This window comes from Scyliorhinus torazame, chromosome 22 (genome assembly GCF_047496885.1).
Source record: "Scyliorhinus torazame isolate Kashiwa2021f chromosome 22, sScyTor2.1, whole genome shotgun sequence".
Lineage (NCBI taxonomy): Eukaryota > Metazoa > Chordata > Chondrichthyes > Carcharhiniformes > Scyliorhinidae > Scyliorhinus > Scyliorhinus torazame.
Window position 1 is genome coordinate 50,947,171 of NC_092728.1, and position 132,357 is coordinate 51,079,527.

The 132,357-nt window shown below is 50.1% G+C and overlaps 1 protein-coding gene across 1 annotated transcript; it reads right to left on the minus strand.

Moving 5' to 3' along the window:
* Positions 1 to 13,778: 13,778 nt before the first annotated feature.
* Positions 13,779 to 48,665, minus strand: LOC140399465 (uncharacterized). Its single transcript, XM_072489041.1, has 3 exons — positions 48,520 to 48,665; positions 28,270 to 30,653; positions 13,779 to 13,930 (listed from the first exon to the last, which is right to left on the minus strand). Exons 1-3 carry the CDS (start codon positions 48,663 to 48,665, stop codon positions 13,779 to 13,781), a joined length of 2,682 nt encoding a protein of 893 aa, XP_072345142.1.
* Between the last annotated feature and the right edge of the window lie 83,692 nt (positions 48,666 to 132,357).

Here is a 132,357-nt window from a genome sequence, read left to right on the forward strand (position 1 = left end):
TAAAAACTCAATAACCACACGTGACGGTGTGATTTTAAAGGATGGCATTTATATAGTTCCCAGCCAGGACAGGAACCAGATCATTTGTCAGTTCCATGACAATCATGGACACCAAGGAATTGAACCCACCCTAGCCCACCTCAGACCGCTTTGCTGGTGGCCTGATTTCAAAATCAATGTCACACACTACGTAGAGAATGGTTTAATCTGTGCCCAGAACAATCCGGACAGATATGCTAAAAAGGCTCAACTTAGCCATACCCGCCCCGTTAATGGACTCTGGACAAATCTCCAGATAGATTATATAGGACCCCTACCCCTGTGCAGAAATGGTTACAAGCATGTGTTGGTGGTCATAGACACCTTCACAAAATGGGTGGAAGCATTTCCGTCACAAACTAATACAGCCAAGACGACGGCTAAAATATTAACACACATCTTTACAAGGTGGGGCCTCCCACGCAGTATAGAGTCCGACCAAGGCTCCCATTTCACCGGACGTGTAATGAAAAACGTCCTCACGATTTTCAGAATTACACAAAAGTTCCATATTGCATACCACCCCCAGTCAAGCGGTATAGTAGAACAAATGAATAGGACATTGAAAGCCACCCTCAGGAAAATGGTTCAACAAAATAATAGTACCTGGGATTCAGTTCTCCCATTTGCTTTGATGTTTTTAAGAAACACAGTATCCACATCCACAGGATACACCCCCCACACCCTCATGACCGGATGCCCCATGAAAGGCACTGAGTATTTATTAGGACTGGATTTGGCCAGCCCCACAGTTACAGCCCTCACACATGAAAACACAGTCACACAACTAGTACAGAACATAAAGGCAGCCCAACGCGCCGCAGCAGTGAGACTTGGAACCAGGAAGAAACAGAGCAAGGCCTGTTTCGACAAAACCGTACACGCCACTGAGTTCACAGTAGGGCAACAAGTTATGTTTTCCCTTTACAACCCAGTTCATTCCTCTCCCCAAAATTTTTTGGACCGTACTCCATTTCGGACAAAGTCAGCCCCTCAGTATACAGAATAACCTATCCCAATGGTAAGTCTGCGTGGTTTCATATAAACCAGCTCAAGGCTTACGGCTCACAGAATAACCACACACCACATCCTGCTCGCAGCAGCAGACGATCACACCCCGCCCACAGGTGACGTATTCCTACCCTCCCCCAACCACTCCAGCCCGCCCTCAGACACGACTTCAACTCCGCCCCCAGAGGCACAACTCCGCCTCTCCCTTCCCTCAACCAGCAGCGACAGCGACAGTGATAGCGATCACAATGACGACAGCCACAGAACACCAAGTTACAACTATACCCCTGCACCAGGCCCCACTCCCAGTGAATCTGAGCATGATTCTACTGACCCATTTGAGATCACTTATATCAAAGCCCCTGACCCAGACCCACCGCCCGGTGATTACGGATTGAAGCACAGTAGCTCCAACCTCGACACACGATTCTGGCACCGAGACAATTCGTTCAGGCTCATCCAGAATGATGAGATGGACCCCAATTCACCCCAAGCAGCTTTAGCACGGTTACTACAGACAAGAGTTTGGCAGCCGGGAGAAGATGATGACTTAGAGTCTGACTCCCACCAAACAAATCCGACCCTGTTCGCTATTGAGCAGTGAGGTGTCCAGATGATGCAGAAAAAGGAACCGATGGAGAGATACGGTGTCCTTTCTGATGGAACCTGTTTGTTGAATGTTTGTTCGTTAGTGTTATCGTTAAGTGTTGTGTGTAAACTTGGAAAGTTTTTTTTCACGGCCCCACGTCACCACTCCTTTACACCCCCCCCCCCCCCCCCCGGCTGTTAATGGAACAAGTTTGTCCCAGACAATAGTTCAGAGGAACTAGTTTGTCGACAGAACCTTGTTAAAAGTACAAGTTTGTCCCAGACAATAGTTCAGAGGAACTAGTTTGTCGACAGAACCCGACTCATAGCTGCTCTCCTAACTCGAGAGGCAGCCCCCCACGACGACCACATTCTTACCCATTCTTGCCGGTTACTCAGGCAGTGGAGAAACGGCATTGGTCCCCGCCCTGCCTGAGGACCTCCTCTGGTCAGCTACACTCGGGTAGAGTACATACGGCATTGATCACCGTCCTACCCAGGGATTCCACCCATTTCCTACCTGCCGCGGCCCATACGCACCCCATTTTGGCTCGTTACGTTCCAAATTCTTTTGTTTGGTTTTGGCAACCCCTCGGTTGCTTCCCTATGCTATTTACATCCTCAAACACTGGTTTGGTAAATCGCACAGGCTGCGAGACAGCTCGCAGTACGGCAGTATTTTCTGAGATGTCTTGTCCAAATATTCTTTTTTTTTTTATAAATGAGGGAGTCACAGATGGTGACCAATTATAAAGGGAAATTGGCAGTAAAGGACAGACAGACATACGAGATCTTAAGCAAGATAATAACAGAAATTATGCTTGTGTTCACAGAACTCCAGAAACCCAGGAACCCACAGAGGAAGACAAAGAAGTCCGACAAAGATGAAGACAGCCTTCGTGTTCACATGGATCTTAGCGGGATCCCTTCAGTTGCGCGTGGACACTACCCCCCCTTAGCCCTACCACACAAACCTTAAATGACTCTCACCCCTGTAATACACGGAACCACGAGATAACTAGCCCAGCGACAGCTAGCAATACCCCGACCTGGTGTGATAAGTTTATCACCTGGTACTCACTCTCATATGTAGTCGAAGAATTCTTACTGCTGCCGATACTTTGCAGTGTCGTGCAAATGTTTAGAGTCAGGAAATGGCGAAACAGCGCATTCCAAAACACTAACGTTAAAAGCTTCAATAAACAGGCTGCAGGCAAAGTGTGTGAGAGGTTATTGTTACATTTTCTGAATGATAGATGAGGTTTATTCACCGCGTTCAGGCACGTGACAGATTAAGGATTCAAACATAAAATCATCAAGCTGAGTGGCCTCTTGAAAATCAAGGAAATAAATTCAAGGCAACATCTGACAAACAGCAAAGTAACTATGGAAACACAGTTAGGGTAGAATAAGTATCAGTCTGTGTTATCCTGCAGACAAACATTTTATCAACTGTTACAATGAATGTCAGAAACGTGTTTAGTGTGGTGATGTGCATCACTGTAAATACATGTAAGCTAGACAGACACTGACGAATGTCATATAAAATAGTTACTTTAGAGATATTAGTTCATGTAATGTAGAAATAAGCCACTTTGATTCTGGCAGGTAGAGACAAAGGGATTTGAGACCGCATGAAAAAAGCAGGAAGAGGTGTGTCTTTGAGAGTGATGCTGCATTGATAGGGGCTGGAGAAAGGGATTGGAAGTGAGCCAATCAGAATAGATCAAACAAGTCAGGAGGGACATAGGATGACCTATGGGTGTCGAGTATGTGAAACTTGATGCCATTTGAATGTATGAGTACTGATCTCTTTGTCTGGGACCTTCACTTAGTTCCCGGGACTGCAGACAGCAACATGTTGTCTGTATCACTGTGGACTGGGTAGCTTGCAAGCTGAATAAAATAACTTCTTTTTACTTGCAAATCCATCTCGACTTTTATTGAGGCCAAACTGACGGAGAAAGAAATTTGGGAATCAACAACACTAGAGGGAGCACCAGAAACATCACACACACACACTCAACCAATAGATAAGTTAGGTGGGAGGCGACCAATGGACATTCACGATACACAAGGAGGTGACATGACCACAGGGGGGCATTACACCAACCCATACATAAAGGACACCACACACATGATCAGCCCCCTTCGGCCAGTGGAGACAGTCAGTGAGGAGAGGCACAGGGTTGATTCATTATCACACCCACCACGTGGAAGACAGCAGCTGGTCAGTCAGTTTAGGTAGCTACAATAGGATTAGCAGTAGTGTCGAACTCAAGTTCTCAAAGTGTACATAGTGTAAATAAATGAGTTGAAGTTATTTACACGTCTCGACCTTCCTTGACAAATGCAACACAAGGAAGCCGCTTATGTTACAAAGGAAACATAACAAAACATTTAGAACCATTGAATCCCTACACTGCAGAAGGAGGCCATTTGGCCCATCGAGTCTGCACCGACCCTCTGAAAGAGCACCCTATCTAGGCCCAGTCTGTCATCCTATTCCTGCAACCCCACCAACCGGCACATCTTTGGATTGTGGGAGGAAACCGGAGCACCCGGAGGAAACCCACGCAGTCACGGCGGGAAGGTGTAAACTCCACACAGACAGTCATCCGAGGCCGGAATTGAACCCGGGTCCCTGGCGCTGTGATGCAGCAGTGCTAACCACTGTGCCACGGTGACGTGTTTGTTTGACATCCCCTTGTGTTTATTTCACGTTGTAATGTATTATTCTTTTCCTCAGAGTATGTTGATTCAAAAGCAAGCTCCACTGCAGAATAAGAAGTAGGAGCAGAAGTAGGCCATTCGGCCCATCGAGTCTGCTCCGCTATTCAATGAGATCATGACTGACCTGATGTGATAATCCTCAGCTCCACTTTCCCGCCTTATCTCCATAACCCTCGATTCCCTGACTGATTAAAAATCTGTCATTTATAGTGTAAAAGCCGTCTCCCTCCCTTACAGGTCCCACCTTTATTAACCCTCTACCCTAAGCTAAGCTAACCCCCCCCCCCCCCACTTCTGCTGACGATTAATTTTCCGCGAAGAAGTCGACGAACGGTTGCCACCTCTGGGCGAACCCTAACAGTGACCCTCTCAAGGCGGACTTGCTTTTCTCCAAACAGAGAAAGCTAGCCATGTCCGATAGCCAGGTCTCCGACTTCGGGGGCTTTGTGGCCCTCCAAGCTAATAATATCCGTCTCCGACTACAAGGGAAGCAAAGGTCAGAACGTCTGCCTCTTTCTCCTCCTGGATTCCTGGGTCTTTCGACACCCCGAAAATCGCCATCTCTGGACTCGGTGCCACCCTTGTTTTTAACACCGTGGTCATGACATCTGCAAACCCCTGCCAGAATCCCCTAAGCTTCGGACATGTCCAGAACATGTGGACATGGTGTTCGCTGGTCCTCTCGCACATTTTGCTCACCTGTCTTCCACTTCAGAGAATCTGCTCATCCGGGCCACTGTCATGTGAGCCCTATGAATGACCTAGAATTGTATCAGGTTGGGCCTGGCACATGTTGCGGACGCGTTGACTCTACTCAACGTGTCCGCCCATAGACCATCCTCTATCTCTCCTCCCAGCTCCTCCTCCCACTTGCGCTTCAGCTCCTCGGTCTGCGTCTCCTCTGCCCCATAAATTCCTTGTAAATGTCAGAGACGCTCTCTTCTCCTACCCACCCTCTGGAAACTACCCTGTCCTGAATCCCCCTTAGCGGTAGGAGCGGGAAGGTTGACATGTTGAAGGTTGAATATGGTGGAATTTAAAATACAGATGGAGGGTGAGAAGGTAAAATCAAGCACTAGAGTTTTGTGCTTAAACAAAGGAGATTACAATGGGATGAGAGAAGAACTAGCTAAGGTAGACTGGGAGCAAAGACTTTATGGTGAAACAGTTGAGGAACAGTGGAGAACCTTCCAAGTGATTTTTCACAGTGCCCAGCAAAGGTTTATACCAACAAAAAGGAAGGACGGTAAAAAGAGGGAAAATCGACCGTGGATATCTAAGGAAATAAGGGAGAGTATCAAATTGAAGGAAAAAACATACAAAGTAGCAAAGATCAGTGGGAGACTAGAGGACTGGGAAATCTTTAGGGGGCAACAGAAAGCTACTAAAAAAGCTATAAAGAAGAGTAAGATAGATTATGAGAGTAAACTTGCTCAGAATATAAAAACAGATAGTAAAAGTTTCTACAAATACATAAAACAAAAAAGAGTGGCTAAGGTAAATATTGGTCCTTTAGAGGATGAGAAGGGAGATTTAATAATGGGAGATGAGGAAATGGCTGAGGAACTGAACAGGTTTTTTGGGTCGGTCTTCACAGTGGAAGACACAAATAACATGCCAGTGACTGATGGAAATGAGGCTATGACAGGTGAGGACCTTGAGAGGATTGATATCACCAAGGAGGTAGTGATGGGCAAGCTAATGGGGCTAAAGGTAGACAAGTCTCCTGGCCCTGATGGAATGCATCCCAGAGTGCTAAAAGAGATGGCTAGGGAAATTGCAAATGCACTAGTGATAATTCACCAAAATTCACTAGACTCTGGGGTGGTCCCGGCGGATTGGAAATTAGCAAACGTGACACAACTGTTTAAAAAAGGAGGTAGGCAGAGAGTGGGTAATTATAGGCCAGTGAGCTTAACTTCGGTAGTAGGGAAGATGCTGGATTCTATCATCAAGGAAGAAATAGCGAGGCATCTGGATGGAAATTGTCTCATTGGACAGACGCAGCATGGGTTCATAAAGGGCAGGTCGTGCCTAACTAACTTAGTGGAATTTTTTGAGGACATTAACAGTGCGGTAGATAACGGGGAGCCAATGGATGTGGTATATCTGGATTTCCAGAAAGCCTTTGACAAGGTGCCACACAAAAGGTTGTTGCATAAGGTAAAGATGCATGGCATTAAGGGGAAAGTAGTAGCATGGATAGAGGATTGGTTAATTAATAGAAAGCAAAGAGTGGGGATTAATGGGTGTTTCTCTGGTTGGCAATCAGTAGCTAGTGGTGTCCCTCAGGGATCAGTGTTGGGCCCACAACTGTTCACAATTTACATAGATGATTTGGAGTTGGGGACCAAGGGCAATGTGTCCAAGTTTGCAGACGACACTAAGATAAGTGGTAAAGCAAAAAGTGCAGAGGATACTGGAAGTCTGCAGAGGGTTTTGGATAGGCTAAGTGAATGGGCTAGGGTCTGGCAGATGGAATACAATGTTGACAAATGTGAGGTTATCCATTTTGGTAGGAATAACAGCAAAAGGGATTATTATTTAAATGATAAAATATTAAAACATGCTGCTGTGCAGAGAGACCTGGGTGTGCTAGTGCATGAGGCGCAGAAAGTTGGTTTTCAGGTGCAACAGGTGATTAAGAAGGCAAATGGAATTTTGTCCTTCATTGCTAGAGGGATGGAGTTTAAGACTAGGGAGGTTCTGCTGCAATTGTATAAGGTGTTAGTGAGGCCACACCTGGAGTATTGTGTTCAGTTTTGGTCTCCTTACTTGAGAAGGGACGTACTGGCACTGGAGGGTGTGCAGAGGAGATTCACTAGGTTAATCCCAGAGCTGAAGGGGTTGGATTACGAGGAGAGGTTGAGTAGACTGGGACTGTACTCGTTGGAATTTAGAAGGATGAGGGGGATCTTATAGAAACATATAAGATTATGAAGGGAATAGATAGGATAGATGCGGGCAGGTTGTTTCCACTGGCGGGTGAAAGCAGAACTAGGGGGCATAGCCTCAAAATAAGGGGAAGTAGATTTAGGACTGAGTTTAGGAGGAACTTTTTCACCCAAAGGGTTGTGAATCTATGGAATTCCTTGCCCAGTGAAGCAGTAGAGGCTCCTTCATTAAATGTTTTTAAGATAAAGATAGATAGTTTTTTGAAGAATAAAGGGATTAAGGGTTATGGTGTTCGGGCCGGAAAGTGGAGCTGAGTCCACAAAAGATCAGCCATGATCTCATTGAATGGTGGAGCAGGCTCGAGGGGCCAGATGGCCTACTCCTGCTCCTAGTTCTTATGTTCTTATGTTCTTATGACACCTGTTTACGTAGGAAGTCCCGCACCTGCAGATACCTGAATTTGTTTCCCCTCACCAACCCAAACTTCTCCTCCAGCGCCCTCATACTCGGAAAGCTCCCCTCTATAAACATATCCCCCATTCTCTCAATCCCTGCTCTCCACCATATCCGGAACCCCCCATCCATACTTCCCGGGGCAAACAGGTGATTATTACAGATTGGGGACCAGACCGATGCTCCCTCTGCTCCCACATGTCTCCTCCATTGCCCCTAGACTCTCAGGGCCGCCACCACCACGGGGCTGGTGTAGTACCGTGGTTAACAAGACAAACTCCGCCTGTAGCCTCCGCGGTTCCCTTAAAAGCCCGGCCTCTGGGGTCTCCGCATACATCCTATCGATCTGTAGTATCTCCTTTACCAGTCGGTCTGTCTCTGCCCTGTCTACCTTCTCCATATGGGCGCGTATTGAGATTAGCTCCCCTCTGACCACCGCCTTCAGTGCTTCCCAGACCACCGCTGCTGAAATTTCCCCCATGTCGTTGACCTGCAGTTAGATCTGAATACATTTCCTCAGCCGCTCGCACACCCCTTCGTCAGCCAAAAGTCCCACATCCAAGCTCCAGTGCGGGCGCGGGTTACTGTCTTTACTAACCTGCAGGTCAACCCAGTGCGGAGCATGGTCTGAGATTGTGATCGCCGAGTACCCCGTGTCCACCACTCCTGTCAGTAAGGCCCTGCTCAAAATAAATCCGGGAGTACACTTTAGGCACGTGTGAGTAGAAGGAGAACTCCTTCACCCTCGGCTGCCCAAATCTCCATGGATCCACCCCCACCCCATCAGCTCCATGAACCCTTTTAGTTCCTTTGCCGTTGCTGGAACCCTGCCCGTTCTCGAGCTTGACCGGTCCAAGCCAGGGTCAATAACTGTGTTGAAGTCCCCTCCCATGACCAACCTGTGCGAGTCCAGGTCTGGTATCTTCCCCAGCATCCTCTTTATAAACTCCACATCATCCCAATGTGGCGCATACACATTTACTAATACCACCTGCACCCCCTCCAGTTTTCCACTGACCATAATGTACCGGCCTCCCACATCCGAGATTATTCTACCCGCCTCAAACACCACCCGCTTATTGATCAGGATCGCGACCCCTCTAGTCTTTGAATCTAGTCCCAAGTGAAAGACCTGACTGACCCAGCCTTTCCTCAATCTAATCTGGTCAGTTACTCTAAGGTGCGTCTCCTGCAACATTACCATGTCCGCCTTCAGTTCCCCTAAGATGCGCGAACACACGTGTCCTCTTGACCGGCCCATTTAACCCTCGAACATTCCAGGTGATCAGCCTAGTTGGGGGGCTCTTTGCCCTCCCCCTTCGCCAATCAGCCATCCCCTTTTTTGGGCCCGCCTCCAGCCAATGCTCCGCGCCTCCACCGGCCCGCCCCCAGGCAGCCTCCGCCCCCAACCTCCTCTCTGTCCCTTAGCTCAAGTCTCTCCCTCATCAGCAGAACATTTACCCCCCTCCCCCGCCCCCCCCAGTAACAACACTCTGTCACCCAGCCCCTTTAATAAACCCAATATATGCACACCCCCCACTGCGCTCTGTGAGCTAACCTGCCCAGCTAGCTTGGTGCCTCCCATCCCTGGCGCCGGATAGTCTCCCACCTATTGCCCCCCCCCCGCTCATACAAACAAACATACTCCAACACCAAACAATCCCCACACAATTGCCCAACAGAAAAACACCAAGATCTAAACAAGCACACCTCCATCCCCCAACAGTGCAAATGAAAGCCTTAACTCACTCAGCTCTACTGCTGGTTCCAAATCAATGCAAAAGGCATTACAAACAGCTTCCACAAAACAAAAAACGAGAAACTATTTTTTTTTTTGAAGAACAGAAAAACAAAACAAATAAAAAAAACATGAACGTTGCAGCAAAATTCAAAAGTTCTCAGTCCACCACCAGTCCTTTCCTTTTCGCGAAGTCCAACGTGTCCTCAGGCGACTTGAAGTATAAGTGCTGATCCTCGTGCGTGACCCAGAGACGGGCCGGATAAAACAGTCCGAACTTCACTTTTTTCTGAAAAAGGATCAACCTAATCTGGTTGGAGCCTGCTCTTCTCCTGGCCACCTCCACACTCAGGTCTTGGTAAACCCGCAGGATACTGTTGTCCCACTTACAGCTCCGTGTCTGCTTGGCCCGCTGTAGAATGTGCTCCTTATCCAAGTACCTGTGGAACCTCACCACCATTGCCCTCGGGGGGTCTCCCACTCGCGGCTTCCTCGCGAGCGCTCTGTGAGCCCTGTCCACCTCCAAGGGCCGGGAGAATGCCCCATCCCCCAGCAGCTTCTCAAACATATCTGCGATGTATGCCCCAGCGTCCGCTCCTTCGGACCCCTCCCGGAGCCCAACGATTCTCAAGTTCTGCCGGCGGGACCTATTCTCTAGGTCCTCCACCTTCTCCAGGAGCTTCTTCTGCTGGTCTCTCAGCATCCCCACCTCCAACTCCACCGCAGTTTGATGTTCCTCCTGCTCAGCCAGCGCCTTCTGGATCGCCCGATCTTGGACGTCCAATCTAAGCTCCAGCCGCTCAATTGACTCTTTTATCGGGTCCAAGCAGTCCCGTTTCTGCTTGGCAAAGCCTTCCTGAATGACTTGCATCAGCTGCTCCGTTGACCGCTGGGTCGACAAACCAGAGGTCCGGTCCTCCGCCATGCTGTCTCCTGCTGCAGCTTCAGCCCGAGCCTTCTCTGTCTTTCTGTTTCTGCCTTTATGGGCACTTCTAGTCCTTCTCTCCATGCACCGATGTGGGAATTCAGTACACAATTGCCTCTGTCATCAGTTTTGCAATTCAAGTCCGGTAAAAAAATCGGGGGAAAAGGTCCAAAAGTCCGACCAGAGCGGGAGCCACCAAATGTGCGACTTACTCCTTCATAGCCGCCACCGGAAGTCAGGCCTGCACATACTTAACAGCCCAGCCTCTACAGCTCTTTGAGGTAAAGAATTCCACACATTCACTACTCTCTGAGAGAAGAAATTCCTCCTCATCTCCGTCTTAAATAATAGATGATCGTTTCCTAGAGTGAGGCCCCATTTTCTACAGACTGTGTGAGAAACCATGCTGGGTGGAGGAAAAATATTCCATTACAGGAGGAACAATAATCTCTTCAGCCTCTGAAAACGTTGTGGAACTAGATCATGCCCGATCTGTATCTCAACACCATCTAAATTCTCTGGTTACACATCCTTTACCTCACAAAAATCGATCGATTGCTGGTGTGAAATTCTCCATTGATCAGAGAGCAGAAAGAATGGTGTACCAAGCACCAGGACCTCCAACGTCATTCGATATGATTTCACATTACATTCTATGAATGATCTTTCCAAAGGGCAGGTCTTTGGCTTGTTTATCCACTATTTTTGTCAGTGGGAGTTTGCCATTTCCCACATCAGGGCCTCAAGCCTACCTCAGCTGGAACAGGCAGTGAACTTGTGCTGTTGGCATTATCCTGAATCACACGTTAGCGATCTTACACAGCTGAGCTAACCTGCCACATGATTGTAAATGGGGCCGATCTGAATCGAATGGCTTCAGCCACGTCTGTCTCTGGGGTGGTCTGTGTGAACATCCCTTTTAGTCTGTGCATTGCAGATGGCCAAGGTATGTGCTGCCTGCGATTTATATGCATGTTTTCAAGCCATTCGCTGGGATATCTCTTTGTTGATCGAGTTCCCGTCAGTCAACCCAAAATACTGAGGGCGATTTTCAGTCCACGATTGCCGTCGGAGAAAAATCTGGAGAGACTCAGAAAACGCGATTCTCTCCAGAGAGATCATGGGCTGAATTCTGCACCCCCCCCCCCCCCCCCCCCCCCCCCCCGATAGCAGAGTTCCCCCAATGCGGTGGAGCATCCAGTGTTGTGCAATAAACGAAACAGCTCCACCAATGCTTTCCAATGCTCCGGTCCCCTGCTGGCAGCGGCATCGAGGTTCACCCCAGTTAAGTGTCATAAGGTTCCTCTCTTTGTCTGCAGAAAGCACTTAACTGTCTTCAATGTGGTACAGGAGCTGTCAATTATAGCTAGATGTTTATAAACATTGCGGTTAGTTTCACAGCTAACTAAATGTGAAGGGAGATGAACGGAACAATGCAGACAGCTAGGTGTGTTTGTGGATGCTGTCAATCACAGCCTAGTGAAAGCAATTTCACAGAGATATGAATGAAAGACTTGCAGATCAAAGATCTGAGAGGGTTTAAATTCAGCTGATTGGTTTTCTATTTCCAGGAATTTACAGGTGCTGCTCCCTCTGCTTTAACCAGCAGGAGGAGGGCGGCAAGGGGGAACAGTGGTTAGCACTGATGCTTCATATCTCTAGGGACCCAGGTTCAATTCCGGCCTTGAGTCACTGCCTGTATGGAGTTCGCACTTTTTCCCAATGTCTGCGTGGTATTCCTCCAGGTGATCTGATTTCCTCCCACAATCCAAAGATGTGCAGGTCAGGAGGATTGGCCATGCTGAATTGCCCCATAGTGTCCAAAAAGGTTGGGTGGGGTTACTGGGTTATGGGGGGTAGGGTTGTGGCATGAGTTTAAGGAGAGTGCTTTTCCAAGAGCTGGTGCAGACGATGGGCCGATTGGCATCCTTCTGCCCTGTAAATTCTATGATTCCATGAGTATTGCTCAGGTGAGTTTTAAAGCAGTGGGGCAGGATTCGTGGACTCCCACGACAGCAAAACTGGCACCGCACCTGGACCGATTCAGTGACAGCTGGGTCCATGATTGGCACTCGGGAGGCTGACAAGCTGCAGCCGCATATACACACTTCGCTCCCCACACACATGCATCCCAGCCAACAAGATGGCACTGGTTGTGTTGGAGCGTGCCCATCCCGCTGACGGGTCATCTGGGACATGAGAGCACCCAGAGGGATGACCTTAGGGGACACCCATACGAAATGTTAAGCTGTCAACAGTGGGGTGGGGGGGGGGGGGGGAGGGTGGGGGGAGCATACCAACATGAGTATCCTCTCCCAGGCCAATATCCCCAGTATCGAGGCACTGGTCACGCTTGACCAGCTGCGATGAGCGGTCCACTTTGTCCACATGCGTGACAAAAGACTCCTGAAACAAGTGCTCTACTCCGAGCTTCACAATGCCAAGCGATCAATAGGAGGGCAGAGGAAACTCTGATAGAGGGCAGCACGGTGGCGCAGTGGGTTAGCAGACATTTGGGGTAAATCAAAAGTTTGGTGACATCTTAAAACAGCCTGTGAAGCAGTATTATTCTGTTGGCGTGGCTAGGTACCTGAGAGATTGTGTGGAAGCTTGAACGCACACGGCAATCCAAGGTAGATGAATACCGAAAGGGAGATTGAAATCCTGGAGGTGGATCATTGGTGAAGGCATCTGAGAGAGAGCGTTGTTTGGGGGAAGATTCGAAAGCATGTTCTTTGAGAATGGAGTTTGGAAATATTCATGTGGACATCAGCATTTCAGTGAGATCAATTTGTTCACAGCATCTGAGGGGATTTGGTGCGAAATCCACAGAAGTTGTTTTGGGTGGCGTCTGTCACTTGGTTTCAGAGGTTGGTGTATATGACCACATTTTGCCTGTTGGTTTACGTGGACTGTGTATTTATTGAGAACATAAGAGTGTAAAATATATTTTGTAACTTGGGTTATCCTCATCAATCTGGGTACACCTGTAAAGATATAGGTGGGGTGAAGGAGCATTGTATTATAGTCAATCGTTTCTTGTTCAGGCATCGCATGCATCGGTCAGTGAGAAATTTATCAGAATGCTTGTGCTCTTCCTGCCCCCCCCCCCCCCCCCCCCCAGGGATAGCTCCCGCCACATGACATCTTTTGTAGCCACATTATCGCGTTCTCACGTGGCCAGTTATGAATGAAGAAAACGTGTCCGTAAAAACATAGACTGTTCAGGTCTTGCCCAATAGGAAGAACTTCCTGTTGCAGTGACATCCTGCCTGCTATATCTTCTATAGTTCCATTTCTTTTTCAAAATAGAGTAGGCATTATAAATTTTAAAGCATTCATCGCCATTGCCCATGTCTATCATGCAGAAATACAGCAATCCTATTTGAGTGGATATCAGGCCTCAATTAACGTTAGGACAGGCTCGAGGCACTGAATAACCTTCTCTTGTTCCTTTAATTCCAAGTGAGTGGACTCAGTGTTTCGGATTTTATTTGGCATTTCGAAGTCATTTGTTTTCTGCCTAGATTTTTCAACTGTGCTGCTTGCTGGGGGATTGATTGAATAGGTTTATAGGTAAATGGGACCTCCATTTGCCCAAGGATGTGCCTGATACAGTTTAAGGTGGTGCACAGGGTGCATATGACTCAGGCGAGAATGAGTGGGTTCTTTCAGGGGGTAGCAGATGAGTGTGAGAGGTGTGGGTGGCGGTCAGCGAATCATGCGCACATGTTTTGGGGTTGTGGAAAATTGGGCAGATTCTGGGCGGGAGTGTTCGCAGTCTTAGCCAGGATAGTGGAGGAGGAGGTGGACCCAGACCCTTTGGTGTCGATATTTGTGATCTCAGAGAAGCCGGAGCTCATGGAGAGGAGGAAGGCTGATGTCGTGGCCTTCGCCTCTCTGATTGCAAGGTGGCGAATATTGCCGGAGTGGCAGTCGGCATTGCCGCCGGGGGTAGCGGCTTGGTTGGGTGACCTGTACGACTCCCTGCGGTTAGAGAAGATAAAGTATGAGTTAAGGGGATCTTCAGGGGGATTTGAGAGAAGGTGAGGGATGTTTGTGACCATGTTTGAGGGGCTGTTTGTCACAGGGGGGTGGGAGGAGGGGGGGGGGGTGGAAATGGGGAAGATATGTACAGACTATATAGTTGATTGTTGCGAAGTATGTTTCCCGGGGTGTTTGTTTGCTGTAACCTGTTTTGATGCATGTTTGTAATAAAATATATTTTTAAAAAGAATAGGTTTATAGGTTCATGCTCTAGGAGCCAAATCAAAGCTCAAGGACAGGTTTCCCCGTGGAGACACTGGAACAAGTGAACCAAACCACGTGGATTCATTCAATGGCAGCTGTAGTCCAGTGGTTAAAGCCAGCTCCTTCAATATTTCATAGCTCGGTATATCTTTTCCTGAATCTTTAATCAACATTTCTTGCTGTTGATTGTCCCAGTTCCATTGGCAGTCTCTAATTCATCCTTGTCACGGTCCGTTCCTTCAGGTGCAGTGAAGATATCCCATGTGATGGAGCCAAACCTTCCTCTCTTCTCGAAATCGACCTAAATCTACGATTGTCCTTGTCTTAGATGAAGGGCAGGGTGACATTTTCAGCCGGAACTGGGGCTCTGGCCTAATGAGCCACTATTTTCAATTCTGGGAGCTATTGGTTGTCCTCGACCTGCTGTTCTGCTCCTATCCTATGGGGGCTGCCAATTCATCAGGGAATGCTGGCCCTGGTTAGCAGTCCCAATTTCAGGGAAATGGAATTTAGTTCAAAATTGCTGGAGGGCTCAGCAGCGCTGAAACAGTTGCACATAAAGATGCAAGATTGATGAGAAGCAGATTCCCTTTTCTAAATAGATCGCTTTATCCTTGGGTGCCTTTTATATGGTTATCAAGGTGAAAAATGCTCTAGAATTGGAGCATTTGTTTCACTTCTGGCATTCTATTTCAGCACGAAGCAATTATGAGTTTGATTCAGATTGAACACTGCTCTGATAAGCAACTCTCAGGGCAGGTACAGCGCAGATCAGATACAGAGTAAATTTCTCTCCACATTGCCCAAACACTCCCGAGTAAAGAGCAGGTATGGAAATATTTCTCTCAGCACTCTTTCATTCGTGCTCCTAGGTCAGGTACAAGACAGACCAGAAGCAGGGTTACACATTGGACTGCAATCGGTACATTTTCAGATTTCAATGAGCTAATGTTCGCAATCCAAAGAAGGAATGAAATCCACCTGACCCCGTGTTAAGTCAGGCAATTTATTTAGCTGTCAATATTGGCTGCCTTAACATCCTTGGGCATCTTGTGTGTAGTGACATATGGGCTGGCTCTGGTTAAGTTAACCTGGACTGAATCGTTAATCAGCAGTAGAAGCAGATATGGGCAATTGGCCCATCAGGCCTGCTTGGCCAATCAGTACGATCGTGGCTGACCAGACCACATGAGGTGGGGCTGGAATTGGAGATATTGGGGTAGAATTGTGAAAAGGTGGGTGTGGGTAGAGATTGGCGAGCTGGGAGGTTGTTACGACACCCTGGGCAAGTGTGTGGTCAATTCCATCGCCACACGCCCCAGAGTCACAACACAAGTGAATTAACCAATAATTCTTGTAAAAATACTCAAAGTCTTTTGACCCTTGGCTGCCCAATAATTACAGTCACCCGGTTTGTAGGTTTAAACACCGTTACTATTTATTTATAACAAGAACTATATTTATATATATATATAGAGCAGATACAGTTGGTTAACTATTAACTGATATTTAACTCTCACTTTAACTTGCAACCCCCACCCTCTACCCACACACACAAGACAGACAAACACAGAGGGATGGAAAGGGGTTAAAAAGCGTAAGTGAAAGGAAAAGGAACCTTTGCCTCAGATGATGCTTTTTAGCATACTTTTCTTCACAGCAAACTTGCAGATTAAAGTCTTTGGCTTGCAGCCTGTAATGGTCTTCTCTTTAGGTCCATTCATTCAGGTTCTCTGTTGTTTAGATATGCAGTACTCACAATGTTCGTGGAGAGGCACTTTGCTTCTCTTTAAATCTTGTTTTCATGTTGGTGGTTGGTATTCAGGCTTCTGTAGCTTCAGGAACACAGCCCCCCACTGACTTTCTGGAGAGAGAGATGGCACTCACAGCAGTATTCTGCAGAAAATCATCTGGGCCTTTTTCTCCGTGCTGCCAGAATCAAAACTGAAACCTTTGGACTCTGAAAAGCATACAAGTGGAATAAGATCCAATCACCACCTGTTACTGGGCAGAGCACAGCCTTATTTTGGGCCAATTCATTGGCCACGGGGCTGGTTTAGCAGAGGGCTAAATTGCTGGCTTTAAAAGCAGACCAAGGCAGGCCAGCAACACGGTTCAATTCCCATACCAGCCTCCCCAAACAGGCGCCGGAATGTGGCGACTAGGGGCTTTTCACAGTAATTTCATTTGAAGCCTACTCGTGACAATAAGCGATTTTCATTTTCATCAATCAAACCGTGTCCCAAAGCTATCTCTCGCATTAGTGCCAAAATGTCTGCCGCTCTAGTTTAAACCAGCAAGTGATCTCTCCTTAAACTTCTGGATTCTTCTATTTAATTTAAAGACACAGGCTGCTTTCCTTAAAGAGACAAGTCCATTAATGATCTATGGATCAAAATGGAAGAAAGGTGAAATAACGGGAATAAACCGGGAGGACCTTCAAAGGGTGGGTAGAGTTGGGAGAATGGGTAGGTTTGTGAGAGCAGGGGTGGATAGCGTTACAAGAGTGGGGGGGGAGGGGAGAGATGTGAGAGTGGGGGGGGGGTAGAGTTGTGAGAGTGGGGGATGGGTTGAGTTGTGAGAGTGGGGTGGGTGGGTACAGTTGTGAGAGTGGGGGGTGGGTATAGTTGTGAGAGTGGGGTGGGTGGGTATAGTTGTGAGAGTGGGGGGTGGGTTGAGTTGTGAGAGTGAGGGGTGGGTAGAGTTGGGAGAGTGGGGGTGGGTATAATTGTGAAAGTAGGGGATGTGTATCGTTGTGAGAGTGGAGGTTGGGTATAGTTGGCAGAGTGGGAGGATGGGTATAGTTGTGAGAGTGGGGGTGGTGGGTATAGTTGTGAGAGTGGGGGTTGGGTAGAGTTGGGAGAGTGGGGGGGTGGGTATAATTGTGAGATGGGGGATGGGTATAGTTGTGAGAGTGGGGGTTGGGTATAGTTGGCAGAGTGGGAGGATGGGTATAGTTATGAGAGTGGGGGTGGGTAGAGTTGTGAGAGTGGGGGGTGGGTATAGTGAGAGGGGGTGGTGGGTATAGTTGTGAGAGTGGGGGTGGGTATAGTTGTGAGAGTGGGGGTGGGTATAGTTGTGAGAGTGGCGGTGGTGGGTATAGTTGTGAGAGTGGGGGTGGATATAGTGAGAGGGGGGTGGGTGGGTAGAGTTGTGAGAGTGGGGGTGTGGGTTGAGTTGCGAGAGTGGGGGGTGGGTATAGTTGTGAGAGTGGGGGGTGGGTATAGTTGTGAGAGTGGGGGTGGGTATAGTTGTGAGAGTGGGGGGTGGGTATAGTTGTGAGAGTGGGGGGTGGATAAAGTTGTGAGGGTGGGGGGTGGGTATAGTTGTGAGAGTGGATAGTGGGTATAGTTGTGAGAGTGGGGGGTGGATTGAGTTGTGAGAGTGGGGGGTGGATAAAGTTGTGAGAGTGGGAGGTGGGTATAGTTGTGAGAGTGGGGGTGGGTATAGTTGTGAGAGGGGGGTAGTGGGTATAGTTGTGAGAGTGGGGGTGGGTAGAGTTGTGGGGGGTGGGTATAGTTGGGAGAGTGGGGGGTGGATATAGTTGTGAGCGTGGGGTGGGTGGGTATAGTTGGGAGAGTGGGAGGGGTGGGTATAGTAGGGAGAGTGGGGGTGGGTTGAGTTGTGAGAGTGGGGGGTGGGTATAGTTGTGAGCGTGGGGTGGATGGGTATAGTTGGGAGAGTGGGAGGGGTAGGTATAGTTGTGAGAGTGGGGGGTGGGTATAGTAGGGAGAGTGGGGGTGGGTTGAGTTGTGAGAGTGGGGGGTGGGTATAGTTGGGAGAGTGGGAGGGGTGGGTATAGTTGTGAGAGTGGGGGTTGGGTAGAGTTGTGAGAGTGGGGGATGGGTATAGTTGGGAGAGTGGGGGTTGGGTATAGTTGGGAGAGTGGGAGGGGTGGGTATAGTAGGGAGAGTGGGGGTGGGTTGAGTTGTGAGAGTAGGGGGTGGGTATAGTTGGGAGAGTGGGGGTGGGTTGAGTTGTGTGAGTGGGGGGTGGATAAAGTTGGGAGAGTGGGGGATGGGTATAGTTGTGAGAGTGGGGGTGGGTTGAGTTGTGAGAGTGGGGGGTGGGTATAGTTGTGAGAGTGGGGGTTGGGTAGAGTTGGGAGAGTGGGGGGGTGGGTATAGTTGTGAGATGGGGGATGGGTATAGTTGTGAGAGTGGTGGTTGGGTATAGTTGGCAGAGTGGGAGGATGGGTATAGTTGAGTGGCAGTGGTGGGTATAGTTGTGAGAGTGGGGGGTGTATAGTGAGAGGTTGTGGTGGGTATAGTTGTGAGAGTGGGGGGTGGGTATAGTTGTGAGAGTGGGGGGTGGGTATAGTTGTGAGAGTGGGGGTGGGTATAGTTGTGAGAGTGGGGGTGGGTATAGTTGTGAGAGGGGGGTAGTGGGTATAGTTGTGAGAGTGGGGGTGGGTAGAGTTGTGGGGGGTGGGTATAGTTGGGAGAGTGGGGGGGTGGGTATAGTTGTGAGCGTGGGGTGGGTGGGTATAGTTGGGAGAGTGGGGGGTGGGTATACTTGTGAGAGTGGGGGGTGGATAAAGTTGTGAGAGTGGGTAGTGGGTATAGTTGTGAGAGTGGGGTGGGTGGGTATAGTTGGGAGAGTGGGGGGTTGGGTTGAGTTGTGAGAGTGGGGGGTGGATAAAGTTGGGAGAGTGGGGGGTGGGTATAGTTGGGACAGTGGGGGGTGGGTATAGTTGGGAGAGTGGGGGGTGGATAAAGTTGGGAGAGTGGGGGGTGGGTATAGTTGTGAGAGTGGGGTGGGTGGGTATAGTTGGGAGAGTGGGAGGGGTGGGTATAGTAGGGAGAGTGGGGGTGGGTATAGTTGTGAGAGTGGGGGGTGGGTATAGTTGGGAGAGTGGGGTGGGTGGGTATAGTTGGGAGAGTGGGAGGGGTGTGTATAGTAGGGAGAGTGGGGGTGGGTATAGTTGTGAGAGTGGGGGGTGGGTATAGTTGTGAGAGTGGGGGGTGGATAAAGTTGTGAGAGTGGGTAGTGGGTATAGTTGTGAGAGTGGGGGGTGGGTATAGTTGTGAGAGGGGGGTAGTGGGTATAGTTGTGAGAGTGGGGGTGGGTAGAGTTGTGGGGGATGGGTATAGTTGTGAGAGGGGGGTAGTGGGTATAGTTGTGAGAGTGGGGGTGGGTAGAGTTGTGGGGGGTGGGTATAGTTGGGAGAGTGGGGGGTGGGTATAGTTGTGAGCGTGGGGTGGGTGGGTATAGTTGGGAGAGTGGGGGTGGGTTGAGTTGTGAGAGTAGGGGATGGGTATAGTTGGGAGAGTGGGGGGTGGGTATAGTTGTTAGAGTGGGGGATGGGTATAGTTGTGAGAGTGGGGGGTGGGTATAGTTGGGAGAGTGGGGGGTGGGTATAGTTGGGAGAGTGGGTGATGGGTATAGTTGTGAGAGTGGGGGATGGGTATAGTTGTGAGAGTGGGGGGTGGGTATAGTTGTGAGAGTGGGTGGTGGGTATAGTTGTGAGAGTAGGGGGTGGGTATAGTTGTGAGAGTGGGGGTGGGTATAGTTGTGAGAGTGGGGGATGGGTATAGTTGTAAGAGTGGGTGGTGGGTATAGTAGGGAGAGTGGGGGTGGGTATAGTTGTGAGCGTGGGGTGGGTGGGTATAGTTGGGAGAGTGGGAGGGATGGGTATAGTTGTGAGTGGGGTGGGTGGGTATAGTTGTGAGAGTGGGTGGTGGGTATAGTAGGGAGAGTGGGGGTGGGTTGAGTTGTGAGAGTAGGGGGTGGGTATAGTTCGGAGAGTGGGGGGTGGGTATAGTTGTGAGCGTGGGGTGGGTGGGTATAGTCGGGAGAGTGGGAGGGGTGGGTATAGTTGGGAGAGTGGGGGTGGGTATAGTTGTGAGAGTGGGTGGTGGGTATAGTTGGGAGAGTGGGGGATGGGTATAGTTGGGAGAGTGGGGGGTGGGTATAGTCGGGAGAGTGGGAGGGGTGGGTATAGTTGGGAGAGTGGGGGGTGGGTATAGTTGGGAGAGTGGGGGGTGGGTATAGTTGGGAGCGTGGGAGGGGTGGGTATAGTTGTTAGAGTGGGAGGTGGAGAGAGTTTTAACAGTGCGGGGTGGGTAAAGCTGTGAGGGAAGGACTACGTTGATTTGTGAGGTCAGTATATGGGTAAATTTGATTTGTTTTGTCGCGTGTAATGAGGTACAATGAAAAGTATTGTTCAGAACGCAGCTCTATCAGATGGTTCCATTCATGAAAAAACATAGAACGTAAATACATAATGTAAATACATAGACACAGACATTGGGTGCGGCACACAGAGTGTAGTGCTACACAATAGAGAAGATGAGCGGAGATGTCAGTTCAGTCCATAATAGGGTCATTCAGGAGTCTGGAAACAGCAGGGAAGAAGCTGTTTTTGAATCTGTTAGTCCGTGTTCTCAGAATTTTGTATCACCTGCGCAATGGAAGAGGTTGGAAGAGAGAATAACCCGGGTGGGAGGGGTCTTTGATTATACTGCCCGTCTTCCCAATGCAGCGGGAAGTGTAGACAGAGTCAATGGATGGGAGGTGGGTTTGTGTGATGGACTGGGCTGTGTTCATGATTCTCTGTAGTTTCTTACGGTCTTCGGCTGAGCTGATGCCATACCAGGCTGTGATGCAGCCCGATAGGATGCTTTCGGTGGTGCATCTGTAAAAATTGTTAAGATTCAATGTGGTCAAGCCGAATTTCCTTTGTTTCCTGTTACCCAAAAAGGGCCTGACTGAGTGCAGGTCCTACAGGCCTATCTCCCTACTCCGTAGATGCAAAGATCCTGGCAAAGACCCTGGCGAGGAGGTTGGAGAACTGCGTGCCGAGGTAGTCGCATAGTACACCGCAATCGTACGTCCCTCATCAAGGCACTGAAACAGTTGTGTTCAGACATGGGATCACCTCACATGGCGCGCATACGGACAAACACCATCAGATCTAAATACGTCCGCTGCACAGAGGCACGAGACAGGGATGCCCGCTATCCCCACTATCCCCGCTGTCATGATATTCAAACACACACATCATGATGGACACACTAACAGGCAAATCAGAGTACACAACACCACAACCAATCACAGACAAGAACACCAACCACATAAAAAGCACGAGCACGACACCTGGAGGTCAGTAGGTCTGGGGAGAAGGAAGCATGAAAGAGCTGTTGAAACACCACAAGCAGGGAGCCCCCCACGTGCAGAGTGCAAAGACCAAGTTGTAAATAGTGAGTTTAAATAAACAAGCGTTGTACCATATGCAACTGTGTTGGCTCTTCTGTGTGTTAGAACACCCAACACCACATGGTACAGGAGTGGATCGATACCTGCCTACCAACCTGCCATTCTGGACATGGACCACACCGGCAAACCGCAGCCGATGCAAGTCACGGGGAACCTAGGCACCAACTGGAAGCTCTACAGGCAGCGATTTGACCTGTACATCCGTGCCACCGAAAAACAGAATGTCTCGGATGATTCGAAGATTGCAATGCTCCTCTTCTACGCAGGCCCCCACCCAAATGATGTCTTTAATTCACTGGTGTTCGAGGAAGGCGAAAACCAGGCCAAATATGACACGGTCATCCTCAAAATGGACCAGCACTTTCAAACTGAAGTAAACGAAACTTTCGAAAGATACATCTTTCAGCAACGCCTGCAAGGTAAGGAGGAGCTTTTTCAACCCTTTTTGACGCACCTCCGGATTCTGGCGCAGTCCTGCGGTTACGGCACCACCACAGAGTCCATGATCAGGGACCAGATTGTTTTTGGCGTTGCCTCCAGTGGCCTACGCCAGCAGCTTCTTAAAATAAAGAGCCTCACCTTAGCGTCTGCTGTGGAAGCCTGTGTCCTCCATGAGAATGCTGCCTGCCGTTTTGCCCGATTTCAGGCGTCCGAGTTGGCACGGAGGGGGTCCCCAGCCGTCGAATCGGCAAGCCAGGCCGCCCACGACGTTGAACGCATCCAGGCCGTCGATTTCTTCCCGCCCCACGGCCCGGACGACAGCGGCCGCTTCCCGCGCTTTTCGCGGTCTCCCGCGCAGGTGCGCGCCAAGAATAACGGCCACAACGAGGGACGCACTGCGCAGGCGCGCCCACCGCAAGATCGCACTGCGCATGCGCAGTGGCGCAACGAACGCCGTGACGTCATGACGTGCAGCAAGTGTGGAGGTCTACACTTAAAAGGGCAATGTCCTGCAAAATACCAACAGTGCAACAGATGTGCCATGATAGGCCACTACGCAGCCCGCTGTCGTGCGGCTCAACCCATGGATCCGGCGCATCCTCGACAACCTCGCACACGAGTCAGGACCGTCCAGCCCACGCATCAAGACTTCCAGTTAAGTGATGCAGATGACCAGGATGACTTCAGAGTTGCCGTCATTGATGTCAACAAGGTCAATGCCATCAATCCAGACGATGAGTGGTGTGCCACCCTGACGGTCAACCGATCGCGCGTCGCCTTCCGTCTGGACACCGGCGCATCCGCCAACCTGATTGCTTACTCTGCAGTCCAGGCCATGAAGGTCAAACCACTCATCACACCATCCCGGCTTAAGATGGTTGACTATAACGGGAACGTTATCCCGTCCGTAGGATCTTGCCAGCTACAGGTGACTCACAAGAGGTACACGGCCACACTCCCCTTCGAAGTTGTGGGCTCATCAAAGGACTCGTTACTGGGCGCACAAGCGTGTAAGGTCCTTCACCTGGTACAGCGCATCATGTCTCTCTCTCCAGATGAGATATCCGACTTCCCGGATGCTGAGTTCCACGCGAATCTCCATTCCCTCCTCGCTCACAACCAGGAGGTTTTTGAAGGCATGGGGACATTGCCACACACGTACAAGATTCGACTCAGACCGGACGCCATCCCTGTCGTTCACGCACCTCGCAGGGTTCCTGCGCCTCTCAAAGACCGCCTCAAGGCACAACTGCAGATTCTTCAGGACCAAGGGGTCCTATCCAAGGTCACGGAGCCCACGCCATGGGTCAGCTCCATGGTCTGTGTAAAGAAGCCCTCTGGCGAGCTCCGTATATGTATAGATCCAAAAGATCTGAACAACAACATCATGCGGGAACACTATCCCATCCCGAAACGAGAAGACCTCACCAGCGAGATGGCGCGAGCCAACATATTCACTAAATTGGATGCGTCCAAAGGATTCTGGCAGATCCAACTGGACCCGGCCAGCCGAAGACTATGCACATTCAACACCCCTTTTGGCAGATTCTGCTACAACCGGATGCCATTCGGCATCATTTCGGCATCTGAAGTATTCCACCGCATTATGGAGCAGATGATGGAAGGCATCGAAGGGGTACGTGTATATGTGGACGATATCATCATTTGGTCCACCACTCCGCAGGAACACATGCATCGTCTTCGACGTGTCTTCACCCGCATACGGCAAAATGGCCTGCGTCTCAACCGTGCGAAGTGTGCTTTCGGCCAGACGGAGCTGAAATTCCTCGGGGACCACATCTCAAGGTCCGGGGTCCGTCCCGATGCAGACAAGGTTAGCGCCATCACAGCCATGCCACGACCGGCTGACAAGAAGGCTGTCTTAAGATTCCTGGGCATGGTCAACTTCCTTGGGAAGTTCATTCCCAACCTGGCTTCTCATACAACAAACATGCGCCATCTCGTAAAAAAATCGACGGAATTCAACTGGCACCAGTCGCATCAGCAGGAATGGGAGGAGCTCAAGCACAAACTGGTCACGGCACCAGTGCTGGCCTTCTTTGACGCGACTCGCCCTACAAAGATCTCAACAGACGCCAGCCAATCTGGTATTGGAGCGGTACTCCTGCAAAAAGACAGCACGTCATCATGGGCCCCGGTTGCGTATGCCTCACGAGCCATGACCCCTACCGAACAGCGCTACGCGCAAATCGAAAAAGAATGCCTGGGCTTGTTAACTGGACTGGACAAGTTCCACGACTATGTGTATGGCCTGCCACGATTCACGGTCGAAACTGACCACCGCCCCCTGGTCAACATCATTAACAAAGACCTGAACGACATGACTCCTCGCCTCCAGCGCATCTTACTCAAACTCAGGAGGTACGATTTTGAACTGATCTACACTCCGGGGAAGGAACTCATAGTGGCGGACACTCTTTCCCGAGCAGTGAGCACACCACCAGATGCGGAGGGGTTCGTGCGTCAAATTGAGGCACACGTGACTCTGACAGCAGCAAATATGCCAGCTGATGATCCTTGTCTGGCCCACATACGCGCAGAGACGGCGACTGACCCTCTGCTGCAGCGAGTGATGCGCCACATGACGGAAGGGTGGCTAAAAGGGCAGTGCCCCCAGTTTTACAATGTGCGAGATGATCTCACCAATATAGACGGGGTCCTTATGAAATCGCATAGGATCGTCATTCCACACAGTGTGCGCCAGATGATTCTTCGTCAACTACACGAAGGCCACTTGGGTGTCGAAAAATGCAGACGAAGGGCCCGGGCGGCGGTATATTGGCCGGGTATTAATGAAGACATAGCCAACATGGTGCTCAACTGCACAACCTGTCAGAGGTTTCAGCCGGCGCAACCTCCGGAAACACTTCTACCACACGAGATGGTGACGTCCCCCTGGGCGAAGGTGGGTGTTGACCTATTTCACGCGCTCGGCAGAGATTACATTGTTATTATAGACTACTTCTCAAACTACCCGGAAGTCATGCCTCTCCATGATCTGACGTCGTCCGCAGTCATTGGGGCCTGCAAGGAAACGTTTGCTCGCCATGGCATTCCAAGGACTGTCATGTCAGACAATGGACCTTGTTTTGCCAGCCGTGAATGGTCGTCCTTTGCCGCAGCATATGGTTTCACTCATGTGACATCCAGCCCTCTGCATCCACAATCGAACGGGAAGGCTGAAAAGGGTGTCCACATCGCAAAGCGGCTCCTGTGCAAGGCGGCTGATGCCGGATCGGACTTTAACCTTGCCTTGCTGGCCTATCGATCGGCCCCGTTATCCACGGGCCTCTCGCCAGCGCAGCTACTAATGGGTCGCTCCCTCAGGACGACGGTACCTTCCGTCCTGGCACCGACAACAGACCATGAGGCGGTTCTTCGGGACATGCAACTGCAGCGTGATCGCCAGAAAGGTCGGTACGACACACGAGCGACGGACCTGCCCCCCCTGTCCTCCGGAGACAAAGTACGCGTCCATCAACCGTATGGTGGCTGGTCAGCACCGGCCGAAGTCCTCCGACAAGTGGCTCCCCGCTCGTTCCTGGTTCGCATGCCGGATGGTTCCGTGCGTCGCCGCAATCGGCGCGCCCTTCGCCGACTTCCACGTTCACAGCCACACAACACGCCAGATCCTCAACAGGCTTCCGAGGATGACTTTGTGGAGCTGCCGCACATCACGCCCTTTCCATCGCCACCCATGGCCATGCCTGCACAGCAGCCGGTGGTTCTTGATCCACCCTTAAGGCGGTCAACCCGAATTCGTCGCAAACCCATTAGAATGGACTTATAATACAGTTCATATGTTTAATAAGTTGGACAATTTTACATGATAACCTGTTGTTGTTTATCGTTCCAGATGTCGTCTGACTGGACAACTGTTCAAAATTTTTTTTTCTTCTTCTCTCGTTCGCATTTCTGTTATGTTATGGTACAACTGGATTCATGTGACGCACTCGACATCGCCCCATGTACATAGTTCCGTCATAGACACATGCTGCACACGACACACACACACTCTTAGATGCACTCACGTCACGATCATATTTATTACCACGTAGGCACATATCTTTGTAAAAAGGGGGGATGTCATGATATTCAAACACACACATCATGATGGACACACTAACAGGCAAATCAGAGTACACAACACCACAACCAATCACAGACAAGAACACCAACCACATAAAAAGCACGAGCACGACACCTGGAGGTCAGTAGGTCTGGGGAGAAGGAAGCATGAAAGAGCTGTTGAAACACCACAAGCAGGGAGCCCCCCACGTGCAGAGTGCAAAGACCAAGTTGTAAATAGTGAGTTTAAATAAACAAGCGTTGTACCATATGCAACTGTGTTGGCTCTTCTGTGTGTTAGAACACCCAACACCACACCCGCTATCCCCACTATCGCCGCCATCCCCACTATCCCCGCTATCCCCACTATCCCGGCTATCGCCGCTATCCCCACTATCCCCGCCATCCCCGCTATCCCCGCTGTCCCCGCTATCTCCGCCAACCGCACTATCCCCACTATCCCCACTATCCCCGCTATCCCCGTTATCTCCACTATCCCCGCTATCCCTGTTATCCCAGCTACCCCCACTATCCCCGCTATCCCCGTTATCTCCACTATCCCCGCTATCCCTGTTATCCCCGCTATCCCCACTATCCCCGCGATCGCCGCTATCCCCACTATCCCCGCTGTCCCCGCTATCGCCGCCAACCGCACTATCCCCACTATCCCCACTATCCCCGCTAACCCCGTTATCTCCACTATCCCCGCTATCCCTGTTATCCCCGCTACCCCCACTATCCCCGCTATCCCCACTATCCCCGCTATCCCCGCTATCCCCGCTATCCCCGCCATCCCCACAATCCCCGCCATACCCATATATCCCCGCCATCCCGACTATCCCGGCCATCCCCACAATCCCCGCTATCCCCACTATCCCCGCTATCCCCGCTATCGCCGCTATCCCCGCTATCCCCGCTATCCCCACTATCGTCGCTAACCCCGCTATCCCCGCTATCCCCGCTATCCCGGCCATCCCCACTATCCCCGCTATCGCCGCTATCCCCGCTATCCCCACTATCGTCGCTAACCCCGCTATCCCCGCTATCCCCGCTATCGCCACTATCGCCGCTATCCCCGCTATCGCTGCTATCCCCGCTATCCCCGCTATCCCCGCTATCCCCGCTATCCCCACTATTGCCGCTTTCCCCACTATCCACACTATCCCCACTATCGTCGCTAACCCCGCTATCCCCGCTATCCCCACTATCCCCACTAACGCCGCAAGCCCCGCTATCCCCGCTATCCCCACTATCCCCACTATCCCCACTAACGGCGCAAGCCCCGCTATCCCCGCTATCCCCGCTATCCCCGCTATCCCCACTATCCCCGCTATCCCCGCTATCCCCTCTATCGCCACAATCCCCGCTATCCCCACTATCCCCGCTATCCCCGCTATCCCCACTATCCCCGCTATCCCCGCTATCCCCGCTATCCCCACTATCCCCGCTATCCCCGCTATCCCCACTATCCCCACTAACCCCGCTATCCCCGCTATCCCCGCTATCCCCACTATCCCCGCTATCCCCGCTATCCCCGCTATCGCCGCTATCCCCGCTATCCCAGCTATCCCCACTAGCCCCACTAACGCGCTATCCCCACTTTCCCCGCTATCCCCACTATGCCCGCAATCCCCGCTATCGCCGCTATCCCCGCCATCCCCGCTATCCCCGCTATCCCCACTACCGCCGCTATCCCCACTATCGCCGCTATCCCCGCTGTCGCTGCTATCCCCACTATCCCCGCTATCCCCGCCATCCCCACTATCGCCGCTATCCCCGCTGTCGCCGCTATCCACACTATCCCCGCTATACCCGCCATACCCGCTATCGCTGCCATCCCCACTATCCCCGCTATCCCCGCTATCTCCGCTATCCCCGCCATACCCACTGTCCCCGCTATCGCTGCTATCCCAACTATCACTGCGATCCCCACAATCCCCGCTATACCTGCTATCCCCGCTATCCCCACTATCCCCGCTATCGCCGCTATCCACACTATCCCCACTATCCCTGCTATCCCCGCTATCCACGCTATCCCCGCTATCCCTGCTATCCACACTATCCCCACTATCCCTGCTATCCCCGCTATCCACGCTATCCCCGCTATCCCCGCTATCCACACTATCCCCGCTATCCCCGCTATCCTCGCTATCCACGCTATCCCCGCTATCCCCGCTATCCACACTATCCCCGCTATCCCCGCTATCCTCGCTATCCACGCTATCCCCGCTATCCCTGCTATCCACACTATCCCCACTATCCCAGCTATCCCCGCTATCCCGGCTATACACACTATCCCCACTATCCCCGCTATCCCCACTATCCCCGCTATCCACACTGTCCCCACTATCCACACTATCCCCACTTTCCCTACTATCCCCACTATCCCCGCTATCCCTGCTATCCCCGCTATCCCCGCTATCCCCACTATCCCAGCTATCCCCGCTATCCCCACTATCCCCACTATCCCCGCTATCCCGGCTAAACACACTATCCCCACTATCCCCGCTATCCCCGCTATCCCCGCTATCCACACTGTCCCCACTATCCACACTATCCCCACTTTCCCTACTATCCCCACTATCCCCGCTATCCCCGCTATCCCCACTATCGCCGCTATCCCCGCTATCCCCACTATCGCCGCTATCCCCGCTATCCCCACTATCCCCGCTATCCCTACTATCCCCACTATCCCCGCTATCCCCGCTATCCCCACTATCCCCACTATCCCCACTATCGCCGCTATCCCCGCTATCCCCACTATCCCCGCTATCCCTACTATCCCTACTATCCCCACTATCCCCGCTATCCCCACTATCCCCACTATCCCCGCTATCCCCGCTATCCACACTGTCCCCACTATCCACACTATCCCCACTTTCCCTACTATCCCCACTATCCCCGCTATCCCCGCTATCCCCACTATCCCCACTATCGCCGCTATCCCCGCTATCCCCACTATCCCCGCTATCCCCGCTATCCCCACTATCGCCGCTATCCCCGCTATCCCCGCTATCCCCACTATCGCCGCTATCCCCGCTATCCCCGCTATCCCCACTATCCCCACTATCTCCGCCATCCGCACTAACGCCGCTATCCCCGCTATCCCCACTATCCCCGCTATCCCCACTATCCCCACTATCGCCGCTATCCCCGCTATCCCCACTATCCCCGCTATCCCCGCTATCCCCACTATCGTCGCTAACCCCGCTATCCCCGCTATCCTCGCTATCCCCATTATCGCCGCTATCACCGCTATCCCCATTATCGCCGCTATCCCCGCTATCCCCATTATCGCCGCTATCCCCGCTATCCCCACTATCCCCACTATCTCCGCCATCCCCACTAACGCCGCTATCCCCGCTATCCCCGCTATCCCCACTATCCCCGCTATCCCCGCTATCCCCACTATCCCCGCTATCTCCACTATCCCCACTATCCCCACTATCCCTGCTATCCCCACTATCCCCGCTATCCCCACTATCGCCGCTATCCCCACTATCCCCACTATCTCCGCCATCCCCACTAACGCCGCTATCCCCGCTATCCCCGCTATCCCCGCTATCCCCGCTATCCCCACTATCCCCGCTATCCCCACTATCCCCACTATCCCCGCTATCCCCACTATCCCCACTATCCCCGCTATCCCCACTATCCCCACTATCCCCGCTATCCCCACTATCCCCGCTATCCCCACTATCGCCGCTATCCCCACTATCCCCACTATCTCCGCCATCCCCACTAACGCCGCAAGCCCCGCTATCCCCACTATCCCCGCTATCCCCGCTATCCCCGCTATCCCCGCTATCCCTGCTATCCCCACTATCCCCGCTATCCCCACTATCCCCGCTATCCCCACTAACGCCGCAAGCTCCGCTATCCCCGCTATCCCCACTATCCCCGCTATCCCCGCTATCCCCGCTATCCCCACTATCCCCGCTATCCCCGCTATCCCCGCTATCCCCGCTATCCCCGCTATCCCTGCTATCCCCACTATCCCCGCTATCCCCACAATCTTCGCTATCCCCACTAACGCCGCAAGCCCCGCTATCCCCGCTATCCCCACTATCCCCGCTATCCCCGCTATCCCCGCTATCCCCGCTATCCCCACTATCCCCGCTATCCCCGCTATCCCCACTATCCCCGCTATCCCCGCTATCCCCACTATCCCCACTATCGCCGCTATCCCCGCTATCCCCACTATCGTCGCTAACCCCGCTATCCCCGCTATCCCCATTATCGCCGCTATCCCCGCTATCCCCGCTATCCCCACTAACGCCGCAAGCCCCGCTATCCCCGCTATCCCCACTAGCCCCACTAACGCCGCTATGCCCACTTTCCCCGCTACCCCCACTATCCCCGCTATCGCCGTTATCTCCGCCATCCCCGCTATCCCCGCTATCCCCACTACCGCCGCTATCCCCACTATCGCCGCTATTCCCGCTATCCCCACTATCCCCGCTATCGCTGCCATCCCCACTATCACCGCTATCCCCGCTGTCGCCGCTATCCCCACTATCCGCGCTATACCCGCCATACCCGCTATCGCTGCCATCCCCACTATCCCCGCTATCCCCACTATCCCCGCTATACCCGCTATCTCCGCTATCCCCGCTATCGCCGCCATACCCACTGTCCCCGCTATCCCCACTATCCCCGCTATACCCGCTATCTCCGCTATCCCCACTATCGCCGCCATCCCCACTATCCCCGCTATCCCCACTATCCCCGCTATCCCCGCTATCCCCGCCATCCTCGCTATCCCCGCCATGCCCACTATCCATGCCATCCCCACTATCTCCGTTATCCCCGCTATCCCCTCTATCACCACTATCCCCACCCTCCGCGACATCCCCACCATCCCTGCTATCCCCACCATCCCCGTTATCCCCGCCATCCCCGGTATCTCCACTATTCCCGCTATCCCTGCCATCCCCACTATCCCCACTAACCCCGCTATCCCCACTGTCGCTGCTATCCCCACTATCCCCGTTATCCCTGCTTTCCCCGCTTTCCCCGCTATCTCTGCCAACCCCACTATCCCCACTATCCCCGCTATCGGCGCTATCTCCGCCAACCCCACTATCCCCACTAGCCCCACTATCCCCGCTATCCCCACTATCTCTGCCAACCCCACTATCCCCACTATCCCCGCTATCTCTGCCAACCCCACTATCCCCGCTATCCCAGCTATACATGCCATCCCCGCTACCCCCACTATCGCCGCTATCCCCGCTATCGCCGCTGTCCCCGCCATCTCCGCTAGCCCCACTATCGCCGCTGTCCCCGCCATCCCTGCTAACCCCACTTTTGCCGCCGCTATCCCCGCCAACCCCACTATCCCCACTATCCCCGCTATCCCCACTATCCCCGCTATCCCCGCTAACCCCGCCATCCCCGCCATCCCCACTATCCCCACTATCGCCGCTATCCCCACCATCCCAGCTATCCCCACTATCCCCACTATCCCCGCTATCCCCGCTATCCCCGCTATCCCCGCTATCCCCGCCATCCCCACTATCGCCGCTATCCCCACCATCCCAGCTATCCCCACTATCCCCGCTATCCCCGCTAACCCCGCTATCCCCGCTAACCCCGCCATCCCCACTATCGCCGCTATCCCCACCATCCCAGCTATCCCCACTATCCCCCCTATCCCCACTATCCCCGCTATCCCCGCTATCCCCACTATCCCCACTATCGCTGCTATCCCCGCTAACACCACTGTCGCCGCTATCCCCACTATCGCCGCTATCCCCGCTAACCCCACTATCCCCACTAGCGCTGCTATCCCCACTATCCCCGCTATCCCCGCTAACCCCGCTATCCCCACTATCGCTGCTATTGCCACTATCCCCGCAATCCCCACTATCCCCGCTATCCCTGCTATCCCCGCTATCGCTGCCATCCCCACTATCCCCGCTATCCTCACTATCCCCGCTATCCCTGCTATCCCCGCTATCTCCACTATCCCGCTATCCCCGCTATCCCCGCTATCTCCACTATCCCCGCTATCGCCACCATCCCCACTATCCCCGCTATCCCGACTATCCCCGCTATCGCCACCATCCCGAACTATCCCCGCTATCCCGACTATCCCCGCTATCGCCACCATCCCCACTATCCCCGCTATCCCGACTATCCCCGCTACCTCCGCTAGCCCCGCTATCTCCACTAGCCCCGCTATCTCCACTATTCCCCCTATCCCCGCCATCCCCACTTCCCCCGCTATCCCCGCTATCGCTGCTATCCCCATTATCCCCGCTTTCCCCGCTATCGCCGCTATCTCCGCCAACCCCACTATCCCCGCTATCCCCGCTATCGCCGCTATCTCCGCCAACCCCACTATCCCCACTAACTCCATTATCCCCGCTATCCCCGCTATCTCCGCCAACCCCACTATCCCCGCTGTCCCCGCTATCTCCGCAAACCCCACTATCCCCACTATCCCTACTATCCCCGCTAGCCCTGCTATCCCAGCTATCCCCGCCATCCCCGCTATCCCCTCTATCCCACCATCCCCGCTATCCCCGCTATCCACGCCATCCCCACAATCCCCGCTATGCCCGCTATCGCCGCTATCCCCAATATCCCCACTACCCCCGCTATCCCCACTATCGCCGCTATTGCTGCCATCCCCACTATCCCCGCTATCCCCACTGTCCCCTCTATCCCTGCTATACCATGTCTCCCCTCTATCCCCGTTATCTCCGCTATCCTCGCTATCGCCGCCATCCCCATTATCCCCGCTATCGCCGCTATCCCAACTATCGCTGCTATCCCCACAATCCCCACTATCCCCACTATCCCCGCTATCCCCACTATCGCCGCCATCCCCGCTATCCCCACTATCGTCGCTATCCCCACAATCCCCACTATCGCCGCCATCCCCGCTATCCCCGCTATCCCAACTATCGCTGCTATCCCCACAATCCCCACTATCCCCGTTATCTCCGCTATCCCCGCTATCGCCGCCATCCCCGCTATCCCCGCTATCCCCACTATCGTCGCTATCCCCGCTATCTCCACTATCCCCGCTATCCCCGCTATCTCCACTATCCCCGCTATCCCCGCTACCGCCACCATCCCCATTATCCCCACTATCCCGACTATCCCCGCTACCTCCGCTAGCCCCGCTATCTCCGCTAGCCCCGCTATCTCCACTATTCCCGCTATCCCCGCCATCCCCACTACCCCCGCTATCCCCGCTATCCCCACTACCCCCGCTATTGCTGCTATCCCCATTATCCCCATTATCCCCGCTTTCCCCGCTATCGCCGCTATCTCCGCCAACCCCACTATCCCCACTATCCCTACTAGCCCCCCTATCCCCACTATCTCCACCAACCCCACTATCCCCACTATCCCTACTATCCCCGCTAGCCCTGCTATCCCAGCTATCCCCGCCATCCCCGCTATCCCCTCTATCCCCACCATCCCCGCTATCCCCGCTATCCCCGCTATCCCCGCCATCCCCACAATCCCCGCTATCCCCGCTATGCCCGCTATCGCCGCTATCCCCAATATCCCCACTATCCCCGCTATCCCCACTATCCCCGCTATCCCCACTATCGCCGCTATCCCCACTATCGCCGCTATCGCTGCCATCCCCACTATCCCCGCTATCCCCACTGTCCCCTCTATCCCTGATCTCCCCTCTATCCCCGTTATCTCCGCTATCCTCACTATCGCCGCCATCCCCATTATCCCCGCTATCGCCGCTATCCCAACTATCGCTGCGATCCCCACAATCCCCGCTATACCCGCTATTCCCGCTATCCCCGCCATCCTCGAATGGCTGCCACCTCTGGGCGAACCCTAACAGGTATCCTCTCAAGGCGAACTTGATTTTCTCCAAACAGAGAAAGCTAGCCATGTCCGATAGCCAGGTCTCCGACTTCGGGGGCTTTGTGGCCCTCCAAGCTAATAATATCCGTCTCCGGGCTACCAGGGAAGCGAAGGCTCGAACATCTGTCTTTTTCTCCTCTTGGATTCCTGGGTCTTCCGACACCCCGAAAATCACCACCTCTGGACTCAGTGCCACCCTTGCTTTTAACACCGTGGTCATGACATCTGCAAACCCCTGCCAAAATCCCCTAAGCTTCGGACATGCCCAGAACATGTGAACATGGTTCGCTGGTCCTCCCGCACACTTTGCACACCTGTCTTCCACCCCAAAGAATCTGCTCATCCGGGCGGCTGTCATGTGAGCCCGATGAACAACCTTGAATTGTATCAGGCTGAGCCTGGCACATGTTGCGGACGCGTTGACTACTCAACGCGTGCGCCCATAGACCATCCTCTATCTCTCCTCCCAGCTCCTCCTCCCACTTACGCTTCAGCTCCTCGGTCTGCGTCTCCTCTGACCCCATAAATTCCTTGTAAATGACAGAGACACTCCCTTCTCCCACCCACCCTCTGGAAACTACCCTGTCCTGAATCCCCCTTAGCGGTAGGAGCGGGAAGGTTGACACCAGTTTACGTAGGGAGTCCCGCACCTGCAGATACCTGAATTTGTTTCCCCTCGCCAACCCAAACTTCTCCTCCAACGCCTTCATACTCAAAAAGCTCCCCTCTATAAACATATCCCCCATCCTCGCAATCCCTGCTCTCCGCCATATCCGGAACCCCCCATCCATACATCCCGGGGCAAACCAGTGATTATTACAGATTGGGGACCAGACCGATGCTTCCTCTCCTCCCACATGTCTCCTCCATTGCCCCCAGACTCTCAGGGCCGCCACCACCACGGGGCTGGTGGAGTACCGTGCTGGCGGGAACGGTAGAGGCGCAGTTACCAACACCCCCAGACTGGTGCCCTTGCATGAAGCAGCCTCCATATGCTCCCATGCTGACCCTACCCCACCACCCACTTCCTGATCATGGCAAGTTTCGCCGCCTAGTAATAGTTACTAAAATTTGGCAGCACCAGCCCTCCCTCTCCCCGACTCCGCTCAAGCATTACCTTCCTCACTCACGGGGTCTTGCCAGCCCAAACAAAGCCTGTGATCACTTTGTTGACCCGTTTAATAAAGATAGGGAAACACTGAAATACAAACAGGAATCTCAGGAGGACCATCATCTTCATCGTCTGCACCCTCCCAGCTAGTGACAACAGAAGCGCGTCCCATCTCTGGAAATCATTCTTCATTTGGTCTACTAGTCGGTCCAGATTTAATTTACGCAGCCGGTCCCATTCCTGCGCCACTTGATTGCCTAGGTACCTAAAGCTTCCCCCTACTAATCTAAACGGCAGCTCCCCCAATCGCCTCTCTTGTCCCCTCACCTGGACCGCAAACATCTCACTTTTCCCCATATTTAGCTTATACCCCGAAAACCGACCAAATTCCCCCAGAATCCTCATGATTTCTTCCATCCCCTCTATTGGGTCCGATACATACAGAAGCAGGTCAGCTGCATAGAGCGAGACTCTGTGCTCCAACCACCACCTCCTCAACCCCCCCCCCCCCCACCCCCCGCACCCCCCCGGACCAGCCCCTTCCAGCCCCTTGAGGCTCTCAGAGCAATTGCCAATGGCTCTATAGCTAGCGCGAACAACAGTGGGGAGAGGGGGCATCCCTGTCTCGTCCCCCGATGCAGTCTAAAATAGCCCGATGTTGTCCTATACATCTGTACGCTTGCCACAGGAGCCTGATACAGTAACCTGACCCAGTCAATAAAGCCCCACCCAAATCCGAACCGTCCCAGTACCTCCCACAGATATTCCCATTCTACCCGATCAAGAGCCTTTTCTGCATCCATTGCGATCACTACCTCCACCTCCCTACCTTCCGGGGGCATCATGATCACATTTAACAACCTTCTTACATTGGCCACCAACTGCCTACCCTTAACAAACCCCGTCTGGTCCTCCCCAATAACGTCTGGAACACACTCCTCAATCCTGGAGGACAAAATTTTGGCCAGCAATTTAGTATCCACATTCAACAGGGATATCGGCCTGTAGGACCCACACAGCTCCGGGTTCTTGTCCCGCTTCAGAATCAGTGAAATCGTGGCCTGTGACATCGTCGGGGGCAGCACCCCTCTTTCCCTTGCCTCATTGAACATCCTCATCAACAATGGCCCCAATATCCCAGAGAACTTTTTATAAAACTCCACTGGGTACCCGTCCGGCCCCGGGGCTTTACCCGACTGCATGGCCTTCAAATCCTCCACTATCTCTTCCATCCCGATCGGGGCCCCCAGCCCTTCTACCAGCTCCCCGTCCACCTTTGGGAAATTCAGCCGCTCCAAGAAGTGCCTCATCTCCTCCGGCCCTGTAGGGGTTCCGACCTGTACAGCCTACTGTATAAATCCCTAAACGCCTTATTATAAACGCCTTATTCACCCTTGCTGAAACTCCAACCAGGTTGTCATCTCTGTCATTTACTTTCCCTATCTCCCTGGCTGCCTCCCTCTTTCTAAGCTGCTGTGCAAGCATTCTGCTGGCCTTCTCCCCATGCTCATAAATCGCCCCCCTCGTCTTTCTCAGCTGCTCCACCGCCCTCCCTGTGGTTAACAAGCCGAATTCCGCCTGTTGCCTCCGCCATTCCCGTAAAAGCCCTGCCTCTGGGGTCTTCGCATACATTCGATCGATCTGTAGTATCTCCTTTACCAGTCGGCCCATCTCTGCCCTGTCCACTTTCTCCCTATGGGCCCATATCGAGATCAACTCCCCTCTGACCACCGCCTTCAGTGCTTTCCAGACCACCGCTGCTTTCCCCCGTGTCGTTGACCTGCAGCTAGTTCTGAATACATTTCCTCAGCCGCTCGCATTCCCCTTCATCAGCCAAAAGTCCCACAACCTCCAGTGCGGGCGCGGGTTACTGTCTTTACTAACCTGCAGCTCAACCCAGTGCGGAGAATGGTCTGAGATTGTGATCGCCGAGTACCCCGTGTCCAGCACCCCTGCCACTAAGGCCCTGCTCAAAATAAAGAAATCAATCCGGGAGTACACTTTATGCACATGCGAGTAGAAGGAGAACTCCTTCACCCTCGGCTGCCCAAATCTCCATGGATCCACCCTCCCCCCCACTCCCCCTCCCTCCCCCCCCCCCACCCCATCTGCTCCATGAACCCTTTTAGTCCCTTTGCCATTGCTGCCACCCTGCCCATTTTCGAGCTTGACTGGTCCAAGCCAGGGTCACTAACTGTTGAAGTCCCCTCCCATGACCAACCTGTGCGAGTCCATGTCTGGAATCTTCCCCAGTATCCTCTTTATAAACTCCACATCATCCCAATTTGGCGCATACACATTTACTAATACCACCTGCACCCCCTCCAGTTTCCTACTGACCATAATGTACCGACCTCCCACATCCGAGACTATTCTACCCGCCTCAAACACCACCCGCTTATTGATCAGGATCGCGACCCCTCTAGTCTTTGAATCTAGTCCCAAGTGTAAGACCTGACTGACCTAGACTTTCCTCAATCTAACCTGGTCAGTTACTCTAAGCTGCGTCTCCTGCAACATTACCACGTCCGCCTTCAGTCCCCTAAGATGTGCGAACAGACGTGCCCTCTTGACCGGCCCATTTAACCCTCGAACATTCCAGGTGATCAGCCTAGTTGGGGGGCTCATTGCCCTCCCCCTTCACCGATCAGCCATCCCCTTTTTTGGGCCCGCCTCCGGACCAAGCTCCGCGCCTACACCAGTCCGCCCCCAGGCAGCCTCCGCTCCCAACCTCCTCTCTGCCCCTGAGCCCAGGTCCCTCCCTCATCAGCAGAACATTTACCCCCCCACCTCCCCTAGTAACAACACTCTGTAACCCAACCCCTGTAATAAACCGAACATATGCACAACCCCCATTGCACTCCCGCGAACTAGCCCGCCCAGCTAGCTTGGTGGCCCCCATCCGCGGTGCCAGATAGTCTCCCACCTATTGTTCCCTCCCCACCCTAACCCCGCCCCCCCCCCCCGCTCATACAAACAAACTCCAACATCAAACAATCCCTACGCAATTGCCCAACAGAAAAACACCAAAATCTAAACAAAATCTCCATCCCCCAACAGTGCAAATGAAACCTTTAAGTAAATAAAATCCTTATTCCTTTCACTTATTCATTATTTGATATTATATTTGTAATCAGTTAAGGTAAAGTGTAAAGATGGCAGGAGATCCCAGACCCATGTTATGCTCCTCGTGCTCAATGTGGGAGTTCAGGGACGCGGCCGATGCCCCTGACTCCTTCATGTGCGGGAAGTGTGTCGAGCTGCAGCTCCTGTTAGACCGCATGACGGCTCTGGAGCTGCGGATGGACTCACTTTGGAGCATTCGCGATGCTGAGGAGGTCGTGGATAGCACGTTCAGTGAGTTGGTCACACCGCAGATTAGGATTGGTGAGGGATAGATGGATGGAGTTCAAGACTACGGAGGATATGCTGCAATTGTATAAGGTGTTGGTGAGGCCACATCTGGAGTATTGTGTTCAGTTTTGGTCTCCTTACCTGAGAAAGGACATATTGGCACTGGAGGGAGTGCAGAGGAGATTCACTAGGTTGATCCCAGAGTTGAGGGGATTAGATTATGACGAGAGGTTGAGTAGACTGGGACTGTACTCATTGGAGTTTAGAAGGATGTGGGGGGGATCCTATTGAAACATATAAAATTATGAAGGGAATAGATAGGATAGATGCGGGCAGGTTGTTTCCACTGGTCAGGGAAAGCAGAACTAGGGGGCATAGCCTCAAAATAAGGGGAAGTAGATTTAGGACCGAGTTTAGGAGGAACTTCTTCACCCAAAGGGTTGTGAATCTCTGGAATTCCTTGCCCAGTGAAGCAGTTGAGGCTCCTTCTTTAAACATTTTTAAGAAAAAGATAGATACCTTTCTAAAGAATAAAGGGATTTGGGGATATGGTGTACGGGCCGGAGAGTGGAGCTGAGTCCACAAAGATCAGCCATGATCTCATTGAATGGTGGAGCAGGCTCGAGGGGCCAGATGGCCTACTCCTGTTCCTAGTTCTTATGTTCTTAAGTCTTATGAGACAGGGAATGGGTGACCAAAAGGCAGAGAAAGAGCAGGAAAGCAGTGCAGGTGTCCGCTGCGGTCATCTCCCTCCAAAAAAGGTATATTGTTTTGGATACTGTTGGGGGAGATGACTCACCAGGAGAAGGTAGTAGTAGCCAGGCTCATGGCACCGTGGCTGGCTCTGCTGCACAGAAGGGCGGGAAAAAGACTGGCAGGGCTATAGTCATAGGGGATTCAATCGTAAGGGGAGTAGACAGGCGTTTCTGTGGTCGAAAATGAGTCTCCCGAATGGTATGTTGCCTCCCGGGTGCACGGGTCAGGGATGTCTCAGATCAGCTGCAGGACATACTGAAAGGGGAGGGTGAACAGCCATTTGTTGTGGGGCATATAGGCACCAACGATATAGGTAAAAAACAGGATGAGGTCCTACAATCAGAATTTAGGGAGCTAGGAGATAAGTTAAAAAGCAGGACCTCAAAGGTAGTAATCTCAGGATTGCTACCAGTGCACGAGACAGTCAGAGTAGAAATTCAAGAATCGTCAGAATGAATACGTGGCTTGCGAGGTGGTGCAGGAGGGAGGGGGTTCAGATTTTGGGGACATTGGAACCGGTTCTGGGGGTGGTGGGACCATTACAAATCGGATGGTCTACACCTGGGCAGGACTGGAACCAATGTCCTAGGGGGTGCTTTTGCTAACACTGTTGAGGAGGTTTTAAATTAATGTGGCAGGGTGGTGGGAACCAGATTAGGAAGTTAGAGGTCAGTAAAGAGGCAGCAACTAAAGCCAGTAAGGTACTAGATAATAAACTCAATGTGACTAAGGGGAAGAGTAGACAGGGAAGAGATGATGAACGCAAAGGGACAGGTGGTCTGAGGTGCATTTGTTTCAATGCGAGAAGTGTAGCAGGTAAGGCAGATGAACTTAGGGCTTGGATTAGTACCTGGGAATATGATGTTATTGATATTACTGAGACTTGGTTGAGGGAAGGGCAAGACTGGCAACTAAATATCCCAGGGTATACATGCTTCAGGAGGGATAGAGAGGGAGGTAAAAGGGGTGGAGGAGTTGCATTACTGGTCAGAGATGATATCACAGCTGTGATTAAGGAGGGCACGATGGAGGAGTTGAGCACTGAGGCAATATGGGTAGAGCTAAGAAATAGGAAGGATGCAGTAACATTGTTGGGACTTTACTACAGGCCTCCCAAAAGCGAGCATGAAGTAGAGGTACAAATATGTAGACTGATTATAGAAAAATGTAGGAGCAATAGGGTGGTCGTGATGGGAGATTTTAACTTCCCCAACATTGAATGAGACTCATGTAGTGTTGGAGGTGTAGATGGAGCAGAATTTGTAAGGAGCATCCAGGAGAGTTTTTTAGAGCAGTATGTAAATAGTCCAACTCGGGAAGGGGCCATACTGGATCTGGTATTGGGGAATGATCCCGGCCAGGTGGTTGAAGTTTCAGTCGGTGATTACTTTGGGAATAGCGATCACAATTCCGTAAATTTTAGAATACTCATGGACAAAGACGAGAGTGGGCCTAAAGGAAGAGTGCTAAATTGGGGAAAGGCCAAGTATAACAAAATTCGACAGGCGCTAGGGAATGTGGATTGGGAGCAGCTCTTTAAGGGTAAATCCACATTTGAAATGTGGGAGTCTTTTAAGGAAAGGTTGATTAGAGTGCAGGACAGACTTGTCCCTGTGAAAATGAGGGATAGAAATGGCAAGATTAGGGAACCATGGATGACGGGTGGAATTGTGAGACTAGCGAAGATGAAAAAGGAAGCATACATAAGATCTACGCGACTTAAAACTGATGAGGCTTTGGAGGAATATCGGGAAAGTAGGACAAATCTCAAACGCGCAATAAAGAGGGCTAAAAGTGGTCATGAAATATCTTTGGCTAACAGGGATAAGGAAAATCCCAAAGCCTTTTATTCGTATGTAAGGAGCAAGAGGGTAACTAGAGAAAGGGTTGGCCCACTCAAAGACAAAAGAGGGAATTTATGCGTGGAGTCAGAGGAAATGGGTGAGATTCTTAATGAGTACTCTGCATCGGTATTCACCAAGGAGAGGGACATGACGGACGTTGAGGCTAAGGATGGATGTTTAAATACTCTAGGTCAAGTCGGCACAAGGAAGGGGGAAGTTTTGGGTATTCTAAAAAGCATTAAGGTGGACAAGTCCCCAGGTCTGGATGGGATCTATCCCAGGTTACTGAGGGACGCGAGGGACGAAATAGTTGGGGCCTTAACAGATATCTTTGCAGCATCCTTGAGCACAGGTGAGGTCCCGGAGGACTGGAGAATTGCTAATGTTGTCCCTTTGTTTAAGAAGGGTAGCAGGGATAATCCAGGGAATTATAGACCTGTGAGCTTGACGTCAGTGGTAGGCAAACTGTTGGAGAAGATACTGAGGGATAGGATCTATTCACATTTGGAAGACAATAGACTTATCAGTGATAGGCAGCATGGTTTTGTGCAGGGAAGGTCATGTCTTACAAACCTAATAGAATTCTTTGAGGAAGTGACAAAGTTAATTGATGAGGGGAGGGCTGTAGATGTCATATACATGGACTTCAGTAAGGCGTTTGATAAAGTTTCCCATGGCAGGTTGATGGAAGAAGTGAAGTCGTATGGGGTTCAGGGTGTACTAGCTAGATGGATAAAGAACTGGCTGGGCAACAGGAGACAGAGAGTAGTGGTGGAAGGAGGTGTCTCAAAATGGAGAAAGGTGACCAGTGGTGTTCCACAGGGATCCGTGCTCGGACCACTGATGTTTCTGATATACATAAATGATCTGGACGAAGGTCTGATTCGCAAGTTTGCAAACTAAGATTGGTGGAGTTGCAGATAGCGAGGAGGACTGTCAGAGAATACAGCAAAATATAGATAGATTGGAGAGTTGGACAGAGAAATGGCAGATGGAGTTCAATCCAGGCAAATGCGAGGTGATGCATTTTGGAAGATCTAATTTAAGAGCGGACTATACGGTCAATGGAAGAGTTCTGGGGAAAATTGATGTGCAGAGAGATCTGGGAGTTCAGGTCCATTGTACCCTGAAGGTGGCAACGCAGGTCGATAGAGTGGTCAAGAAGGCATACAGCATACTTGCCTTCATCGGACGGGGTATTGAGTACAAGAGTCGGCAGGTCATGTTACAGTTGTATAGGACTTTGGTTAGGCCACATTTGGAATACTGCGTGCAGTTCTGGTCGCCACATTACCAGAAGAATGTGGATGCTTCAGAGAGGGTGCAGAGGAGGTTCACCAGGATGTTGCCTGGTATGGAGGGTGCTAGCTATGAAGAAAGGTTGACTAGATTAGGATTGTTTTTGTTGGAAAGACGGAGGTTGAGAGGGACCTGATTGAGGTCTACAAAATTATGAGAGGTATCGGACAGGGTGGAGGAGTAGTGGAAGGGGGTGTCTCAAAATGGGTGGGTGCCTGGAATGCTTTGCCAGCGGAGGTGGTAGAGGCGGGCACGATTGCATCATTTAAGATGCATCTAGACAGATATATGAACGGGCGGGGAACAGAGGGAAGTAGATCCTTGGAAAATAGGCGACAGGTTTAAATAAAGGATCTGGATCGGCGCAGGTTGGGAGGGCCGAAGGGCCTGTTCCTGTGCTGTAATTTTCTTTGTTCTTTGTTCTTGACTCACTCAGCTCTCCCCCTGGTCCCAAATCAATGCAAAAGGCATTTCAAACAGCTTCCACAAAACAAAAAACGAGAAACTTTTTTACAAGAACGTTGCAGCAAAGTTCAAAAGTTCTCAGTCCACCACCAGTCCTTTCCTTTTTGCGAAGTCCAGCGCGTCCTCAGGCGAATCAAAATAAAAGTGCTGTTCTTTGTGCGTGACCCAGAGACGGGCCGGATACAACAGTCCAAACTTCACCTTTTTCTTAAAAAGGATTGGCCTAATCTGATTGAAGCCTGCTCTTCTCCTGGCCACCTCCACACTCAGGTCTTGGTAAAGCCGCAGGATACTATTGTCCCACTTACAGCTCCGTGTCTGCTTGGCCCGCTGTAGAATGCGCTCCTTATCCAAGAACCTGTGGAACCTCACCACTATTGCCCATTCCTCGCGAGTGCTCTGTGATCCCTGTCCACCTCCAAGGGCCGGGAGAATGCCCCATCCCCCAGCAGCTTCTCAAACATATCCGCGATGTATGCCCCAGCGTCCGCTCCTTCGGACCCCTCCGGGAGCCCAACGATTCTCAAGTTCTGCCGGCGGGACCTATTCTCTAGGTCCTCCACCTTCTCCAGGAGCTTCTTCTGCTGGTCTGTCAGCACCCCCACCTCCAACTCCACTGCAGTTTGATGTTCCTCATGCTCAGCCAGCGCCTTCTCTACCTTCTGGATCGCCCGATCTTGGGCGTCCAATCTAAGCTCCAGCCGCTCAATTGACTCTTTTATCGGGTCCAAGCAGTCCCGTTTCTGCTTGGCAAAGCCTTTCTGAATAACTTGCATCAGCTGCTCCGTTGACCGCTGGGTCGACAAACCAGAGGTCCGGTCCTCCGCCATGCTGTCTCCTGCTGCAGCTTCAGCCCAAGCCTTCTCTGTCTTTCTGTTTCTGCCTTTATGAGCAGTTCTAGTCCTTCTCTCCATGCACCGATGTGGGAATTCAGTACACAATTGCCTCTGTCTTCAGTTTTACAATTTAAGTCCGGTAGAAAATCGGGGGGAAAAGGGTCAAAAGTCCGACCAGAGCGGGAGCCACCAAATGTGCGACTTACTCCTTCATAGCCGCCACCGGAAGTCCGGAGCATGGCATTCTGCCGGGTGCCCGGCACCGGCCCCGATTTTCACCTTCAGTGCGATTCTCCGCCCAATCGTGTTTCCCTATTCCGCCGTCGCTGGACAGAGAATCCCGCCCATCAAGTTTACATTGCACCAAATCAGTGTCTCTTCCCAGCCTTTTCCATTTCCACATCTATTCCTCTGTGTATATGCAATCTCAGCAGAGATGGGTTACTGAGTACACATTGGTGCTGCTCAAAAAAACTTTCAATCAAAATGTTAATTCAGTTAACTGAAGGTAGGTGATTAACAGTATTGGCACAAATTGTGGATTTTGTTCCGAGAATTTTTTACTGTCTCTTTTAGCTAATTGAAATAAAGGGTACGTTTTTTGGGATGTCATTCGGAGCACTTTACTTATTGTAAGTGGCAGCTTCGAGCTCATTTGTCACTGACTTTTTCTTATGAACTGGAAAATTAACCTCATGCTGCTGCCAAGAGCATTTAATTGAACGACCACTACTGCAGCGAGACGAACACTGTGATCAGCACTGTGTGAGGTGAGGTGTGCTGGGTCAGCACACCTCCACGGAACGGAAGCCTCTCTCTTGCTCACCGCATGCAACTGGGGCACGGTTTTAATAATTGCCTGTCAGACCGAGAAACCGTAATGCCAAGGTCCTGGACTGCATCCAAATCTCGCCGTTCTAAAAGAAAGTGCAGAGTTTAAAAGAAGGTTAGTGCCATCCATCGTGGGCAATTAAAAGGGGTGACTTTCACAAACACGGGGTCATGGCTTTGTAACACATTCCAGCTACCTTTACACATAATCGAGGCTGACAATTCATGTATCCACTTTTAAAAGGGGGGCTGATAGAAGCACAGAATGGTTGCAGCACACGGAAGAAGGCCATTCAGCCTGTCGTGTCTATGCTGGCTCTCTGCACGTGCAACTCAGCCAGTTATAAACCTTGCCCTGCCGTATGTTCCTTTCCCTCTCCATTGCTATAGTGAAAGTCACTGAATTGTGGTCACTATCTCCAAAGTGCTCTCCCACAACCAAGTCTAACACTTGGCCCGGTTCATTACCCAGTACCAAATCCAATGTGGCCCCGCCTCTTGTCGGTCTATCCACATATTGTGTGAGGAAACCCTCCTGCACACACTGGATAAAAACAGCCCCGCCCAAACTATTCGAATTATAGTGGTTCCAATCAATATTTGGAAAGTTAAAGTCACCCATGACAACTACCCTGTGACTACCCTGCACCTAGCCAAAATCTGCATTGCAATCTTTTCCTCCACATCTCTGTTACTGTTTGGGGGCCGATAGAAAACACCTGACAAAGTGACCGCTCCTTTCCTATTTCTAACTTCAGCCCACACTACCTCGGTAGACAGATCCTCCTCAAAATGCCTTTCTGCAGCCATTATACTATCGTTGATTAACAATGCTACTTCTCCACCTCTTTTACCACCTTCCCTAATCTTACTGAAACATCTAAACCCCAGAACCTCCAACAACCATTCCTGCCCCTGTTCTATCCATGTCTCCGTAATGGCCACTACATCATAGTCCCAGGTACCCATCTATGCTTCAAGCTCACCAACCTTATTCCTGATGCTCCTCGCATTGAAGTAGACACACTTCAAACCACCTTCATGCCTACAGGTCCACTCTTGTGACCTTGGTACCATCCTCTGTACTGCACTACCCTCAACTTCCTGAACTCCAGCAACACTATCTCCTGGACTACAAATCAGTTTCCCATTCCCCTGCCAAATTAGTTTAAACCCCCCGAAGAGCTGTAGCAAATTTCCCTCCCAGGATATTGGTGCCCCTCTGGTTCAGGTGTAACCCATCCTGTTTGTACAGATCCCACCTTCCCCAGAATGTGCTACAATTATCCAAGTAACTGAAACCCTCCCTCCTACACCATCCCTGTAGCCACGTGTTTAACTGCACTCTCTCCCTGTTCCTCACCCCGCTAACACGTGGCACTGGCAGCAAATCAGAGATGATAACCCGGCCTGTCCTGGTTCTCAGATTCCACCCTAGCTCCCTGAATTCCTGTTTTACATCCCCGTCCCTTTTCCTACCTATGTCGTTGGTACCGATGTGTACCACGACTTGCGCTGCTCCCCCTGAAGGATCCTGAAAACACGATCAGAGCCATCACGGATCTTGGCACCCGGGAGGCAACACACCAACCGTGAGCCTCTATCGTTGTCACAGAACCGCCTATCTGTACCTCTAACTATAGAGTCTCCAATAACTAATGCTCTCCTGCTCTCCCCCCTTCCCTTCTGAGCCACAGGGACAGACTCAGTGCCAGAGGCCTGGTCACCGTGGCTTACCTCTGGTAGGTCCCCGCCCATAAGTATCCAAAACTGTGTACCTGTTATTGAGGGGAACAACCGCAGGGGATCCCTGCACTGACTGCTTCTTCCCCCTCCTTTTAATCGTCACCCAGCTACCTTCATTCATCAGAGTAACTACATCCCTGTAGCTTCTATCTATAGCCGACTCTGCCTCCCGAATGATCCTTAGTTCATCCAGCTGCAGCTCCAGTTTCCTAACGTGGTTTCTGAGGAGCTGGAGATGGGTGCATTTCCCGCAGGTGAACTCAGCAGGGCCACTGACGGTGTCCCTCACCTCGAACATCCTGCAGGAGGAACATTGCACTGCCCTCTCTGCCATCCCTTCCATTTATCCACTTGACACTGACAGAGAAAAAAAGCTTACCTGATTTTCACACTCCCCGACAGCAGCTTTCAACTTGTCCCCGCAGTCTAACCTCACTGAGAACTCCTTCTAGTCGCAGTGACTGCACCTGAGGCAAATCACTCCCCGCAACAGCCAATCAGCATCGCTGCTCTGCCGCCCTCTTCAGACGAGGTTCTCTAGATTGATTCCAGAGATGAGGAGTTTGTCTTGTGAAGGGAGATTGAACAGTTTAGACATATACTCTCTGGAGCTTAGAAGAATGAGCGGAGATCAAATTGAGGTTTATGAGATGATAAACGGGAATAATAAAGTAGACATGGAGTAGATGCTTCCTCTTGTGGGGCATTCCACAACAAGAGGTAATAGTCTCAGGATAAGGGATAGCAGGGCAGCACGGTGGCGCAGTGGGTTAGCCCTGCTGCCTCACGGCGCCGAGGTCCCAGGTTCGATCCTGGCTCTGGGTCACTGTCCGTGTGGAGTTTGCACATTCTCCCCGTGTTTACGTGGGTTTCGCCCCCACAACCCAAAGATGTGCAGTCTAGGTGGATTGGCGACGCTAAATTGCCCCTTAATTAGAAAAAAAAATGAATTGGGTATTCTAAATTTTTAAAAAATAACAAAAGGATAAGGGATAGCAGACTTAAAACTGAGATGAGGTAAAACTACTTCTCCCAAAGGGTCATGAATCTGTGGTATTCACTACCCCAGAGTGCAGTGGATGCTGCGACAATGAGTAAATTTAAGGAGGAGTTAGACAAATTTTTAATTGGTAATGGACTGAAGGGTTACGGAGAACGGGCAGGATGGTGGAGCTGAAGCCATGATGAAATGGCTTGAACAATGGAGCAGGCTCGAGAGGCTAAATTGCCTACACCTGCTCCAAGTTCTTATGTTATGTTCTAAGAAAGAACTATTCTGTCTAATTCCACCTTCCAGCTCTTGGTCTGTACCCCTAGGTAACAGCACCTCAAGCACAAATCTGATATTCTTGATTAATAAGGGGATTTCTTGATGAATAAGGGGATATGGGGTTATGGAGAAAAGAAATGGGGATCAAATAGTGGAACAGACTCGATGGGCCAAATGGCTTAATTCTGCTCCTCTATCTTATGGTCTTATGGAAACTGAAGTTCCTCATCTCTGGAACCATTCTCGCGAATGTTCTCTGCACTCTCTCTGGTGCCTACGTGGCTGTCCAAACGTGGGATGCCTGGAACTGGATCCAATGCCCCAGTTGAGGCTCAACCTGTGTTTATCACGACATTATTATTTTTCTACTCTGTACCAAAAATGTTCTCCAAAAATGTGCAGGTTAGGTGGATTGGCCACGCTAACTTTCCCCTTGGTGTTCGGGAATGTGCGGGTTAAGTGGGCTTATTGGGTTACAGGGATAGGGTGGGAGCCTGGTTAGGGTGCTCTTTCAGAGGGGTCGGTGCAGACTCAATGGGCCGAGTGGCCTCCTTCTGCACTGTGGGGATTCTATGATTCTACGTCTCTCTTTATTAAGCCCAGGATTCCGTCTGCGTTTGTAACCGCTTTCTCAAGCTGCCAACTTCAACGATTTGTACGCACACCCTCTTAGATGTCTCTGCTCCTGCATCTCTTTTAGAATTGTACCCACTGCCTCTGCTTGTTCTTTATACCAAAATGAGTCACCTCACATTTCTCTGCATTAAATTTAACTTGCCACTTATCCGCCCATTCCATTAGCCTGTCAGTTTCCTTTTGAAGTTTATCATTATCCTCCTCACGCTTCACAATACTTCCAGGTTTTGTGTCGTCTGTAAATTTTGAAATTGTGCCCTGCACATCCAAAATGTGGCAACGAGACATTTATCACAAAAATCAGGGCACCTAGCATGGACCCTGGGAAACCCTCGCTGTGTATCTTCCTCCTGTCTGAGAAACAACTGTTCATCCCTATTCTGTTTCCTGTCACTCAAACATTTTTGTGTCCATGTTGCTACTGTCCTTGTTATTCCACAGACTCTGACTTTGCTGACAGGCCTGCTTTGTGACACTTTGGGTGGGATTTACTGCACCTCACCACGTGTTTTTCGGCGGCGGAGGCGGCCCACCAGCGGGATCTACTAACCCTGTCGTTGTCAACGGGATTTCCTCAGCACCCCTCATCGTCGGAAAACCCGTGCGCCGGTGTGGGACCAGAATTTCCCGCCTGCGTGAACAGCCGGTAGATCCTGCCCTTTATCAAACGGTGTTTGGAAGTCCATGTACACCACATCAACCATATGACCCTCATCTACCCTCTGTCTCTCTACCTGTCTACTATCCCTTAAAATGCTGCCTATTACTCAGCTCTGTGAACAAGCTTTTAGTCATCTAGCCTAATCTTTTCCCATGTAGCTCAGTGTCAAACCTCTGTAAAGCAACTTGGGACGTTTTGCTACATTAAGGGCACTTTCTAAGTGCAAATCGCTCTAAGTTGTTGCTCTTGCTGTTGTTCATTTGTGAACACCATGACTAAACTATTCCTATTTCAATCTCCCCACAGGAAGGCTGCTAATGTAAAACCTTTGTGCCACTGCTATCTATAAATCCTTGTTAGGCCTCAGTAAGAGCCAAAAAGGGACCAAATGGCCCAGCCAATATTTGCCTCAATTGGAATAATCGGTCCTGTCATGTTTAGTGTTTATATAGAGTGCGATCAATACTGCAGAATGGTATTTGATATTAGTCCAGTAAATTAAGCTGTACCATGCTCTTCACTTTCTGCCACTTAATTGATGTGAAATTTCTTGACAGACTGAAAATAGGATCCCATATCCATTCAACCTGGATCGTTATCGTAGGGCACGGGTGCAATGAGGGATATGGGGGGGCAGGGGATATCCTGACCATTTTGCTAAATTACAATTATTATGGATGTTACCGGTTGGGGTTGCTGGTTTCATCACTTGATCTCCCAACTCTAACCACCCAATCCGGCCAAACATCTTTTTACCAGCAACCAGTAAAGTGAGGGAGGGGGGGGCACAGGCAAGCCATGGAACATTACGGAAAAGGAAAGGGGGGGAGAAGGAAGAGGATGTGGTGGGGGGGGGGGAGGAACGGGGGAGGCGAAAAGCTCACTAAAAAGACTGCGAGGTACAAGAGACGGAGCTGTAGGGCAAGCAGAAAACCACTGTGACTAACAAAAGAAAACACGCCGGTTAATACATGCTCGGGCTTCCACTGGGAGTACAGCTGAGGCAGAGCGGCCAGATGGGGGCCACAATCACAGAGCGAGGGGTGACTAATACGTGAAATATTTCCAGTGATCTTTGTTTGTTCCTGTTTTCTTTATCACTCCTTCGTTTATCTCTTTTGTCTTTTTAATTTTCAGGAAGACAGCTCACTATCACCTTCTGAAAATCGATTAGGGATGGGAGACAGATTCTGTCCTCGCCAGCGACACTCACACCCCGGGAACGAATAAATAAGGCCTGCAGCGAGAGAGGGTTGTAAAATGGTGGTCAGAGCCGCCACCATTTCCTTTTTGTTGTAAAAATTTAGAGTACCCAATTTTTTTTCCCAATTAAGAGGCAATTTAGCGTGGCCAATTCACCTACCCTGCACATCTTTGGGCTGTGGGGGTGAGACCCATGCAGACACGGGGAGAATGTACAAACTCCACATGGACAGTGACCTGGGGCTGGGATTGAACCTGGGACCTCAGCGCCGTGAGGCAGCAGTGCTAACCACTGTGCCACCGTGCCATCCCGCCTCCACCATTTCCAATATTTTTTCGTATTGTCAGAGCCAAGTCCAAGGCCTCACAATGGGCTCAGCTGTACAGGGAAGCAGGAAAGGAATTGTACGGTGAGGGATTCAATAGTTCAGTGAATGGCCAGGCGTTTCCACGGCCACGCGGGTGAATCTACGATAGCATGCCTCTTCCCTGAATAGCATGCCTCTTCCCTGAAACTAGGCTCCTCGGGGGGGGGGGGTTTGAAGGTATGTTTCCAGATCTGGATGAGGAATACATGGTCACTATGTCACATACCCAACATCCAGACAGGAGATCATTGACCGACAGGCCGTAAACCTGCAGTAGCCCAAGAACAATGTGACACGTGCAGCCTTAGACACGGGTGGGTTCTGCAATTGATCACAAGCAGTCTTTCTCCGCGGAGTCAGGTTGTGGGCTCAAAGCTCCATTAAGAGGCTTGAGCACAATGGCAAGCCTGGCACTCTGGTGCAGTACCGAAGGCATGCTGAATTGTTGAAGAAGAGCAAAGGAGTTCTCCCCAGCGTCTTGGCCCATGTTTAGCCCTCACCCAACACCCTAACACAGATTATCCCACTGCTGTTTGTGGGATCTTGATGTGCACTAATTGGCTGCTGCATTTCCTACATTACAACAGCAGCAACACTTCAAAAGTTTGCCTCCAAAGTAATTTGGGACGTGCTAAGGTTATAGAAGGTGATAGAAATGCAAATCTTTATTTTTGGCTGAATGGGCTGACTTGAGATTAATGGCATTCTCCATCTGTACATACTGTGTGACCTTGTAAATCTATGATTCTGTGTTGCGTTGTCCTTCATGGAAACAAAGCCTTGACCTGTGTAACTGTAACTAATAAACTTCAAGTTAAATGCGGCTCGAAAGATATTTGATCCTTCTGACAGCACACTCTCAGCATTAGATTTGAAGCACGTTCTTCAGAGAACCCTGACCCCATCTGAACTTGATTTTATTGAACAATGTGTTGAACGAGATGCACAGGGCTGCACCGAGGGCATCAAAATGGATGGCGAGTTTAGTAACTTGAGGAAGTAGGCGAAGATTGAACATGAACTTATTTTTAACTACATACAAAGGTCTGTGTGAAGTAGCATTTCGCTCCCGATACAATCCTTGCTGGGAGGACTAATCTGTCCGGGCCCTGCATTGGGCCAGCTCTCTCTCATCCTCGGGCGGAGGTATCCCGCCGGTCAGCGGTAGTGCCCGGGATTCGAGTCCTGCTGCAGAATTCCCTCTGAGGCTTCCCCTTCTGAGGAAGTCGTGCTAGACCAGCACCGTCCTGTGATGAAGGAGGAGTTCAAAAAGAAAGGCGGCCCAGAATATGCACGCCATAGTCCACAGACCCCAGCAGCTCCTGCACTCTTTTCTCCGCGTGCTCTCGAGGGTGGGTTCGGCCAATGGCTTCCTCTGCGCGGCTGTGTCGCTAATACCGCACACGAGGCAGTCCCGCAACACTTCCAAACTCACAGTGTTCAGCCGGACGTCTTAAGCGGGTCAAGAAGTCCGCGACTGATTTGCCAGGGGACCGCGCTGCCTCATTAAAATGATATCATTGCATAATTACGGAGGGCTTAAAGTCATAGTGCTCCAAAATCATAGCAACCAGCTCACCAAAGGATTTGGAGTCTGTTGCAGACAGATACATCAGACTCTTTATGATCTCAACAGTCTGGATTGCAAAGACGATCAGGAGGAGGACCTTCTGATTGTCTTTCCCCAAAATCCCGTTTTCCAGTCTTAGAGGCCTGCGTCGAATGCTTACAATTTCCCGAATAACAGCACCTTAAATCTTTACAACGTCACATCCCAAATAGCAATCCTCATCGGCAGTTTAGTAACTTGAGGAAGCAGGTGAAAATTGTATATTAATTTATTTTAACTATATACAAAGGTCTGCGTGAAGCAGACTCTCACTCCCAGTACAATCTTGAAATGAAACGAAAATCGCTGATTGTCACAATATCTGACTGGGCCTTGCTTTGGGCCAGCCTTTATGTCAATACATAACAAGCCCCAGAAGGGTGGCCTCTGCCCCTACCTGGGAAGCTCGTACTTCACAAGTCCCACGGGGAGATCAGTAACGGTTTCCCTGTGGTCCTCGTGGGGGTTATGACAACGAGGAATGGAGAATGGTTCCAGGCCCAAGAGTAAACCCCAAAATCCGGAAACCACGGACTATCTGATGGGGAAGGATTGCTGCAGAAATCTGAGGAGACCAATTCCTGAAGGAATCCTCCTCGTTCACAGATCTTTGAAGGTGGCAACACAAGTGGACAAGGTAGTCAAGAAAGCATGTGGAATGCTTGCCTTCATTGGACGGGGCATCGAGTATAAAAACTGGCAAGTCATGCTACAGGTGTATAGAAACTTGGTAAGGCTGCACTTGGAATATTGCGCACAATTCCGGTCGCCGCACTACCAGAAGGATGTGGAGGCTTTGGAGAGGGTGCAGAGCTGGTTTACCAGGATGTTGCCTGGTCTGGAGGGTGATAGCCATGTGGAGAGGCTGAATAGAGTCGGACTGTTTTGAAATTAATAAAATGAAATGAAAAGTGCTTATTGTCACAAGTAGGCTTCAAATGAAGTTACTGTGAAAAGCCCCTAGTCGCCACATTCCGGCACCTGTTGGTCTGCTTTAAAAGCCAGCTATTTAGCCCTGTGCTAAACCAGCCCCTTCATTAGAAAGACAAAGGTTGAGGAGTGACCTGATAGTGATCTACAAGATTATGAGGGGCATGGATAGAGTGAATGGGCAGGTACTCTTTCCCAGGGTGGAGGGGTCAGTCACCAGGGGGCATAGGTTTAAGGTCCGTGGGGCAAAGTTTAGAGGTGATGTGCGAGGCAGGTTTTTTACGCAGAGGGTGGTGAGTGCCTGGAACGCGTTGCCAGGGGAGGTTGTGAAAGCAGATACATTAACGACGTTCAAAAGGCATCTTGACAAACACATGGATAGGATGGGTGTAGGGGGATACGGTACAATGAAGTGCTGAGGGTTTTGGCAAAGGTTGGTATCATGACCAGTACAGGCCTGGAGGCCAAAGGGCCTGTTCCTGTGCTGTATTGTTCTTTGTTCTTTGTTCTCTTTGTTTCTGGCTGAACAGGAGTGCCAAGAGCAAGGGGACAACTCCTCTGTTTAAAGGGCCGAGCTGGCTTTGGAAGGGGGAGGGGAAGGGGGAGGGTGGGGGAGCGGGGTCCGTGTACCTGAAGAAACAGTTCAAAAGAAGGTGTTCTGAGATTGACCTTCTTGTCTGTGGTCACTCGGTGTGGTACTGTCTTACTGGCCAGACTGCATACTCTGGTTCTTGCTTCACCTTTGTTTATTTGTACTATATCAAAATAGGTTCAAGAGTCAGCATGTTGCTCCTGAGCATGGTGTTCGAGAGAGTTTAACACATGATTGACTGATGTCTGTGATAAATCATCACCTACATCATACATTAGCATATCCCATCTGTTAACCCTTTAAACCACAAAAGGAGGAACACCAGGATTGCTGGCTGAATCTTTCCTCCCACTTCACCCCAGAGAATGAGACTGGGGTCTATCCAGTCGGAATGGTTCAGAGCGCAAAAGATGGTGTTTTTATTCACTAAGGATGTGATAGAACGACAACTTTCATTTCTATAGCGCCTTTTACTCATCTCGATTCATTACACAAGGCACGTTACCAAACTACATCGGACACTGAGTCACGTGAGGAGATATTAGAACAGGGGTACAAAATCTTGGCCAAAGTGGTATATTTTTGGGAACACGAGGCTCATAAATGGGGGAGAGAGAGAGAGAGAGGTGGGGAAATCGAGGGATTTAGGGGGAGAATTCCAGAGCTTATGGCCCACGCAGTGGAATGGATGACTATTAATGGTACAATAAATGAAATCAGAGATAAATAAGTGGCCAGAATTGAGTGAACTCAGGCATTATAGTGGTTCACTAGGAAGAAAACCTGCCATCCTCACCTGGTCTGGCCTATCTGTGACTCCAGATCCACAGCAATGTGGTTGACTCTTAAATGCCCTGTGAAATGGCCGAGCAAGCTACTCACTGGTATCAAAACAGCTACAAAGTCTAAAAGGAAAGAAACTGGATCGACCACCAGGCATCGACCCAGGCACTGGAAATGCAACGGCAATATTGTCCTGTACACAAAACCTTGACAATTCCAACCCAGCTAATTACCACCCCATCAGTCTACTCTCAATCACCAGTAAAGTGATGGAAGGTGTCATCAACAGTGCGATCATGGCACTTAGCAATAACCTGCACACTGTCACTCAGTTTGGGTTCCGCCAGGGTCACTCAACTCTTGACCTCATTACAGCCTTGGTTCAAACATGGACAAAAGAGATGAGATGAGAGTGACTGCCCTTGACATCAAGGTAGCATTTGATTGAGTATGTTTGGGCAGCACAGTGGCACAGCGGTTAGCACTGCTGCCTCACAGAGCCAGGTAACTGTCTGTGTGGAGTTTGAATGTTCTCCCCATCTGCGTGGCGTTTCCTCCAGGCACTCCGGTTTCCTCTTGCAGTCGAAAGGTGTCCAAGTTGGGTGAGGTTGCAGGGGTGGGCCTGAGGAGTGCCTGGGTGGGGTGTTATTTCAGACGGGCGTGCATTCACGACGGGCCGAACGGCCTCCTTCTGCACTGAACAGATACTAAGGAGCCCTAGCAAAATTGGAGTTAATGGCAATCAGGAGTAAAACTCTCTGTTGGTTGGAGTCGTATCTAGCTCAAAGGAAGATGGTTGTGGTTGTTGGCAGTTAGTCATCTCAGTCCCGGGATATCAATGGAAGAGTTCCTCAGGGTCATGTCCGAGGCCCAACTATCTTCAACTGCTTCATTAATGACCTTCCTTCCAACATAAGGCCAGAAATGGAGATGTTCACTGATGGTTGCACAATGTTCAGCACCATTCTCGACTCCTCAGACACTGAAGCAGTCCATGTGAAAAATGCTGCAAGACCTGGGCAATATTCAGGCTTGGGCTGAGAAGTGACAAGTAACATTCGCACCACACAAGTGTCAGACAATGAGAGAGCTCCAATAGGAGAGAGTCTAACCATCACTTCTTGACATTCAATGGCATTACCATCACTTAATCCACCACTATCACCATCCTGACAAGAAACTGAACTAGCCATATAAATACTGCGGCTACAGGAGCTGGTCAGAGGCTAGGAATCGTGCAGCAAGTAACTCACTTCCGGACTCCCCAAACCCTGTTCACCATTTACAAGACACAAGTCAGGCGTGTGATGGAATACTGCCCACTGGCCTGGATGATTGCAGTTCCAACACCAGTCAAGAAGCTCGACACCACCCGCTTGATTGGCACCTCTTCCACAAACATTCACACCTTCCATCATCACTGCCCTGTAGCAGCCGTGTGTACCATCTACAACATGCACTGCAGGAACTCACCATGGTTCCAAAGGCAGCACCTCCAAACCCAGGACAAGGACAGTAGATATATGGGAACACCACCATCTGGAGGTTGCTCTCCAAGTCACTCACCATCCTGACTGAGAAATATATCGGCCGTTCCCTCTCTGTAGTTGGGTCAAAATCCTAGAACACCCGCCCTAACAAGACTTTGGGTGTACCTACACCACAGGGACTGCAACGGTTCAAGAAGGCAGCTCACCACCACCTCAAGGGTAATTAGGGGTAGGCAACAAATGCTGGTCTAGCCAGCGAAGCCCACATCCCATGAGAAATGAATAATATGAACAAAATGGTTTGAGCAGAGTTAGGGAGGGGCTTGAAAGTCAAAAGTTTAAAGTTAAGGCCTTTCCAACGTAGGCAAGCAAATACAAGGTAGCTTTTAGCTTTTATTGGTAGAGGGATTGAGTTTCGGAGCCATGAGGTCATGTTGCAGCTGTACAAAACTCTGGTGCGGCCACATTTGGAGTATTGCGTGCAGTTCTGGTCGCCGCATTATAGGAAGGATGTAGAAGCATTGGAAAGGGTGCAGAGGAGATTTACCAGGATGTTGCCTGGTATGGAGGGAAGATCTTATGAGGGAAGGCTGAGGGACTCGAGGCTGTTTTTGTTAGAGAGAAGAAGGTTAAGAGGTGACTTAATTGAGGCATACAAGATGATCAGGGGATTGGATAGGGTGGACAGTGGGTGCCTTTTACCTCGGATGGTGATGTCTAGCACAAGGGGACATACCTTTAAATTGAGGGGAGATAGATATAAGACAGATGTCAGAGGTAGGTTCTTTACTCAGAGAGTAGTAAGGGCCTGGAATGCCCTGCCTGCAACAGTAGTGGACTCGCCAACACTAAGGGCATTCAAATGGTCATTGGATAGACATATGGACGATAAAGGAATAGTGTAGATGGGCTTTAGAGTGGTTTCACAGGTCGGCGCAACATCGAGGGCCGAAGGGCCTGTACTGCGCTGTAATGTTCTATGTTCTATGTTCTAAGGGTGATGGCTGAACGGGACTTGGCATGAACTACAACTTTTGGATAACCACAAATTTGTGGATGATGGGGGATGGGAAGCTGACCAGAAGTGCATTGGAATAATCTAGGGGTCACCAAAGCAGAGGAGACAGCTTCAGTAACAGATGAGTTGATGCAGGGCGGAGTCAGACAATGGTCCTGAGGTGAAAAGAGTCTGTATAAATCATGGAGCAGTAATGAGGTCGGTAGCTCATCTCAAGTGTCAAATATGACGGCAACGTTGTGAGTGGGTCTGCCTCTATCTCAGCCAGGGAGAGGGATGGATTAAGTGCCTAAGGAGTGGAGTTTGTGATAGGGAGCGAGGCTTCAGTTTTCCCAGTATCTCTTTGGAGGAAATTTCTGCTCATCCAGCACTGGATGTTGAACCAGCTGTCTGAAAACGTGGAGAGAGTGAAGGGGGTGAACTGGGATTTTGGATGATGTGGCCAAGGTGCAGCATATAGATGAGAAATAGGAGGTAGGCGCAGGGAAATGTTTGAAGGATACCAGAGATAATGGGGTGGGAGTGGGTGACTTGAGCAGAGAAGATGTGCGGGGCCAAGCCATTTGCAATGACCTCAAATTCAACACACGCACGGAACTCTGAATCAGATTCTTCTGTTACACCTTGAATCCAGACCCTTTGATGGCTCACTTGGTCTAAGCAGTGTACAGTAAGAAAGCCAAACAGTACTATGGGTGATTCCGGATTCCTTTTTGTCATTTGTTTATGTGAACATTCAGGCTAATGTTTGGGGCGTGGTGGGAGGATGGGATCGTTGTTATTGATATGGGGATTGACATATTTGTTACTGATTATTGATAATTGTTGGTGGGTGTACATTTGGGAGAAAATGTGAAAAAGGAGGAGGATAAAAAATATTTTTTTTAAAAAGAAAGCCAAATAGTGTGGAAGGTTCCAGGTTAAATACCCAGCCTGTGGGGCAGCACGGTGGCGCAGTGGGTTAGCCCTGCTGCCTCATGGCGCCGAGGTCCCAGGTTCAATCCCGGCTCTGGGTCACTGTCCGTGTGGAGTTTGCACATTCCCCCCCGTGTTTGCGTGGGTTTCGCCCCCTCGCCCCCAACCCCACCCTCACCCAAAACAATCAACCACCCAAGGAAATACCCTCAAATCCACCAGGGAGCAGAAAAGACGGTAAGCAAGAGTCAGGAGAGAAAAGGGCAGCATGGTGGCGCAGTGGTTAGCACTGCTGTCTCACGGTGCCGAGGTCCCAGGTTCGATTCCGGCTCTGGGTCACTGTCCGTGTGGAATTTGCACATTCTCCCAGTGTTTGCGTGAGTTTCGCCCCCACAACCCAAAGATGTGCAGACTAAGAGGATTGGCCACGCTAAATTGCCCCTTAATTGGAAAAAATGAATTGGGTACTCTACATTTTTTTCTTTTTTAAAAATTTTAAATACCCAGCCAGTGTTGGCTAGTCTGAGAACGGGCACAATAGTTACAATTGAATTAGGAATTAGGCAGCAGCTCCCAATCACTAGTCAGCAACCACCGCTGAGGAGGAGGAATAGGACCAGATTCAATTGTGAAGTTGAATACCCTGCCGAAAACCCGCCATTCAGGCTCACACTGCCGCCTGGGTGAGCTGGACTGGCAAACAGAACTGCGGGTCCAGCAAGAAGTTTCACTGGCAATGGGGGATAAAATGAGGGGAAAATATATATTTTGGAAATTAATTTTATTTTTATTAGAGTGGCACGGTAGCACAGTTTGACTGTGGGAGGAAACTGGAGCACCCGTAGGAAACCCATACAGAGACGGGGAGAGTGTGCAAACTCCACACAGACAGTGACCCAAGGTTGGAATTGAACCCAGGTCCCTGGCGCTGTGAGACAACTGCCCTGCCACTGTGCCAGCGCACCATCCCGATGTTAGGTATGAAATTCCAATGTACTGACACAGCGATGATGAAGGGACGCTGATATATCCCAAGAATGCGATGACATTCCCATGGCATTGCTGTTCCTGTCTGCCTCAGGGGCAGAGGTCGCAGAGGAGGGGAGTGTCGTCGAGCAGTCGATGAAATGTTGGAGAGTTTCTATATAATTCTCTTTCTGGGGAGTTGCTTTTTAACAGGAGTAATTGGATTTGGGTCGAGTGAACAGAATGAGACCAAAGGAAGCTGAAAAGAGAGGCTGCAGCGGGGAACCTGCCCAATACAGCCGAGACGTCAGAGCACCGTGAAAGACTCTACTTTCAACATCGCCCTCCTGACCAGTCATCCACGTGGGCAGAACACAAGCCCTCCATATTCAGCACATATAGATGTTTAAGAATGACAGGCACAGCTATTATATAATGCTCTTAAAGCTGGAGGCCAAAGAGCCCCATCATTCTGTGGGCCTGTCGCCTCAGAGAGTGTCAACCTCTCAGGAGAGCAATCACTTTCAAAATAAAACAGGACCAGCTGAAAATTACACACTGGAATCGAAATGTCAGGTCAAGAGGTGGAAAAATATCTTTGATGCATGCTCCTGTTCGAGCAAGCAGTTGACACGGATGGGATTTGTACCTTTCTTCACTCCTCAAGGTGCCCCAGTTCCTCGCTCAAACATGGATTATTCATGTGTGAACAAGGACAGGCAGGCATTTTACCACAGGGGTCTGCCTGTTTAAAGAGGATAATCTGGATGCTGGATTCTTAAAATGCCCAGCTGATCAGAATCTATTGTCGTATTTCTGCCTCGGCCTTTTAGTAAGAACGCAGGCATCCAAACCAAGTAAAAGTAAGAACAAAGTTTTATTTACAATCCCCGGTAGATTCCTACCGTGTACTTCCCTGGTCGGTGCCTTACTGGCGACCTTATATACACTGGGTAATTGAGATACCCGCCCTTAGCAGGGGAGTTCGCGCTCTGCAAGGAGCATGGGGAAGACAAGCATTCCCATTCCGTAGGCCCCGTGCGGGATATTGCAGACCTCCAGCACATAGATGTTTCGTTAATGGATACAAATGATGATCCTGTGCTTATCTGAGGGTCTATCACCATCTTTAGCAGATTGTTGATCACTGTTCTACAAAAGACCCACAAGTCCTGGTTGGGGGCAGTCAGGAACCTGTCACTTCCATCCTTATTTAATACTCTCCTGTCGTGTAAACCAGAGACATGAAAACCTGGGTATAAAAAAACAATGGGTACCAAGAATTTGGATCATTTTTCATGGAAAAAGAGAGAGAGAGAGAGATACACAGAGTCCTTGGTGTACTGAACATCCTCTACTCAGAAAGTTTTAAATAGTGTCATTCGTCCTCTGTCCTAGTTCTCATAATTGAGAAGCCAAGGTGTGACGCACCTGACACACACACTTGCACAGCTGCCAGGCTGAAATACTGGAAATGGAAACAAGCCTTTTCAAAAAGTTATACTGCCCTATCTTCAACACAATGTCATTTACCTGAATGATTCTTAATCTTAGACCAGCCATTTTCAAACACAGGGTCGCGTTGGTCGGGAGGGTCGCGGGCCATTGGTCGCGGCTTTCCCGATCGCGGGAAGAAGAGCCCAGCAGCCACGACCAGCTTTTAAAAATGCCGGCCGTGACCTGCTTTTAGAATGCCGTCCATCCCGCGCATGCGTGTCCCCTCAGTAGTGCAGAGGTTCGGAGCCCAGCGAGACAGACCGCTTCCTCCTGACGTCAGCATGACGACTAACGAGCAGATTCCTTTCAAAACTTGCTGAAGTTTTCTCTCCAGAAGCGGCAGCAGACAGCGGGTCACGTGGCCTGTACACTGACGTCACATGCTCTTGGCGTGAGAGAAATCCCTCCATTTTGTAGCTACCAGCAGTGCTGGTGTGAACTCCAAGGCCTCTGGTGAGCAACCCATTAAGAAGAAGCTGAAATCAGGAACGAAGCATCATAAAGATGATTTCTTGAGGTGTGGGTTTATTAATTGTGCCAATGTACATCAGGATGCAAAGCTCATGTGTGTTATATACAGGGAAGTACTGGCTAACGAAAGTTTAAAACCCTCAAAACCTCAGAGGCATTTGAAGACTAAGCATGACGAGTTCAAGTGCAAACCTCTTGGGTTTTTTCAAATGATGCAGCGAGAATTTAAATCATCAGCTGAAGTCCTAAGCAGAAATGTAACATTGAATGACAACGCAGGTGCGATCGTGAGGACCAAGCAGGCTCACCTGTCGCCGTAAAGATAAGCGAAAATGTTGTGTCGCGAAGGTCAGCCAGGGTGAGCGATGAAGGTCAGCCAACGTGGCTCATTAAGGTTGGCCAGTTGGGTCCCAAAGCTTGGCTGGTTGGTAAAAGTGGGCCCTTGCAAAATAATTGTAAAGCACCACTCTAGAACATATTACTCTAGAACATTATAAGTCCCTTATTTAGATCTAACAGTACCTTTAACTCGTTAACTCTCACAAAAATAATGTATATTTGTCACAAATCATGTATCAATTCTTTAAATGCTAGCTATTGCTCATCTCCATCATGCCTTTTAATGTTCTTTCCCAATACACCTTAGCGACCTCCCCCTCAGACCTACAGAGTTTGTTTTGTTTAGATTTTAAGACCCTAGTCGTTACACCCTAGATTTTAAGAACCTTAACTAAATCATTTTCAAACTCAATATGAAATTTCAACATATTATGGTCACTCTTTCCTCGAGGGCCCATTTTCTACAAGATTATTGATTAATTTCTTCCTATTGCAAAATAGTAGATCTAGGAATAATCTGTTCCTGAGTGCCTCAACATACTAATCTAGGGGGGCAGCACAGTGGCACAGCGGTTAGCACTGCTGCCTCACAGCGCCGAGGTTCCAGGTTCGATTCCGGCTCTGGGTCACTGTCTGTGTGGAGTTTGCATATTCTCCCCGTGTTTCCATGGGTTTCACCCACAAACCCAAAGATGTGCAGGTTAGCTGGATTAGCCACGCTAAACTGCCCCTTAATTGGAAAAAAAAATGAATTGGGTACTCCAAATTTATTTTTAAAACATATTAATCTAGAAAACTATCTTGTATATATCCTATGAACTTGCTCTCCACATTATTACTGCAAATTTGGTTTGCCCAATCTATATAAAGATCAAAATCCTACCCCTATTACTTGCACTTCTAATTTCCTGATTTATCCCTTGCCCTATGCTACATTTATTCGAAGGGGAACCTATAAATAATTCTCATTAATATTTTCTGCCCTTTGCAGTTTCTTAGCTCCACTCAAACTGATTCCAATTCTTGATTCCCTGAGCTAAGATCCTTTCTCTTGACCGTCTTTATCCCATGGTTTATGATCAGGGCTACCCCTATTCCTTTTCCATTTAACATATCCCTTCAAAAAGTTAAATATCCCATAAATTTTAGTTCCCAACTTTGGTGACTTTGTCTCCATAATGGCTACTAGATTACATACACATAGTAATCTCTAAATGTTCTGTTAATTTATCTAATTTGCTGCAAATGCTTCACGTAGTCAGGTATGATATTGGCCCAAAGTATCCGTTCATGATCAGAACCCCCTATTCCTGAAGCTAACCTGACAAAAACATTTACCTTCTTCTGTTTTTCTGGGCAATCTTCTGGCAGTGGTGGATCCTTTCAAACTGACTCAACAGAACAAACCTCAGAGGGAGCATAGAACATAGAACATAGAGTGCAGAAGGAGGCCATTCGGTCCCTCAAGTCTGCACCGACCCACTTAAGCCCACACTTCCACCCTATCCCCGTAACCCAATAACCCCTCCTAACCTTTTTGGACACTAAGGGCAATTTTAGCATGGTCAATGCACCTAACCTGCACGTCTTTGGACTGTGGGAGGAAACCGGACCTCCCGGAGGAAACCCACGCAGACACAGGGAGAATGTGCAGCTTCCGCACAGACAGTGACCCAGTGGGGAATCGAACCTGGAAACCTGGCATTGTGGAGCCACAGTGTTAACCACTGTGCTACCGTGCTGCTCCTAAGAGGAAATCTGCACAAAAGCCACCCCCTGTTTTTAGTTGCTGTATTCTGGTAAGTAAAGAGTTTAAATGCCCAAAAGCTTCATTACAAAGCTACGGAGAGAAGGTACGTGTTTAAGCACGTAGGGTGCATAGCATGCGTTGGGGTTAGGGTTAGGTGGGTAAGGTAAGGGAGAAAGAGGATGAATTAGGTGAGGGCTTAGGGTGAGTAAGGGGGGGGGTTAAGGGAATAGGGTGGGTAAAGGAATAGGATGAGTAAAAGTAGATAAGGTTGGTAAAGAGGGGATAGGATGGGCAAGGGGGTAAGGTAGGTGAGGTGGCATGGTGGGTAAGTTAAGTTGGTAGGGTAGAAAAGCATGTCGGGTGGGTACAGGGATAGGATAGGTGAAGGGGTAGGATTGGTAAGGGGGTAGGAATTGTAAGGAGGCAGGGTTGATTCAGTAACCGGGTAAGGGGGCAAGATGGGTAATGTGGGTTGGTAAGGGGGAAGGCTATGTGGGGTAAGGGTGGGTAAGGAGGTAGGGTGTGTAAAGTGGGTGGGTAAGGGGGAAGGGTGGTGAGGTTGAGTCAGGCCGAGTCGGTGGGGGAATCTGGTGGTTGTGGGGTTTACCGGGAGATCAGGGGACAGGTCAGGTGGTGGTGGCTTGCCAGGTCTGGTGGGGAGGTCGGTGGGTTCGGGGAGAGTTGGGAATCAAGTGGGGAGTCAGGAGCGGTCAGTATTAGTGATTGGGAGTTCAATTCTACAGTTTTTTTAAATTTAAAGTGCCCAATAATTTTTTTTGAATTATGGGGCAATCTAGCATGGCCAATCCACCTACCTGCACATCTTTGGGATATTGGGGTGAGACCCATGCAGGCACGGGGAGAATGTGCAAACTCCACACGGACAGTGACCCGAGGCTGGGATCAAACCAGGGTCCGCGACACTGATAAGCAACAGTGCTAATCACTGCACCACCGTGCTGCCCATTCAATTGTACAGTTATGCAGGAGATAGACTAGTATCTTCATATCTAACATGGAGCCATGCCCACTAAGGATGGTCCTACCTCCTTATCCACACATATTACCCACTCTGCCCTATTACCAACCCACATGACTACCAGCAGATCTGGACAATTGTCTTTAGTTTTAGCTCTTTCTCATTTTTTACTGGCCTCACCTTCGTGACCAATCCTTGTTACATTGTTACTCTCACTGTCTCTTCCTGAACCACTCTGCTTATTTTAATGCCAAGCATTAATCTGCTCTATAACCCTGGCATTTGCCTTCCTCCTGTTGAATTTACTCTTTCCTGACTTCTCTCTGAGCTCGTCTACCAGCCACTTTATACAGTTTTTTAAAATATTTTTATTGGTTTTACATTTATTTATAATAACATTCGCCAGGGCTAATACACAATAAAGAGGAATCTACAAAACTGGGAATCCAAAGAGGGAAGACATTTTTTTAAAAAGAAATAAACGACAAACAGGTTTACGTCCAAAAGTAACCTATGTACAGGTGTGGGGACCCTATTTTTGTGGCCCTGGTGATCGGTTGCCGCAGCCGTGCTCTTGTAATGATTTACATGCTGCCTCCTGGTATTAGGACATACCGGGGATGTATTTGGTGTCACCTGGGCGTGTCTTGCCGTTGCTGTTGTGGTCATACCTATGTGCGTCCCTGCTGCTTGTCCCTTCTGGCTCCCTACTTGCCCTGGGCTTTGCTTGATGTCCTCTCTCCTCACCGCGTTCCACCCCCCCCTTTCTTTTTTCCTTCCATTGTCCAGTTCGGTCTTGCCTCCCCCCCCCCCCCCCCCCCCACCTCACCCTTCTCTCCACACACCCCTCCTATTGGTTTGTGGTCACAAACAGGTCTTGGACCAGGTTGGTGAATAGTCTCCACGTGTTGTGGAAGCGTTCTTCCGGCCCCTGAATGAAGAGTTTTATTTTTCCCAATTTAAGGAAGTCTGCCAAGTTGGACAGCCAGTCTGTGTCCTTGGTTGGCGTTGCTGATCTCTAGTCGAGCAGGAGTCTTCGGCGGGCGATCAGGGAGGCAAAGGCTAGGGTGTCTGCCCCTCTCCCCTCTCTTCTGGCTGTTCTGAAACCCCGCAGACTGCCACAATTGGACATGGCTCCACCCTCACCCCACAAGCTTGGACATGGCCTTGAAAAAGGCTGAACAGGACTCGATGAGTCTGGGGCAAGACTAGAACATGTGGGTGTGGTTGGCCAGGCCTCCCTGCCACCGTCCGCATTTGTCCCCACCTTCAGGAAGAACCTGCTCACTGGCGTTCTGGTTAAGAGAGGCCTGTGCACTACCTTTAGGTGCGTTAGTCTCAACCCTGTGCATGAGGAGGTGGAGTTCGCCCTGTGCAGTGCTTCAATCCAGAGTCCTTTCCCTATCTCCATGCACTGCTCTTCCTCCCATTTTTCCTGCGTATCTTCCAGTGGTGACCGTACCTCCTCTAATAGTTGTCCATACATGCCCGCACAGCTACTGCCCCTCGCTCACCCACGGTTAGAAGTCTGTCCAGTAGAGAATGTCCGGGTAGCTGGGGGAATGTTGCTGTCTCCTTACGGAGGAACTTCCTTATCTGCATGTATCAGAGCTCGTTTCCTTTCGGGAGCTGGAACATGTCGTGAATTTCCCCAAGGTCGCTAGCCTGTCGGCTATGTATAGGTTCCCTACCATCAGTGTCCCTTCATTCTGTCTCCAGCTTTTAAAGGAGGCATCCATTGTTGCGGGGGTGAATTTATGGTTCTTGCAGATGGGGGCCATGGTGGACATTGCGACCAGACTGAAGTGGTGTATAACGTTATGGGCCAGGGTTTAGAGAACCCCAAAGTGTATCTTGGTGTTCACCTGACCCACAACTTTTAATAGATTGTGGTATGGGGAGCACACGGCCCACTGTACAGGTGCGGTAGAGCAGAAATGGAAAAGTATTTTTTAAAGCAAAACAATGTTTATTCTGTGAAATCAAGTTCACCTTTTTAAAACAGACAGTGAACATCTTAGCAACCATTAATTCAAATACAACCTCCAAAGACTACAACACAAAGTAATCCTTTAAGCTTTCCTTTTAACATCCATACGACTTAAAACACCTTTTATCAGAAGCACATCAGGTTAAAGTCACTACTGTTATTAGTTTTAAATCACCAGGATCGATTTACAGTCTTTAAAGTACAGAGAGAGATTCATACACCTTCTGGCTGTGACTGCAGCTATCCAGCTCTGAAAACAAAACTAAAACACACCCTGCAGCAAACAGCCCAAAACAAAAGTAAAAAGCTGACAGACAGCCCAGCTCCACCCACTCTCTGACATCACTGCAGTAATAAACACCCATTTCTTAAAGGTATTCTCGCTACAGATATTTATATACACACCCATTTATAAACACCCATTTCTTAAAGATACTCTCACATGACAATAAGTTGGTTCTCAACAGGGCCACTACCACTGGGCTTCTTGAATATCTGGCTGGGAGAGATGGGAATGGGGACATGGCCAGTGCTCGGAGGGATGTTCCCTTACAGGAATTCTCCTCCATTTTTACCCACTCCGCCCAGGGCTCTTTGACCCATCCCCGTACTCTTTCTGCGGTAGCTGCCCAATGGTAGAATAGGAGGTTCGGGCGGGCCAGGCCACCCACATTCCTCCTTCTCTGCAGTATGCACTTTCGGATCCTTGGGTTCCCCCGCCCACACAAACAACATGATTAATTTGTCTATTTTTGTGAAGAAGGCCTTGGAGATGAAGATCGGGAGGGTTCTGAACAGAAAGAGGAACTTAAGCAGCACATTCATCTTAATGATCTGCAGTCTCCCCGCCAGGGAGAGTGGGAGTTAGTCCCGCCTCCACGGGTCCCTCTTTACCTCCTCCACCAGACACACTAGGTTCAATTTGCGGATCTGTGTCCAGATCTGGGCTATTTGGATTCCCAGGTATTGGAATTTGGTTTGGGCCAGCTTGAACGGCAACCTCCCCAGCTCTTTCACCTGTGCTATTTCCCTCGTGGTTGCCCGAGCTGGTGAGCAAGCAGGTGGCTGGCCTTGTCTCCATGCTGATAGAAGGAGACACCCTGTGACTGGTGGAGCTGGTTCACTGCTTTCTCGTTGGAGAGCAGGTCAAATTCCATTTGTAACTTTCTCCTCTCTGCCAGCAGTGGAGTACTGCCAAGCCACATCCAATATGGAGTCACTCAACCATTGCATAGCCACCCTCTCCTTCCTGTCCCTGACTGCCCTGTACGCTATATCTCCCCCCTTATCACTGTCTTCAGTGCCGCCCACAATGTGGAGGGTGAGACCTCGCCATCACATATCCATCGATGGCTTGTGACATTCTTTCACAGAGTGCCCTGACAGCGAGGAGGGCTGTCTCCAGCCTCCATTGGGGTCACTGGGCCCTGCCTGTCTCCAACCTGACATCCGTGTAGTGTGGAGGCGTGGTCAGAGATGATTCTTGTGGAGTATTCCACACCTACCACCCCCGGAAGCACCGATTTTCCCACTATGAAGAGTCAATGTGGGAATATACTTTGTGGACTTGGGAGAAGAAGGAGAACCCCCTCTCCCTCGGGTGGCTGAACCTCCATGGGTTCACCCCCCCCCCATCTGCTTCATAAAGACGTTCAGTTCCCTCGCCATGGCGTTTTGCTTGCCTGATTTAGGGCTGGATTTGTCCGTCCGATGGTTCTGTACATAGTCGAAGCCTCGCCCCCTAATGAGTCAGTGGGAGTCTAGGCCAGGGATTTCTGCCATGGTTTCTTTGACAAAGTCTGCGTCATCCCAGTTAGGGGCGTATATATACACAATTACCACCGGTGCCCCTTCCAGGACTCCGCTGACCATTACATACTGTCCCCCTGGGTCCGTCATCATAATCTTACCTGTAAAGCCCTAGCCCATTACACGCTTGGTAGGTCTGTCCTATCCAGCTCTTGCTTACCCTCAGTCGTTCCTCCTTCCTCAGGTGTGTCTCTTGGAGGAAGACAACGTCAGCCCTCAGGGTTTTCAGATGGGCGAAGAGTCTTTTCACCGGGCCGTTAAGCCCCCTGACGTTCCAGGTGACTATTCTGCAGAGTCAGCTAAATTCACCATGTGCAGATGCCCATGCACTCTCGGGTTTCCCTTTGTTTGAGGGCAATCCTAGATGGCCACCATTGTCTTCTTTGTTCCAACCGTCCGCATGTGCGAGCTGTTGTCACCAGCATTCTATCCTCCCCCCATCCCATCCCGCCACCTGTTCCCCGATACTCCCCCCCCCCCAGGTCCATTTACCCTTATCGAAACCCCGCCCCCTCCACATGCCCCTGTGGGCTCCGATCCCCCGCCCTTCTCCCCCCTTTCTCCCTGACCTGTTGTTCTGCCCCCCCCCATCCCGCTCGAGAGCTGCACCGCCAGTGACCCAGGGCCGCCACCCCCCCATTACTTCCATGTGCTCACATGTCCGCGAGTCTTGTGGCTCCCCACTGGGAGCCTTTTCTCCTACCTTCCTCCTGTTTTGTTCCCCGCGCCCCCTCCTTCTCACTTCAGTGTCTCTCTGCTTTACCCCTCGCTTTAGGACATTCAGGTGTTCTTTCCAGAAAGCGCCAAAGCCAAACAAGACGAACAATATTATAATATAAAAGAAAATTATTACTGTCTTCCCAGCCAGTCCTTCCGAATCAATTCATCTGCTTCTCCCGACATGTGGAAATAATACTCCTTGTTGCCATATGTCGCCCAGAGTCTTGCTGGGTACAGCCCTTAAATAGGGTCGGCGTGGTTCTGCCGAACTCAGCCCGTTGCTTGGCCAGGTTGGCCCCGATGTCCTGCTATCTGTGGATCATATGCCCTTCCCATTTGCAGGACTGCGTGCTGCCCGCCCAGTTCAGAATTCGCTCCTTGTTCTGGAACCTATGAAGGTTTGCAATGATCGCCCATTGTTCTCCTGTTTTGGGCCTTTGTCGGAGCGCCCTGTGGGTCCTGTCCACCTCTGGGGGTTTGGGGAAGCTTTCTCCCCTGACCAGCTTCTGATCTGCGCTATGTATTCCATTGGGCTTCTGCCCTCCGTGCCCTCAGGTAGCTCGATTATGCTGATATTCTGGTGGCGAGACCTCTTTTCCTGGTCCTCCCCCTTTGCCTTGAGCGCTCCCTGGGCCGCCACCAACATTGTCACTTCTGTCTCGAGCGAGACGATCCGATCACTCTGGTCGGTGGCCGCTCTCACCAGTTCCCGCACTGTCACCTCCTGGGTCTCCAAATGCCAGTCCGTCCTTTCCAGCGGCACTTTGAAAGGGGCCAAAGCGATTACTGTGAGGTAACCATGAGGTCCTCCTTTTTTTTCTCGTTTTTTAAGAAATTTAGAGAATCCAAGTGTTATTTTTTTCCACTTAAGGGGCAATTTAGCGTGGCCAATCCACATACTCTGTACATCTTTGGGTTGTGGGAGTGAGACCCACGCAGACCCACAGGGAGAATGTGCAAACTGCACACGGACAGTGACCCAGGCCGGGATCGATCCCGGGTCCTCAGCACCGTGAGGCTGCAGGGCTAACCCACTGCGCCACCTTGTCACCCTATGGGGTCCTCCTTAATGGAGTCCCTAAGGTTTAGATGTTTTTGAGCTCGCAGCTCCATCCATTGCCCTGACAGTGAATGGGCCGGTGATCCCTCCCAATCTGCCATTTCCTGCTCAGCATCACCTCCTCGTATCTGCAGTCTGGGCCTTTCTCTCCCTTTTTAAAAATAAATTTAGAATGCCCAATTCATTTTTTCCAATTAAGGGGCAATTTAACGTGGCCAATCCACCTACCCTGCACATCTTTGGGTTCGGGGGGGGGCGAAACCCACGCAAACACGGGGAGAATGTGCAAATTCCACACGGACAGTGATCCAGAGCCGGAATCGAACCTGGGACCTCAGCACCATGAGACAGCAGTGCTAACCACGGCGCCACCATGCTGCCCTTTTCTCTCCTGACTCTTGCTTACCGTCTTTTCTGCTCCCTGGTGGATTTGAGGGCATTTCCTCGGGTGGTTGATTGTTTTGGGTGAGGGTGGGGTTGGGGGCGAGGGGGCGTTGTTGGTTTGATAGTCAATTTCCAGGTTAAAAGGACCTAAATTGAAGTTTCTAGAGGAGAGCCACCTTTCGTGCAACTATTCAGCACATCGCTATCACTGGAGTCCACTTTATATAGTCTAAAGCACCATATAGTGTCCTGATTGTACAATTCGGCAAGTCACTAAAGCCAGCCTGGTTTAAGTGGAGCCGGACCCAGTGGAACAACTCCCTTTTCCCTCCCAGTACTGGTGCCAGTAGTCCATGAAATAAACCGCTGCCTCCCCTTCCTGATGCCTCGTAATGCCTACAACTCACGACTTTAATTCAACAATACTGAGCCTAAGTTGCTCAAGCTGCGGATTCTCGGGCGGCATGGTGACGCAGTGATTAGCACTGCTGTGTCACGGCGTCGAGGATCCGTGTTCGATCCCGGCCCCGGGTCACTGTCCGTGTGGAGGTTGCACATTCCCCCCATGCCTGTGTGGGTCTCAACCCCACAACCCAAAGATGTGCAGGGTGTGACAATATGTATATTGTAAGGTTAATGAAAGGTTAACAATTTAGTGTAAATGCATCCAACCACTAGATGGCGATCAGGCGCATACACATGGATCACATGATTCTGGGAGTAGGTGATTAGGCGGGATAGAGAGTAGTCGTGTTTTCAGAAGCTTTGTTGATAGAATCATAGTTTAGTTCATTTATCATTTTTTATATCTTAGTCAAATCTATTTAGTTGTAGTTTAAATAAATTGCCTTTGTTCAAAACATAGCTTGATGTTCTTTGTGAGACACTACACTACACTTCGAAGCCATCCTCATCCATAAAGCAAAGAACATCGCACAGGGTAGGTGAATTGGCCTTGCTAAATTACCCCTTAATTGGAAAAAATAGAATTGGGTACTTTAAAATTATTTATTTTTTTAATTTAAAAGGTGTGGATTCTCAATGCTCTCCGCAAATTCCCATATGCTACTTGCGCTGCCACATTAGCTAACTGTAGTTATTTATTTATTTGATGAATTACACAGCTATTTTCTAATTGAATCAATTATTTTAGCTTTATTAATGAATTGTTTTATCTCATTTAAATTACCAATTAGCAAAGTAACAACAAGTTCCTAGCTTCGAGACAAAAGTAAAAAATTCACCAGCTACTGGTGATTAAATCCTTTATCATTTGTATTGAAGCTGCACTTACATCAAATCACTTGGTTAAGAAAATATTCTTTCAGGACCACTCTGAGAATTTGATATAGGCGAGAAGTTAAAGTTTAAAAACCCAACTCCACACAGCCCCGACCTGATTCCAAACCACCCTCTTCCAGTTTTATCTAGGTGGGTCAGTCATTGGAATCTTTTAAGGCTGCAGCAAGTCTTCATTTTGGCAGAGTTTCTATTTTTAACTCAGATTAGCCAGGTTTTCTGAGCCTCAGGAGACCCAGCAAGTAGAAGGAGGAAATAAGGGCCCGATCCATGAGTCCAGTGCCTTTTACAGCACTGTTTGTGGGCCAGGAGGAGCAGCATTGTTACCTCCAGTCCCACATGTGGTGTTGGGAGTTCTGATACACAGATGAGCCAACACAGTTGCATATGGTACAACGCTTCTTTATTTAAACTTACTATTTACAGTTTGGTCTTTGCACTCTGCACGTGGGGGGTTCCCTGCTTGTGGTGTTTCAACAGCTCTTTCTTGTTCCCTTCTCCCCAGACCTACTGACCACCAGGTGTCGTGCTCGTGCTTTTTATATGGTTGGTGTTCTTGTCTGTGATTGGTTGTGGTGTTGTGTACTCTGATTTGCCTGTTAGTGTGTCCATCATGATGTGTGTGTTTGAATATCATGACATCCCCCCTTTTTACAAAGATATGTGCCTACGTGGTGATAAATATGATCGTGTCGTGAGTGCATCTAGGAGTGTGTGTGTGTCGTGTGCAACATGTGCATATGACGGAACTATGTACATGGGGCGATGTCGGGTGCATCACGTGAGCCAAGTTGTACCATAACATAACATAAATGCGAACGAGAGAAGAAGAAAAAAAACTTGAACAGTTGTCCAGTCAGACGACCTCTGGAACGATAAACAACAACAGGTTATCATGTAAAATTGTGCAACTTGTTAAACATATGAACGGTATTATAAGTCCAGTCTAATGGGCTTGCGACGAGTTCGGGTTGACCGCCTCAAGGGTGGATCAAGAACCACCGGCTGCTGTGCAGGCCTGGCCATGGGCGGCGACGGAAAGGGCGTGATGCGCGGCAGCTCCACAAAGTCATCCTCGGAAGCCTGTTGAGGATCTGGCGTGTGTGTGCTGTGTGGCTGTGAGCGTGGAAGTCGGCGAAGGGCGCGCCGATTGCGGCGACGCACGGAACCATCCGGCATGCGAACCAGGAACGAGCGGGGAGCCACTTGTCGGAGGACTTCGGCCGGTGCTGACCAGCCACCATACGGTTGATGGACGCGTACTTTGTCTCCGGAGGACAGGGGGGGCAGGTCCGTCGCTCGTGTGTCGTACCGACTTTTCTGGCGATCACGCTGCAGTTGCATGTTCCGAAGAACCGCCTCATGGTCTGTCGTTGGTGCCAGGATGGACGGTACCGTCGTCCTGAGGGAGCGACCCATTAGTAGCTGCGCTGGCGAGAGACCCGTGGATAACGGGGCCGATCGATAGGCCAGCAAGGCAAGGTTAAAGTCCGATCCGGCAGCAGCCGCCTTGCACAGGAGCCGCTTGGCAATGTGGACACCCTTTTCAGCCTTCCCGTTCGATTGTGGATGCAGAGGGCTGGACGTCACATGAGTGAAACCATATGCTGCGGCAAAGGACGACCATTCACGGCTGGCAAAACAAGGTCCATTGTCTGACATGACAGTCCTTGGAATGCCATAGCGAGCAAATGTTTCCTTGCAGGCCCCAATGACTGCGGACGACGTCAGATCATGGAGAGGCATGACTTCCGGGTAGTTTGAGAAGTAGTCTATGATAACAATGTTATCTCTGCCGAGCGCGTGAAATAGGTCAACACCCACCTTCGCCCAGGGGGACGTCACCATCTCGTGTGGTAGAAGTGTTTCCGGAGGTTGCGCCGGCTGAAACCTCTGACAGGTTGTGCAGTTGAGCACCATGTTGGCTATGTCTTCATTAATACCCGGCCAATATACCGCCTCCCGGGCCCTTCGTCTGCATTTTTCGACGCCCAAGTGGCCTTCGTGTAGTTGATGAAGAATCATCTGGCGCACGCTGTGCGGAATAACGATCCTGTGTGATTTCATAAGGACCCCGTCTATGTTGGTGAGATCATCTCGCACATTATAAAACTGGGGGCACTGCCCTTTTAGCCACCCTTCCGTCATGTGGCGCATCACTCGCTGCAGAAGGGGGTCAGTCGCCGTCTCTGCGCGTATGTGGGCCAGACTAGGATCATCAGCTGGCAGATTTGCTGCTGTCAGAGTTACGTGTGCCTCAATTTGACGCACGAACCCCTCCGCATCTGGTGGTGTGCTCACTGCTCGGGAAAGAGTGTCCGCCACGATGAGTTCCTTCCCCGGAGTGTAGATCAGTTCAAAATCGTACCTCCTGAGTTTAAGTAAGATGCGCTGGAGGCGAGGAGTCATGTCGTTCAGGTCTTTGTTAATGATGTTGACCAGGGGGCGGTGGTCAGTTTCGACCGTAAATCGTGGCAGGCCATACACATAGTCGTGGAACTTGTCCAGTCCAGTTAACAAGCCCAGGCATTCTTTTTCGATTTGCGCGTAGCGCTGTTCGGTAGGGGTCATGGCTCGTGAGGCATACGCAACCGGGGCCCATGATGACGTGCTGTCTTTTTGCAGGAGTACCGCTCCAATACCAGATTGGCTGGCGTCTGTTGAGATCTTTGTAGGGCGAGTCGTGTCAAAGAAGGCCAGCACTGGTGCCGTGACCAGTTTGTGCTTGAGCTCCTCCCATTCCCGCTGATGCGATTGGTGCCAGTTGAATTCTGTCGATTTTTTTACGAGATGGCGCATATTTGTTGTATGAGAAGCCAGGTTGGGAATGAACTTCCCAAGGAAGTTGACCATGCCCAGGAATCTTAAGACAGCCTTCTTGTCAGCCGGTCGTGGCATGGCTGTGATGGCGCTAACCTTGTCTGCATCGGGACGGACCCCTGACCTTGAGATGTGGTCCCCGAGGAATTTCAGCTCCGTCTGGCCGAAGGCACACTTCGCACGGTTGAGACGCAGGCCATTTTGTCGTATGCGGGTAAAGACACGTCGTAGACGATGCATGTGTTCCTGCGGAGTGGTGGACCAAATGATGATATCGTCCACATATACACGTACCCCTTCGATGCCTTCCATCATCTGCTCCATAATGCGGTGGAATACTTCAGATGCCGAAATGATGCCGAATGGCATCCGGTTGTAGCAGAATCTGCCAAAAGGGGTGTTGAATGTGCATAGTCTTCGGCTGGCCGGGTCCAGTTGGATCTGCCAGAATCCTTTGGACGCATCCAATTTAGTGAATATTTTGGCTCGCGCCATCTCGCTGGTGAGGTCTTCTCGTTTCGGGATGGGATAGTGTTCCCGCATGATATTGTTATTCAGATCTTTTGGATCTATACATATACGGAGCTCGCCAGAGGGCTTCTTTACACAGACCATGGAGCTGACCCATGGCGTGGGCTCCGTGACCCTGGATAGGACCCCTTGGTCCTGAAGAATCTGCAGTTGTGCCTTGAGGCGGTCTTTGAGTGGCGCAGGAACCCTGCGAGGTGCGTGAATGACAGGGATGGCGTCCGGTCTGAGTCGAATCTTGTACGTGTATGGCAATGTCCCCATGCCTTCAAAAACCTCCTGGTTGTGAGCAAGGAGGGAATGGAGATTTGCGTGGAACTCAGCATCCGGGAAGTCGGATGTCTCATCTGGAGAGAGAGACATAATGCGCTGTACCAGGTGAAGGACCTTACGCGCCTGTGCGCCCAGTAACGAGTCCTTTGATGAGCCGACAACTTCGAAGGGGAGTGTGGCCGTGTACCTCTTGTGAGTCACCTGTAGCTGGCAAGATCCTATGGACGGGATGACGTTCCCGTTATAGTCAACCATCTTGAGCCGGGATGGCGTGATGGGTGGTTTGACCTTCATGGCCTGGACTGCAGAGTAAGCAATCAGGTTGGCGGATGCGCCGGTGTCCAGACGGAAGGCGACGCGAGATCGGTTGACCGTCAGGGTGGCACACCACTCATCGGCTGGATTGATGGCATTGACCTTGTTGACATCAATGACGGAAACTCGGAAGGCATCCTGGTCATCTGCATCACTTAACTGGAAGTCTTGATGCGTGGGCTGGACGGTCCTGACTCGTCTGCGAGGTTGTCGAGGATGCGCCGGATCCATGGGTTGAGCCGAACGACAGTGGGCTGCGTAGTGGCCCATCGTGCCACATCTGTGGCACTGTCGGTTTTTTGCAGGACATTGCCCTTTTAAATGTAGAGCCCCACAATTGCCGCACGTCATGACGTCACGGCGTTCGTTGCGCCACTGCGCATGCGCAGTGCGATCTTGCGGTGGGCGCGCCTGCGCAGTGCGTCCCTCGTTGTGGCCGTTATTTTTGGCGCGCACCTGCGCGGGAAGCGGCCGCTGTCGTCCGGGCCGTGGGTCGGGAAGTAATCGACGGCCTGGATGCGTTCGACGTCGTGGCGGCCTGGCTTGCCGATTCGACGGCTGGGGACCCCCTCCGTGCCAACTCGGACGCCTGAAATCGGGCAAAACGGCAGGTAGCATTTTCGTGGAGGACACAGGCTTCCACAGCAGACGCTAAGGTGAGGCTTTTCATTTTAAGAAGCTGCTGGCGTAGGCCACTAGAGGCAACGCCAAAAACAATCTGGTCCCTGATCATGGACTCTGTGGTGGTGCCGTAACCGCAGGACTGCGCTAGAATCCGGAGGTGCGTCAAAAAGGGTTGAAAAAGCTCCTCCTTACCTTGCAGGCGTTGCTGAAAGAGGTATCTTTCAAAACTTTCATTTACTTCAACTTGAAAGTGCTGGTCCAGTTTGAGGATGACCGTGTCATATTTGGCTTGGCTTTCGCCTTCTTCGAACACCAGTGAGTTGAAGACGTCGGTTGCGTGCGGACCTGCGTAGAAGAGGAGCATTGCAATCTTCGAGTCATCCGAGACATTCTGTTTTTCGGTGGCACGGATGTACAGGTCAAATCGCTGCCTGTAGAGCTTCCAGTTGGTACCTAGGTTCCCCGTGACTTGCATCGGCTGCAGTTTGCCGGTGTGGTCCATGTCCAGAATGGCAGGTTAGTAGGCAGGTATCGATCCACTCCTGTACCATGTGGTGTTGGGTGTTCTGACACACAGATGAGCCAACACAGTTGCATATGGTACAACGCTTCTTTATTTAAACTTACTATTTACAGTTTGGTCTTTGCACTCTGCACGTGGGGGGTTCCCTGCTTGTGGTGTTTCAACAGCTCTTTCTTGTTCCCTTCTCCCCAGACCTACTGACCACCAGGTGTCGTGCTCGTGCTTTTTATATGGTTGGTGTTCTTGTCTGTGATTGGTTGTGGTGTTGTGTACTCTGATTTGCCTGTTAGTGTGTCCATCATGATGTGTGTGTTTGAATATCATGACACCACATATAAACATTCCCTCAATCTGCTGTCATGCCACACCAACTCCGGGATCTGTGCACCCCACTCCAATCGCCCTCCAAATCCATGATCTCTACCTGACCACCACCTCACCCCAGCCACCCTCTCCCCCCACCACCACCTCTCTCCCCCCACCACCACCATCTCTCTGTACCCTCCCCCACTCCACCTAATCGCCATCTCTCTCTTCCTGAGCACCGTCTCTCTCCTCCCTTCGAACAACAACCTCCCTTACCCGACCACAACCTCTCCCTTCCCGTAGTATATTGTAAGATCTGAGCATTTTGTTATGTTGTTCTCTCTGCTTGCCTCTCTGCTGGGAGGTGTAAGTAAAATTACTTGAGCAATACCTGCCTGCGGTGAGTGTAAATGGTAAGTCATTGTCTCAGTCCAGTGCACAACACCCTCAACTACCCCTAACCATAATCTCTCTCCTGCACCAGCACCTCCCCCTGTTTTCTCTTGTAAATATCTGGGCCATTGTTTCAAATCAAATAAGCTTTCATCAGAACTGATGTTAATTCAGCCTGTTCATGGGAAGGTGTGTTGATATATTTTCATAGAAGCCATAAAGTCCCTGCAGTGTAGAACAAGGCTATTTGGCCAATCGAGTCTGCACCAACCATCCGAAAACGCTCTCTACCCAGGCCTACTCCCCGCGCTCTATCCCCATAAACCCACACATTGATCATGGCCAATCCACCTAACCTGCATTATTTTGGACTGTGGGAGGAAATGGGAGCACCCGGAGGAAACCCACGCAAACATGGGGAGGAAGTGCAAACACCACATAGAGTTGTGTCACTTTGCTTATTTCTGCCACTTAGCTCTCCCTTCTTTAGCTATTCATTGCTCCTCTCATGCATCTCCTTTATTTCTTCCATTGAGTTATTTTGTCGAAATGCAAATATGGACCGGGATTCTCTGAGCTCGGGCCGGCTCAGAGAATCGCCGCTGACGCCGAGACGGGCCGTGACGCCGGTCCAACGCCGGGACGCTATTCTCCGGCGACCAGAGAATCGGCGCCAGCTGCGCGCGCGCAGGCAACGCGGCGCCGGTCGGGGGTCGATGAAAGAGGTCCCCGGGGTGATTCTCCACGGTCGACCGGCCGAGTGCCCGCCGGCATGGTTCTAACACGGTTCCACCCGGCGGGAGCTAGGACCCGTGGCCGCGGTGACCATCCTGGTGGGAATCGGGGGGGCCTCCACGACGGCCAGACCCGCGATCGGGGGCCACCAATCAGCGGGCAGGCGCGATCCGTGGGGGTCATCCGCGCCTGCCCGCTGTGTGGCTCCGCCATGTTGCGCGGCGCCTGCAGTGCAGCGTCGCGTACGGCAGCTGGAGCAGACCAGAGCACTCCAGCACCATGCTGGCCCCCTGTGGGCCAAGAAGCCTGTTGACGCCGGCATGAAACATTCCGGTGTTTATACCGGCGTCAATACTTAGCCGCGTTTTCAGAGAATCCTGACCATGGTACCAGACATTTAGCCGCATCCTGCTCTCCGATCAAGCACTTTACAGCTGACTCTATCTCGTGTCCTATATGCGTGGTAACTACGTGTTTTCCCCCTTCCCCCGTACCTTTTTAAATGCTGCACCTTGAACATGGACCAGCTCTCCGGAGCAGTCTGAACTAAAAGCCTCGGCTGTTTCTTCATTCCACAGATGCTGGCTGAGCATTTCCTGGTGTTTAGCACAGTACAACTATGCCATCTAATGGAATTCAAATAGAACTTTGTCTGCAAACTTTCATCAGTGAGCATCAACTCCGGGGAGTGAAGTTCAGGACCGAACAGCAACAGACAGGCAGGGGGCAAAATGAGAGACGCAACACTGTCCGGAGGTTGGCTTGGCACCCATGTAATTTTCTGGGTCGCCATGGAGACTTAAGAAAAGGAGCAGGAGGGCAGCACGGTGGCGCAGTGGTTAGCATTGAAGTCTCACAGCGCCGAGGTCCCAGGTTCAATTTCGGCTCTGGGTCACTGTCCGTGTGGAGTTTGCACATTCTCCCCATGTTTGCGTGGGTTTCGCCCCCACAACCCAAAGATGTGCAGGGTAGGTGGATTGGTGTCGTGGAAATTATAATAAAGACAAATTCTTCGAGGTTCGATTTAAGGAAATTTTATTTTTAGAAATATTTGCGGAGAGGGGAGTGGTCTGGCTGCATAGCCATTCCACATCACTCTGAATTATACAGTTAAAAACCATTATATTTATATTGTGAAATAAACAACTTTAAAGAGATAAAACCTTAGAACATACGCAAGAAGAAAAACGAATGTTTTGCCCTTGGTTTAAAAACAACTCAAGTACGCATTTTGTTGTCCTTCGGAAGACCAACCTATTATCATAATAAGGCCAAGTCTAAAATATTAAGCAGTGTTTTGGTTACATCACCTGACCTACTTATTTTCATTCAAAAGCAGTTTTAAAATATAGACAATATTCCCAGCATGCTTCTAAGTGGGCAACTCATTAAGTTCCCTTCCACAATTGGTTAACTGAAAAAAATGAATTGGGTACTCTAAATTTATTTTAAACAAGAAAAGGAGCAGACTGTTCCGCCATTCAACAAGGCCTTGGCTAGTCAGTGTCAAAACTACATTTCCCCCAATATTCCTACCCCCAAAAAAATCAGCATATCCCAATCCAGAAGGCTCAATTTACCCAGCACAGAGCGTTTCAATTTTATGATTGTGCCTGTCTGTACAGGATTCTCACACCAGAGAAAATAACATCACTGAATCTACCCTGGTCCTTCCATTTATCACATTAAACACCTCAATCATATCACCCCTCTAAACATTCTAAACTCAAAGAAATACAACCCAAGCCTTTGTAACCTGTTGTCAAAATGTAACCCATTTAACCTGGTTATCATTCTGAGGCTCAGAATTGAACACATTTACTCCAGATGAACTGTAACTAAGGGTCTATAGAACTAACAAACCACTTCCTCAGCTTTGTGTTGCAGACTCCTTAAGATAAAAGACAATATTCCATTAGTCTTTTCAACTATATTCCATAACCATCTAGCGATTTGAGCACCTACGTTAATAGGATCTCAGTATACCTTTCTGTACTGAGCACGTTTATTGACTAGTCCACTCTCACAGCTCCTCTCTCACTCCACCCAGTGACCCAGCTGTCCCCTATTCATACTCTTTTAATAAAGCAATCCTTAATAAATGAAACAAAAATGCAGGGCTGACTGTAACTAAACTAAAATGTCAAAAGGAAACTTAATTAAATTAAAACGTCAGTGCCAGGGGTGATGTTGATCCCCCAGTCCCCATGACTCCCACCATTCACAGATGTCCCCTTTTTATACTCTTTTAATAAAACAAATAATCAGTAAATTAAACAGATGGGAGGCGGTGACAGCTCCTGGTGGGGCTCAGTAACTAAAAGGTCCCCTATTTATAAGTGCACAAAGATAATTAATAACTACCACCTGTTTATCGCAACAGTAACAATTTGATTGACAAGCCACAACAAACTGGGCTGTTAATCGTATAAATTCAGAATAAGTATCTACAGAATAATGACTTGTGCACATGTCGGTTTAAAATCTGATACGACTCTTATTTGAGGACTGTATATTAAATAATAATAATCTTTATTGTCACAAGTAAGCTTACATTATCACTGCAATTAAGTTACTGTGAAAAGCCCCTAGTCGCCACATTCCGGCGCCTGTTCTGGGTGCGCTGAGGGAGAATTCAGAATGTCCAAATTACCTAACAGCACGTCTTTCGGGACTTGTGGGAGGAAACCGGAGCATCCGGAGGGAACCCACGCAGCCACTCGGAGAATGTGCAGACTCCACACAGACAGTGACCCAAGCCAGGAATCGAACCTGGGACCCTGGTGCTGTGAAGCAACAGTGCTAACCACTGTGCTACCGTGCCGCCCACAGTGATTGATTTTTGGAGCAGGGCGATGGAATAGGCGCTCACGCCACCCATTTTACACACCGACCCAGTACTGCGGTATCCCTGGGAACGGTGTAAAGTAAAGGGAGCTGGAAATTATCATCGGCCCCGGCAGTGTTATTTCACTTTAATAGGCTTTCTTTGTCGTTTTTGGGCAGGGTTCTCCACCGGCAGGACTCTCATTTCCACTGGCAGCGCACCCACGCCCAGGGGTTTCCCAGCGGCGGACGGTGGTCACAATGGGAAATCCCATTTGGCAGGTGGTGGAAAATGGAGAATCCCGCTGCCGGCGATGGCGCGCCATCGAGGAACACGCGGCTGGCAGACCGGAGAATCCCACCCTTTGACTTTTGTCACAGTGCCGCTTTTAAGGGGTGGTCAATGAGCTAATTTGTTCATTTAATAATAATAATAATCGGCAGCACGGTGGCGCAGTGGGTTAGCCCTGTTGCCTCACGGCACCGAGGTCCCAGGTTCGATCCCGGCTCTGGGTCAGTGTCCGTGTGGAGTTTGCACATTCTGCCCGTGTTTGCGTGGGTTTCACCCCCACAACCCAAAGATGTGCAGAGTAGGTCGATCGGCCACGTTAAATTGCCCCTTAATTGGATAAAATGAATTGGGTACTCTTAATTCACAAAAACAAAAAATAAGAATAATAATCGCTTATTGTCACAAGTAGGCTTCAATGAAGTTCCTGTGAAAAGTTTCTTGTTTAGTCTAACGAGACACTGACTGACACTGTTGGTGGGATATAAGATCAGGAACACTACCTTTGTAATATTTCACTTGATAAAGAAATCAAGAACTGAGTGAAGCTTGATTTTTGGCCTCCTCTTTCACCATCTGATGGTCAGACATTTAATCTGATTGCAAAGGAAGATTACCTAAAGGTGATGGTTCGAATCAAAGTCAAAGGAGATTAAATATAGGGAATTGCAATCTGAGAAACCTTTTGTGACGAATGGCTAAAAGCAAGTGTAAATTGTCAGGGTTTGATTACCCGGCAATTGAGTACTTTAGATGGGTCCGTTTTTGTCCAATGTGTGCAGGAGGGTTTCCTGACACAGTATGCAGATAGGCCAACGAGAGGTGAGGCCATATTGGATTTGGTACTGGGTAATGAACCAGGACAGGTGTTAGATTTGGAGGTAGGTGAGCACTTTGGTGATAGTGACCACAATTCGATTACATTTACTTTAGTGATGGAAAAGGATAGGTATATACCGCAGGGCAAGAGTTATATATGGGGGAAAGGCAATTATGATGCGATGAGGCAAGACTTAGGATGCATCGGATGGAGAGGAAAACTGCAGGGGATGGGCACAATGGAAATGTGGAGCTTGTTCAAGGAACAGCTACTGCGTGTCCTTGATAAGTATGTACCTGTCAGGCAGGGAGGAAGTGGTCGAGCGAGGGAACCGTGGTTTACTAAAGCAGTCGAAACACTTGTCAAGAGGAAGAAGGAGGCTTATGTAAAGATGAGGCATGAAGGTTCAGTTAGGGTGCTCGAGAGTTACAAGTTAGCTAGGATGGACCTAAAGAGAGAGCTTAGAAGAGCCAGGAGGGGACATGAGAAGTCTTTGGCAGGTAGGATCAAGGATAACCCTAAAGCCTTCTACAGATATGTCAGGAATAAAAGAATGACTAGGGTAAGAGTAGGGCCAGTCAAGGACAGTAGTGGGAAGTTGTGTGTGGAGGCCGAGGAGATAGGAGAGGTGCTAAATGAATATTTTTCGTCAGTATTCACACAGGAAAAAGACAATGTTGTCGAGGAGAATACTGAGATTCAGGCTACTAGACTAGAAGGGCTAGAGGTTCATAAGGAGGAGGTGTTAGCAATTCTGGAAAGTGTGAAAATAGATAAGTCCCCTGGGCCGGATGGGATTTATCCTAGGATTCTCTGGGAAGCTAGGGAGGAGATTGCTGAGCCTTTGGCTTTGATCTTTAAGTCATCTTTGTCTACAGGAATAGTGCCAGAAGACTGGAGGATAGAAAATGTTGTCCCCTTGTTCAAGAAGGGGAGTAGAGACAACCCCGATAACTATAGAACGGTGAACCTTACTTCTGTTGTGGGCAAAGTCTTGGAAAGGTTTATAAGAGATAGGATGTATAATCATCTGGAAAGGAATAATTTGATTAGAGATAGTCAACACGGTTTTGTGAAGGGTACGTCGTGCCTCACAAACCTTATTGAGTTCTTTGAGAAGGTGACCAAACAGATGGATGAGGGTAAAGCAGTTGATGTGATGTATATGGATTTCAGTAAAGCGTTTGATAAGGTTCCCCACGGTAGGCTACTGCAGAAAATACGGAGGCATGGGATTCAGGGTGATGTGGCAGTTTGGATCAGAAATTGGCTAGCTGGAAGAAGACAAAGGGTGGTGGTTGATGGGAAATGTTCAGACTGGGGTCCAGTTACTAGTGGTGTACCACAAGAATCTGTTTTGGGGCCACTGCTGTTTGTCATTTTTATAAATGACCTGGAAGAGGGTGTAGAAGGATGGGTGAGTAAATTTGCAGATGACACTAAAGTCGGTGGAGTTGTGGACAGTGCGGAAGGATGTTACAAGTTACAGAGGGACATAGATAAGCTGCAGCGCTGGGCTGAGAGGTGGCAAATGGAGTTTAATGCAGAAAAGTGTGAGGTGATTCATTTTGGAAGGAATAACAGGAAGACAGAGTACTGGGCTAATGGTAAGATTCTTGGTAGTGTGGATGAGCAGAGAGATCTCGATGTCCATGTACATAGATCCCTGAAAGTTGCCACCCAGGTTGAGAGGGTTGTTAAGAAGGCGTACGGTGTGTCAGCTTTTATTGGTAGAGGGATTGAGTTTCGGCGCCATGAGGTCATGTTGCAGCTGTACAAGACTCTGGTGTGGCCGCATTTGGAGTATTGCGTGCAATTCTGGTCGCCGCATTATAGGAAGGATGTGGAAGCATTGGAAAGGGTGCAGAGGAGATTTACCAGAATGTTGCCTGGTATGGAGGGAAGATCTTATGAGGGAAGGTTGAGGGACTTGAGGCTGTTTTCGTTAGGGAGAAGAAGGTTAAGAGGTGACTTAATTGCGGCATACAAGATGATCAGAAGATTAGATAGGGTAGACAGTGAGAGCCTTTTTCCTCGGATAGTGATGTCTAGCACAAGGGGACATAGCTTTAAATTGAAGGGAGATAGATATAAGACAGATATCAGAGGTAGGTTCTTTACTCAGAGAGTAGTAAGGGCGTGGAATGCCTGCAACAGTAGTGGACTCGCCAACACTAAGTGCATTCAAATGGTCATTGGATAGACATATGGACGATAAGGGAATAGTGCAGATGGGCTTTAGAGTGGTTTCACAGGTCGGCGCAACATCGAGGGCCGAAGGGCCTGTACTGCGCTGTAATGTTCTATGTTCTATAATATTCTGAGAGCCCTTAAGAACAGTGAAAGAGTGAAGTGGATTTTCGAATTCCAACCCTACCAGAGAGGAAACAATGTATGGCCTTTGCATTGTTGCTTCCTAACGAAAGTAAAAATTCTTGTATTAGGTTTCATAGCATAAAAGGACAATCTACCAAATGCCGACAATGTAGAGTGAGGCTTTGATAGATTTGATAAGCCATCACTCCATGCAGGAACATCACATAGACTTTAACAAACTGTATTAAAGGTCACCGAAATTCAATTTTAGAGATTCTTTCTTCAGTGCTGGCATTTAAATTGCTGGATTGTGCGAAGATGTTGCAAATGGACAGACTCTCGGGCTCAATTTTTTCGGTTTCTTTTTCGGAAAGAAACTCCTTTTTAGGGCATATGTCTGCTGCCTCAAAGACTCCCTGGAGAAGCAATGATTTCCAGCAGCCTTGATGGGTGCTCTTTCCAAGAGCCGGTGCAGACTCGATGGGCCGAATGGCCTCCTTCTGCACTGTAAATCCTATGTAAAGGGATGTTCCACGGTGTTACAAAGCATGGAGGACTCTATTGTGGCATTTTGAGATCATCCCGATACTGGATGTAGGTGCCAGCACAAAAAAAAGAGTTATGGGCAGGGAGGATGACGGTGAATCGACCCTCTGGAAGAGCACCCTTCCTTGGCCAGCTCCCCCAGTAACACCACCTAACCTGCATGTCCCTGGACACTAAGGGGCTATTTAACATGGGCAATTCACATAACCTGCACATCTTTGGACTGTTGGAGGAAAACCAGACAGACACGGGGAGGAAGTACAAACTCCACCAGGCCAGAATTGAACCCAGGTCCCTGAGGTAGCAGTGCCAACTCACTGTGCTACCAACCACTGTTCCACCCTTGTGCGCAAACACATTCAAAAGAAGCGGCATGGTATCACAGTGATTAGCACCGTTGCTTCCCAGCTCTCGGGTCACAGGCTCGATTCCCGGCTTCAGTCACTGTCTGTGCAGAGTCTGCACATTCTGTGTCTGCGTGGGTTTCCTCCCACAGTCCACAGATGTGCAGATTAGGTGGATTGGCCATGCTAAATTGACCCTTAGTGTCCAAAAAGGTTAGGTGGGGTCACTGGATACGGGGATAGGGTGGAGGTGTGGGTTGAAGTGGGGTGCTCTTTCCATGAGCCAGTGCAGACCCGATGGACTGAATGGAGTACTCCTGCACAGTAAATTCTATGATTCTATGAGAAGCATTTTCTAAAAACAAATGAAATATTGTTTGAAGTATTCTCAAGATAATCAGTGCTTGAGAGCTCTAGAAGTTAACACAATCACTGGATAATTTAAATAAAAACTCACTTCAAAAAGCTTATATAAAAATCTCAATTATATTTACAGAAATGGAAAAATCTTCTTTTTAAATGCAGATAGATCTTCCAACTTAACCCTCAATAAATAAACAAAAACGGAATCAATCTACAATCCATGTTATAAAATGCAACATGCTTAACCGGATAATCCTTTGATTCTGTAGAATTGCACACAATCTACAGGATTTGATCGTGATTATTGGTACATTAAAGCCCTGTGATTACGAGGAATTCTTTGAATTGCAGCAGCCTCTTCCAAAAACACCACCCTGGGGCCCATTTTGAGTAGAAATATTTTAAGAGTTGCAGGAATAACCCGGAGGCATTTATTCTTATTTTTTTCTTAAATCAATAATTTACAATAGGACCCCGGTGAGCTCAGGGCCAAGGCTGCAGGATTGAGGATTGTCTCCGTCCCTCCACCCTGTGCAATCCTCAGAAGTTTTATTGCCCCCTCCCGTACACATTCCTTTCTTTCCTTCTCCCTTAGTCCCGCCAAAATCCAGCCCTGCGGCCGTGCAAGCCTATTGCGGTCTTAGCCCCCTGAGCTTGGGATCTAAGCTCTTCCCTGCCATGCAAAATAATTTTTTTTTTTTAAATTTCGAATACCCAATGCAGTTTTTCCAATTAAGGGGCAATTTAGCGTGGCCAATCCACCTAGCCTGCACATCTTTGGGTTGTGGGGGCGAAGCCCACGCAAGCACGGGGAGAATGTGCAAACTCCACACGGACAGTGACCCAGAGCCGGGATCGAACCTGGGACCTCGGCACCGAATATTAGTCGTATTCTGGTTAATTTTTCCAAGTTCTCACAATAATGATATCTCATCGAGAGAAGAAACGGAACAGTTGCGAATTGGTCAGTTGAATTGGTTATATATTTTTTAATTAATTTACGGAATGTGGGGGTCACTGGTTAGGCCAGCATTTATTGCCCATCTCTAGTTGCCCTTCAAAAGGTGATGGTGAGTTGCCTTCTTGAACCTATGCAATCCTTGAGGTGTAGATACACCCACTGTGCTGATAGCGAGGGAGTTCCAGAGTTTTTGTATGCGCAGACAACATCGGATGCTAGTTTTGATGTATTGGAACTGAGAACTGTGATGAAGCAAACTGTCTGATCATCAACTTACAAATCCTTTCTAAGGCAGATGGTAAGCATGAGAGATTCCTGGTCCATCATGTGATGAAAAGAAAGTTGGAAGCACTGCCATCGCTATCCATAGCTCCAGACTACAACATGCTTGAGTCACAGCCATGTGGACACCTTGAGTGACCTGTTGCACAATGCTACCACTATGATATGGCACCCTAAAGTCAAGGATGTTTTGCGGGTAAATAAAATCTAAAACAAATAAATGTGGAGAAATACAAAATTCAGTTTCCATCCTTGCGCGCCCCAAATAACATGAAATTAGTTATGCTTCGTAATACTTCTCATGCTAGCCTTCCTGATGGGTATTCAAGTGCAGCTGATTTCATAATATTTTCAAATGGTGGAAAAGGAAAATGTTGCCCTTTACTGAGAAGCTAGGAAAACAAAAAGGTTTATTAAAAGTATGTTAGCTGCAGAAACACTAGCTTTTGTGGAAAAAGTACATATGGAATTCTATTTGTCGACTATTTTTGGAGAAACTCTGCAAAAGGGGTATACTGGAAACAGTTTACCTATTGAATGTGCTATGATCCTCGGCCAGACCCCCCCCCCCAAGTTCTTGGTAATATCTGATTACAGACCATCAACATTTCATTTAGATTTAGATTCAAGACGTCTGCTCAGTGAATAAAGCTACAAGATTCCACAGGTTTTGAACAAACCGAAATAAGCTTTACTATACAAGTCAATAATATCAAATAATTTACAATATATCCAAGTCGGAAAGATAAAATAATTTACAATCTCCATCTTCTCCTCTAACATGCAGGGTAAATAATAATAATAATCTTTATTGTCACAAGTAGGCTAACATTAACACTGCAATGAAGTTACTGTAAAAATGAGATACACGTGAAGTAATAAGACAACTATGGTCGTAAACACTGCACTGCACAATAAATGCAGATGTGGCGAAGACAGAGTTTACAAATTTCTCAACAACCTGCACACATATCAGTAACACGGTGAGTCAATCAATCTCACTGAAACTCTGTCTCTTTCATGAGGAATTTCCTTCTAAACCCTTGAAAAACTAACCTGGAAATTCTTTCCAAAAATCACTCCAACCTGGACGGCACCAACGATGGCCCATTTCACAGGGTTTCAATCTCATCTCATGAGCTTCCGTTCCCCTGGGTTCCCGTGACTGCAATCAAGCACCAGCTCACAAGCACAACTCCAGTTTTTTCGTCGCACCGAGCAGAACGCTATTGCTCCAAGGGCCCTGCCCCGATGGCCCACAGCTCGGAGTCACCAACATTCAGCCCCCCTTCTTCACTCCGCTCCTGGCAGCCCTTTTCCTATTCAGAGCCTCTTTTGCTGTGCCTCTCTTTTTCACCTGAACTGGATGTTTTTCCTCTCCTTGTCTCCTCTCTGGGACTCTTCCTTTGGGACTTCTCCCTGTCCCCTCTCCCTTTTGGGGATTCCCCCTGTTTCCTTCCTCAGACTCTTGCCTTTGGAGGCCCTCTGCTTCTGGTGACCTGATTGTGGTCTTTGTGCCATTTTCCCTCCTCGCACATGCACACTGGGCCCAAAGAACGTAAAAATGCCGATCTGTGCATGGGTTGCCTACACCGTGTCTGCACAGGATCAAAAGCTCCGAGGTCCATCGGGATTTGAAGTTCCTGGTCTTCATTCTCAATGCTAAGGTAAGTTTCATTTTCATGGCAAAAGTTATTAGGATCCTTGTGGGATGATGTATATTTTATGCAACTGTGATTCCTGTTTGTTTCTGTTTATTCCCTGTCCATTCACTTGGAATATAGCATTCTGGTCACCACACTACCAGAAGGATGTGGAGGCTTTGGAGAGGGTACAGAAGAGGTTTACCAGGATGTTGCTTGGTATGGAGGGCATTAGCTATGAGGAGAGGTTGGATAAACTTGGTTTGTTCTCACTGGAACAACGGAAGTTGAGGGGCGACCTGATAGAAGTCCACAAATTTATGAGGAGCATGGACTGAATGGATAGTCAGAAGCTTTTTCCCAGGGTGGAAGAGTCAATTACTAGGAGGCATAGGTTTAAGGTGTGAGGGGCAAAGTTTAGAGGAGATGTGCGAGGAAGTTTTTTTACACAGAGGGTAGTAGGTGCCTGGAACTCGCTGCTGAAGGAGGTGGTGGAAGCAGGTACGATAGTGACGTTTAAGGATAGTCTTTTTAAAAAATAAATTTAGAGTACCCAATTCATTTTATCCAATGAAGGGGCAATTGAGCGTAGCCAATCCACCTAGCCTGCATATCTTTGGGGTGTGGGGGCAAAACCCACGCAAACACAGGGAGAAGGTGCAAACTCCACACAGACAGTGACCCAGAGCCGGGATCAAACCTGGGACCGTGGCGCCGCGAGGTAGCAGGGCTAACCCACTGCCCCACCGTGCTGCCCTCGTTTAAGGATAGTCTTGATAAATATATGAATAGGATTGGAATAGAGGGATACGGACCCCGGAGGTGTAGATGGTTTTAGTTTACGCGAGCAGCATGGTCAGCACAGGCTTGGAGGGCTGAAGGGTCTGTTCCTGTGCCGTATCTTTCTTAGTTATGAGGAGAGTTTGGATAAACTCGGTTTGTTCTCACTGGAACAACGGAAGTTGAGGGGCGACCTGATAGAAGTCCACAAATTTATGAGGGGCATGGACAGAGTGGATAGTCAGAAGCTTTTTCCCAGGGTGGAAGAGTCAATTACTAGGGGGCATAAGTTTAATGTGCGAGGGGCAAAGTTTAGAGGAGATGTGCGAGTAGGTTTTTTACACAGAGGGTAGTAGGTGCTGGTGTTGGTTAACCTGGTGTTGTAAGACCTCTTACTGTGCTCACCCGAGTCCAACGCCGGCATCTCCGCAGCGTACTTTTCTTTGTTCTTTGTTTATTCCCTTATTTCCTATTTCTTTTATTTTTGCTGTTACATTTTTAATCCATGGATGATTTGTGGTCACGTGCCTTTAAGGCACCCTGTGCCTTTAATTCGAACAGAAGGATCCAGAAGGCTGTGCTGTTTTTTTTAAAATAATTTTTTTATTCTCCTTTTTCACATTTTCTCCCACATTTACATCCATCAACAATAAACAATAATCAGCAAGATATGTCAGTCCCCATAATAACAACGATCCCATCCGCCCACCAACCCCCAAACCTCAACCCGCATGTTTACATAAACAAATGACAAAAAGGAATCCGGGATTACCCGTAGTCACCCTTAATCTTACACAGCTCCCCCGCCCCCCACCCCCCCCCCCCCCCCCACCCCCCCCCCCCCCCCCCCCCCCCAAGTCTCCAGCTCCTCCCGTCCGCTGCCTCTTGTAAAACTCCTCCTCCCAACCTCGGTTCCTTCCCCCCAACTTTCCACCCCGGCTAGACCACTCTGACCCTGCTCTGCCAGGCTCCGATGGCCGCAGCCCCTCCCCCCACCTCACTCCCGTTCACTGGCCGGCTTAAACCGGCCAGCGTGGAGGCCCCCGCCCGGGTCCCTTTCCCACTTGCCCGGCCCTAGGAAAGCCCAAAGATCCCCTTTTAGCACACAAACCCCGCATATACACCTACACCCCAAAGAGCCCTCATTTCGAGTGAAAGTCCCGTCCCTTCCCTTGTCCAAATATACACCACATTGGCTCCTTTAGTCTCTACACCCGCGCGCAGTGATACAAAAAAGAAGAAAATACAGTCATGAGGTTACATCGGCACATGGCCATTCCTCAATTTGTCAGTTCTGCCACAGTCCTTCTGCTTTCGCAAACTCCGCTGCTTCCGCCGTTCCAAAATAAAAGTCCAGGGGCGCGATTCTCCACTCCCACGCTGAAGTGGCCACGCCGTCGGGAACGCCATCGAGGTTCACGACGGTGCGGAACGGCCCCGGTCCCGACCGATTCAGGCCCTGACAATGGGCCAGTATTGGGGCCGCGTCATCTACACGCGCCAGGCCTTGTCGCCCGCGTAAAAGCGGCGCCGAATAGATGACGCGGCCGGCGCCGCATAACGGACGTCATCCGTGCATGCGTGGTTGCCGTCCTGTCCACATCCGCCCCGCAAGAAGATGGGGCACGGGTCTTGCGGGGCCGCGGAAGGAAGGAGGTCCTCCTTCAGAGAGGACGGCCCGACAATCGGTGGGCACCGATCGCGGGCCACCCCACATTGCAGGTGAAGCCCGGTGCAGGATCCCCCCTCGCCCCCCCACAGGCCACCCCCCCAGCGTTCACGCACCGCCCACGACTGTAGCGACCAGGTGTGGACGGCGCCGGGGGGAACCCACCGTTTTGGCCTGGCCGCTCGGCCCATCCGGGCCTCAGAATCGCGGGGGTGCTGGAGAATCGCCATTTTGGGTGTCTCCGGCGATTCTCCGGCTTACGGCCCGCGAAACTCGACCGGGCTGTTCCCGCCGCTTGGGAGAATCGCTGGAGGGCGTCGGACCGGCGTCCCCGGAAATGTCGGCGGCCCAGGCGATTCTCCCAACCGGCGTGGGAGTGGAGAATCGCGCCACCTGAGCTTGTAAGTCACCCTCAGCTTCGCTGGATATACAATGCCGCACCGCATCTTGCTAATGTACAGTGCCCTCTTCACCAGGTTGAAGGCAGCCCGCCTCCTTGCCAGCTCCACCGTAAAGTCCTGGTATACACGTATACCAGCTCCAGCCCACTGCACCACCCGCTTCTGCTTGGCCCAGCTCAGGACCTTCTCCTTCACACTGTACCTACGGAAGCACAGAGTCACTGCCCTTGGCGGCTCACTCGCCTTTGGTACAGGCCTCCACGACCGATGAGCCCGATCCAGTTCATATCGGGAGGTATCCTCCCCCTCCCCCATTACTTTTGCCAGCATCGCGGCAAAATACTCAGTCGACTTCGGTCCTTCAACTCCTTCGGGCAGCCCCACAATCCTCAAATTCTGTCACCTGGATCTGTTTTCCAGGTCTTCCATTTTTCCTCGCAGATCCTTGTTAATGTCCATCACCTTCTGCATCTCCTTCCCCATCGAGGCAAGTTGATCACCGTGCTGCAATAACGTCTCCTCCACTTCCTTCAGCGCCTCCCCTTGCTCTCGCACCTCCGCCATTGCGCTCGCCACCGCCGTCATCACCGGGGAAATTGCCTCCTCCACCAACACACTCAAAACCTCCCTCATCTCCTTCCTCACCGTCTCCATGCATTTTGCAATCTGCGCCAACTGCTTTTCGAATTCCGCCGCCATCACCTTAGTTATTTCTTCAGCCGTAAGCAATGCGGCCTTCCCTGGTGCTCCAGCCTCCATTTTCCTTGGTGACCCCGCGGTGACCTTTCCACTCCCCGACGGACCTTCAGCTGTTTTTTTAACGGCCTTTTTTTGCTCACCCTCAACATTTTTCTTTTATTTCCTGTGTCTTCACTGTGCCTCCTCCGTGCCTTCTCCCTGCTTCTGGCGCCTCCGTGGACCCTGGGACCCGGCTTAAAGCCCCGAAAATGCCGTTCCCGAACGGGAGCTCTCCATTGTGCGGCCGCCTCCCGCCCGCCGTCACCGGAAGTGGCTGTGCTGTTTTTGACTGGCTGACAACAATGATGACTCTGTTTGATTGATTCGGCTGGTGGCCAATGAATTGGCCCAAAGGGCTGTGTTCTGCCTGGGAACAGGTGGTGATCAGATCTTACCCCACTGAAATGGTTCAGAGATCTGAAGCGCTTTCAGTTTCATTTTGGCAACAGGGTGGTAAGAGTTCCAGCCAAATCCACTCCAGAAAGCTGTCACTACTCTCTCTCAATATATCTAACTAATCTTCTCCATAAATCCACTGTGAGGGCTGATTCTCTCTCCAGCAAGATTGGGTGTCATCCTCTCGAGACAAAAAGGCTTAAAGTCAAACCACGAGCTAGTAGCAAGGTTTGGTGTGAAATAAAGTGTATATACAGTAAGATATAGATCTGAATATGAACCTCGAGCGGAAGACCCAGATTGCTAATAAATAAAGCGCCTCTCCAGAAAGCCTGCTGTCAGAGAGTACTAAATTTTCCAACCTGCTGGGATAGGATAGGATAGGATAGGATTTCTGAGCATCTGGAAAGACACTGCTTGATTAGGGATAGTCAGCACGGATTTGTGAGGGGTAGGTCTTGCCTAACAAATCTTATTGAATTCTTTGAGGAGGTGACCAAGCATGTGGATGAAGGTAAAGCAGTGGATGTAGTGTACATGGATTTTAGTAACGCATTTGATAAAGTTCCCCATGGTAGGCTTATGCAGAAAGTAAGGAGGCATGGGATAGTGGGAAATTTGGCCAGTTGGATAACAAACTGGCTAACCGATAGAAGTCAGAGAGTGGTGGTGGATGGCAAATATTCAGCCTGGATCCCAGTTACCAGTGGCGTACCGCAGGGATCAGTTCTGGGTCCTCTGCTGTTTGTGATTTTCATTAATGACTTGGATGAGGGAGTTGAAGGGTGGGTCAGTAAATTTGCAGATGATACGAAGATTGGTGGAGTTGTGGATAGTGAGGAGGGCTGTTGTCGGCTGCAAAGAGACATAGATAGGATGCAGAGCTGGGCTGAGAAGTGGCAGATGGAGTTTAACCCTGAAAAGTGTGAGGTTGTCCATTTTGGAAGGACAAATATGAATGCGGAATACAGGGTTAACGGTAGAGTTCTTGGCAATGTGGAGGAGCAGAGAGATCTTGGGGTCTATGTTCATACATCTTTGAAAGTTGCCACTCAAGTGGATAGAGCTGTGAAGAAGGCCTATGGTGTGCTCGCGTTCATTAACAGAGGGATTGAATTTAAGAGCCGTGAGGTGATGATGCAGCTGTACAAAACTTTGGTAAGGCCACATTTGGAGTACTGTGTACAGTTCTGGTCGCCTCATTTTAGGAAGGATGTGGAAGCTCTGGAAAAGGTGCAAAGAAGATTTACCAGGATGTTGCCTGGAATGGAGAGTAGGTCTTATGAGGAAAGGTTGAGGGTGCTAGGCCTTTTCTCATTAGAGCGGAGAAGGATGAGGGGCGACTTGATAGAGGTTTATAAGATGATCAGGGGAAAGATAGAGTAGACAGTCAGAGACTTTTTCCCCGGGTGGAACACACCATTACAAGGGGACATAAATTTAAGGTGAAAGGTGGAAGATATAGGAGGGATATCAGAGGTAGGTTCTTTACCCAGAGAGTAGTGGGGGCATGGAATGCACTGCCTGTGGAAGTAGTTGAGTCGGAAACATTAGGGACCTTCAAGCAGCTATTGGATAGGTACATGGATTACGGTAAAATGATATAGTGTAGATTTATTTGTTCTTAAGGGCAGCACGGTAGCATTGTGGATAGCACAATTGCTTCACAGCTCCATGGTCCCAGGTTCGATTCCGGCTTGGGTCATTGTCTGTGCGGAGTCTGCACGTCCTCCCCGTGTCTGCGTGGGTTTCCTCCGGGTGCTCCGGTTTCCTCCCACAGTCCAAAGATGTGCGGGTTAGGTGAATTGGCCAATGATAAATTGCCCTTAATGTCCAAATTGCCCTTGGTGTTGGGTGGAGGTGTTGAGTTTGGGTAGGGTGCTCTTTCCAAGAGCCGGTGCAGACTCAAAGGGCCGAATGGCCTCCTTCTGCACTGTAAATTCAATGATAATCTATGATTAATCTAGGACAAAGGTTCGGCACAACATCGTGGGCCGAAGGGCCTGTTCTGTGCTGTATTTTCTATGTTCTATGTTCTATGTACCCTCCCCCCCCCCCCCACTGTTTGTCCACCTTGTTTGTGTGGGACAGTTAAAAGGGGTAGTAGGTTAGCTTGTTGTTATCCAGTTGTGTTCACTGCATATTTCATCATCGTTCTTGTTATAAATAAACAATAATTGTGTTTCTACTTACAAACCTGGTGTCTGTAATTATTGGGCAGCCAAAGGCTTCAGGAACTTTTATAAAAGTTGTTGGTTTACCTGGGGGTCCAGGTGGCTAGGAGCGGGGGGGCCCCGACATAAGCTTAACTTAACGAGGCTGGCGGAGCAGATGGAGGAGGAGTTTAAGAGGTGGGGGGTGCTGCCACTCTCCCTGGCGGGTAGGGTGCAGTCAGTTAAAATGACGGTGCTCACAAGGTTTTTGTTCCTGTTCCAATGCCTCCCATCCTGATCCCTAAGGCCTTCTTCAGGCGGGTTAACAGGAGCGTTATGGGGTTTGTGTGGGCGCAGAAGACCCCGAGGGTGAGAAGGGTGTTCCTGGAGCGGTGCAGGGATAGGGGGGGGATTGGCGCTGCCTAACCTCTGTGGGTATTATTGGGCCATCTGGTGCATAAGTGGGTGATGGAGGGGGATGAGGCGGCATGGAAGAGGCTGGAGATGGCGTCCTGTGTGGGCACGAGCCTGGAGGCGCTGGTGACGGTGCCGCTGCCGCTTCCTCCAACGAGGTATACCACAAGCCCGGTGGTGGCGGCTACCCTCAAAATCTGGGGGCAATGGAGACATCACAGGGGGGAGGTGGGAGCCTCGGTGTGGTCCCCGATTCGGGGGAACCACCAGTTTGTCCCGGGGAGGATGGACGGAGGGTTCCTGAGCTGGCACAGGGTAGGTATTAGAAGGATGGGGGACCTGTTTGTGGATGGGAAGTTCGCGAGCCTGGGTGAGCTGGAGGAGCGGTTTGGGCTCCCCCCGGGGAACACCTTCAGATATATACAGGTAAGGGCGTTTGTTCGGCGGCAGGTGGTGGAGTTCCCACTGTTGCCGCCACGCAGGGTCCAGGACAGGGTGCTGTCGGGGGTGTGGGTTGGAGAGGGGACGTATCAGGTGATGCAGGAGGAGGAGGAGGCCTCGGTGGAGGAGCTAAACGGTAAGTGGGAGGAGGAGTTGGGTGAGGAGATTGATGAGGGGATGTTGGTGGATGCCCTGGGGAGAGTGAACTCTTCCTCCTCTTGCGCGAGGCTCAGCCTCATACAATTTAAGGTGCTGCATAGGGCTCACATGACTGGGGCAAGGATGAGCCGGTTCTTTGGGTGCGAGGACAGGTGCGTTAGGTGCTCAGGGAGCCCAGCAAACCACACCCACATGTTCTGGGCGTGCCCAGTGCTGGAGGACTTTTGGAAGGGTGTAGCGAGGATGGTGTCGAGGGTGGTAGGTTCCAGGGTCAAGACGGGCTGGGGGCTCGCAATATTTGGGGTGGCAGAGGAGCCGGGAGTGCAGGAGGCGAAAGAGGCCGGTATTCTGGCCTTTACGTCCCTGGTAGCCTGGCAAAGGATTCTTCTTCAGTGGAAGGACGCGAGGCCCCCCAAGCGTGGAATCCTGGATCAACGATATGGCGGGGTTTATTAAATTGGAGAGGGTGAAATTTGCCTTAAGGGGATCGGTACAAGGGTTCTTCAGGCGGTGGCAACCGTTCCTAGACTTCCTGGCAGAACGTTAGAAGATGGTCAGTAGCGGCAGCAGCAACCGGGGGGGGGGGGGGGGATCGTTTCTCTTGAGGGGGCGTGTATATTTGCCTCTGTGTTGATGAAGGCTGTTAATTTATTATTTATGTATATGGGGGGGGGGGGGGGTTGTTCTTTTCTTTCCATATTTTGTTGTTGATATTTTGTGAAAATTTGAATTAAAAAATGTTTTTCTTGAAAAATAAAAAAAATTACAATTGTTGGTTAATTCACTCATGCTGTCACTCTGGGGCACATGGGGCTGGAATTGACCACACATTTGCCCAGGATGGCATAACACAATTTGAGGGCTCGTGTCCAGGATTTTTGGAACAGTAGATTTGGGTTACAGTGTAAATTAAAAGAGACACCGGTTTGTCGGGATAACAGGGCGGCTCTGGAAGCTTCTAAGAGTTTTCTTAAGGCGGACGACTTATCTCTGGTTTAGTTAAAAGAGCTTCGCAAAGACGAGCTAATCAAATTGGTGGGTGCATTAGAGATAGAGATACCGGTTAAAACTAAGAAGGTGGAGATAATTGGAAGGGATGCTCGGAACACATAAGAGTTCACAGCTCCAGGGTCCCAGGTTTGATTCCCGGCTTGGGTCACTGTCTGTGCGGAGTCTGCACGTTCTCCCCGTGTCTGCGTGGGTTTCCTCCGGGTGCTCCGGCTTCCTCCCACAAGGTCCGAAAGACGTGCTTGTTCGGTGAATTGGACATTCTAAATTATCCCTCTGTGTACCCGAACAGGCGCTGGAATGTAGTGACTAGGGGCTTTTCACAGTAACTTCATTGCAGTGTTAATGTAAGCCTACTTGTGACAATAAATATTATTATTATAATAAGTAGTCTAGCATAGGGCAACACAGTGACACAGTGGTTTTAGCATTGCTGCCTCATGGCGCTGAGGTCCCAGGTTCGATCCCCGATCTGGGTGACTGGCCGTGTGGAGTTTGAACATTCTCCCCGTGTTTGAGTGGGTTTCGCCCCCACAACCCAAAGATGTGCAGGCTAGGTGGATTGGCCACGCTAAATTGCCCCTTAATTGGAAAAAATAAATTGAATACTCTAAATTTATAAAATAAAATAAGTAGTGTTGCATCAAGGACATTTTCTGGTGGGGGAATTGAACTGGAGGGAATGCAGTTGCAGTTCAAGCATGAAAGGGAGATGCAGTTATAGGTGGCCCGCTGGCACAGTGGTTAGCACTGCTGCCTCACAGCGCCAAGGATCCGGGTTCGATCCCGGCCCTGGATCACTGTCCGTGTGGAGTTTGCACATTCGCTCTGTGTCTGCGTGGGTCTCATCCCCACAACCCAAAATGATGTGTAGGGTAGGTGAATTGGCCACGCTAAATTACCCCTTAATTGGAAAAAAAAGTATTGGGTACTCTAAATTTATTTTTAAGAAAAGGTATATTGGCCGTGGCTTTTTTAAAATTGCCCCTTAGTGTCCAAGGATGTACAGGTTAGTGCGGATTACGGGGACAGGGTGGAGGAGTGGGACGAGGGTCGGGTGCTCTTTCAGTGGGTCGATGCAGACTCGATGGACCGAATGGCCTTCTACGTGGTAGAAATTCTATGATAAACTTGTGCTTTGGGGAAAGGAGGAGATGAAGTCAGAGTGTGGTGGTGATGTGTTACAGATCCCTTGGGGAGACCAAGTTGCTGTGGCAACATGCACTTCTGCACACACTTTGTAGCCTGAAGGTTTGGATTGTGATGGTAGAGGCTCCAACCTTGCACCACAGTGTTTCAACTGATGCAACGTAGTGCAGTGATGGCAAAGCACATAAAGATTGAGAATTTTCAGAGGCAAGGTTTCATTGAAAATTGGAGATACTTCAAATCTGCAGGCATTGCTGCAGTGTAAAAGTCACTTTCTGTTCTCAAAACCCTGGCCTTACATGCTGCCATTTTAACAGCAACGTCAAATCAGCTGACTGTTGACTTTAACCTGAAGGTAAATGAGTCCCGGTGTACAACAGGGGCTCCGCACAAATATCATCTGATTTACACATTGCCGGAGTTAAAATCACCTCCAGCCATATTGCAATACCACAGGGGAACCACTGGAGGTCAGGCGTGGGCCACAAGCATCGGCCATCATAAACACTGCGGTCTGCACGGAAACACGAGGAGCTGGGTTGGCATTTGAAAAGCCGACGACAAGAAAAGGTCAGGTGACTCAGCAAAGCTCAAGTATCGATTCAATGACTCAGCTGTGACGGCACCTCACTGCATTTTGAGACACCTGAATTTTATTTTCTGCCCCGGTGACTTTGGCATCCTATTTCCAACATGTTTCACTCTTTGTAGATGCAAGAAACTGCAGGTGAACACCCTGCGCCCCATCTCTCCCCCCCCCCCCCATTAGCCTGCTCGCCCATAATTGGCCTCTTCGGGGCAGCACGGTGGCACAGTGGTTAGCACTGCTGCCTCACGGCGCCGAGGTCTCAGGTTCGATCCCGGCTCTGGGTCACTGTCCATGTGGAGTTTGCACATTCTCCCCGTGTTTGTGTGGGTATCGACCCCACAACCCAAAGATGTGCAGGGTAGGTGGATTGGTCATGTTAAATTGCCCCTTAATTGGAAAAAATGAATTGGGTACTTTAAATTTAAAGAAAATAATTGGCCCCTTCCAGCCATGATGCTTCTGATCATAGACACATATTGCAAAGACATAGACCAATCGGCCCATTGCATACGTGCCGGCTCTTTGAAGAGCTATCCACGTAGTTCCAACCCCCCCTGCTCTTTCCCCGTTGCCCGTCAGTCTTCCTGCTTTTCAAGTATTTGTCCAAATCCATTTTGAAAGTAGTTTAGAGAATGCCAACTGTGACTCGGTCAGTGGCGCGCTAGCCTCTGACACTTGGACAGGAAATGTCAGCTGGCATTTAAGGGGCGCTGCACTGTTGGCGGAGCCATCTGTCAGATGCACCATTTAGTAATTTGAGGAAGCCAGCGGTCGGGGATTTATTGAGCTATGTACCTCTGTCCACGGCAATAACTCTTCTGATCCAGTCCTTGTCAGGACAACCAACAATTCCGGACCCTGCATGGGCCGGCTTTTGTGTGTAGATCTTTAACGAGCTCCAGCTGGGTGGCCTCCATCCCCTACCTGGGAAGCTCATACTCCACGAGTCCCATGGGGTGATCGACGCTGGTTTCCCCGTAGTCCTCATGAGGGTGTTATGTTAAACTGAGATGTGGTGGCTTGAGGCAATACTGCGGAGGCTTGGCAGCATGCTGGCGCAGTGGGTTAACCCTGCAACCTCACGGCGCCAAGGTCCCAGGTTCTATCCCGGCTCTGGGCCACTGTCTGTGTGGTCCTCCCGAGGTTCTTATTTGTATTTCAATGTCTCCCTATACTAATCACCAAGACCTTTTTTAATAAAATAGACAGGAGCATCGCGAGCTTCGTGTGGGCAGGGAAAGTTCCGAGAGTAAGGAGGGGGTTTCTTCAGCGTAGTAGGGACAGAGGAGGACTGGCACTACCGAACTTGGGTGATTACTATTGGGCCGCCAATGTGGCAATGATACGTAGATGGATGATGGAGGGTGAGGGAGCGGCGTGGAAAAGACTGGAGAGAAAGTCCTGTAAAGGGACGAGTTTAGAGGCGCTGGTGACGGCGCCGCTACCGTTCTCACCTAAAAGGTTTACCACAAACCCGGTGGTGGCGGCACACTGAATATCTGGGGACAGTGGAGGCGACAGAGAGTGGTGCGGGGAGCCCTGGTGGGGTCCCCTATCAGGAACAACCATAGGTTCGCCCCAGGAAGAATGGATGGAGGATTTCAGAGCTGGTACCAGTTGGGAATTAGGAAGGTGGGAGATTTATTTATAGATGGGACTTTTGCGAGCATGGGAGCATTGGAGGAAAAGTATAAGTTGCCCCGGGGAAATTTCTTGCGATATATGCAGGTGAGGGCGTTTACCAGACAACAGGTGAGGGAATGTCCGTTGCTCCCGACACAGGGGATACAGGACAGGGTGCTTTCAGGGGTGTGGGTCGGAGAGGGCAAGGTGTCAGAGATTTATAGAGAGATGAGGGAAGAGGGGGAGGAGTCGGTGGGCGAACTAAAAGGAAAGTGGGAAGAAGAATTAGGGGAGGAGCTAGAGGAGGGTATGTGGGCTGATGCCCTAAGCAGGGTAAATTCCTCTTCCTCATGCGCCAGGCTTAGCCTGATTCAATTTAAGGTGCTACATAGAGCACACATAACGGGGGCAAGATTGAGCAGGTTCTTTGGAGTGGAGGACAAATGTGGGAGGTGTGGCGGGAGCCCGGCAAACCACGCACATATGTTTTGGGCGTGCCCGGCACTGGAAGGGTATTGGAAGGGAGTGACGGGAGTGATTTCGCAGGTGGTGAAGGCCCGGGTCAAACCAGGCTGGGGGTTAGCTCTATTTGGAGTTGCGGAAGAGCCGGGAGTACAGGAGGCGAAAGAGGCCGATGGCGTGGCCTTTGCGTCCCTAGTAGCCCGGCGCAGGATCCTACTCATGTGGAAGGAGGCGAAACCCCCCGGACTGGAGGCCTGGGTAAATGATATGGCGGGGTTCATTAAACTGGAGCAGATAAAGTTTGCCCTGAGAGGATCGGCTCAAGGGTTCACCAGGCGGTGGCAGCCATTTCTCGACTACCTAGGGGAACGTTAGAGGGAAGACAGATGACCAGCAGCAGCAACCCAGGGGGAGGGGGGAGGGTTTAGTTTAGTTTAGGTCAATAGACAATGGGGTTTTGTTACCTGTGTATTGTTAAAAATTTCTGTTTTGTTATTGTTTCATTTGCTTTGTAAGAGGGAAAAATTGTTGTTTGGAAAACATTTTTAATAAAATATATATTTTTTTAAAAACAGTGCGGTAGATAACGGGGAGCCAATGGATGTGGTATATCTGGATTTCCGGAAAGCCTTTGACAAGGTGCCACACAAAAGGTTGCTGCATAAGATAAAGATGCATGGCATTAAGGGGAAAGTAGTAGCATGGATAGAGGATTGGTTAATTAATAGAAAGCAAAGAGTGGGGATTAATGGGTGTTTCTCTGGTTGGCAAACAGTAGCTAGTGGTGTCCCTCAGGGATCAGTGTTGGGCCCACAACTGTTCATAATTTACATAGATGATTTGGAGTTGGGGACAAGTTTATGTGTCCAAGTTTGCAGACGACACTAAGATAAGTGGTAAAGCAAAAAGTGCAGAGGATACTGGAAGCCTGCAGAGGGATTTGGATAGGCTAAGTGAATGGGCTAGGGCTGGCAGATGGAATACAATGTTGACAAATGTGAGGTTATCCATTTTGGTAGGAATAACAGCAAAAGGGATTATTATTTAAATGATAAAATATTAAAACATGCTGCTGTGCAGAGAGACCTGGGTGTGCTAGTGCATGAGTCGCAAAAAGTTGGTTTACAGGTGCAACAGGTGATTAAGAAGGCAAATGGAATTTTGTCCTTCATTGCTAGAGGGATGGAGTTTAAGACTAGGGAGGTTCTGCTGCAATTGTATAAGGTGTTAGTGAGGCCATACCTGGAGTATTGTGTTCAGTTTTGGTCTCCTTACTTGAGAAAGGACGTACTGGCACTGGAGGGTGTGCAGAGGAGATTCACTAGGTTAATCCCAGAGCTGAAGGTGTTGGATTATGAGGAGAGGTTGAGTAGACTGGGACTGTACTCGTTGCAATTTAGAAGGATGACGGGGGATCTTATAGAAACATATAAGATTATGAAGGGAATAGATAGGATAGATGCGGGCAGGTTGTTTCCACTGGCGGGTGAAAGCAGAACTAGGGGGCATAGCCTCAAAATAAGGGGAAGTAGATTTAGGACTGAGTTTAGGAGGAACTTCTTCACCCAAAGGGTTGTGAATCTATGGAATTCCTTGCCCAGTGAAGCAGTAGAGGCTCCTTCATTAAATGTTTTTAAGATAAAGATAGATAGTTTTTTGAAGAATAAAGGGATTAAGGGTTATGGTGTTCGGGCCGGAAAGTGGAGCTGAGTCCACAAAAGATCAGCCATGATCTCATTGAATGGTGGAGCAGGCTCGAGGGGCCAGATGGCCTACTCCTGCTCCTAGTTCTTATGTTCTTATCTTATGTTCTTATGTACACTTCTGGAAAGTTAGAGAAATAGTCGGTCACTAACAGGTATTCTTTTCCTGCCAGATAAAACAGATCCATTCTTTCTGCTATGGTACATTATTATGTCGCCCATTTGCATTGGTTCTTTTTGTTGTTTTGCACTGAAATTTCTGACAAGTTGCCCAATTTTCTATCATGTTCTGAATGTCTTATTGATTCCTGGCCAGGAAAACTTTTCTCTAGCTCTTTGTTTGCATTTTTCTATGCCTAAGTGCCCTCATGAATTTTCTGTAGAATCATGGGTCTTAGAGATTGTGGTATGACAATCCTGTTTTGCCTGAGCAAAAAAACCATTGGCTGCACTTAGCTCTGCTCAAATGTTATAATATTTGGAACAGGATCCTTTTGACCATCCCTCACTGAGATATTTTATGATCCTCTGTAACATTTCATCTTTGTTAGTTTCTTCTCTACTCAATTTTAATTTCACATCTGGAAGACTTTTAGCCACAAGATTCACGTGTACTTGCGCATCCTCATCCATGTGTTGTTCTTCCATCATATCCGTAACTCGAGAGAGTACATCGGCTACTACAATATGTTTTCCTAGAGTATATATGAGATTGAAGTCGTATCTCTGTAACTTCATCATCATACTCTGTATTCTTGGTGACATCTCATTTAGATAATTCTTTATTAACGCTACAACTGGTCTGTGATCTGTTTCAACTAAGTATGTTGGTAGGCCACATATGTAATCGTGGAATTTGTCAAAGCAGTTTATCAGACCTATTTGAGCATATCTATGCTCTGTGTCAGTCATTGACCTTGAAGCATCGGCAATTGGAAGCCAATTTTCATCATTGTCTTGCTGCAATAACACTGCTCCCAACCCATCTTTCGACGCATCTGTCAATATTTTTGTCTTTGTAGTGTCAAAAAATGTCAGCACTGGAGCTGTTGTCAATGCTTCCTGTAACATTCACCACTCATGCTCATGTCTGTCAGACCATTGGAAAATACTATCCTTTTTGATAATTTGCTGCAAGCATGTCGTTTTTGCTGATAAATTAGGAATAAACATTCCTACAAAATTTATCATACCTAGCATCCTGAAGACTCCTGTTTTGTCTGTTGGACGTGGCATGTTTAATGTCACCTTTATCTTCTCCTGATTTGGTTGTATACCTCGAGCAGACAGTTTGTCTCTCAAGAATGTAATTTCTTCAACACCAAACTGGAATTTGGCTTTATTTAATCTGAGACCATGCTTTTTGATGCTTCTCAACACATTAATAAGCCTTTCATCGTACTATTCCTTTGTTGAACCCCAAACGATGGTATCGCCTACAAAAATTCTGACGCCTGGAATTTCTTCTATGACATGTTCCATTGCTTTATGGAACATTTCAGATGCTGAAATATTACCAAATGGCATTCTGAGAAACCAGTATCTCCCGAATGGAGTGTTGGTGGTGCACAGCTTTGTGCTCTCCACATCCCACTTGCCAAAAACCCTGCGATGCATGAAGCTCCTGACATCTCACACGTAACCTCTTCTCTTTTCGGAATGTATAATGTTCTCGCTTTATATTTAAATTGTGACCTTTGGGATCCATGCAGATTCTCAGGTCATTATTTTGTTTCTTCCCGCAGACCATGGAGTTCATCCAATCTGTTGGTTCTTCAATTCGTTTCATCACCCCCAGATTTGTCATCCTATCCAGTTCATATTTTAGTCATTCCTTTAATGGAGCTGGTACTTGTCTTGGTGCGCGAATGGCTGGTTGCGCATTCTCTTGCAGTTGGATCCGATAAGTGAATGGCAAAACTCTGAATCCTTGAAATATTTCTACAAACACTTTAAGGATTGAATCCACTGATGTACTTTGCATGGTCACAGCACAGTCAGCACTGTTGACTCTTTTTACCAATTCGAGTGCTTCACAGGCTTCTACTCCCACAAGTGATTCACCCTCAGTCTCTGCAATGGAAAACTTCACTTTATGCATTTTATTCTTGACACAGACCTCTTGCTCGCATACTCCTAGAGTGTGAATTCTTTTGCCATTATAATCCTTCAAAAGTTTTATTGAAAACATGCGGTTTATTTTTCATTTCTTGGATATCCGATTAACTTATTAGATTGGCCTTCGCTCCCGTGTCAAATTTAACATAGAACATAGAAAAATACAGCACAGAACAGGCCCTTCGGCCTACGATGTTGTGCCGAACCTTTGTCCTAGATTAATCATAGATTATCATTTAATTTACAGTGCAGAAGGAGGCCATTCGGCCCATTGAGTCTGCACCGGCTCTTGGAAAGAGCAACCCTACCCATAGTAAACACCTCCACCCAACACTAAGGGCAATTTTGGACACTAAGGGCAATTTATCATGGCCAATCCACCGAACCTGCACATCTTTGGACTGTGGGAGGAAACCGGAGCACCCGGAGGAAACCTACGCAGACACGGGGAGGATGTGCAGACTCCACACAGACAGTGACCAAAGCCGGAATCGAACCTGGGACCCTGGAGCTGTGAAGCAATTGTGCTATCCACAATGCTACCGTGCTGCCCTTAAGAACAAATAAATCTACACTATATCATTTTACCGTAATCCATGTACCTATCCAATAGCTGCTTGAAGGTCCCTAATGTTTCCGACTCAACTACTTCCACAGGCAGTGCATTCCATTCCCCCACTACTCTCTGGGTAAAGAACCTACCTCTGACATCCCCCCTATATCTTCCACCATTCACCTTAAATTTATGTCCCCTTGTAATGGTTTGTTCCACCCGGGGAAAAAGTCTCTGACTGTCTACTCTATCTATTCCCCTGATCATCTTATAAACCTCTATCAAGTCGCCCCTCATCCTTCTCCGTTCTAATGAGAAAAGGCCTAGCACCCTCAACCTTTCCTCGTAAGACCTACTCTCCATTCCAGGCAACATCCTGGTAAAACTCCTTTGCACCTTTTCCAAAGCTTCCACATCCTTCCTAAAATGAGGCGACCAGAACTGTACACAGTACTCCAGATGTGGCCTTACCAAAGTTTTGTACAGCCGCATCATCACCTCTCGGCTCTTAAATTCAATCCCTCTGTTAGTGAACGCTAGCACAGCATAGGCCTTCTTTACAGCTCTATCCACTTGAGTGGCAACTTTCAAAGATGTATGAACATAGACCCCAAGATCTCTCTGCTCCTCCACATTGCCAAGAACTCTACCGTTAACCCTATATTCTGCATTCATATTTGTCCTTCCAAAATGGACAACCTCACACTTTTCAGGGTTAAACTCCATCTGCCACCTCTCAGCCCAGCTCTGCATCCTATCTATGTCTATTTGCAGCCGACAACAGCCCTCCTCACTATCCACAACTCCACCAATCTTCGTATCATCTGCAAATTTACTGACCCACCCTTCAACTCCCTCATCCAAGTCATTAATGAAAATCACAAACAGCAGAGGACCCAGAACTGATCCCTGCGGTACACCACTGGTAACTGGGATCCAGGCTGAATATTCGCCATCTACCACCACTCTCTGACTTCTATCGGTTAGCCAGTTCGCTATCCAACTGGCCAAATTTCCCACTATCCCATGCCTCCTTACTTTCTGCAGAAGTCTACCATGGGGAACCTTATCAAATGCCTTACTAAAATCCATGTACACTACATCCACTGCTTTACCTTCATCCACATGCTTGGTCACCTCCTCAAAGAATTCAATAAGGCAAGACCTACCCCTCACAAATCCGTGCTGACTATCCCTAATCAAGCAGTGTCTTTCCAGATGCTCAGAAATCCTATCCTTCAGTACCCTTTCCATGACTTTGCCTACCACTGAAGTAAGACTAACTGGCCTGTAATTCCCAGGGTTATCCCTATTCCCTTTTTTGAACAGGGGCATGACATTCGCCACTCTCCAATCCCCTGGTACCACCCCTGTTGACAGTGAGGACGAAAAGATCATTGCCAATGGCTCTGCAATTTCATCTCTTGCTTCCCATAGAATCCTTGGATATATTCTGTCAGGCCCGGGGGACTTGTCTATCCTCAAGTTTTTCAAAATGCCCAACACATCTTCCTTCCTAACAAGTATTTCCTCGAGCTTACCAGTCTGTTTCACACTGTCCTCTCCAACAATATGGCCCCTCTCATTTGTAAATACAGAAGAAAAGTACTCGTTCAAGACCTCTCCTATCTCTTCAGACTCCATACACAATCTGCCGCTCCTGTCCTTGATCGGACCTACCCTCGCCCTAGTCATTCTCATATTTCTCATATATGTGTAAAAGGCCTTGGGGTTTTCCTTGATCCTACCCGCCAAAGATTGTTCATGCCCTCTCTTAGCTCTCCTAATCCCTTTCCTCAGTTCCCTCCTGGCTATCTTGTATCCCTCCAATGCCCTGTCTGAACCTTGTTTCCTCAGCCTTACATAAGTCTCCTTTTTCGTCTTAACAAGACATTCAACCTCTCTTGTCAACCATGGTTCCCTCACTCGACCATCTCTTCCCTGCCTGACAGGGGCATACATATCAAGGACACGTAGTACCTGTTCCTTGAACAAGTTCCACATTTCACTTGTGTCCTTCCCTGACAGCCTATGTTCCCAACTTATGCACTTCAATTCTTGTCTGACAACATCGTATTTACCCTTCCCCCAATTGTAAACCTTGCCCTGTTGCACGCACCTATCCCTCTCCATTACTAACGTGAAAGTCACAGAATTGTGGTCACTATCTACAAAATGCTACCCCACTAACAAATCTATCACTTGCCCTGGTTCATTACCAAGTACTAAATCCAATATTGCCCCTCCTCTGATCGGACAATCTACATACTGTGTTAGAAAAGCTTCCTGGACACACTGCACAAACACCACCCCATCCAAACTATTTGATCGAAAGAGTTTCCGCTCAATGTTTGGGAAGTTAAAGTCACCCATGACTACTAGCCTGTGACTTCTGCACCTTTCCAAAATCTGTTTCCCAATCTGTTCCTCCACATCTCTGCTACTATTGGGGGGCCTATAGAAAACTCCTAACAAGGTGACTGCTCCTTTCCTATTTCTGACTTCAACCCATACTGCCTCAGTAGGCTGATACTCCTCGAACTGCCTTTCTGCAGCTGTTATACTATCTCTAATTAACAATGCCACCCCCCCCCCACCTCTTTTACCACCCTCCCTAATCTTATTGAAACATCTATAACCAGGGACCTCCAACAACCATTTCTGCCCCTCTTCTATCCAAGTTTCGGTGATGGCCACCACATCGTAGTCCCAAGTACCGATCCATGCCTTAAGTTCACCGACCTTATTCCTGATGCTTCTTGCGTTGAAGTATACACACTTCAACCCATCTCCGTGCCTGCAAGTACTCTCTTTTGTCAGTGTTCCCTTCCCCACTGCCTCATTACACGCTTTGGCGATGTTTTATTAATCATGAGAGGAACTGTCCAGGTATCTCTTTATCTAAAAAGATGCGCAGGGTAGGTGGATTGACCACACTAAATTGCCCCTTAATTGGAAAAAAAAGAATTGGGTAGTCTAAATTTATTTATTTTAAATACCCTTGGGACAGCATGGTAGCTCAGTGGTTAGCAATGCTGCCTCACAGCGCCAAGGACCGGGGTTTGCTCCCGTCCCGGGTCACTGGCCGTGTGGAGTTTGCACATTTTCCATGTGTCTGCGTGTGCCTCACCCCACAACCCAGAAATATGTTTTTTTTTTAAACTTAGGGCACTCGATTCATTTTTTCCGATTAAGGGGCAATTTAGCATGGTCAATCCACCTAGCCTGCACATCTTTGGATTGTGGGGGCGAACCCCACGCAAACATGGGGAGAATGTGTAAACTCCACATGGACAGTGACTCAGCCGGGATCGAACCTGGGACCTCGGCGCCGTGAGTGCTAATCACTGCGTCACCGTGCCGCCCAGCACAACCCAGATGTGCAGGGTAGGTGAATTGGCCACGCTACAAAATTGCCCCTAAATTGGAAAAAAAGAATTGGGTACTCTAAATTTAAAAAGACAATTTAAACACCCAGACCCAGCCTTGCACGGGACACCCCGCACAAACATGACCCCCCCAGGGGACCCACTACACCACCCCACACCTGACCCAACTCACCAGCTGCCCCACCAACCTCGGCCCGACCCAAACCTTCCTCCCGATGCGACCAGGGCCGACCACCCCCTCCTCCCAGACTGACCCCCCTCCCTCCTGGATTAACCACCACCCCCCCCAACCCTCCTTACCCCAGTACGACCCCAGTCCCCAGGTCCAAACCCTGCCATACCCCCATGCTATCCAATAGTGGTTACCATTGCTACCTCACAGCGCCGAGGTCCCAGGTTCGATCCCGGCTCTGAGTCACTGTCCGTGATTCTCTGGTCATAGTCACATTGTTGTTTGAGAGATGCGGTGTCCTTGTTCTGGACATTAAAACAGTGACCACACTTTAAAAGGTACTGTAGTAGCTTTAAAGAGCTTTGAGACATCTTGAAGTCATGAAAGGTGTGATATAAAAGTCTTTATTTTTCAATGCTAGAATATCAAACCTTTAGCAATAAGAAAATAGTAAAACTTAGGTTTCATTGCAGTTTGTGACACACAAAATAGCTTCAATGATCCAGCATATATATATATATATATGCAGTGTTCAGAGTCTGTCTGTATACATATGCATATATTCTCTAATATAATGTATAGCTAATTACATTTCCAGTATTAAAAACTCAGGCATGGCAGATGGTAACAGATGGAAAGACCTCAGGCCGCAGAATGACATGCTGGCTTTCTGCTGAAAATACCTCAAACATTTGAAATGCCAGTTGTAACAGTAGGAGGAATGTAGAGGGTTGGTGGGGGTGTGTGGACATATAAAGAAGGGGTGCCCTAGGCTGTTGTGCACCTCATAGTGAAGCCTGCTTCTGACCCAGTGTACTCACTAACCCTCAGGCATTTAGCCTGCATCTCGCACATTCCTGACCTGTGTCATCTCTCCCCCTCTCATGCCAATTTCCCACATGATTTAAAATGTTAATGTGCCACCGTCCCTTACTGCAGGTTCACTGCGTGGTGGTAATGGACAGTAAGAAGTCTTACAACACCAGGTTAAAGTCCAACAGGTTTGTTTCGATGTCACTAGCTTTCAGAGCGCTGCTCACACATGGTGGTAATGGAGTTCAAGCATATTCAAAACTATAGTATTGTTAATGCAGTGAAACAACCTCAGATGCCTTTCAGGTTGGGAACCAAGCAGGGATTTGGCAAGGATTTGGATTTGTTTATTGTCACATGTACCGAGGTACAGTGAAAAGTATTTTTATGCGTGCGGCTCAAACAGATAATTTAGTACATGAAAAGAAAATACGTAATAGGGCGACTCAAGGTACACAATGTAAAATACCGAGACAGCGGCATTGAGTGAAGCACACAGGAGTGCAGCATCATTCAGGTCAGTACATAAGAGGGTCATTTAGGAGTCTCATAACAGCGGGGAAAAAGCTATTTTTGAATCTGTCGTGCGTGTTCTCAGACTTTTGTATCTCCTGCCTGATGGAAGAAGTTGGAAGAGTGAGTAAGCCAGGGCAGCACGGTGGTGCAGCGGTTAGCACTGCCTCACAGCGCCGAGGTCCCAGGTTCGATCCCGGCTCTGGGTCACTGTCTGTGTGGAGTTTGCACAATCTCCCCGTGTCTGCGTGGGTTTCACCCCCACAACCCAAAGATGTGGAGGGTAGGTGGATTGGCCACGCTAAATTGCCCCTTCATTTGAAAAAATGAATTGGGTACTCTAACTTTAAAAAAAAAGAGTGAGACAGGTGGGAGGGGTCTTTGATTATACTGCCCGCTTTCCCAAGTCAACGGGAGTTGTAGATGGAGTCAACGGGATGGGAGGCGGCTTCGTGCGGTGGACTCCGCGGTGTTCACGACTCTCTGAAGTTTCTTATGGTCTTGGGCCGAGCAGTTGCCATCCCAGACTGTGATGCAGCCAGACAGGGTGCATTCTATGGTGCACCTGTAAAAGTTTTTTTAAAATTTAGAATACCCAATTCATTTTTTTTTCCCAATTAAGGGGCAACTTATCGAGGCCAGTCCACCTAGCTTGCACATTTTTGGGTTGTGGGGGCGGAACCCATTGTTATGGGAGAGTACTTTTAAGACATGGATGTTTAAGCAATGTACCTTTAAGAAAACAGTGATGTCAGAGAGTGGGTGGGGCTGAGTTCAGGTCAGCCATTTTGCAGTTGGGTTTTGCAGTTAGTTTAAAAAGTGCCTGGCTGGTTTTGCTGAGAGCAGCTAAAAAGTGCCTGGCTGGTTTTGCTGAGAGCAGTTTAAAAGTAGAAAGCCAGTTTGAGACAGCAACTTGGGTGTGTCTGTGTGTCTCCAGAGAGTTTGCAGGAAGAAAGCAAGGTGCTGGAGCTGAAGTCAACCAAGCTAAAATATCTCTACCATTCTACAGAAAATATATATATCCTTTAACCTGATGTGATTTTTGTTTAAAGGTGTTAAGTCTCTTGGAAGTTTGAAGGAACATTTTAAGGAGTTATTTACTGTTGCGATATTTTCTGAGTTATCTTTGGAGTAAGGGGTGTCAAGAGATCCAATGTTTATTTCAGATGTTAAGTTGAGTTCATGGAATAAACAGTGTTTTGTGTTTAAAAACCCACGTGTCCATAATTGTAATCCCACACCTGGGGAAAAAGCTGTGTGCTAGGAAAAGCAACAAATCCATTAAAGGGAGAGGTTGGTTGAACTCCATGATACATTTTGGAGTTCTGAAAACGCCTCGCCCATAACACCATGCAAACACGGGGAGAATGTGCAAACTCCACACGGACAGTGACCCAGAGCCGGGATCAAACCTGGGACCTCGGCGCCATGAGGCCGCAGTGCTAACCCACTGCGCCACCGTGCTGACCCGCACCTGTAAAAGTTGATAAGAGTCAGCGTGGACATGCTGAATTTCCTTAGTTTCCTGATTAAGGGAGGAGACCAAAATCAAAGAGGTGGCAAGGCAGAGGGTTAAGGGTGGGAGTTTCAGAGTTTGGCCACCAGCATTGGACAGAGGGAGTGTGGGGTATAGAGAACCTTAAGTGAGTGATGGGTGTGAGCAGGATGTACGGCTGGAGGAAGTCTCATGTTCATGGTCTGAACAACAGTAGATAATCCCAAATTAAGAGGGGCGGTGGATTTGGACGATGCAGGTTGGGGATTACAAAATGAATCGGCCAAAATATGGAGATGTCAAATGTTCAGTACAGCAGGTTAGAAAGAAAACACAGAGTCCATTAATGATTATAAAATTCCGGAACGCCCTCCCGAACAGCACTGTGGGTGTACTTACACCACACGGACTGCAGCGGTTCAAGAAGGTAACTCACTGCCACCTCCTCAAGGACAATTAAGGATGGGAAATGTGGGCCATGGACACCCACATTTCCATGAATTAACCAAAAATAATGCAGCCATATATATCATCTTCAATAATTGAAGATGAATATCAATATCTTTTTTTTTTAAATAATTTTTATTAAGGTTTTCATAAAACATCAATAACAAAATGAAAAAGGAACCCAACAGGGTTAAGTACAAAACACAGTCAAGAAAAGCAACCCTCCATACCCCCCTCCCCCCTGTACATAAATAATAAATTAACATTAACACCCCGACTTAGCACAACAGGTATATACACCCCCTCAGACCCTCCAGTGTAAATAACAAAAACAAAAATAAAGTAACCCCCCCGAGTTGCTGCTGCCATCGACCAATGTCTATCGTTCTGCCAGGAAGTCTAAGAACGGTTGCCACCGCCTAAAAAACCCTTGTACCGACCCTCTCAAGGCGAATTTCACCCTCTCCAACTTAATAAACCCCGCTATATCGTTGATCCAGGATTCCACGCTTGGGGGCCTCGCATCCTTCCATTGAAGAAGAATACTTCGCCGGGCTACCAGGGACGCAAAGGCCAGGATATCGGCCTCTTTCGCCTCCTGCACTCCCGGCTCCTCTGCGACCCCAAATATTGCGAGCCCCCAGCCCAGTTTGACCCTGGATCCTACCACCCTCGACACCGTCCTCGCTACGCCCTTCCAAAATTCCTCCAGCGCTGGGCGCGCCCAGAACATATGGGCGTGATTTGATGGGCTCCCTGAGGACCTAACACACCTGTCCTCACCCCAAAAAAACCGGCTCATCCTTATCCCGGTCATGTGTGGCCTGTGGAGCACCTTACACTGTATGAGGCTGAGCCTCGCGCACAATGAGGAAGAGTTCACCCTCCCTAGGGCATCTGCCCACGTCCCTTCCTCAATCTCCTCTCCCATTCCTCCTCCCACTTACCTTTCACTTCAACCACCGAGGCCTCCTCCTCCTCCTGCATCACCTGGTACATTTCCAAGATCTTCCCCACTCCCACCCCCCCCCCCCCCCCCCCCCCCCCCCCCGAGAGCACCCTGTCCTGTACTGTGTGTGGCAGCAGCCGCGGGAATTCCACCAACTGCCACCTGGCAAACGCCCTTACCTGTAGATACCTGAAGGTGTTCCCCGGTGGGGAGCCCATACTTCTCCTCCAGCTCACCCAGGCTCGCGAACTTCCCGTCCACAAACAGATCCCCCAACCTTCGTATCCCTGCCCTGTGCCACCCCGAAAACCCTCCATCTGTTCTCTCTGGGACGAACCGGTGGTTCCCCCGTATTGGGGTCAACACCGAGGCCCCAGCTTCCCCCCTGTGCCGCCTCCTGTGCCCCCAGATTTTGAGGGCAGCCGCCACCACCGGGCTCGTGGTATACCTCCTTGGAGGGAACGGCAGCGGCGCCATTGCCAGTGCCCCCAAACTCGTACCCACACAAGACGCCACCTCCAGCCTCTTCCATGCAGCCCCCTCCCCCTCCATCACCCACTTGCCCTCCATCATCACATTGGCGGCCCAGTAGTACCCACAGAGGTTGGGCAGCGCCAGCCCCCCCCTATCTCTACTCCACTCCATGAACACCCTTCTCACCCTCGGAGTCCCTCGCGCCCACACAAACCCCATTATACTCCTGTTGACCCGCCTAAAAAAGGCCTTCGGGATAAACATGGGGAGGCACTGGAACAGGAACAAAAAACTTGGGAGCACCGTCATTTCGACTGACTGCACCCTAACCGCCAAGGACAGCGGCAACGCATCCCACCTCTTGAACTCCTCCTCCATTTGCTCCATGAAATTAAGCCTATGCAGGGCCCCCCCAGCTCCTGGCCACCTGGACCCCCAAATACCTGAAGCTCCTCTCCACCCTTTTTAGTGGGAGCTCGCCAATCCCCTCTCCTGGTCCCCTGGGTGAACCACGAACAGCTCGCTCTTCCCCATGTTGAGCTTGTACCCCAAGAAATCCCCAAATTCCCTAAGGATCCTCATTACCTCCGGCATTCCCCCCACAGGGTCCGCCACATATAGCAGCAAATCGTCCGCATAGAGTGACACCCTATGCTCCTCCCCACCCCGCACCAACACCCTCCAGTTCCTCGACTCCCTCAGTGCCATAGCCAGGGTTTCAATCGCAAGTGCAAAGAGCAGGAGGAACAGGGGACACCCTGCCTCGTCCCTCGGTGCAACCGAAAGTACTCGGACGTCCTCCTGTTCGTGGCCACACTTGCCATTGGGACCTCATACAACAGCCTAACCCACCTGACAAACCCCTCCCCAAACCCAAACCTCTTCAGCACCTCCCAGGTACCCCCACTCTATCCTATCGAAGGCTTTCTCAGCGTCCATCGCTACCACTATCTCTGCCTCCCCCTCCCCCGCCGGCATCATGATAACGTTCAAAAGCCTCCGCACATTCGCGTTCAACTGCCTCCCCTTCACGAACCCCGGCTGGTCTTCGTGGATGATATGCGGCACACAATCCTCAATCCTCGTGGCTAAGACCTTTGCCAGCACCTTGGCATCTACGTTTAGCGACAAAATCGGCCTGTAAGACCCACACTGCAGGGGATCCTTGTCCCGCTTCAGGATCAAGGAGATCAGTGCCCGGGACATCGTCGGGGGCAGAGACCCCCTCCCTTGCCTCATTGAAGGTCCTAACTAGCAATGGGCCCAACAGGTCCATATATTTTTCATAGAATTCGACCGGGAAACCGTCCGGCCCCGGTGCCTTCCCCGCCTGCATGCTTCCTATCCCTTTGGTCAGCTCCTCCAGCCCAATCGGGGCCCCCAGTCCCTCCTCCACCTTCGGAAAACTCAATTGGTTCAGAAAGCGGCCCATCCCTCCCTCCTCCAGTAGGGGCTCGGACTGGTACAATTCCTCATAAAAGTCCCTGAAGACCCCATTGATGCCAACCCCACTCCGCACCACACTCCCTCCCCTGTTCTTAACTCCCCCGATCTCCCTAGCTGCATCTCGCTTCCGAAGCTGATGCGCCAGCAACCGGCTTGCCTTTTCCCCATACTCGTAAATCGCCCCCTGGGCCTTCCTCCACTGCACCTCCGCCTTCCTGGTGGTCACCAGGTCGAATTTGGCCTGGAGGCTGCGCCTCTTCCTCAACAATCCTTCCTCGGGCACCTCCGCATACCTCCTGTCTACCCTCACCATCTCCCCCACCAGCCTCTCCCTCTCCCCCCGCACCCTCCTCTCGCTAATGGAGATCAGCTCTCCCCTAACCACCACCTTCAGCGCCTCCCATACCATCCCCACTTGGACCTCCCCGTTATCGTTGGCCTCCAGGTACCTCTCTATACTTCCTCGGACCCGCTCGCTCACCTCCTCGTCCGCCAACAGCCCCACCTCCAAGCGCCACAACGGTCTCCTCCCCCAGCTCTAAGTCCACCCAATGCGGGGCGTGGTCCGAAATGGCTATTGCCGAATACTCGGTATCCTCTACTCTCGCTATCAGCGCCCTGCTCAAAATAAAAAAGTCGATCCAGGAATAGGCCTTATGGACATATGAGAAGAATGAAAATTCCCTAGCCCCCAGCCTTGCAAATCTCCAAGGGTCCACCTCTCCCATCTGGTCCATAAACCCCCTCAGCATTCTAGCCGCCGCCGGCTTCCTACCCGTCCTAGACCTGGAGCGATCCAGTGCCGGATCCAACACCGTGTTAAAGTCTCCCGCCTATCAGGCCCCCCCACTTCCAAGTCTGGGATCCGACCCAACATGCGCCGCATAAAACCCGCATCGTCCCAGTTCGGAGCATACACATTGACCAGTACCACCCTCTCTCCCTGCAGCTTACCACTTACCTTTACGTACCTACCACCATTGTCTACCACAATGCTCGACGCCTCGAATGACACCTTCTTTCCCACCAAGATCGCCACTCCTCGATTTTTGGCATCTAGCCCCGAGTGAAACACCTGACTTACCCACCCTTTCCTCAATCTTACCTGGACTGTCACCTTCAGGTGTGTCTCCTGGAGCATGACCACATCCGCCTTCAACCCCTTCAGGTGCGTGAACACGCGGGCCCGCTTAACCGGCCCATTCAGTCCCCTTACATTCCAGGTTATCAGCCGGATCAGGGGGCTACTCACCCCCCTCCCCCGCCGACTAGCCATAATCCCTCCTCGGCCAGCCACCCGCCCACACCCCATGCCTGGCCCGTTCCCCACGGCGGCAGACCCCCGTCTCGACCCCCCCCCACTCGCTTCAGCTCCCCCTTGACCCTGGCAGCAGCAACTCAATCCCCCCCCCCCCACCGCCCCCCCCCCCCGGCTAGGACCCATCCTAGTTGTTTTACTCCCCCCATTGCAAATCAGCTGACTCCTGCTGACCCCGGCCACTCCCACCTCTCTTTCGACTCCTCCCATTGTGTGACACACCCTCCTCTCCCGCTCCCCATTCACAGGCTCTCCCCCTTCCCCTTCCATCCTAAGCGCGGGAAACAACTCTTGCTTCCCTGCCCTGGCCCCGCCCCCTCCAGTCTTCAGCGCGGGAAAAAGCCCGCGCTTTCCACCTACCCGGCCCCGCCACCTCTGACGCAGCTCCTTTTACAGGCCCAGTCCCCTCACCCCCGACTCAGCCCTCCCCCGCGGGGCCCCATGTCACCGCCGGCCATCCACCCCTGTTCCATTTGCTTACCCCCCTCCAAGAGCCCCCCGAACAACCCAACCAGAACAGTGCCCAACCCGCCCTAACCACCCCCACCGACCAGAAAGAGAAAAACACAAAGAAAAAGAAACCAAGAGCAAAGGCCTCCCCTTAAAAAGTAACATATCAACTGCAGTCCCCAAACGCCCATCCTGACCCTCAATCTGTGACCAACTTCTCGGCCTGAACAAAGGCCCACGCCTCCTTCGGAGACTCAAAATAATGGTGCCGGTCCTTGTAGGTGACCCACAGTCGCGCCAGCTGCAACATGCCAAACTTCACCCCCTTCCTGTGGCGCAGCGCCTTCGCTCGATTGTACCCGGACCTCCTCTTCGCCACCTCCGCACTCCAGTCCTGGTATATTCGAACCTCCGTATTCTCCCAGCTGCTGCTCCTCTCCTTCTTGGCGCACCTGAGCACACACTCCCGATCAGCGAACCGATGAAACTGCACCAGCACCGCTCGCGGAGGCTCGTTAGCCTTGGGCCTCCTCGGCAGAACTCTATGGGCCCCTTCCAGCTCCTGGGGCCGGCACCTGGAAGGACCCCGCTCCCATCAGCGAGTTTAACATGGTGACCACATAGGCCCCCACGTCCGGCCCCTCCAGTCCCTCCGGGAGGCCCAGAATCCGCAGATTCTTCCGCCTCGACCGATTCTCCATCTCCTCGAACCGCTCCTGCCATTTCTTGTGGAGCGCCTTGTGCGCCTCCACCTTTACTGCCAGGCCTAAGATCTCATCCTTGTTGTCAGAGATCTTTTATCGGGCCTCGCGGATCGCCACCCCCTGGGCCGTCTGTTTCTCCAGCAGCTTATCAATAGAAGTCTTCATCGGCTCAAGCAGGTCCGCTTTAATCTCTCTGAAGCATCGCTGGATACCCTCCTGTTGCTCCTGCGCCCACTGTATCCACGCTGCCTGGTCTCTGCCCGCCGCCATTTTGTTCTTCTTCCCTCCCTTCTTCGGGTCCACCACCACCTTTTTAGTTGCCCCGCTCCTGGTAAAAGCCATATACTGTCGGGGAACTATTGTAATCTTCCCACACCGGGAAACGTCGAAAAAAATTCCGTTGGGGGCCCTGAAAAGTCAGTTTTTTGCGGGAGCCGCCTAATGTGCGACTTAGCTCCGCATAGCCGCAACCGGAAGTCCCGAATATCAATATCTTTTTTTAAAAAAAATATATTTATTAAAGTTTTTTAACACAATTTTTCTCCCTTACAAACAATAACCCCCCCCCCCGTAACAAGTTGCCTGCCCTTTACAAATCCCGTCTGATCCTCGTGGATTACCCCTGGGACACAGTCCTCGATCCTCGTGGCCAGCACTTTTGCCAGCAACTTTGCATCCACATTGAGGAGCGAGATCGGCCTGTACGATCCACATTGCAATGGGTCCTTGTCCCGCTTTAGGATCAAAGAAATTGTCGCTTCCGACATTGTCGGGGGCAGGGTCACCTCCTCTCTTGCCTCATTAAAGGTCCTCACCAGTAGCGGGGCCAACAGGTCTGCGTACTTCCTGTAGAACTCCACCGGGAATCCATCCGGTCCCGGGGCCTTCCCCGCCTGCATGCTCCCCAAACCCTTGCTCAGCTCCTCCAACCCAATTGGTGCCCCCAAACCAGCCACCTCTTGCTCCTCCACCCTCGGGAATCTCAGCTGATCTAGGAATCATTTCATCCCCTCTTCCCCCGCTGAGGGCTGGGATCTGTACAGCTCTTCATAAAAGGCCTTGAATACCTCGTTTATTTTCGTCGCACTCCGAACCGTGGCTCCCCTTCCATCTTTGACTCCCCCTATTTCCCTCGCTGCCATCCTCTTACGGAGCTGGTGTGTCAGCATCCGACTAGCCTTTTCCCCATACTCGTAGGTCGCCCCCTGCGCTTTCCTCCACTGTGCCTCCGCCTTCCCGGTGGTCAACAGGTCAAACTCCGCCTGGAGCCGTCGTCTTTCCCCAAGTAATCTTTCCTCCGGGGCCTCTGCGTATCTCCTGTCAACTCTCAAAATCTCCCCCACTAACCTCTCCCTTTCCATACTCTCTGTCTTCTCCCTATGAGGCCTAATGGAAATTAGCTCTCCCCTGATCACCGCCTTCAACGCCTCCCATACCACCCCCACCCGCACCTCCCCGTTGTCGTTGGCCTCCAAGTACCTTTCGATACACCCCCTCACCTTCCCACACACCACCTCGTCCGCCAGCGGTCCCACATCCAGCCGCCACAACGGGCGTTGGTCCCTCTCCTCTCCCAGCTCCAGTTCCACCCAGTGTGGGGCATGGTCCGAAACGGCTATAGCCGAATACTCCGTCCCCTCCACCCTCGGGATGAGCGCCCTACCCAGAATAAAGAAATCTATCCGGGAGTAGGCTTTGTGTACATGGGAGAAGAAAGAAAATTCCCTGGCCTGCGGCCTTGCAAACCGCCATGGGTCCACTCCCCCCATCTGATCCATAAACCCCCTAAGTACCTTGGCCGCCGCCAGCCTCTTTCCAGTCCTTGATTTGGAGCGGTCTAGTGCTGGATCCAACACTGTCTTGAAGTCCCCTCCCATTATCAGGCCTCCTATCTCCAGGTCCGGAATGCGCCCCAACATGCGCTTCATGAATCCTGCATCATCCCAGTTCGGGGCGTATACGTTTACCAACACCACCCACGTCCCTTGCAGCCTACCGCTCACCATTACATATCGCCCTCCATTGTCCGCTACAATAGTCTTGGCCTCAAATGACACCCGCTTTCCCACCAATATTGCCACCCCTCTATTCTTCGCGTCCAGTCCCGAGTGGAATACCTGTCCTACCCATCCCTTTCTTAGCATGACCTTGTCCGCCACCTTCAGGTGTGTCTCCTGGAGCATGGCCACGTCCGCCTTCAGTCCCTTTAAGTGCGCGAACACTCGAGCCCTCTTCACCGGCCCATTCAGGCCCCTCACATTCCACGTTATCAGCCGGATTGGAGGGGCTCTCACCCCCCCCACGCCCCGCCGACTAGCCATCTCCTTTTCTGGGCCAGTCCCGTGTCCACGCCTCCCTCACCCTCCAGTCCCCCAGAAGGGGGACCCCCGTCCCGACCACCTCTTCTGTGTCCCATTCCCTTTCGGCCAGTGCAGCAGCAACCCTTTTTCCCCCCCTTCCCCCCCTCCCCTCCCCCCGCTAGACCCCTGTCTAGCTTTTTTGCTCCCCCCATGTTTCTCCCGTAAGTCAGCTGACGCCTGCTGACCCCAGCTTCCCCCGCTGTCCCATTGACCTCCCCGCGTGGGAGTCTCCCAATCCATATGCATTCCTTCGTTCCCCTTCCCGCCTTTCTTCCCGCGCGCGGTAAAACACCCCGCGCTTTCCAAAGCCCGCTCCGCCCTCTCTGGCGCAGCTCCTGTCGGGGCCTTGTCTCTCTCCCCCAGCCCATGTAACATTTCCTGTGCGTGATTGACCCCCTATATACAACAACCATCACACATCAAACCTCAAACCTCCCCCCTACCCTCACAAACCCTCAGTTAGAGTCCAACTTTTCGGCTTGTACAAAGGTCCACGCCTCTTCAGGCGTTTCGAAGTAATAGTGTTGGCCCTTGTATGTGACCCACAGTCACGCTGGCTGCAGCATTACGAATTTCACTTCTTTCCGGTACAGCGCCGCTTTGGCCCGGTTGAAACCCGCTCTCCGCTTTGCAACCTCCGTGCTCCAGTCCGGGTATATTCGGATCTCTGCATTGTCCCACTTACTGCTCCGCTCCTTCTTGGCCCATCTCAGGACCCACTCTCTGTCCGTGAACCGGTGGAACCTCACCACCATCGCCCTTGGCGGCTCATTTGCCTGGGACTCCTTCGTCAGCACCCGATGTGCCCCGTCCAACTCCAGCGGCCTCGAAGGGACCTTCGTGCCCATCATCGACTCGAGCATCGTGCTCGCGTATGCCCCGGCATCAGCCCCCTCCACTCCCTCAGGGAGACCCAGGATTCGCAGATTCTTTCTCCTCGACCTGTTCTCCAGGTCTTCGAGTCTTCCCGCCCACCTCTTGTGTAGCGCTTCGTTCTGCTCCACTCTCACCGCCAGGCCCACGAGCTTGTCCTCGTTCTGACTGACTCTTTTCTGTACCTCCTGGATCTTAGCTTCGTGGGCCTTCTAGGTGATCCCGAGTCCTTCAATTGCCGAAAGCATAGGCGCCAACATCTCCTTGCGCATCTCCTCGCGCTGCTCCTCGAAGCAGCGCTTGATGAACTCCTGCAGCTCCCCTTTGTCCCTGGCCGCCGCCATTTTGTTTTCTTTCCCTCGCTTCTCCCGTTGCTCCAGTGCCGCTTCTTTGGCCATTACACTTCTGGTCCGTTTAAAAAGTCTATGGAAACTCCTGAAAAAGGTCTGAGAGTCAGTTCCAGAGGGGAGCTGCCGAATGCGCGACCTACTCCTCCACGACCGCCACCGGAAGCCTCGTCCCTGCTTCTTCAATGGCCCTGGTAGATCCTTTCACAGTTGTTCCCTCTGCTGCTAGAATTCACCTTTGATAGAGTCAAGTCAGATTGCAGCTTTAAGCTTGCCCTTCCCCCGCCTGCATGCTGGAAGAGGCCCTTGTCTAAACCTGCAGCCAAAGCCAAATCCTTAGGGGCAGCACGGTAGCCTTGTGGATAGCACAATTGCTTCACAGCTCCAGGGTCCCAGGTTCGATTCTGGCTTGGGTCACTGTCTGTGCGGAGTCTGCACATCCTCCCCGTGTGTGCGTGGGTTTCCTCCGGGTGCTCCGGTTTCCTCCCACAGTCCAAAGATGTGCAGGTTAGGTGGATTGGCCATGATAAATTGCCCTTAGTGTCCAAAATTGCCCTTAGTGTTGGGTAGGGTTACTGGGTTATGGGGATAGGGTGGAGGTGTTGACCTTGGGTAGGGTGCTCTTTCCAAGAGCCGGTGCAGACTCGATAGGCCGAATGGCCTCCTTCTGCACTGTAAATTCTATGATAATCTATGATAATCTTTACTGTTTCTGCCGGGTCTGGCAGCCAAAAGACATAACATTCCTGGGGGACACTGTCAGGGGAATGCTGCAGTCTTCTTGCCACACCGGGAAATGTCAAACAAATGCCGTGGGGGCCCTGTAAAAGAGCCCAAAAGTCCGTTCCAAGTGGGAGCTACCGAATATGCGACCTAGCTCTGCATAGCCGCACCCGGAAGTCCCCGAATATCAATATCAAGGAGACTTAGACTTCTTGGCAGATTCATGACCCAATATCTTCAAATAATGCAAATCAGCAATCAACCGAGTCAACACAATGTTAACATAGAACAGTACAGCACGGAACAGGCCCTTCAGCCCTCGATGTGCCGAGCATTGTCCAAAACCAAGATCAAGCTATCCCACTCCCTATCATTCTGGTGTGCTCCATGTGCCTATCTAATAACTGCTTGAAAGTTCCTAAAGTGTCCGACTCCACTATCACAGCAGGCAGTCCATTCCACACCCTAACCACTCTCTGAGTAAAGAACCTACCTCGGACATCCCTCCTATATCTCCCACCCTGAACCTTATAGTTATGCCCCCTTGAAACAGCTACATCCACCCGAGGAAATAGTCTCTGAACGTCCACTCTATCTATCCCCCTCATCATCTTATAAACCTCTATTAAGTCGCCTCTCATCCTCCTCCGCTCCAAAGAGAAAAGCCCTAGCTCCCTCAACCTTTCCTCATAAGACCTATTCTGCAAACCAGACAGCATCCTGGTAAATCTCCTTTGCCCCCTTTCCAATGCTTCCACATCCTTCCTATAGTGAGGTGACCAGAACTGCACACAATACTCCAAATGTGGTCTCACCAGGGTCATGTACAGTTGCAGCATAACCCCACGGCTCTTAAACTCAAGCCCCCTATTAATAAACGCTAACACACTATAGGCCTTCTTCACGGCTCTATCCACTTGAGTGGCAACCTTCAGCGATCTGTGGACATGAACCCCAAGATCTCTCTGTTCCTCCACATTCCTCAGAACCCTGCCGTTGATCCTGTAATCCACATTCCGGATGGGATCCTTACAGTGATTGATTTTTTTTTGGTTAGAGGAGGTAGGGAGGGAAACACTTAAGAAGTGTTTGGGGTGTAACTGTCACTTGACAACAGCTCCCCCACAAACCACCTTCTAGATACAGTGACCGCAATGCACTGGTGCAAATTTTCCCCGCAACCGCCAATCAGCAGCTCTGCTCTGCTGCCCTCTGCTGGATGCTTGCCTTCACTTGAACACGAAGGGTGTCTTGCTCAGGTACACATTCTGGATACAGTGACTGCAATGCACTGATGCAAATTTTCCCCGCAACAGCCAATCAGCAGCTCTGCTCTGCTGCCCTCTGCTGGATGCTTGCCTTCACTTGAACACGAAGGGTGTCTTGCTCAGGTACACGTTCTGGATACAGTGACTGCGATGCACTGATGCAAATGTTCCCTGCAACAGCCAATCAGCAGCTCCGCTCTGCTGCCCTCTGCTGGATGTTGAACTAATTAAAATAAAAATAAAATTACTGCAACCAATAATTGGAAAAGCAATTTTAAAATGTTGCATATTTCAGATTGTGGGTGTAGCTAACACCCATAGAATGTGTAGCTAACACCCAAGAATGCAACGAGTTACAAGGAGACATTCATAAATTTGTGAACAATTGACAAATTGAACTTAAGAAAGAAACAAACAGGCCACTTATTGTTTGGAGAGTCTAAATTGGTCGAGGAACAAACGATCTAGGTGTACATATTCACAAATCACAAAAAGTAGCAACACAAGTTAACAAGGCTATAAAGAGAGGAAACAATACATTGTGCGTTTATTGCTGGAGGAATATCATTGAAAACCTTGTAAGGAGCCTTCGTTAGAGCACACTTAGAATTCCGGGCACACGATAGCATGGTGACGGAAGTGGTTAGCACTGTTGCCTCATGGCACCGAGGTCCCAGGTTCGATCCCAGCTCTGGGTCACTGTCCGTGTGGAGTTTGCTCAGTCTCCCTGTGTTTGCGCGGGTTTAGTCCCACAAATTTGCAGGATAGGTGGATTGGCCATGCTAAATTGCCCCTTAATTGTAAAAAAAATGAATTAGATACTCTAAATTTACAAATAAAGAATTCCTTGCACACCCGTGTCTGTGTGGGTCTCAGTCCCCACAACCCAAAAAGATGTGTCAGGTAGGTGAATTAGCCACACTAAATTGCCCCTTAATTGAAAAAAAGGAATTCCGTACTCTAAATTTATTTTAAAAACAAATTTTGTGCACATCGGTTTCCATATCATAAAAAGGATAAAAAGACACTGGTGAATGTGCAAAAAAAAAAGATTTAGGATTAATCCAGAACTGAGGAAAGACGGAACAACCTCACCTAACCTGCACATCTCTGGACACTAAAGGACAATTTGGCATGGCCAATCCACCTAACCTGCACATCTTTGGACTGAGGCAGGAAACCGTAGCACCCGGAGGAAACCCACGCAGTCACGGGGAGAAAGTGCAAACTCCACACAGACAATCACCCAAGGCCTGAATTAAACCTGGGTCCCTGGTGCTGTGAGGCAGCAGTGCTAACCACTGTGCCACCCTGTGCACCCTACACAGTTGGAGGAAAATGCTTAATTAAGTATCTAGAGCATGTATAAAGAGAGACTGCTTGGATGCTGTAGGGGCAGGTAGGAAGGAGACATTTGTAATGCTGTAATCTGTAAATAAACCTATTATCAAGAGAAGTCTTAATGCTATTTCACACTTTGCCAACTAGTTTAGGAGCGAATTAACAGGGGCTTGTAAAATCTTTCTCTGTGCCTGCGCACCCATGAACTGTTGGAAATTTTATTGGGGGGGGCAGGGTAGGGACCAATGAATGGCCACTTAAGAGCTTCACCCCAGCCCTACTGGTATTTTATCTACAATATGGGGACAGAGACCATGGCGCCCTGTAAAATCCAACCCATTGAGTCTACTGCTCAGATCAGGCCATTCAACTCAGCTGATTTGTGCTGACATCTTTGCTCGATACAAGCCTCCTCCCAGTCTTCACCTCCAACAGCATTTCCTTCTATTGCAGTTTCTCCCTCAACTTTATTCCACTTTCTCAAACCATTCAACTCAACTTTCATCTTGTGGCGATGAGTTCCCCATCCTTGCCACTCTTTGGTTGAATACGTTTTTCTTGAATTCTTTATTTCATTAATTAGTGACTATGTTACATTTGTGGTGTCTATTTCTGGTCCCACCCTCCTCAGTCGGAAACATTTCCTATGCTCCCACTCGACCAAACTCTTTAATAGTAATAATCTCCATTAGATCAACCCTCAATCTTCTCCTTTCTACAACCCAGCATGTTCCGTCTTTCCTCAGTTCTGGATTAATCCTAAATCTTTTTTTTTTGCACATTCACCAGTGTCTTTTTATCCTTTTTATGATATGGAAACCGATGTGCACAAAATTTGTTTTTAAAATAAATTTAGAGTACGGAATTCCTTTTTTTCAATTAAGGGGCAATTTAGTGTGGCTAATTCACCTACCTGACACATCTTTTTGGGTTGTGGGGACTGAGACCCACACAGACACGGGTGTGCAAGGAATTCTTTATTTGTAAATTTAGAGTATCTAATTCATTTTTTTACAATTAAGGGCAATTTAGCATGGCCAATCCACCTATCCTGCAAATTTGTGGGACTAAACCCGCGCAAACACAGGGAGACTGAGCAAACTCCACACGGACAGTGACCCAGAGCTGGGATCGAACCTGGGACCTCGGTGCCATGAGGCAACAGTGCTAACCACTTCCGTCACCATGCTATCGTGTGCCCGGAATTCTAAGTGTGCTCTAACGAAGGCTCCTTACAAGGTTTTCAATGATATTCCTCCAGCAATAAACGCACAATGTATTGTTTCCTCTCTTTATAGCCTTGTTAACTTGTGTTGCTACTTTTTGTGATTTGTGAATATGTACACCTAGATCGTTTGTTCCTCGACCAATTTAGACTCTCCAAACAATAAGTGGCCTGTTTGTTTCTTTCTTAAGTTCAATTTGTCAATTGTTCACAAATTTATGAATGTCTCCTTGTAACTCGTTGCATTCTTGGGTGTTAGCTACACATTCTATGGGTGTTAGCTACACCCACAATCTGAAATATGCAACATTTTAAAATTGCTTTTCCAATTATTGGTTGCAGTAATTTTATTTTTCTTTTAATTAGTTCAACATCCAGCAGAGGGCAGCAGAGCGGAGATGCTGATTGGCTGTTGCAGGGAACATTTGCATCAGTGCATCGCAGTCACTGTATCCAGAACGTGTACCTGAGCAAGACACCCTTTGTGTTCAAGTGAAGGCAAGCATCCAGCAGAGGGCAGCAGAGCAGAGCTGCTGATTGGCTGTTGCGGGGAAAATTTGCATCAGTGCATTGCAGTCACTGTATCCAGAATGTGTACCTGAGCAAGACACCCTTCGTGTTCAAGTGAAGGCAAGCATCCAGCAGAGATTGGCGGTTGCGGGGAAAATTTGCACCAGTGCATTGCGGTCACTGTATCTAGAAGGTGGTTTGTGGGGGAGCTGTTGTCAAGTGACAGTTACACCCCAAACACTTCTTAAGTGTTTCCCTCCCTACCTCCTCTAACCAAAAAAAAATCAATCACTGTAAGGATCCCATCCGGAATGTGGATTACAGGATCAACGGCAGGGTTCTGAGGAATGTGGAGGAACAGAGAGATCTTGGGGTTCATGTCCACAGATCTCTGAAGGTTGCCACTCAAGTGGATAGAGCCGTGAAGAAGGCCTATAGTGTGTTAGCGTTTATTAATAGGGGGCTTGAGTTTAAGAGCCGTGGGGTTATGCTGCAACTGTACATGACCCTGGTGAGACCACATTTGGAGTATTGTGTGCAGTTCTGGTCACCTCACTATAGGAAGGATGTGGAAGCATTGGAAAGGGGGCAAAGGAGATTTACCAGGATGCTGTCTGGTTTGCAGAATAGGTCTTATGAGGAAAGGTTGAGGGAGCTAGGGCTTTTCTCTTTGGAGCGGAGGAGGATGAGAGGCGACTTAATAGAGGTTTATAAGATGATGAGGGGGATAGATAGAGTGGACGTTCAGAGACTATTTCCTCGGGTGGATGTAGCTGTTTCAAGGGGGCATAACTATAAGGTTCAGGGTGGGAGATATAGGAGGGATGTCCGAGGTAGGTTCTTTACTCAGAGAGTGGTTAGGGTGTGGAATGGACTGCCTGCTGTGATAGTGGAGTCGGACACTTTAGGAACTTTCAAGCAGTTATTAGATAGGCACATGGAGCACACCAGAATGATAGGGAGTGGGATAGCTTGATCTTGGTTTTGGACAATGCTCGGCACATCGAGGGCTGAAGGGCCTGTTCCGTGCTGTACTGTTCTATGTTAACATTGTGTTGACTCGGTTGATTGCTGATTTGCATTATTTGAAGATATTGGGTCATGAATCTGCCAAGAAGTCTAAGTCTCCTTGATATTGATATTCGGGGACTTCCGGGTGCGGCTATGCAGAGCTAGGTCACATATTCGGTAGCTCCCGCTTGGAACGGACTTTTGGGCTCTTTTACAGGGCCCCCACGGCATTTGTTTGACATTTCCCGGTGTGGCAAGAAGACTGCAGCATTCCCCTGACAGTGTCCCCCAGGAATGTTATGTCTTTTGGCTGCCAGACCCGGCAGAAACAGTAAAGATTATCATAGATTATCATAGAATTTACAGTGCAGAAGGAGGCCATTCGGCCCATCGAGTCTGCACCGGCTCTTGGAAAGAGCACCCTACCCAAGGTCAACACCGCCACCCTATCCCCATAACCCAGTAACCCTACCCAACACTAAGGGCAATTTTGGACACTAAGGGCAATTTATCATGGCCAATCCACCTAACCTGCACATCTTTGGACTGTGGGAGGAAACCAGAGCACCCGGAGGAAACCCATGCACACACGGGGAGGATGTGTAGACTCCGCACAGACAGTGACCCAAGCCAGAATCGAACCTGGGACCCTGGAGCTGTGAAGCAATTGTGCTATCCACAAGGCTACCGTGCTGCCCCTAAGGATTTGGCTTTGGCTGCAGGTTTAGACAAGGGCCTCTTCCAGCATGCAGGCGGGGGAAGGGCAAGCTTAAAGCTGCAATCTGACTTGACTCTATCAAAGGTGAATTCTAGCAGCAGAGGGAACAACTGTGAAAGGATCTACCAGGGCCATTGAAGAAGCAGGGACGAGGCTTCCGGTGGCGGTCGTGGAGGAGTAGGTCGCGCATTCGGCAGCTCCCGTCTGGAACTGACTCTCAGACCTTTTTCAGGAGTTTCCATAGATTTTTTAAACGGACCAGAAGTGTAATGGCCAAAGAAGTGGCACTGGAGCAACGGGAGAAGCGAGGGAAAGAAAACAAAATGGCGGTGGCCAGGGACAAAGGGGAGCTGCAGGAGTTCATCAAGCGCTGCTTCGAGGAGCAGCGCGAGGAGATGCGCAAGGAGATGTTGGCGCCTATGCTTTCGGCAATTGAAGGACTCGGGATCACCTAGAAGGCCCATGAAGCTAAGATCCAGGAGGTACAGAAAAGAGTCAGTCAGAACGAGGACAAGCTCGTGGGCCTGGCGGTGAGAGTGGAGCAGAACGAGGCGCTACACAAGAGGTGGACGGGAAGACTCGAAGACCTGGAGAACAGGTCGAGGAGAAAGAATCTGCGAATCCTGGGTCTCCCTGAGGGAGTGGAGGGGGCTGATGCCGGGGCATACGCGAGCACGATGCTCGAGTCGATGATGGGCACGAAGGTCCCTTCGAGGCCGCTGGAGTTGGACGGGGCACATCGGGTGCTGGCGAAGAAGCCCCAGGCAAATGAGCCGCCAAGGGCGATGGTGGTGAGGTTCCACCGGTTCACGAACAGAGAGTGGGTCCTGAGATGGGCCAAGAAGGAGCGGAGCAGTAAGTGGGACAATGCAGAGATCCGAATATACCCGGACTGGAGCACGGAGGTTGCAAAGCGGAGAGCGGGTTTCAACCGGGCCAAAGCGGCGTTGTACCGGAAAGAAGTGAAATTCGGAATGCTGCAGCCAGCGTGACTGTGGGTCACATACAAGGGCCAACACTATTACTTCGAAACGCCTGAAGAGGCGTGGACCTTTGTACAAGCCGAAAAGTTGGACTCTAACTGAGGGTTTGTGAGGGTAGGGGGGAGGTTTGAGGTTTGATGTGTGATGGTTGTTGTATATAGGGGGTCAATCACGCGCAGGAAATGTTACATGGGCTGGGGGAGAGAGACAAGGCCGCGACAAGAGGTGCGCCAGAGGGGGCGGAGCGGGCTTTGGAAAGCGCGGGGTGTTTTACCGCGCGCGGGAAGAAAGGCGGGAAGGGGAACGAAGGAATGCATATGGATTGGGAGACTCCCACGCGGGGAGGTCAATGGGACAGCGGGGGAAGCCGGGGTCAGCAGGCGTCAGCTGACTTACGGGAGTGACATGGGGGGAGCAAAAAAGCTAGACAGGGGTCTAGCGGGGGGGAGGGGAGGGGGGGTGGGGAAAGGGTTGCTGCTGCACTGGCCGAAAGGGAATGGGACACAGAAGAGGTGGTTGGGACGGGGATCCTCCCTCTGGGGGACTGGAGGGTGAGGGAGGCGTGGACACGGGACTGGCCCAGAAAAGGAGATGGCTAGTCGGCGGGGCGTGGGGGGTGGTGAGAGCCCCTCCAATCCGGCTGATAACGTGGAATGTGAGGGGCCTGAATGGGCCGGTGAAGAGGGCTTGAGTGTTCGCGCACTTAAAGGGACTGAAGGCGGACGTGGCCATGCTCCAAGAGACACACCTGAAGGTGGCGGACCAGGTAAGACTGAGGAAAGGGTGGGTAGGTCAGGTGTTTCACTTGGGGCTAGATACCAAAAATCGAGGGGTGGTGATCTTGGTGGGAAAGGTTGAGGGAGCTAGGGCTTTTCTCTTTGGAGCGGAGCCACAGTGGCGCAGTGGGTTAGCCCTGCTGCCTCATGGTGCCGAGGTCCCAGGTTCGATCCCGGCTCTGGGTCACTGTCTGTGTGGAGTTTGCACATTCTCCCCGTGTTTCCGTGGGTTTCGCCCCCACAGCCCAAAGATGTGCAGGGTAGGTGGATTGGCCATGCTAAATTGCCCCTTAATTGGAAAAAATTAATTGGGTACACTAAAATTATTTTTTAAAAAGGTTAGGTGAGGTTACGGGGATGGGGGGCGGGGGGCGGGGGGGTGGGGAGGGGGGGAGTGAGTCTCGGTAGGGTGCTCCTTTAGAGGGTCAACGCTGATTCGATGAGCTGAATGGCCTCCTTCTGTATTGTAGGTATCGCAACAATATACTTAACATACTGTTAACACCTCCTGACTTCAATTGTGAAATCCAGCCCAATATAAATGTTAGAAATACACTGCTGGAGCACGGTGGCGCAGTGGTGAGCATCACTGCCTCACGGCGCCGAGGTCCCAGGTTTGATCCCGGCTCTGGGTCACTGTCCGTGTAGAGTTTACACATTCTCCCCCTGTTTGCGTGGGTTTCGCCCCCACAGCCCAAAAAATGTGCAGGGTAGGTGAATTGACCACGCTAAATTGCCCCTTAATTGGAAAAAATGAATTGGGTATTCTCATTTTTATTTTAAAAAAAAGAAATACACTGCTGGAGAGTCACTTGAGGGCATCTGGCAGCAACAGAGAGGGATGTCAGAGCATAGATGGCATGAATTGGGAGAGGTACCTGTGGGTGGCTAGCACCCATGGAGTGATACTCAAAGTCGGTCAAAGTCGGCAGGAGAATTTGCGAGGGACAAAATAGAAACATAATCTATGGAATGTTTCATAAAGTACTTGTCATAATATCCACTCATGTACATAATAAGATGCAGACAGGCAGTGATTGACACACAGGATAACCAATGAACACACACGACACATAACAACCAATCACCAGACAGGACACCACCACTACAAAGCACACAGGGCATTAAGACTCTCTCTCTCTATAGGACACAGCTACTGAGATAGTAAGAGTGCACAAGCCAGTGAGCACTATCACCATGAGGTAGAGAGTTAGTCTGGTCAAGCCAGTAGGAGGTTATCAGTTAGATTGATAGAATGTCAACTCACAGCAGACTATGTACAGCAATCAGGAAGTTGAATAAAACAGTGTTGGACCATCTCCTGTGTCAGAAGCCTGTTTCTAGCTTCACTGCATCCAGTTGCAGTCAACGTTGAACCAACTTACTTAACACATCATGGTCCCAGAGTACTATTAATCGTAACAAACCTACCTCGAGTGCATCTGCAACGACCAGCAAGCAGCCATCCAGCGGCATGGAAACATCCAGCCTCCTTAGCAACTCCAGATCTCCGGCAACCTCAGCGCCAACTGGAAAGTCTTCAAACAAAAGTTCCTCCTGTACATCGAGGCCTCCGAACTCGAGGCAGCATCGGATGCCAGAAAGGTCGCGCTGTTCCTGTCGACTGCGGGGGATCACGTCATCCACATCTATAACTCGCTTACGTTTGCCGATGGCGAAGACAAGACAAAGTTCAAGACAGTTCTGCTGAAATTCGACAGCCACTGCGACATTGAGATGAATGAGAGCTTTGAATGGTACATCTTCCAACAGAGGCTTCAGGGTAAGGATGAACCTTTTCAGTCCTCCTTGACCCATCTCGGCATCCTAGCGCAGTCATGTAATTATGACTCGACGACTGATTCCATGATCCGGGATCATATCGTTTTCGGGGTCCAGTCCGACTCCCAGCTCCTCAAAATCAAACAGTTGACTCTCTCCGTCGCCATTGAAACGTGTGTTGTCCATGAGCATGCCAGAAATTGCTACTCCCGCATCAGGGCGGCAGAAACTGCAAAACCGGCCTCCCACGAGGCAGAAAGGGTGCAAGCCATAGCGAAAATGCAAGGCTTGAGCATCGAGGAGAGTGGCCGTTTTGTGCGCTTTTCTCGGGTCCCCACGTATGCGCGCCACGACCGGGCGGATGATGAGGCCGAAGACCCTGAGGCGCATGCGCGAACATCGGCCGACCGCACTGCGCATGTGCGATGGCGCACAGAACGTGCTGACGTCAGCGTCATGACGTGTCCGAATTGTGACTCCGCCCATTTAAAGCAGCAATGTCCAGCCAAAGGCAGGCGATGTATACAGTGTGGAAACCCTGGCCATTACGCAGCCTTCTGCAGGTCCGCTCCACCAAACAACAGCCAGCAATCCCAGCTGCAGCGCAGACGTGTCCGCTGCGTACAACAAGGAATGCAGGATTCTGATCCAGACAGCCCAACCGACCCCGATGCTGACTACCTCAAGTCTCCATATCGGGTGGGCATCATCACCACACACGAGTTGGTCTCTACCGTGCCTACCAACCGCCTTTCGATCCTCAGTGTGAATATTGACAACGAGTGGTGTGCCGTCATCATGGTCAACCAGTCTCGCATCCGATTTAAATTGGACACTGGCGGGTCTGCAAACCTCATATCACAGTCGGACCTCGACAGCATCCGACACCAACCTAGCATTCTTCCACCAGCCTGCCAGCTCCTTGACTACAATGGTAATGCCATAGCTGCCTGTGGGTCGTGTCAGCTAGGTGTCTCTCACAAGGTAATCAAGGCGACGTTGAGATTCGAGATCGTCCAGCCTGAGAAGGCATCCCTGCTCGGTGCTCGCGCATGCAAACTCCTACATCTGGTACAGCAAATTCATGCCATGTCCTCGACACCGGCGACGGCCTTGCCCAATGCGAATCTCCAGACTGAGATAGACGACATTCTCACACAATACCACAGTGTGTTTGATGGGATGGGCACGCTCCAATATCGCTACAAGATATTGCTCAAGCCGAATGCCACCCCAGTCATCCATGTACCATGCCGGGTGCCGGCTCCTCTCAAGGCAGCTACGAGAGTTCCAAGACCAGGGCATCATCTCAAAGGTCACGGAACCCACAGACTGGGTCAGCTCCATGGTCTGCGTCAAGAAACCCTCTGGCGAACTCCGCATTCGCATTGATCCCAAAGACCTGAATCGCAACATCATGCGAGAGCATTACCCGATCCTGAAACGTGAAGAATTGACCTGTGAGATGGCTCACGCCAAATTCTTTACCAAGCTGGATGCCTCCCGTGGCTTCTGGCAAATTCAGCTGGATGAGTCCAGTCGGAAGCTGTGCACTTTTAACACTCCGTTCGGCAGGTATTGCTACAACTGCATGCCTTTTGGTATCATATCACCTTCCGAAGTATTTCATCGCATAATGGAGCAAATGATGGAGGGCATTGAGGGGGTGCGAGTCTATGTGGACGACGTGATCATCTGGTCCATGAGGCCCGAGGATCACATTGCTTGCCTCAAGCAGGTTTTCCAGAGGATGAGGACTTCCGGGTGCGGCTATGCAGAGCTCGGTCGCATATTCGG

What these genes read in the sequence shown, in the direction of transcription:
- LOC140399465 (XM_072489041.1), bottom strand. Translation starts at nt 48,665, where the DNA reads ATGTCTCGTTGCCACATTTTGGATGTGCAGGGCACAATTTCAAAATTT. An exon ending in ATGGAATGGGCGGATAAGTG is followed by an intron (nt 30,654 to 48,519) that starts GCAAGTTAAATT and finishes TTGCGGCGTTAG; the next exon opens with TGGGGATAGCGGGGATAGCG. An exon ending in TAGCAGCGATAGCGGGGACA is followed by an intron (nt 13,931 to 28,269) that starts GTGGGTATGGCG and finishes TCAATCCCCCAG; the next exon opens with CAAGCAGCACAGTTGAAAAA.